Source organism: Canis lupus, chromosome 6, assembly GCF_003254725.2.
Source record: "Canis lupus dingo isolate Sandy chromosome 6, ASM325472v2, whole genome shotgun sequence".
Classification (NCBI taxonomy): domain Eukaryota; kingdom Metazoa; phylum Chordata; class Mammalia; order Carnivora; family Canidae; genus Canis; species Canis lupus.
The window spans coordinates 54,335,114-54,446,421 of NC_064248.1; the positions used below are offsets into that span (position 1 = coordinate 54,335,114).

At 44.9% G+C, this 111,308-nt stretch overlaps 2 long non-coding RNA genes and 1 pseudogene across 6 annotated transcripts; 2 read left to right on the forward strand and 1 right to left on the reverse strand.

The window, feature by feature from the left end:
* The first annotated feature begins 2,437 nt into the window (after positions 1-2,437).
* LOC112640828 (uncharacterized) lies at positions 2,438-60,507 on the forward strand. 5 transcript variants are annotated; one of them, XR_007411475.1, is made up of 7 exons: positions 2,438-3,040; positions 3,276-3,431; positions 8,138-8,252; positions 12,040-12,337; positions 57,525-57,720; positions 59,608-59,782; positions 60,424-60,507. It is a non-coding gene; the product is annotated as an uncharacterized LOC112640828 (long non-coding RNA). The 5 variants fall into 5 exon arrangements; XR_007411476.1 differs by having other exon boundaries at positions 3,284-3,431; XR_007411473.1 differs by having other exon boundaries at positions 2,439-3,132; positions 3,278-3,431.
* A 6,253-nt stretch (positions 60,508-66,760) lies between these two features.
* LOC112640830 (uncharacterized) lies at positions 66,761-68,388 on the reverse strand. Its single transcript, XR_003124282.3, has 2 exons — positions 68,035-68,388; positions 66,761-67,316 (listed from the first exon to the last, which is right to left on the reverse strand). It is a non-coding gene; the product is annotated as an uncharacterized LOC112640830 (long non-coding RNA).
* A 28,167-nt stretch (positions 68,389-96,555) lies between these two features.
* LOC112679106 (KATNB1-like protein 1) lies at positions 96,556-101,524 on the forward strand (annotated as a pseudogene).
* Positions 101,525-111,308: the final 9,784 nt, after the last annotated feature.

Here is a 111,308-nt window from a genome sequence, read left to right on the forward strand (position 1 = left end):
CTTCTCCAGTACACCAAGACAAGTCTGCTATTTCAACTTCATTTCAAGGAGACGACTCTGGCCCACGCTTCAGCCAACCAACCTAACTGTTGGAGCCCTTGCTAATCCCTCAAGCTATAGCATCACATTCAGAATCTCTGCTTAGCAGGCCCCTACCGACCAATTTGGCCTGATCCAACTTTACATTCCTTCCGCCATTACCTCACACCTTCAGTATCCATTCCCATACGATTTCCCCAGATTTCTGTCTGCGTAAACTGGAAAAATCATGTACTTGTTTTGCAGTATAGTACGCCTCCTCATGGGTCACATTTTGTTCCTCATTTTGGGGTCTGCTGGGACTTAGTCTAGTTATTGGCCTGGAAGCAAAGAGGGGTGATGGAGGTGGGTCCTGAGGAGGATCGAGGGCAACTCCCTCAGGGAAGGCTTCACAGCTTCCTCGGGCAGTTGCCGATGGCAGTGGGAGGGCTGTTTCTCCCGGCAAACAAGATTCTTTTGAGTCCCCGTTTTACTTAACTAGCAAAAATTTTCAACCTAGTCATTTTAAAGACTCAGGCTTGTCCCAGGGTTTTAGGTATTGGGGCACAAGGGAGGCCCCTCCAGTTCTAGGTGGCCTCTAGTTACTCTTGTTGGCCTCTTCTCTGTATGTCCCACAGGGCTGAGCCTGAGCTCCAGGAATTTTTGGTGAGTCTGTAACCACTGAGCCATCCCTTTGCAGAGTCTTGTCATTTCCTTTCCACTTTTAGGAACCTCTATTTCCTGTCTTACTGCTCCTCAAGGACACTCTTCCTGCTCCTGACCTCTAGAAGAATTGAACCTTCTATCGCTCTAGCATTGCTATTAGCTTTCTGTTTTGCTAAAATCCCTTCTCAAGAAATTACAAGGCTCAGCTTCCTGACTGAAATAAGGGGAAGGAAAATACAGGGAGCATGTGCATAGTGTAAAAGTTTAGGATATTACCCTGTGGTGGGGATGAGATACCAAAGTGGAATATAGAGGGAGATAACCTCCTTACACTTCTTGAGAACTTCCTTTCTCTAAATCCATGAGGAGATTGTCCCCAGAATGAGCACTATTCCTCCTTTCATGTCCTCCACTTCCCGCCTGGGGGGCAAAGGCTTGTGTTTGGGAAGTTTGTTAGTGTTCCAGTCTGAGTGACTGGCTTCTGGTGATAAATCTTGTGTGTGGATTGTGTGGACAGCCCGCATCCAAAGTAAACAGTGATTGCTGCGGGGAAGGCCACACGAGCAGCCTGCTGGCTGCACTTCAGCTCCTTGGCTGTCTCCTCACAGTTGCCACCGACTATGGCTTCCCCTAGGCTCTGCTGGAAGGGTGGCTCAGGCCTCTGGGGGTGGCCCCTCGTCTCCCTCAGCTGCGACCTTAGTAACTCTGGAATTGGGCCTCCTGTCCCCTCACCTGGTAGGTGACAGCAGAGAGGGCCAGGTCTCCTCACACTCCTCACTCTCCTTCCTATAGACTCCTTCCCATCAGCTCAGCCCCCTAGCTGTGCTCTCTGGACAGTGGGAGGCAATTCTCTGCAGTGTGCTAGAAAAGAGGAAGGCCGAGGCTGTTTTGACATTGCCTCTGCCTGGAGCTCCTTCCCTTATTCTTTCCTTTCCTCCTGGGGAGATTCCCACTTGCCTATTAAGGCTCAGTAAAAATACCCTCTCTCGCCATGTCTCTCCCCCTACCCTTTGCTCCCACAGCTTTTTGTTTCTGCCTCTGTCATAGTACTTACCATATTGTAGCATAGTGAGTTATTTACCTGCCTGGGTGCAAGAACCTTTAAAAAAATTTTTTTTAACTCCTTATCCTTAGAGTGCAAGGTGATGCTTGACACACATTGGTGATGATGATAATGACAGCAGCTATTATTCATTATATACTTAGCAGTTGCAAAGCACAGTGCCAAGAGCTCCGCACACCTGGTATCATCCCCATCACAGTTCAAGGGTAGCTGTTGGTGTTATCCTAATTTTTGGTGAATTTTTTGTTTTGATTTTTGTTTTTGTTTTCATTTTACTTAGAGAGAATGTAAGTGGAGGGGAGGGGCTATGGGAAAAGGAGAGAGAATCTTAGAATCTTAAGCAGGTTCCATGCTCAGTGAGGAGCCCCAAGTGGTGCTCGATCTCACGACTCTAAGATCATGACCTGAGCTGAAATCAAGAGTCAGTTCCTTAACTGATTGAGCCACCCAGGCATGCCAATTTTTGATAAATTTTTAGGAATTCCTAAGGTAGAGATGGAGAAGAGAATTTCAGTTTAAAACAACAGCAGGATCACAGCTGGGAAAGCATGGCCTGTTGGATGCAGGATGGGTGGTCCTGGGAGGGGATACAAAGGAGAAAAATAGGGCTGGAAAGGTGAGTTGGTGCCATATTGTAGAGGCTCTTGGATTCCCTAAGGCGCTGCATTTTTTTGGTAGACAGTAGGGAGCCATTGAAGAGGGGCCAATGTGACCTGAACTAGAGAGTAGAAACCAGGAACAAGGGGCACTTGGGTGGCACAGTCATTTGAGCATCTGACTTTGGCTCAGGTCATGATCTCACGGTCCTGGGATCAAGTCGCATGTGGGGTTTCACATTCAGCAGGAAGTCTGCTTGTCCCTCTCCCCCTCCCCTCCCTCCTCCCTAACCCTTTCTACCTTACCACTTCCTTCCTGTCCCTGCTTATGCTCTCTTTCTCTCTCTAATAAATAAATAAAATCTTAAAACAAACAAACAAATAATATAAGCCAGGAACAAACTGCAGCAGTGAACTAGGTGAGGCATGAGCATCATCACACATCTTGGGAGGCTGGTGGAGGGTGAGGCACCTCCAGGATGGGGCCTGGAGTCCAGAACCAAGCAGCACAGAGCAAGGTCACCCAGTGCTCACAATCAGGGGAGGACCCAATGCAGAGTCATAGGTGTCATCATAAATGTCCGTACCAAGTTAGGTAGACACACAAAGAAAGGAGGGTGCATGGCCCCTGGGGCTGGGGGCATCAAGAAAACTTTTAGGGGAGATGATGTTTGAGCTGGGACACCTGGCCAAGAAGGTACGGAGAGGCAGAGGCAGGACGCAGGGAGGCACCAGCGAGGAGGCAGCGCCAAGGCACCACCAGCACCACCAGTTCATGGGACCTGCTAGGTTTTGTTTGTCATTTGTTTTGCATAAGCAATGCTTGTTTATTGTAGAAAATGTATCAAATACAGAAAACAAAAAAAAATAAGTTTATAATCCTACTGCCTAGAGGTAATTTTTTTTAAAGATTTTATTTATTTACTCTTGAGAGACACAGAGAGAGAGAGAGGCAGAGACACACAGGCAGAGGGAGAAGCAGGCTCCACGTAGGGAGCCCAACGTGGGACTCGATCCTGGGATTCTGGAATCATGCCCTGGGCCAAAGGCAGATGCTCAACCACTGAGCCACCCAGGCGTCCCGAGAGGTAATTGTTTTTTTAAAATTTGGTGAATATTCTTTCATTTTTATGTGAGTGTGTGTTTATGTTTGAATAAAATAAATGTGCACATATATACATATGTATATATACACACACATATACACGTCAATGAGTGGGAAAGTGTTAAGTATGTGCTGAAGCCTCTCCACCTTATATCTATACTGAATATCCTGCATCATCTGCTTTAGGGATAAAATAAGTTTACATTTCTCAAAAGTTCAAACAACACTGACTTAGAATGCCCACCAGCCTAGCCTGACAGGAAATCTTGTCCTCCTCGAGGGTTCCGGAGTAATTTCTAGGATTATTCAAGAAACCCCTACTGTTCCTCAATCTATCCTAGTGGTACTGCTCCCTGCTGCCTTCCTTATGCTGAGATTTAAGTAGGAGAGGGAAATACGGAGGGACACTTCATTCCAACTGGAATGAGAACACCTCCTGGGCCGGGAACCATGTCTTTCTTGTCCGCTGCTGTGACACCTGCCATATAACACATCTTCAATGAATATGAATTCAGTGAATGAATTCAGACTTCTCCTTGCTCATGCAATAAGCATTCATTGAACATTTTTGATGTGCTGAGTTCTGTGTGGGGGTTGGAAGTGCACATGTGGGTAACACAAAACTTTCCTCTGTGATGGATATAACTTAAAGATGAGCAGCTTTCAAAAACAAACTAGGCTTTCATGGGAGGTAGTGAGCTTTTCAGTGTAGGAGGTATTCAAGCAGAGCACTGACCAAGGTTATAGGAGGAATTCCTGCCTGGGGAGGGATGCTGGCCTGAATAACCCCTTCCAAATGTAAAACTCTATGATTGAGTAAGTTTTAGGTAATCTCTTCTAACTTATGAGTCATAACAACCAAATAAATCACAGACGGATTCCAAAGATGATATATTTACAAATGAAAAGGAAATGTTCTCATGGGACTCCGAAGTTTGTTGATAATAAATGAGAGTTCTTGAGAAGCCTCAAAGATGTTGCTCTTGATAAGAAACATTTTTTTAAATAATGAAATTAAAAGAAGTATTAACTTTCAGAATCTGTGTAAATAGTTGTTCTTTAATTCAATCTGTTTACCATATACAAAGCCCGTGTTTACAAACCAAAGTAGCCCAGGACTCCCGGTGAAAGGCGCAGCATGGGGAATAGTGGGTGCTACTGGAGTAGCGTTGTAAGGTGGCAGATGGAAGCTACACCTGTGGTGAGCAGGGGGAAAAAAGGAGTACCAGGGCTCTGTGCACGCCTTCCTTTGGAATCTCAAATGCAGCTGCAGGTGCGAAAGGGCCCCGTGAGCCTCCCCGCAGGGGCACCGCCACCACCCCCATGAGGAGAGAGGGGTGAACCTCGCAGGCCTCCTGCTCTGAGACTCCCTGCAGCTTCTCCTCCCGAGGAAATCCTCCCAGCCTCTTGCACTGGGCCCACAGGGCACTGGCTGCATCTCCTCGTTCTGCCCCGGGGGTGTGAGGGCAGCGGGGCAGAGGCCCAATCCCCGGTGGCCCAGGTGGGAGGGAGGCAATGTGGGCCAAAGGCAGACTCTGCTTCATGGCCCCAGGCCTCTCCAGAGCAGCAGCCCCACTCCAGCCTGCCCTGGCACCTCGCACTGAGCCTCCAGGCTCTGCTTTCCAGCAAGAAGTCATTCAAGGCCACATTTTAATCCCCCGGGCCCAGGGGCTGGGCAGCTTCTCCCTGCCTCCCTGCCTCACCTGGCGGTGAGGCCTCAAGCCCAGCCTGCAGGTGGAGGGGCCTGCAGACAGGGCCCCAAGGGGGCGGAAGGGCTGCCTCTCCCTCACACCTGGAGGACCCGGTTTCTATCTCATTCTCTTTGGGGTCTCACGCTGTCTCCTTGGGAGCCAGACTGTGGTGGAGGAATCACTCACGCAAACACGAGGCCAAAGGCTCCCTGGCTGGTCTCAGGCCTCGGAGAAGGAATGGGGAGTGGAGGAAAAGCAACCTTCCCCAGCAGGTTCCTGAGGAGACCATGTATCTCAGTCCCATGGTTTTGCCTCTCCCAGGGCTATGGTCTTTTAAACAAAATATGGCAAAAAACACTTTACATATAAAAATTTAGAGTTGGGCTGGTTGAAGAAATGAGATCTGTGTATTACATATAGATCTGAACTCAAGGACATAATGGCTTATTTCTATACAAGTTTTTAGTCCACACTAATTTTACCCAGTATTTTTGAAAGACAAAGTGCTCCAGCATCGATCTTCCCTGTCCAGATGTACAAGTGGAGAAGTTGCTCTTATCTCTGCTCTGACAGATGAGGAGATGGGGGCTGCAGAAAACCCTGAGGACCTCCCAAGGGGAGAACCTTGAGGGATCCCTGGGTGGTGCAGCGGTTTGGCGCCTGCCTTTGGCCCAGGGTGCGATGGAGACCCGGGATCGAATCCCACATCGGGCTCCTGGTGCATGGAGCCTGCTTCTCCCTCTGCCTGTGTCTCTGCCTCTCTCTCTCTCTCTGTGACTATCATAAATAAATAAAAATTTATATATATATATATATATATATATATATATATATATATATATATAAACCTTGAGTGTCTGCCCTGGGTGCATCCTCGAGGGTCATGCTCAAATGAGCCCCGTCTGAGCGTCACAGAGCCCCTGACACACACTAAGTGCTTAATAAACAAATGCCAGACAATCAGCACCTGCTCCCGCCCTCCCATAGAATCTCTCTTGGCATCCCGTACGTTTCCTTCATGATATGAATTGCAGCATCCAATTATATGTTTATTTGTTTGACCTCAGTGCTCCCGCACCCACGTGGTGATGACGGAGACCATGGCTGTTGTATTCACCACCTTGGGTGCTTAGCAAGGCGCCTGGCACCGGGGAGGTCCTTGCCACATAAATGGTGAATTAATGAATGGACAGCTGGCTTTGTTGTAGCAATTCTGCACAGTCATGGCTCTTGGCCATGAGACTTTTCTGCCTCAGTTGCTAATCAGTTACATGGAAATAACAATGTCTACTTTCTCAAGAATGGGCTACCTCTCTCTGGGTTGGAAAGTGCCATTGCTTGGACAATGCTGCTGTCCCAGGAGAGATTCCAGGCTGCTATGTATTTGGCTGCCAGGGCAAACTTGTTCTCCTTCCCCATCCATGAATTAATTGGAAGGAAGATGTTACCATGGACAAGACCCAAACAAATTATAAATTTATACCCCAAACAAAAGTACTACCATGTTATGAAGGAAAATGAGATAAAACATCTCAAGGAACTCCTGGAGTGGAAGCCCTTTGAAGGCCATCATCTGGTCACTACTCATCCATCTAAGGTCTTTGGTTGAGCTCTTTCTTTGTCACACACTGAGCTGGGCAGGTGGGGCCCACACAGAAGCTGCTCTGAATGAAGACATTGGCACACACTGGTAACTAGGACATGCTGTAGGTGTGCTGTGGGAGGCAGGCCAGGCACTCGGAGAGCAGCCCTTGGATTTCCAGGGAGTCTTGAAGACAAGAGCAAATTAGGTGGTAAAAGGTGTTCCAGGTGGAGAGGACAGGATGTTGAAAGGCATGAAGGTGTGGGAATTCCTGGCAAGTCTGGAACCCATCCCTGCATGTTTCCTCAGGGTTCATGATGGCTTACTGGTTATTGTTTGTTCCTACTCATGGTAGCAGTGTTTGGTGGTGTTTGTTTTGGGCGATAATGGGTTTTCTCCCCTTGCAGTGTCTATGGGAATGGTTTCCATGTATGTTTCTGAAAAACCACACTCCCGGGCCACTGACACCAATGGGGAGATGAGATATCTTGTTTCCAGCCCTTTCCTATAACAGAGATCCCAAGAGACTGCTGTATTTCCATATTTATGATTCATTTCAAGGTCTTTCCAGGTTTGGGAAATGGGAGACCTCTTGCCTAAGCTCTTCCAACAGAGGTGGGAACTGATGTGAAGGGCCTCGGGCCTGGGAGAGGTGGGTGGGCCAGATGGGCAATTTGGCTGGCCTCCCAGATGTCAGAAGCCTCTGTGGAAACAGGGGGCTGGAACAGTGGACGCACACTTGCCCCCCAGCTGGCTTGTGGGGGAGCCAGGCCTTAGCCAGTCGGGGCTGGCTTATCTTTAGGGTGGACCGCTGGGCAGCGGGCCCAAGAGAGGCACACCCTCAGTTCAGCCTGTTCCTCAGCACAGCAAGCCGCCTTGTTTTCCCTCAAAGCTGTCTGTTTATATTGACACTGATTCTCCTTGTGAAGTGACATGGCAGGGTGAGGGTGGGGATGGGAGTGCAAGTTTTTATCCACAGGTGAAAGGCCTGGCTTTCTGTGAGATCTGTGAGATCCTTTTGCTCCCACGTAGAAACTAAGCTTCCTTTCTGACCCAGGTGTGCTCAGCATTTTGTAACACCTTTGTCATCATAAAGTGATCAGCAGCCCAGGTTCTTATTAAGGCTCCTGGGAAGTCCCGCATTCCAGAGCAGTGGTTCCTCATCAGCCGCTCAGGGTTCTGTCCTGACAAACTCAGAGGACTCATAATATTCTTATTCCTAGATCCTTCCAATCAGCTGAGGCAAACGGACAGGTCAAGGATGTGAAACACTTAAACCCAATTGGGAAAAGCGGGCATTTGTCCTCCCTACTCAAGCCATGACCCCTTCGCTCTCCCCTGGCCTTCTCTGGATGTGGGATGCAGTACTGCTCTGTTATGCATCTCACATCTCTCCATGTCCCCTTTCTCCTCCAGAACTGGAACCTCAGACCCGAAGTACCTTCTGGACGATTTAGCCCACCCCCTGCATTGCACACTTGAGCACATGTGCCCGGACACGTTGACGGCTGTGCCTGAGACCGCGCAGTTAGTAAGTGGAGGGGCCGGGTCCAGGACCCGAGCTTGTCTGCCTGCCTGCTCAGTTCTCTATCTACCACCTACACCGCCTCCATCCTTATATCCAGCCCTGGGTATTTTATGAAATTCCCTCTCCCAACTCTTCATGGCTTTGTAACCAGAACTTGATGTTCTTTATGTAGATGATATTTAAGAAAAGTGTTGCATAATTTTTGATTTGCTTGGGGTTGCAATACCAGCTTGTGGGAAATCTATTAGAAATGTGTGGGGAAACTGCAAAGCTGCCTCTATGACTTCGGCATTTGGTTTTCAAAAAAATGGAGCAGTGATGTCATTCACCCTTGAACGGAAAGAACAAAGCAAGCTTGTTTTCGGGGTTGAGCAGGGCACTTCACGCAGAGGCTGGAATTCTCTTATTGACCATTGTGCTGAACCTGTAAATTATCAAGTCTCTGGATCTTTTGGGCCTAAATGGAAAAGCAGTTTCTTCAACATGGGGAAGAAAGTATAGGCTTTGCAGTTTCACAGAAGTAAACCCCAAGTAATATCCTCTGGAAGGCTAACTCCCACTGTGGCCTGCTGTCTACGTGCCAGATATGGTGCCCTGATATGTCGTACAGATGGTAGCTCATCGTCAGCCCAAAGTGGTAGTAGCATTTATATTATTCCTAATTTTATGAATGAGAAAAGTCATTTATCCAAAGTCACACAGCTAGAATGAGGAAGAGCCTGGAATCATGTTGGCTGACTGTAAGCCTTCCAATCCAGAAATGTCTGAAGACACAGCAGGAGGTCTCCTGGGGATGAAGGGCATTGAGCTGCTGTCTCCTAACCAGAGTCTGGGCTGAACAAGAACACTTGTTCATGTTTCTTTTCCTCTGTCCCCATCTCCGTATTCTATCCCCATGGGAGAATTAAAAATGAGAGGAAGCCCAGCCACCTCCACCTGCCCTCTCAGCATTTGGCACCAGTGGCCACAGCGATGAGGATGGCCCAGACTCTGGTGTGACGGCCTGGCACATGGTTTCAAGTTCCTGGCACTAGGGTTTGGACCACAGCTGCGCTTGGTCCAGGGAGGACAGCCGGTTGCTATTTACCAATCTCTAGTCCCTGAACTCAGTCTAGTGGCCTTTGAGAAGTCACTCTCTGTGGGAATAAAAGTTATGGAGAAGGAATTTTGTTATCCTCTACGCACATCTAAGACAGGTTTATGATTGCCAAATAAAACAAGTACAATTTTCTCCTCCCAATAAACTTAAACACACATATTCCAGAAACATTTTGTTGTGTCTTTAGATGATTGCTTTTCTCTGTTTGGCACCTTGTTCTTCATCAGGAAGACTCTGGGGCCTCAGGGGAAAGTGGAGAGTCAAAGTCTCTCTGGCCATAAAATGGTGTCACCCTGCTGATGGAGGAGCCCGTAATGGCTTTGAGAGAGCTCCAGGCTGACTGCTAGGATGTACTATCTGTGACATGAAGAAGGGGCTGGCAGGTCTTGGCCAGGGACAAGGACAGTGTTTGGAACATACTAAGCAAGAGAGAGATTTTTTTTTTTAATATTTTTTTCTTTATTTATTTATGATAGTCACAGAGAGAGAGAGAGAGAGAGAGAGAGGCAGAGACACAGGCAGAGGGAGAAGCAGGCTCCATGCACTGGGAGCCCAATGTGAGATTCGATCCCGGGTCTCCAGGATCGCGCCCTGGGCCAAAGGCAGGCGCCAAACCACTGCGCCACCCAGGGATCTCCAAGAGAGAGATTTTTAAGTAACTGGAGAGGTTATGGGTCTCAGCCAGGATGTGGGGAATTCAGCTAGGGTGAGGGACAGCACTGACCCTTTGAATAGAGGCAGTATCAACAGTCACTGTGTCCCCACATCTGGAGTGACACTAGGAACCTTATGGGTGGATCTGAAGAAAGCCATGAAGAGCATACCCAGCCTGAGCAGAAACACTATGTTAGCTTCATTTTTAGGTAGGCTCGTCTCAAGTGGTGGCAAAGAAGAGCAGCTGGAGTGCCAGGTTCATATGCCACCAGCTTTGTTACCAGCACGGGAAGATGTTTCCTTTTTCCCAAGAAGACCATGAAAGTTCCAAAGCTGTTGCTCATTAGCCCAGCATGGCCATGTGGTAGGACTGTGACCTTGATTGGCCAGGCCTGGGGGAGGTAACTACTTTCAAGGCCTTGAACTGAGACTGGAGGAGAAGTGATTCCTCAAGGAAACCTGATTCCTGTCATCTCAGAGGAGCGTGTGAGCGCTGAGCAGCTAAAACCTCACATTTCCACACTTCCTGACTTGGAAATATGTGATTGGGTATAAGTCAAAGCCAGAACCTAAAATAAAGAATCAGTCACCTAAGGTCTTCACGTAATTGCCAATGTTCCTAGAAAGTGGGGTTTCCCCCAGCCTATTCTAGAACATTTCCTAAGATAAAGTGTGCTCAAGCACTGGGCTCTGGAAAAGTAACCACATGATTAACAAACGTATGGCCTGGAAGCTGGGGGAAGGGCAGGGAGGAGGCTGAGAGAGAAGGCTCACGTCCTTTCAGTATTAGCAGGCCTGGAAGCTGGGGGAAGGGCAGGGAGGAGGCTGAGAGAGAAGGCTCACGTCCTTTCAGTATTAGCATAAGGGAGGAAATGTAGCAAGAACTAAAATCATGAAGTGGGTTTTTTTTTTTTTTTTTTACAAAATAATAATAATAAAAAAGATACAGCATCTGCATTAATATATAGCCTCATGAAAACCCAAGTAATTTCTGTTATTCTGATATTTTTAGAAGACACCAACTTTCTAAATTCCTTATCATTTTCTAAGTTATGAGGTCATCTAACCAGGCGACAGACTCTTCCCCATCAGGTAAATCTCCTCTCATCCTTCAGTGCTACCTCTCAAAGGATCTTTCCAGCTTCATGTGGAGAGAGATCCTTTTTCCTCTCTTCCTCGTCAGCATTTCTGTTTTGGGTCCTATCTCTGTGGTAGCACTTATAGCGAGGCACAGTGATTTTTTTGCTTGGCCAAGAAGCTCTGTCAGGTAGGAGCTGTGAGATTTGAGGCGCAGCATTTGACTTCTCTGAAACACAAACTGGGACACTTCCTTCCACCCAGAGATGCTGCCAGAATTAAATCAACCGATGCATGAAAAACTCTTAGCGTGCTATGTGGCACATAGGCGGAGAATGGTAAATATTAGCAAGTAGCATTTTGGTGTTTATTCTCATTTAAATAATAGTAATTATTATTATTATTATGTCCTTTATTCAGTGGTGAACTCCTTGAGGGCCGCGAATGTTCTGAGGCCATAGTAGGTACCCTATATACGTGGGTAGGGTGGGAAGGAGAAACAGAAGAGAAGGGATAGGAGCATAAAGGAAGAGAAGAAATGGAGAGAAAAGTAGGGAAGAGGGAAATATGGGAACAGCTAAGCAGGTAGTACTGCTGGGTTTGTCTAGAAGTAACAGCCATGTAGCCAGAACTGGCCAATCTAGCTAGGAAGGATCTTAATGTTTTGGAGATGAGGAAATGGAAGGAGCAAAAAATGTGGAGGAGCAGGTCTAAACCATTGTGTTGGCAGAAGTAGGGCTGGAGTCCAGGCTCCGCGAGGTCTCCTCCTCACATTCACTGCTGTCCTTTGGGTTATCCTCTCCATTCTCCTTAGTCAGTGTCAGGGCAACCACACGGCTTGATAAAGCTTAGCTAACCTCTGCCACTAGGAGACTAGGTCATTTCCCGTCCATCCTCAGATGGAGACTGAGGAGAACATAGGTATGCTGTAGGAATTTAATGGTATCTGTATCATTTCAGTGGTTCTCCTGTGAAAACCAGAAGACAACCATGAAGGAGTAACACAGTCCTTAATCCAGTAGGCACCAAGGGACCAACCCCTACTGCAACCATGAAGAATCTTGACTCTAGGTGCAAGCGATGAGGCAGTGAAAGAGGTACCGTGTACATCTCTCTTGAACACAGGTTTGAACTCACCTGCCTACGAGGATTACTGCCTTCCTTGGGAAATGGGCATGCATTTAGATGATCAAAGAACCAAAACGGAGCACCTGCAGCCCATCCTGAATGGAGCATCAGAAAAGAAATCCATCCCTGTGTGAGTGGATTTGGTTCCTCAGAAACTAATGAAATTAATAGGAAGACTTGAAGGGCATGTGTGAAAGGGGATGTAGGAATGAGCTTGAGACAAGAGAGCCACTCTGAGGATTGTAATGTCTGTAATATACTTAAAATATTTCATCATAGGTGGTGTGTTCTCATGTATGCATTTCAGAGTTATGTGATAGCCTAGATACTGTTGTTTGTCCTAATTGAGAATTTACATCCTAGGGTGGAAACCTGTACTCCAGAAACAGCTACCGCAAAGGCTTCCATGATCTTTATCTCTGATCAACAGCAGAGGCTTTACCAGTTGTCATAATTAATGTTAGAAATAAGTTTCTGTTAAAAAAAAAAGAAAAGAAAAAAGAGATAGGTTTCTGTTGATGCAGTTGGTGGCTTTTCAATTAGCATGCATAATGGATGCTACCAATGCAGTTTCATTAGTAAGATTACTAGTGGTAAAGATGTGTAGACTTTAGAGTAGCTCCCTGCCCTTGCTTGAAAAGAATATAAAAAAACTAAGCAGTCCTGTAGTTCTTAGTGATGCAATCCTACACCCAGAATTGAATTCCAAAGATTCTAGTTGCTGGAGGTTTATAAGATTGATTGAAATCTGCTCCTAGAATATCATCATGCTTTTCTGAAACGATGATGCGATGTCACAAGCTGTAGCAGCCATGCCTTAACTATGAAGGATAAAAGCTAATATGTTCAGTGTATTAATTATCCAATACTGCTTCATGAAAGGGAGGTATAGACAAAATGACCTCCAAAGGCCGAGGGGGTTATAAGACTGAAGAATAAGGCTGACAAGTACAGCCTGGCAAGAAATGGTTTATTAAAGGGACTTACAGGTCTTGGCTGGTGGCAAGAGAAGATTTTTGCAACCTCACCTCCTATAAAATCTGTTTTGACCTGTTTTCATTGCCCTAAAGGCTGGGAGACCACCCAGAAGGAGAATGTTTGAGAATGATAGTCCTATCTCCAGCACAGATCAAGGATGTTATGCTCCAAGAGTGTACTTAAGGGTGTGGTTAAACAAAAAGGAAGGATGGTAGGGCTGGGGGTAGGGGTAGGGTGTGTGTGCTTAAAAAGGCTTCAGGTCATTGAGGGGTTATCATGGCAGATTTGTCCAAGATGGCATCAATCTGGTTCACATAAATACTCCCTAATAAATTACCCCAAAACGTAGTGGCTTAAAATAACAAAAGTCTTCCATGGTTTCTGTGATCTTGGAATTTGGGAAAGGTTCTGGATTAGGAGTTTCTCATGAGGTAATAAGAACATGTTGGCTGGAGGTATAGTTATTTGAAGGTTTGACTACAGCTGGAGGACCCACTTCCAAGATGGCTCACTCACATGGCTGGCAAATCGGTACTACCTGCTAGAGGGAGGGCTCGATTCCTCTCCATGTCAGCTGCTCCATGTGGCACAGGCTTCCTCACAATGTGTTGTCAGGGTTCCCAGGTAAGCATCCTGAAAGAGAGAGCCAAGTGGAAGCCATATCCTTTTTTGTAACCTGGCATCACATAGCATTACTTCCACCTTACTCTGTCGATTGGGATCAACAGTCTACAACTCCTACCTAGATTTGAGAGGAGAGAACATAGACCCCACCTCTTGGTAGGAGAAGTGTCAATCATATTGTATGAAGAGCATGTGTTGTAGAAGAAATATATAGGAGTGGCCGTCTTTGGGAAATATAATCTGCCACACTGTCCAAGTCTGCTGGAGTCGCCGTAACAAATACCATAGCCTGGGTGGTTCACACAACATATGTTTATTTCTCACATTCTGGAGGCTGGAGGTCCCAAATCAGGGTGCTAGAATGATCAAGTTCTTGGTGAGGACCATCTTTTTGGTCATCTTCATGTAGTCTTTCCTTGATAGGTGCACACAGAAAGAAAGATTCCCTCGTCTCCTCCTCTTTTTATAATGGCATTAATCCCATCATGAGCGCCTCACCCTCATCGCCTTATCTAATCCGAATAACCTCCCAAAAGTCTCACTTCCAAGTACCATGGCACTGGGGGTTATAGTTTCAACATAAGAAACATACATTACGTAAAGATGGTAAAGAGAAAAGATAGAAAACACTTAGGTCCTTGATACATTCATTGTGCTTCTGAAATAATCAACTTTGGAAACACTTCCAAAGATGTCTTATTTAATAAGATAGTACATTTTCTTCATGGATTTATTTGGTTATTCTATTATTATAGCTAAAAGGTATTTTACTTGGAATAAAAGCTAGAGCAGAAGATTGGGTTCAGATTTCCCCAAGGCTATTTAGATGATAGGACTCTAACCTGCAGAACATTTAATCTCATCCATTTATTCAACAGATGTTTATCAATGGTCTTCAACGTGCCAACCAGGTACTGTTTAAGATGCTAGGGATTCATTAGTGAGTAAAACAGACAGAAACCCCTGTCATCATGTAGCTAACATTCTATTACGTGTTCTGTGGTCTCTGTGTATATAAGGCTGGTGGTGTGGTGGGTAACAAGTGAGAAAACAGATAAATAATTAAAATGATGTGAGTGGTAAGGAGTGCTGGGAAGAAAGATGAAGCAGAGAAGGAGAATACCATGGCTGGGGACATCCCCATGCAAAAGGTGACATTGAGTAAAGACTTGAGGGAAGTAAGGGAGTGAACCATGTCTGAAGGCCCAGGTGGGAACAGAGGAGCAGTGGTCAGTGGATCTGGAGACTGAAGATAGTAAGAAATGAGGACAGAAAGCTCATGAGAGGTGGGAGGAAATTGTGTAGTGATATGGGAAGTGGTTTGAGCTTTTGATTAGAGTTAACATGATCTGACTTATTTTTAATAAGATCACTTTGGCTGCTGCGTTGAGAATCAGATCAAAGAGGGGTAAGGATGGAAGCAGGGAAGGTAGGTGGGAAGCTACTGGAAAGATTAGGAGCAATGGAGGTGCAAGAAGAGCTCAGATTTTTGATATGTTTTGTGAGCATTTCCTGACAGATTGGAAGAACGAATATGGGAGAAAGAGGGGTGGCAAGGATGACCCCATGGTTTGGGCCTGAACAGTGTTGACAATGCTATGGCTGCAAAAACAGCCATTGGACCTAAATGTTTAGTGGTGTAAACAACAGCAACATTGCTCACAAATCTGCAGTTTGGGCAGGGCTCTGAGGGAACAGCTTGCTTCTGCTCAATGTCAGTCAAGGCAGCTCCAATGTTGGGGGCTAGCTTCATCTGGGAGTTTGCCCACTTGCTTATGTGAGTTGATGCTGATTGTTGGCTAAGGTTGGGCCATCTACATGTGGCCTTTCCATATGGCTGCTTGGCTTCCTCACACCATGATGGCTGGGTTCCAAGGTTCCAGTTGTGAGTGGCTTCAGAGAGAGAGAGCTAGGTAGAACCTGTACCAAGTTATTTTTCCCCAAAAGCATTTTTAAAATTTTAATTCCGTTATAATTAACATACACTATTATATTAGTTTCAGATGTACAATATAGTGATTCAACAATTCTATGTTCCTCGGCGCTCATTGTGATAAGTGTACTCTCTTAATTCCCATCACCTATTTCACCCATCCCCACCCACCTCCCCTCTGCTAACCACCAGTTTGTTCTCTATAGTTAAGAGTCTGTTTTTTTTGGTTCATCTCTTTTTTTCTTTCTTTGTTTTGTTTCTTAAATTCTATGTAGGAATGAAATCAAATCATTGTCCTTCTCTGACTTATTTTGGTTAATATTATGTCCTGCAGATCCATCCATGTTGTTGCAAATGGAAAAATTTTATTCTTTTTACGGTTGAATAATATTCCATTGCATATATATATATATACCACATCTTCATCTAACGATAGACATTTGGGCTGCTTCCGTAATTTGGCTATTGTAAATAATGTTGCAATTAAACATAGGGCTGCATGTATCTTTTTGAATTAGTATTTTATATTCTTTGGGTAAATACCCAGTGGTGGAATTACTGGATCGTATGGCAATTCCTATTTTTAATTTTTTGAAGAACCTCCATACTGTCTTCCACAGTGGCTGCACCAGTTTACATTACCACCAACAGTACACAGGGGTTTCTTTTGCTCCACATCCTTGCCAACACTTGTTGTTTTTTTGTATTATTTATTTTAGCCATTCTGACAGGTATGAAGTGATTTCTTTGTGGCTTTGCTTTGCATTTGCTGATACTAAGTCCTGTAGAGCATCTTTTCATGTGTCTGTTGGCCATCTGGCTGTCTTCTTTGCAGAAATGTCTGTTCATGTCTTCTGCCCATTTTTTAATTTTTTTTTTTTGGCATTGAGTTGTGTAAGTTCTTTACATATTTTGGATACTAACCCCTTACTAGATATGTCATTTGCAAATATGTTCTCCCATTCAGTAGGTTGTCTTCTAGTTTTGTTAATTATTTTCTTTGCTGTGTGGAAGTTTTTTATTTTGATATAGTCCCAATAGTTTATTTTTGCTTTTGTATCCCTTGGAAGGCAGATCTAGAAAAATGTTGCTATGGCCAGAGAGATTACTGCTTCTGCTCTATTCCAGGATTATTATGGTTTCAGGTCTCACACTTAGGTCTTTCATCCATTTTAAATTTACTTTTGTGTATGATGTAAGAAAGTGGTCTAGTTTCACTGTTCTGCCTGTAGCTGTGCAGTTTTCCAATACTGTTTATTGAAGGGACTGTCTTTCTATTACATATTCTTGCCTCCTTTGCCAAAGATTAAGTGACCACAGAGTTTTATGGTTATCTCTGGCCTCTTTATTCTGTTCTATTGGTCTATGTGTCTATTTTTGTACCATTACCATATTGTTTTGATTATTGGAGCTTTTTCGTATATCTTGAAATCTGGGAATGTAATACCTCCAGTTTTGTTCTTTTTCAAGATTGATTTGTCTATTTGGGATATTTTGTGTTCCATACAAATTTTAAGATTATGTGTTCTAGTTCTGTGAAAAATGCTGTTGGTATTTTGTGTATCAAACTTTTGACATCATCATGGAAGTCTTGTGTCACTTCTGATACATGTTTTTCATCAAGGCAGTCATTTCTGCCAAGAGTTGGAGAAAAGGAAATAAACTCCATTTCTTCATGGGAGAGTGCAAGAGCACATGAGAGTGGATATATTATTGTGGGATTCTTGGAATATAAAATTTGCCACAGAAGAAATAGCTATCTACTGACATGAGGAAAACTACAGACTGAGAAGTTTGGAGTGGGGTGAGATCAGAAGCTGGTGTCAGGAGTTTGAGATAATTTTGACATGCCCATTGGACTTTCATATGGAGAAATCAGGCAGGCAGGTGGATATGTGAACTTAGAGGTCAGGGAGTACCATTAGGGTCTAGTTAATATTTAAAATCAGAAAGGCAGATACTATGGCCAAGGAAGTGAGTGTAGATAAAAAAGAATGTGACCCAAGCACTGAGTTCTGGGGCAGCCAGACATTTAGTAATAAGGGAAATGTGCAGGTAAGGCGAGACCAGGGAGATGGTTTGGTGCCCCAGAAGCCAGGTGAGAAAGATGCCGAAGGAGGAGGCAGTGAGCTCACCGTTGTTTTCAAAGTCTTGCAATTTATGATTCTGTGATGGTAAACACCTGAAAAGATATTATTAGTATTCCTACCTCAAGCTGTTAGGTTCTGTCAATCCAAATTTACTCCCATCTGCTGGACCAGAAGCTTCTGCAGGGCAAGGATATTAGCTTTAGTCACCTCTGGACCCTCTAAGGAATTATCATGGTGTTGCCCACACAACTGATTCTTAATAAGTGAGGGTGAACAAAAATTGACAACAAAGAGAGACCACAAGAGTTAAAATACCTTAAAAGGGCAGTCATAAGCTTGAGGAAATAGTTGGTTCTAATTATTTATGGTAGTTGTGTTCTATAAAGTTTCTGTGAACATTGAATTAGTAAACACTGAACCATTGCTCCTAGTGGAAATACGAGGTTAGATTCCTGCCAGCCTCTGGTCACAACAGTTGCCTCCACCCATCAATACACAACCTTGTTTTATGTATGTTTCTGCTTAAGGCACTTTATTATATACTGTTGATTCATCAACATTGAACTCATGGCCAGCAGCACTGTAACTCAGGCCTACGCAGAGCTTGTATAACACGTGTAATCTCCCCTAAGGCCCCTTCCAGCTTTGTGCTTAGGAGCACTAGCCAGCACTTCATCACATGCTTGGAGCCACTTTACACCATGAAATCACCAACAAAAGTCACTAAAATATGGAAAACATGACACTAAATAGACCATTAAAAAGGATGTTTGTTTGTAGAAAGAATGGAAACAAAAAGGTAGAGCACTCCTTTGTTCGAACTCAGCTGCCTTCCTTGGACCTCAGCTAGAAAGGAGTGCATTGAGTACTTCAACTTTTTGCTGTCTCTCATGACCCCAGAAGGACAGGGAGGATTGACTTGGGGATAACAGTTACATTCCAGCCAGTAGACATCTTTGCAGATATGGAATCTGTGAATCATGAAGATGAGTGGATCTAATTTGTCGTAATCTGAATGTAAAGAGCCAACGAACAAGGATCTGGGATGCCTGGTGGCTCAGTGGTTGTCTGCCATCGGCTCAGGTTGTGATCCCAGAATCCTAGGATTGAGTCCCACATCAGGTTCCCTTTGGGGAGCCTGTTTCTCCCCCTGCCTCTGCCTCTGCTCCTCTCTGTGTGTCTCTCATGAATAAACAAATGAAATCTTAAAAAACTAAACAAAAACAAAAAACAAGGATCTTCTAGCTTTTTCTCTGTACATCTATTTGAAAGGGATTGTAACTTCTGTATATTTTAACTTTCAAGATATCGTTATTTGGGGCTTAACGCCTTACACAAACAACTCAAATTATATAGTTTGATTTGAAATCAGATTTTATTACTTTAAAAATGGCTTGACGTTTCTGAGTCTCTTCACTTTGGTCCACATGTTCTTCCTATATTCCCATAAAGTGGATGGTCTGAGGAAGTTTTTCTATTCAGGCATCGAAGTCATGGAACAGAATAAGTTGGCATACTCATTTAACACTCTTGGGGAAGACAGGCTCCTCCAGAGAGAGACCGTGTTGCAGAGTCTACCTCTACCGTGGCTCACAGCCAGTAGAATCCCACCGTAGTACAAAGGTGTTTGCCTGTGTAGGCTTTTAATACTGAGTCCGTGGCAAAGTTCAGAAGTTCCCTGGAAGACTCAAAACCCCATGAATGGGCCAGGCAGTTGAAAGTTGGGAAAAGTACAAACTAAATAGTATTTATGGAGATTGAGCCAGATAGTACTGGCATTCCCAGGAGAGGCGATCACTTCTCTCCCAGAAGCTGCCGTGAGCTTCCCATGAAAGAAAAGTCAGATTTGGCTTGACAGGAGAAGATACCTTTGGTTTTATTTTATTTAATTCATTCATTCATTCACTCATTCACTCATTTTGGTTTTAATAAGCAATTTCCGAAATAGCTAAATTTAAGAAGAAAATGAAAAATAAAATGAACAGAAAAGTGAATTCCAAATTCCTTTAAAAATGCCCTTCTGATTTTTTCATGGAACACTTTTTTTTGTACAGCTAAGGAAAAGCGAACTCATCACCTTTTCTGGTATCCTCAAACTATTTGGTTTCTGATTCTTAAAAAAAGTTATTTAGCTCATAGAAGAGTGACATGGCTGGCTGCTCAAATACCCACTGGCTGCTCAGAGCTAGGGAACCTTCTGGGGAAGCTTAAGGGCAGAGCCGAGGACATGGCTCTGAGTCCAGTTCCTGTTGGAAGTTGCTGCAAAGCAAGTGCAGGATAACGTGGGGACTCTCTGGGAAACAGAGCAGCATCCACCTTGCCATTAAGATGATTGGCTTTCTTCCTCCTCCTCTTTCCTTAAAATGTTAAGTCCTCCCGCCAAGGTAATATCTGGGCTTGTGCAGAAGCAAGAAGTGAGGCAGAAAGCCAGCGCACTTGTTTTGCCTAGAGGTTAATCTTGAACTCTCAGAGGAGCACTTAATATCCTGTGGAAGCAACACCCTCCAAATACAGCAACCCTGTCATTCTGGGAGCCAGACTGCCATTGCTGAGCATGCCCAGTCACGAAAGATTTTGGAAAAGGCCTTTGAGGAAAAGGCAGTCCCAAAGTCCATCCACTCTCCTTGGGCCAGAGAGCCGGGCAGATTAAGGAGGAGGCAAGGTTTAAGCTTTAAAACTCCACTGGAATAAACTAGAAATGCGATGTCAGTTAACTAAGGGTTTCACTTCCAACTGTTCCCATGGAACTCAGAGGATCCTTAATGCCAACTTCACCATTGCCATTCTCCTCAGGGAAGCCTTCCTTTTTGTGATGTCTCCATGCAAGCGGTGGGCCACAGTGGCAGGGGACCTCAGACTCTCCACCACCTGAGTCCACATGGAGAGGTCACAGACAGCTGACCTGGGAAGCAGAGTAATGCACAGTTCCTAAGATGCTATTCCTTGGCAATGAGGGGGTCTGTTCTTTCTTCCTTCCTTTCTTTCTTTCTTTCTTTCTTTCTTTCTTTCTTTCTTTCTTTCTTTCTTTCTTTTTTTCTTTCTTTCTTTCTTTCTTTCTTTCTTTCTTTCTTTCTTCTTTCTTTCTTTCTTTTCTTTCTTTTCTTTCTTTCTTTCTTTCTTTCTTTCTTTCTTTCTTTCTTTCTTTCTTTTCTTTCTTTCTTTCTTTTCTTCCTTTCCTTGTTTTAGATTTTATTTATTCATGAGAGACACACAGAGAGAAGCAGAGACACAGGCAGAGGGAGAAGTAGGCTCCCTGTGGGGAGCCTGATGCAGGACTCAATCCCAGGACCCTGGGATCATGCCCTGAGCCAAAGGCAGACGTTCAACCACTGAGTCACCCAGGTATCCCGGTTCTTCTTCTTCTTCTTCTTTTTTTTTTTTTTATTACCTAAATGATATACCCTTTAATATGTCTCACTAAATGGTCTGGCTTAGAAAATTGCCCACCATAAGTATATGTAGCCATTTCTCATTTTGAATTATGAAGAAAGAAGTATACAATTTTCATTCACAGAAGTTTCTCACCTGTGCTCATGTTGAACAGATATGCTTTCAAGGAGAGCAACATTATTGACTGTCTTAGGAGGCCTGTTTCTGTCTGGCCCTCCTGGTCTGACTGTTACTGGGTTCCTTTACTATCCTCAATGGCTAGGGGTGGATGATCAGAAATAGCACGTCTGGTTTACAAAAGCCAAGCATTCCAGTGAGTGCTCTCTTGCTCTCAGGCTAGGGTAATCAACTATTATGCATTTTCCTGGACTCAGAGTGGTCAGTGCTAAACCCAGGAAAGTCCCTGGATGAGTTTGATCACTTTATTTCAGTGCGGAGGGAAGCCAGCAGAGTAAAGGATTTGTCAATGTGGGCTCAAGCTGATTGCCTGGGTTAGGACCACTCTCCACGATTTAACTTGCCATGTAACCATGCTCCACTTACCCTCCCTTCTCCTCAGTTTCACACCTAAACACTGGAAAAAAATAACATCTACCTTTTAGGGATGTTGTGAAGCCAAAATGAAATAATTATGCACATAGGAAGGGCTCATGAGTGCTGGCTATCATTGCTGTAATTATTACAATTTGAAGATACAAAAGAAGCAGTGAAGCCTGTGGGGAAAACAGCAACTGGTATACCTGATGTGAGCCCAGAGCTATCAAGAAATGGTCAAATAACATTCACGATGGCTTGAGGGGATGAGAGAGTGTTGGATTCTGTTCTTCCTTTTGGAAGTTGTTTATCAAAATGGATTTTACTTTGAAAAGTTTGAGTGCTTTATAGGGGCAAGTTTCCATTATCTGGAAAATCCAGACAGGTGGGTTTCTTGGAGAGGGGAGGCACAACTCTGCCATGCTCAAGGCTCTGCAGACCTCTAAGTGTCCTCGATGGGGCATCAGACAGCACAGGGGTGAAGGGAGCCTGTGGTTTGTCCCTCCCGGGGCATGGTATCAGGCTGCAGACCCTTGGCATATGCTGTGGAAAATCCTCCCACACTGGCACTGGGGCTCCAGACACATGTGTTTTAGATCAGTGTTAATAGAGTCGGCTTCTGAGGCTCTTACTTCCTGTCATTTGGTCTGCAGAATTTTTGCTGAGTCATTTGACCTCATGCATCTTCTGAAACGGTAATCACCCGACCAGAGGAAACTGTTGTGAGCACACAGCTTGTCGAAAACCTGATCCAACCAATATGCCTAGATCATATACTGCAGTGCCCTGCATTCAGTTAGGGTCCTGGAACTCACTGGGAGCAGTAGGGCCCAGCTTTGTCCACAAAGCATTGGCTTTCTAGCGGGAAGGACAGGTCCATGTCCTAGGACTATAAGCCAGACATTAAAAAGTTTTATAAGCAAAAACATAAACTATGTGACTGGGTAGCACAGAATAATTCATTCTGTCTGGGGAGAATTGCAAAGGAAGGCACACGGAGCTAGGCTTTGGAGACAAAGCAGAACATGCATGGACAAGACAGGACAGGAATATTTGGGCAGAGGGTGTGTAGAAGCCAGAAAACGTGTGCAGGTTCATGGCATCAGCTCGTGTACCCAGCATGTTGGACTGGACCACAGGAAGCACAAAAGGGGGTTTGGTGGGAGAGCAGTTGGGCCAGCTCATAGAGGACGGAGTGAATGCACGACTGCAGAGTCAACACCTGCTTCCACATGAAGAGGAAAGGCTTTGGGGCCAGGGAGTGGTAGGATCACAGCAAGGGCGCCTCAGAAGAATGCCTTGGTCAAGGAGGGAGTCTGTGGGCAGTTATACGTAAAGGGCAGGAAGACAGGACAGGGCAGGGGGCTTAGTCATGTATGCAGGTAAGAGTTGATGAGGCCTGAACTTTGGAAGTCACAGAGAGAATGTAAAGAAGGGAAGGGAAGACACTAAACGAAACTCTGGGAGGCAGAAAGAGAGGACTGATCTCCATTTGTCTACGTCTGAGCTCCACTGTGGGAACTGAGCGGGGAGGGGCAGCAGGTTGTGCAGCTGAGGGGAAGGGGGTTGGTTAACCTAGAGAAAGGGCTGGTCCACACTTTAGTGATAGCTCATCTGTACATGAGAGACACCGGGCACAACTGTTTCCTGATCTCCTCCAAAAAAGGCTCAAGTTAAGATCTGGAGGGTATAGAGGAGATATGAAGAAAGAATATGCAAATGGGGAAAGAGAGGCAGAGAGCAGGAAGTGTTTTATATTCAGGATGGTTTTGTTTCTGAGCCTCGATCTCTGCGTCACTTCCTGAACATGGGAAGACATGCTTCCCTTCATCTCCCTTACTGGAAGCCATCTCAGTCCCTCCTTGGTCAGCAGTTTCCTCTTTGAACAGAAAAGTCAGCATCACTGTTACTTAAGGGAAAACCAAAAAGCCCTGGATATGAATTCACCTTTGGAAATAGCTGTGCAAAATTCCTTTGTGAATTTAAAATCAGTATATGGGACATAACAGGTATAATGGGGTTTGTGATGGTATTAACCATCAAAATCAAATCTCCTGAAGCGACTCATGACGGAATGCCACTTCAAAGCAGCTTTGGCGGGAAAAGGGGCATATTGTGAGATTATGGGGGCATCTGCACTCACCCAAGACAGGGAGTCACTGAGAGTCACTGAATGCCAAGAGCTCCATTCAGTCCTGGCTTCTGCTTCTCCCAAATCGGTGGTCTTCTCTCTGCCTGCAGGTTGACCATCACCAGCTCAACCACCACATAGCACCTGAATGACCTGTGTATAGGTTACAGACAAAGCCAGTTCATGTCTATCTTAATTCCAATTTCCTGGGGACTCCGTTCCACCTGGGTCAATAATCTACGTAGCTCAAGAATAGCTGCTGAAAGGCATGCACTGCTGGGCAGAGCAGGCGCAGTTCTCAGGCCAAAGGGTCACGGGCTAGACAGCCACCACCTGAAGTCCCTTTAAAAATCATGACAGGTCAAAACACTAATCTTGCCTGAGTCTGTGGCAGGTAGGGTGTTTAAAATGCTGAGACCAGGAATATGTTAATGAAGATAAAGAACTTCTAGCACAAAATCACTGAGAAAAGTCACCATCTAGAGTGGTAGAATCATATGATGCAATCAAGTTATCTATTAATGAGGTCACCCATGAAAACACTGACCAGTCTTTGGCATTCTTGAAACTTTGGAAGAGTCAACCAGTCATTACTCTTCTGTGAACACACAGGAGCTGCCACTTCTGAAGCTTCTTCAACCATCAGGTTGTGGCAGCTTTGTTTTAATCATGTCACTTCCCTTCTCAGAAGTCGTATGTATTTCTATTTCGTCATCTTAAGCTTTTTGTCAAGAGCTTCAAGGCCCATACCATCACATCACACCACATTCCATCCTAACCCATTCCTTTTCATTCTTGTTGCTCATCTCATGTCGTATGGAGTTTCGGTGGTTTTACCTCTAGGTGGGCTATAGTGTACATTCCTCTGTCTCACCCCTGAAGATTCTGATTCTGGGCCACAGGAGTCTGTATCTATATACACACATGCATATATATATACATATACATATTTATACAAACACATATATACATATTTTTAAAGATTTATTTACTGAGAGAGAGAGCACAAGTGAGCATGTATATATGGGGTGGAGGGAGGGGCAGAAGGAGAGGGAGAGAGAGAATCCTAAGCAGGCTCCACACACAGCATGGAGCCAACACAGGACTCCATATCATGACCCCAAAATTATGACCTGAGCTGAAACCAAGAATCAGCCACTTAACTGGTACCCCTGTATGTTTTTCAAAACTGTATTTATTTTTATACTTAAAAATGTATTTATAAAAATATACAGCCACCCAGGTGCCCCTGCATATGTTTTATATTTTTTAAAAAATATATTCTATATATATAAAATACTTACATATTTTACATATACATTTATATTAAAATTATTTTAAAAATACATATTTAGATATATATTTTAAAAAGCTTTATTGAGGTATAATTGGCATACAATAAGCTATTCATATTTAAATGTACATTTTGATAAGTTTTAACATATGCATATGCCTGTGAAACTATCACCAAAATCAAGATGGTGAACATATCCATCAACCTCCCAAACTTTCCTCATGCTCCTTTGTCACCCCCACCTCCTGCCTTTCCCTTTTGCCCTGACCCCCTGGCCTTCTATCTCCAGGCAACATGCAGTTGTGAGAAAAAAAAACAAGAGAGTGGAAGCATGAGCAGGGGGAGAGGCAGAGGGAAAGGAATCCTCAAGCAGACTCCCTGCTGAGTGTGGAGCCTGATGCAAGGTCTGATCCCCCTGACCCTGAGATCAGAACCTGAGATGAAACCAAGAATGAGTTAGACACTCAACTGACTGAGCCACCAAGATGCCCCTGCATGTTTAATTTTATAAAATGCTTCCAAACTGTTTTGCAGATTGGCTGCACTAATTTACATTCCCATCAGCAATATATGATCCAGTTTTACCAAATCTTTGCCAGTATTTAGTATTGTATTTATTTTTTATTTTAACCATTCTGATAGGAGTATGGTGATATCTCATTGTTGTTTTAATTTGCATTTCTCTAACAGCATTTAATTTGAATATCTTTCAGATGTACTTACTTTCCATTGATAGCTTCTTCAGTGAATTCATATCTTTGTCTTCTACCTATATTGATCTTTTTTTTTTTATTGTTGAGCTTTCTGAGTTTTTTTTTAATATATTCTAAATGTTAGTCCTAATCTTTTGTTGGATATATGGTTTGTAAATGTTTTTCTAACCCTGTAGCTTGCCTTATTGTTCTCTTGAGTCTTTGATAGAGAAAAAAAAAAAAAAAACAACTTTAATTTTGATAAAGCCCCATTTATCAGTCTTTTATAGATTAACTTCTGGTGTCAAATCTAAGGACTCCTTGTCTGGCTTTAAAAGGAGATTTTCTTCTTCTTTTTTTTTTTTCCCTAAAAAATTTATAGTCTTATTTTTTACATTTAAGTTTATAATCTATTTTGAGTTAATTTTTGTGTAAGGGTTAAGGTATAAATCAAGTTTTATTAAAAAAATTTTTTTTTTGCCTATGCATATCCAATCGCTCTAGCAATATTTGTTGAAAAGGTGATCTTTACTTCCTTTGAGTTGCTTTTGGACAATTGTCAAAAATCAGTTGGGCATATTGTGTGAATCTATTTCTTGGTTCTCTGTTCTGTTTGATTCCTCTATGTGTCTACTCTTCTGCCAGAAATCCATGCTGTTTTGATTACTTTAAATGTATAGTAGGTCTTAATATTGGGCAAAGTGATTCTTGCCACTTGTCTATTAGGATTATTTTTAGCTATTCTAGAGTGTTTGCGTTTCCTTATAAATTTTAAAATAAGCTTGTACATATCTACAAAAATTTTTGCTAAGATTTTTATAGAAGTTACATTAAACCTACCTCAACATCATAAAGGTCATGCTTGAAAAACACATTGTTAATATCATATTCAATGGCAGAGTCAGGTACAAGGCAAGGATGTCCACTCTTACCACTTTGATGCAACTTAGTACTAGAAGTCTTAGTCACAGCAGTCAGACAACAAAAAGAAATAAAAGGCTTTCAAATTACTGAGGAAGAAGTAAAGCTTTCACTATTTGCTGATGACATGATACTATATATAGAAAGCCCAAAAGTTCTACCAAAAAACTACTAGAACCAATCACTGAATTCAGTAAGGTCCCAGGACACAACATCAGTATACAGAAATCTGTTGCATTTCTATGCATTAATAATGAAATGGCAGAATGAGAAATTGAGAAAACAATCGAATTTTCAATTGCACCAAAAGTAATTAAATACCTGGAAATAAACTTAATCAAGAAGGTAAAAGACCTGTATTCTGAAAACTATAAAACACTGATGAAAGGAATTGAACACAACACAAACAAATGGAAAGGCATTCCATGCTCATGGATTGAAAGAACAAATACTGTTAAACTGTCTATACTACCCAATGCAACCTAGATATTTAATGCAATCTCTATCAAAATACCAATGGCATTTTTCATAGAATTAGAACAAATAATCCTAGAATTTAAATGGAACAAAAAACCCTGAATAACCAAAATAATCTTGAAAAAGAACAAAACTGGAGGTATTAAAATCCCAGATTTCAAGATATACTACAAATCTGTAGTAATCAAAACAGTAAGGCACTGACACAGAAATAGATACATAGATCAATGGAACAGAATAGAGAGCCCAGAAATATGCCCATGAATATATGGTCAAGTAATCTTTGGCAAAGGAGGCAAGAATATGCAGTGGGAAAAAGACAGTCTCTTCAACAAATGGTGTTGGAAAACTGCACAACTACATGCAAAAGTGTGAAACTGGACCACTTTCTTCTATCATCCACAAAAGCAAACTCAAAATGGGTTAAAGATCTAAATGTAAGACCTGAAACCGTAAAAATCCTGGAAGGGAGCACAAGCAGTAATTTCTCTGACTTAGGCCATAGAAACATTTTTCTAGAGATGTCTCCTGAAGCAAATGAAACAAAAGCAAAAATAAACTATTGGGACTACATCAAAATAAAAGGCTTCTGCACAGCAAAGGAAACAATCAACAAAATTACTTTTTTTTTTCAGTTGTCTGTTGCCTTTAATTAATCTCTAAATAGAGAACATATCCTTCTATGATTATAATACAGAAATGTCTATGAACAAAATACATAACTTTTTTGATATATGCCTAGGAAAGGATGGTGTCAGCCAAGTTCATCCAAAGGCATTAAGTAGCAGCATCTATGTAGCCAGGCCGTGGTCAGTGTTTGGGGACAGAGGTAAATATCCGCAATCCGTGCATCCCTTTGATTTCTTCTTTTACTGCCTGATTGACGATTTGATGCTGTTGGACGGTTCTTTTCTCCTTAAATTCTTCTGACTCGATCTGGATTTCATACATCGCCCCACAGCCTCCTTTGCTGTTGTCGCCCCAAACAGTTGATTGTTTCCTTTGCTGTGCAGAAGCCTTTTATTTTGATGTAGTCCCAATAGTTTATTTTTGCTTTTGTTTCATTTGCTTCAGGAGACATCTCTAGAAAAATGACATATCTGATAAGGGGTTAATATGCAAAACATATAAAGAACTTATACAACTCAACACCAGAAAAACAAATAACTCAATTAAAAAATAGGCAGAAGACATGAACAGACATTTCTCCAAAGACAGCCAGATAGCCAACAGAACAAAAGCAGTCTTGTTGAGCAGAAAAAGATGCTCAACAGGACTCATTATCAGGGAAATGCAAATCAAAACCACAATGAGATATCACCTCATATCTCCCAGAATAGCTAAAATCAAAAACACAAGAAACAAGTGTTAGTGAAGATGTGGAACAAAAGAAATCCTTGTGTACTGTTGTTGGTGGAAATGCAAACTGGTGCAGCCACTGTGGAAAAACAGTACGGGACTTCTTCAAAAAATTAAAAATAGGAATTACCATATGGTCCAGTAATTCCACTACTGGGTATTTACCCAAAAAATACAAAAACACTAATTCAAAAAGATACTTACTTCTATGTTTATTGCAGCATTATTTACAACAGCCAAATTATGAAAACAGCCCAAGTATCGACAAACGAATGGGTAAAGAGGTGGTATATATATATGTACAATGAAATATTACTCAATGATAAAAAGAATGAAATCTTGCCACTTCCAACAACACGGATGGCTCTAGAAAGTGTAATGCTAAGTGAGATAAGTCAGTCAGAGAAAGACAAATACCATATGATTTTACTCATATGTGCAATTTAAGAAACAAAACAAATGAACAAAGAAAAAAAGAGACAAACCAAAAAACACTCTTAACTATAGAGAACAAACTGGTGATTATCAGAGGGGAGGTGAGTGGCGGGAATGAGTGAAATAGGTGAAGAGGATTAAAAGAACACTTATCTTAATGAGCACTGAGTAATGTACAGAATTGCTGAATCATTATATTGTAGACCTGAAGCTAATGTAGCACTATATGGTATTATACTGGGATTAAAATTAAAAGAAGAAATTACATTAAACCTATAGATTAATTTGGAGAGAAATAATATCTTTATGTTGAGCCTTCTAATCCATGAACAGGATTGTCTTTCTATTTGTTCAGGTTTTCCTTAATTTCTTACATTAGCATTTTGCAATTTTCAGCATACATATACTATACATTGTTTTGCTCAGTGCATATGTATTTCATTTTCTTTAAAGTGATTATAAATGATATTGTGGTTTTAATTTTGGTGTTCATAGAAATGTGATTGTTTTGTGTTTATCTCGTATCCTGTCTTCATGAACTCACTTATAAATTATAAGAGGTAGGGGTGCGTGGGTGGCTCAGTTGGTTAAGCATCTGCTTCTGGCTCAGGTCATGATCTCAGGGTCCTGGGATTGAGCCTGGAATCAGGCTCCTTGCTCAGTGCAGAGTCTGCTTCTCCCTTCTCCCTCTGCCTTCCCCCCTCTGCTCATGATCTGTCTCCATCTCTCTCTCAAATAAACTTTAAAAATCTTAAAAATTTTTTTTTTAATTTAAGGGGTATTTTTTGTTAATTCGTTGGGATCTTCTGTGTAGATAATCATATCATCTGCAAATAAAGACAGTTTTATTTTTTCCTTTCCAACCTATATGCTTTTCTTTTTTCTTTAGTGTTGTGGTTAGGATTTCCAATATTATGTTAAGGAAGAGTGATGAGAACAGATAACCTTCCTGTTTTCACTCTTAGAAAGAATTCATCCTTTCACCTAGTTAGTATGATGTTGGCTTTAGGTTTTTCACAGATGCTCCATATCAAGCTGAGGAAGATCCAGTCCATTCCTGGTTTGATGTGAATTTTTATTAGGAAAGGTTGTTGAGTTTTGTCAAATGCTTTTTCTGTATTAGTTGAGTTGATCATATAATTTTTCTTTTGTAGTCTGTTAATATGAAGAATTACATTGATTACTATTATTATTATGTTAAACTATCCTGCAGAGCTGTGTTAGACTCCATTTGGTCATAGTCAATTGTTTGGTTTTGTTTGTAATATGTTGTTAGTTTTGATTTGTTAAATTTTAGTTAAGATTTTTTGCATCTATGTGTCTGCAGAAAATCATCTTGCACCAGGTAGCTGAGGTTAGAGAGGCACTCAGACTCAGTGTTAGCAAGACTGGCCCTCCAGCTGGAATTGTGCAAAGACAAAATGGCCTTCTTTGAAGGATAATCATGTCCTGTCATAGGAGCTTTTTAAGCTCTGGTTTAATGACCACTTGATGGGAATGTTGTGGAGGAAATTCAGATGTCAAGTAGTGGGAGTATGACTGCACAGCCTTACAATTCCATTCCAGCCGGGAAGCATGTGATTTCATGAACTCCATTACCCTGATTCCCAGTGCTCCAGCATTTCCTGTCTGCAGTTGGGAGGCGGTTGGGCTTGCCTCACCACCTGCGGTCTTGGTCTAGTGCTCTAGGGCTCCTCGGGGGGTGGGGCTGCCAGCTGCCTGCTACCCAGGAAGGCAAGATGCCCCAGGGCCTCATATAGTCATAGACCCTTGAGATAAGCCGATGCTCTGTGCATCTTGTGCCAGATAACACTACCCCACTCCAAACCCCAACCCCCGGGGGCTCTTTATTACCATGACCCTCAGGTCACTGTGGCTTGAGTCCTGCAAGGCTAGAACAGGACAAACTGGAGCAGGACAGACTGTTTTGTAAGTATTTCTCAGTCTGCCCAAGTTTGTACTTCCTTTAAAAGACCTTTCAGTCCCCACCGCCTTCTTTTCATTAACTTGAAAACAGCAAATCGTATTTTGCCAAGAAAGAAAAAAAATGCCTCATGCAGAGGATTTCTTCTCAACTTGTTCCTTAGTAAACACTGTTTCTGAGTGCACTTCTAAGCTGGCCCACACTGGATCTACCAATAGCACTCACAGCACTTGAGAAGGTAGATTTGGAACTTGCAGCCTTGATTTGAAAACTGTTCTGTCTTTACTTCTGTTGTAGTTCATGCTTGATTTTGTGTGTGTGTGTGTCTGTGGAGGGGGTTTACTTTTTGTTTTGTTTTGTTTTGTTTTGCTTCGTTTCGTTTCGTTTTGTTTTGTTTAGAGAAGGAGACAGACAGTGTGGTTGGGCAGAGGGAGAGAGAGAATCTTAAGTGGCTCCATATCCAGCGCAGAGCCCAATGTGGGGCTTGATCTCATGACCCTGAGAACATGACCTGAGCCAAAAGCAAGAGTCAGACACTTAACTGACTGAGCCACCCAGGCACCCTTGTTGTATTTCAGACCAGGAAGTTAGAGATGTTTGTGGTATGTGTGTAGTCAAGGGCAGGCACATCAATTGTTTTGCCAGGTGGAAAAATAGAATGTCAACTGTCATGACAAAAAGGAGCTTGTGGACAAGCAGACTCCTGTCTTACGTTGAATAAACTCAAATCCAAACACTTTAATGTGATATGAAATATACTCATGGAGATCTAGTTCCCAACTTTCTCTCTGTTTCCTCTCCTGCTCACACTCCTATCCTTTCCTCAATAATCTGCCAAGTTCTTGCCTTTAGCACTGCTGCTTACACGTCTCCAGGGATCCTGGTTGAAGGAGTAAATATTGTAGGATGGATTTTTCATTAACCTATTAGTACTAAGCAGGAATTGCTTTATCACAGGGTGTAGCAGAGAACCTAAATTCTAGAGAGGAGATAGAATGGGACCTAACACAGGTAAATTTGGGTGACTAGGGGAGGTGACGCAAAGGACCTGTTGTGGGCAGAGCCTAGAAAAGGGGTCAGGGCAGTGAGTGACAGCTGTAAGGATCATATGCAACTGTGAATATGGCAGCAAACGTGCAATATTTTTTAAGATTTTATTTATTTATCTGACAGAGAGAGAATGCATAATAGCAGGCAGAGGGACAGGGAGAAGCAGGCTCCCCACTGAGCAGAGAACCTGATTTGGGGCTCAATCCCAGGACCCTGGGATCATGGCCTGGGCCAAAGACAGACACTTAACTGCTTAACCAACTGAGCTATCCAGGTGCCCCAAAAGCATGCATTTTGTGCCTTATCCCATTCAAGGGCGTTTCTAGGATGGGTACTTGGATTACCCTCCCAGAGCCCCAAGAGCAGCACAGCAAAGTCTTCTCCAGGGGCTGCCTACTGGAGAAGCAGAAGAACCACAGAGGCAAAACCTGCTGGTCTCCGGGTATGGCTGGGCTCATTTCCAGGATCTCTGCAAAGGCTTTGGAATGGCAAGAAAGGTACTGTGCTTAGATGCAGATGACTTGCATCCAGGCCCAGCTCAGCCATGTGCCAGCCGAGAGAGCTTGGGCTGGCCTCAATCTTCCCATCCATCAGATGACGTCAGGCATCTTCATCTTCCTGCTGGGTGACCTCACACACTGCTGTTACAGCATCTACTGCTAATACACCAGTGTCTCCCAAATTCCAATCACCAAGCCAGTCCCCTCCTGAGCCCTAAACCCAAATTCCCCAAACATCTCCATTTGGGATTCATAGACCCCCAGAGTGTAGCATGCCCCACTGACACACTCACCTTTCTTTCCAAACCTGCTCCTCTTCCTGATTGCATTGAGGTCAGTGACACTGTCATCTACCCTTGCGCCCCAAAACAAAGCTAGATGTTTGCCCTAGCTTCTCCTTTACCTCCCACATTCAGTCACAAGCTCCATACAGCCCTCTTAAATGTTTCTGGAATCCAATCCTGCTCTCTATCCTCATTGCCACTGCTCTGGGTTGAAATCACCGCGCCTCCCTCCGGGGCCGATGCAGTGCCCGAGTCTATCTCACCCGTAACTCCCGTGTCCTCCTGCATGATTGCTCTTTCTGAATTGCCAAGCTCTTGGGCCTCTGTACTTAACACCCTTAGTGATCACCTATTTATTTCCAATGGGCAAAAATCTAAGCTCCTTCACAAGTCCTAGTTCCTCTCTTGACTCATTTCCTGCCCATTTTCCCTCCCCAACTTCATGCTCTACCTCTCACCATGCTCACCTACTCAGAGTGCCACAAATGGGCAAGACTTTCTCTTTTATAATTTGAATGGTTTTCTCCCTTGCCTAGTATTCCTTTGACCCCATTTTTGCCCTGCCTCTACTGAGATTCATATTCTTCCTCCAGAAACCACCCTAGTCCACCAAAACAGGCTGTCTCAAGGCTCCCTCCTCCTCTCATGTAAGCTATCATACCGAGTGGTGACAGTGACATTGTCTCTTCCTTAGGGGTCTCTGAGCTCCTCAAGTGTGGGCAGTATGCCTCAGTCCCTCTGTATCCCAGTACCTGGCACAGTGCTAAGCCCTCCATTAGTGCTTGCTGAATGAGTGGATGAGTGAATGAATGAATGAATGAGTCTTGTCACCACACATGGTACTTGTGAGAATTCAATGATGACATGTGAAAACACTTTGCAGGCTGTAAATGTGTTAAGGATAATTTTGAGAATCAAAGGATTTAGGGAGGAAAGAAACATGTGAGGCAGGACAGTGAAATGAGAACAAGGTGGAGCCGTGATGCCCTAGGAGTCCGGAGAGTACCAGGACAGTTCTGAACACAGCTCAGATGGCCTGGATGGCCCATGGGCCAGTGAGAGGAGATGAGCCCCTTGAGAAACCAGTCTGGGTCACATGTGCTTGGGGCGGACCACACTGTATAGCTCTGGCTCCTCATGTAGCGCACCAGTCCTTCAGTTCGGTGCTCGGGCAGTGAGCAAACACATTTCTAGCTTGGAACCAGAGTCTCCTTATGTTCACATGACACTTCATTAGGGAGACCATGCAGACTTCTGGAAGAATAAACTCAGTCTTTATTAAAGACATGGACTAGATTTTGATGGCATTTTGGCTAAGGCCTTGGAATGCCCATGTTCTCCTTGCCAAAGATACCTCTTCTCTGAGGGGAGAGAGTGAGAGAGAGAGTGAGAGAGAGCACATGATAGCAAATAGGAAGCACAGTACTGCTATTTCTGTGGGCTGTGCACAGTACCCACTTACTCCCCTGCCTACCCCCACTCCCTGGCCCCAAAGCACAGCGTTGGAGACACTGAACTAGAACATATCATTAGAACTTGCCCCACTGAGGTGGGGCCTCCGTTTCACCCTAGTAACAAATACAGATCTCAGGTTCTCTGCACTCCCTGGGCTAGAGAGACATAAGAACAGAGACAGACAGAGGGGGCCAGGCCTCCATGTGGGGGTGGAGTGGGGATGAGGTATTGGCTGGTCATGGACATGTGGATGTTTCCATCTCCCAGAAACGTTATCAGAACTTGCCCAATGACCTTAGTGGTGCAATCATATTGGCAGCGGCATTATCTTGAGGAAGAACAAAAAGGATGTGGACAAGGATCATTTCTTCTTCTTACAGCCTCTGTGGAGTATATGAGAGTCCCCACATATCCAGGAAAGCAGTTAGATAACGCATTATTAATTAGTTAACCATAAGTGTTTCTTCAATACTGTCACGGGCCAAATTGCGTCCTTCCCCAAATCCGTATGTTGAAGCCCTAACCCCCAATGTGACTTTATTTGGAGATAGGACTTTTAAGAAAGTAGTTAAGGTCAAAAGAGGTCAGGAAGGTGAGGCACAAATCAGAGAGGACTAGTGTCCTTAGAAGAGAAAGACAGAAGAGGAAGACGAAGTTCTGTAAGCCAAAAAGAGAGTCCTCACCCAAACCCACCTCTGCCAGCACCGTGATCTTGGACTCTGAGCCTCCCATGAGCCTTCAAGAGCTGTGAGAAAATGCATGTCTGCTGTTTAAGCGCCCCTGGCCTGTGGATTCTGTTATGGTGGCCCCAGTAGACAGATACAAACACCTACTGTGTGCAAAGCCCTTTGCCTTTGTGGGTTGCAACTGAGGATCCCTGGAAGGAAGTGGGATTTTTCCTGTCTGACTCCCATTCTTTGAGTCTCCTTAGGTAGGATTTCTTCTTGTCACAGTATGATTGAAGATAAAATTGAAGCCTTGCTAGAAGTTTTGAGAGAAACTACCACTCGACCTTCATTAAAGGCCATTCCCTCTGGCTCCTCTTTCTCTCTCCTAAATTCAGAAGTTTGTGTACCCATGAGATAAGTGGGAGGAAGATCATTTTCAATGCCTTGAGGTATGGGCTTTCTGCCATAGACAGACTCACACTCCTGCGGCCCCCTGCCAGGCTTGGAGGGAGAATGTAGGTTCTGAAGTCCCCAGATCTTCCCAGTATGCTGCATAAGTGTATTAAAATTCCTGGTCTTACTTAAAAATAAAAATCCTAAGAGACACATCCATCATTTCAAGTTTTCTCAGGATTATCATGACTTTTTCTTTTCAGAAGGGGTTCGATGCTTTCCCCAAATAAAGAACTTCGTTCAGAGAGTTATTGAAATTAAATACCATCATGATTCTAAGCTGTAGGGGGTAGAGAGAGTTCAGCTGATATAAACCAAGGTGAGGGCTGGGTTACTGACAAAAGTGGACATTGGTGTCTGTCACTGTGAACCTCAGCTGCAGGAATGGTGCCACTCACAGAGCCTTCCATCTCACACTGATGTCCTGCTGGGAAGTGGCATACAGGGCAGGAGTGCCAGCCTGGCATGTTCCAGAGGACTTTTATGGGCAAGCAGAAGTGGCTCCAACCTCAAGTCCTTCATAGAACAACACCGAGAACAGAGAGTCAGGATTCAGGGAGGTGACAAGATGGAAACCTGCCTTCAGGAGAGAATATCACGATGTGGTGCATCCTTTTCTCTTCGCCCTTAATTTCTCAACAACGTCAGGAAAAAAGGAACAGGAAGAAAAATTGAGAAAGGAGAATGTCCAGCTCTTTTAATTAATAGCTCTACTTTGGGGATTAATAATTCATAAAGAACAATGAATTACTACTCACAAAGGTTAAAGGCTCATGAGCAGCACAGCAGCGTGTCTTGGCAACCTAAAGTTGGGTCCGGGTAAGGAGCTGAAGCAGAACATCTGCTGGGCCTGAATGATGTCTAGAACCACTCATTGTGTAAACAGGCTCTTCATAGAACAAGTTTAAATGACCGATCAGATATGAGAACAACTCAACCCCACTAAAAGTTGTAGAAAGGCAAGTGGAAGATGATATGTATATTTGCCTCCCAGATGAAGTTTACAATGTTTAATAGTACTACTCCAGGTTTTAGTTCCAAGTGAAGTGGGCCCATCTAGATCTTTCCCTCCCACTCAGACACCTATTGAAAGATGTGTACAAGGGGATAAATTCAGTGGCACACAGAGCAGCAGGTAGGCATGTCAGCAGAGTTTTTGATGGTTTTCCAGAAAATGGAAAGCAAATGGGATTGAATTGTCAAATAAACCACAGAAGGGGAAGCCAGGATGCTTGAAAGGATGGTACTGTGAGAGAGTTGGACTCCTGGAAGGAGAGCCGTCTCCCTGGGGGATCCGGAAGGGATGTCAAGCCCTGAGTTGACAGATTGGTTAAATAGGAATGGAGTGCAGGCTGGCTCTCAGGATGACCATGTGCAGGGTGATTTGTGCAGCAGCTGAGCCGGTTGCCCACCCTCACTCCCACCACTTCCCTGCCATGGGTGCAGAGTCACCAGCCGTGTACTGGTCACCTTCAGAGATGACTGTGCTCTTTAGGGGAATTTAACAGTTGGCCTGGGAGGAGGTCTAGGGCTCTTTGAGTGAGGCTGGCCCCTCCAGAGTGAGGCTGTCCTTGTGTTGGCCCTGAGGAGGGGGCATGCAGTCAGCCTGATTTCTACCCCTATATCTACAGTGAGCCGTGCAAGTCCATATGCTCTACCTTTTAACATATACTTGTAAATGTGAGTGGATATACCAAAGACAGCCAGAGTTTATGAAAACTAAACACTTCAATAGAAGGGCTAAAAAGTAAAGTTGAGGAAGTATTCCAGAATATAGACCAAAAAGACAGTGATGAAAAATATGAGGGATAAGTTAAAAGACATGTAGGATCAAGTCAAGATGTCTAACACTTATCTGGTAGGAATTCCAGAAAGAACAAAGAACATGAAGGGGAAAAATTATTATTTTTAATTTAATTTAATTTATTTATTTATGAGACACACAGAGGCAGAGACACAGGCAGAAGGAGAAGCAGGCCCCTTGCGGGGAGCCCAATGTGGGACTCAATCCCAGAACTCCGGAATCACACCCTGAGCCAAAGGCAGATGCTCAACTGCTGAGCCACTCAGGCATCCCAAGGGGAAAAATTATTAAAATAAAAGCAAAGAGTTTTCAAATTAGAAGGAGTTGTTGAGGATTGAGCAAACAAAAAATTTTAAAAGAACCCATACATGTTGTGATAAAATTTAGAACATGAAATGCAAACAGGAGATTTTCAATGTTTCCAGGGAGTAAAGATAGAGTACCATAAAAGAATAAGAATTAACATGTCCATGGTCTTGTTGTCAGTAACTTTGGATGCCAGAAGAGTAACCTAGTGGAACAATGCCTTTGAGTGCTGAAGGAATGTGATTTTTTAAATCTAGAATTATCAATTCAACCGAACTTTACCAAATATCAGGGCACATAAAGAGTTTTTCAGAACCATACTACTGAATCTTTCAGTTAATATTTACACAATTACAATGTTACAAAAACTAACAATTGATTTTTATTAATTTATTTTTAAGATTTTATTTATTTACTCATGAAAGACAAAGAGAGAGAGAGAGAAGGCAGAGACACAGGCAGAGGGAGAAGCAGGCTCCATGCAGGAAGCCTGATGTGGGACTTGATCCCGGGTCTCCTGGATCACAACCTGGGCTGAAGGCGGCGCTAAACCACTGAGCCACCTGGGCTGCCCACAATTGATTTTTAATTCTCAGAATGCCTATAGGCAAAGATTCAAACATTTATGCACTGTCTGCCTTCAGCTCAGGTCATGATCCAGGGTGGTGAGATTAAGCCCTTTGTCAGGCTCTGTGCTCAGTGTGGAGTCCACTCAAGATTCTCTCTCCCTCTCTCATCCCCTCCTCCCTCTAAAATAAATAAATAAATCTTAAAAAAGAAAGAAAGATTATTTGTGTGTTCTCCAATAAGATGAAAGAGGAATCCAAGAAAAAGAAAGTCATGGGATCCAAGAAATATTAGAAATAACTTAAGGGTGTAATTAAAATAAAAAAAAAATCCACATGAGAGCAACTAGAACATACCTAGAAGACAATCAGATAAAACTAGGCCATTCAAAATTGGTATGTTTAAGAAACTGGATATTCTTAATGATATGGTAGTGAGGATATATGTTTCTTCTGTTAATTAGTTTATAAAAGAAAAGCAAGTAGAAACCTCAGAAAAAAACAAAAATCAGAAGTAAAATCCTGATCCAAATGAGAAGCAACCTAAATTAAGGTATAGTTGTGAGAAACTGATTAGGGTCAGAAAAGAAGACTTACTTGATTTTGACTTTTGAACATTCTCTTTTGAGTAGCTTAGGATTATTTCCTTCCTTGGTTCTTCAGTAAATAATTTTTATTTACAGTGATAAAAACTGCTTATTGATTTTCAAAATTTAGAATAAATTTTTAGAAAAAGTATGAAAGGCTTAACTTTGGTTTCAGAATAGAATATGACTATTAGGCAGCCTGGGTGGCTCAGAGGTTTAACACCACCTTCAACCCAAGGCGTGATCCTGGATTGAGTCCCACGTCCGGCTCCCTAAATGGAGTCTGCTTCTCCCTCTGCCTATGTCTCTACCTCTCTATCTCTCTGTTTCTCATGAATAAATAAATAAAATATTTAAAAATAAAATAAAATAAAATGACTATTGCAAACCTAATAAGTATATAAAAGGAATGGGGCAGTAATGACAGAAGACAAGAGGTGAAGGAAGTGGAGGGGGGGAAGGGGTGAGGAGGAGAGAGTAGAGGGACAATTTCCTCAATTATATAGTGAGGATAAGTTAGCACAAATCCTCATGTGCAGCAGTCAAAAAACACTAGAAAGTGGATAAATCAAGAAACCGAGATATAAGCATATTATTTAGTATTTTATGGCAACCATCAGAAGCACTAAAATCCGGTTGGCTGAAGTTGGTTACCATAGAAAGTGGAACAGAGTAAGGAGGGGGAGAAGGAGATGTTTCATAATGCTATACACTATATGAAAGTAATTTAAAGTAAGACCTACAAGTAGGTGTGACTTTAAAAATATAGATGGAGGGGTGCCTGGATGGCTTCCGACACTTGGTTTTGGCCCAGGTCTGATCTCAGGGTCATGGGATCGAGCACTGCTTCGGGCTCCATACTTTGCACAGAGTCTGCTTGTGTTTCTCTCTCCCTCTCCCTCCCCCCACCCCGTGCTCTCTCTCTCTGTCAGATAGATAAAATAAATCTTAAAAAACATATATGTGGGGAAAATAATACTATTACAAAGTTGGCATTGGTGAAATAAACTGATCCTCTTATACTCTATTTGTGAGAATGAAAATTGAATTGATCCAAACTTTTCAAAGAGCAATTTTGTAATATCAAAAAGAACCAAGTTCTCCCTCTAATAATAATATTGTATAAGTTTCCAATCCACAAAAATGATGTAGGACAGTAGCTGGCAAACCAACCAAGGGGGGGGAGGGTAGAAGAACACACAAAGTTCCTTCATTGCACATGAACGTGAACATGCACACACACAAGCTCACATCCTGCCATGTGTCTTACACAGTGACTCACTGAGAGGGAACATCAGCCGCCCAGGTCCTTTGAATTCTCCTGTCTCCAGCTTTGATTCTTTCTGGTGATCCTTACATGGAAGGCTGTCTCTGCTGGTTTCTCCATCTTTATATGACTCATTTTGGTTTACTTTTGTGGAAGCAACTAGCTGAAGAGCTGGGACTTTTCCCTCCTGACAGACTCTAGGGTTAACCACAGTGCTCTGAAGCCCATGGGCGCTGGCCAGCCACTTGGAGGAGTGCCTCAGAGTCTGTTTGTCCTTTCCTTGTGGTTACTCAGAAGAGGCCCTGTCTGTGTTCCAAATGTGGTCAGCCTACTAGAGAGGCTCCCCCGTGGCCTGACATGGTCACTCTCCCTGTGTCATCGCTGATGTTATGGGAAAGAGAACACCATTACCTTCATACAGCCTTGGCAATGGCTGTCTAACTCGACTTGAGTAGTGAAGCCAGGTTCTTCCCACCATTGAATGATGAGACTCCTGGGAAATGCTTATGGTCAAACTACCATTTTGTAAAACAGTAGTTAATATAATTATTTACAAAAACCCTTAATCTCTATTTTTGATGAGAAAATTGATGCTCAGCCATGGTAATTTTGTTTGTCCATGGTCATTCTGCTAGAAAGTTAGTCCAGTGCAGATTAAAATCCAGGTCTTCTGATCACTAATCTTGTGGGTGTTTTTTATACTTGTGGGTGTTTTTCATAATTATTGGCATTGGACAAGATCTTACTGTGCTTCAGAGTTTTGTCAAAATCTCTGTTCTTTATGGTAATATTAAGCATCTCACTTTATCTGGCTTTGGACTGGATCTCAAATTTGCTACTTTACTGTGTGCCTTTGGTCAAGTTCACACAACACCTCGGAGTTTCATTTTCCTCATTTGTTAGACAGGTATACTAATATTTATCTCCAATAAAACCTCACCAAGGTTTAAATGATATATAGTAGGCACTAAGTTGGGACTCAGAGTGCTGGTGGTTGTCAATGTGGAGAGAATTATTTTAAAACATTTTGGACACATTAAACAGCCTTTCCAAATTTCCTCTTCAGATGGGCTCCTAATTAACTACTCTCCTGTCTTCTAACATGTCAACTCACAATATCTTCATAATATTATCTTAAAGAGTAGCTAGTCATACTACTTTATTAAGGTAGCAATTTTGAGTTAGCAAACTCTCTTTCCAAAAGCAAGTAGAAGTGTTACATATAAGACACTGAGCATCCAACATGACCATAAGGCAATCAGATGACAGCAAGTCCCATTCTAAATGTGGTTTCTCAAGGAGATAGGGAAGCAGTGTGCATGATAGGGGGCATTTTCCATTGATGGGACAGTATCCTTTCTAGCAAGGAGAGAGGCATTTGTGGAGGGCCAGAATCACAGGTGTGCACAGAAGTGGGTAGCATCTGTACTTGGTAAATCCATGCTTTCCAAGTTCAGAGGCAAACAAGTGGAGACTATTAATAACAGATTTTGCATGTTGGAGAAAATAAATGTCAAACAAGAGCATGAACTTCCGGGCTCTTCAAAAGAAGGTAAGTAAGCAGGGAAGGGGCAGAAAGTAGGCATCTCATCTGCAGTGAGAGGACTGTCATTAGCTCCAGTTATCAAAGGGTTAGCAAAGTTAAGTCATGGCCTGTGAATTGGAGTAAGTCCATGGAGACACCAAATGCAGAGGAAAGGAGAGAAAGAGCAAAAGTACCTGTGTAAGTAGGAACATGGGTGTAGTTCACTTAAGAGAGACTTGTGCCTTGTCGTAATATGAAAGGACCATGCCAAAATGTGTATATGTGACAGACCTAGGGTCTCTAAGTACAATGAGGCTCACAGAGGGGTCACAATTATGTGTCTACTTGGGGAACTCTGAGAAGTCAGGCCTTCAGAGGCCGAAGGGTGAGAAGCCTGCCTGCTCCATAGAAGAAATGAGGATAGAATTGTAGGCTTGATCTTTGAAGTCTTGGAGTAAAGGATAGATACAAAGGGAGTACCAACCCTGAGAATGGAAGGGTAAAGCAGAAAGAGGGAATTCCTCTGGCAAGAGCTGGGAAATTTTCTCTGACTAATCAGATGTGTTGAAGGACTTGCATATCTTCAAACCCGAGTCAGCAAAAAATGCTTTGAGTAGGACTCAGAGCTTAAGTAACCTGAGCTTATGCATTTAAAATACTGAGAAACTTAATAATAGAAGATGAAAGAGAAAAAAAGCCCAAGTCAAAACTTCAGAGCAGTAGTGCTCACAGAGAAGGGAAGGAGAGCAATTTTGCCCCCAACCTCATTCCATTTGATATTTGACAATGTCTAGAGACATTTTGGATTCTTACAACTGGGAGGAAGTGATATTGGTATCTAATGGGTAGAGACTGGAAGAGATGCTGCTAAATATCCTACAATATGCAGGACAGCCCCCCCACCCCACCCAACAAAGAAGGATCTGGCTCAAAATGTCAATAGTACAGAGGTTTAGAAACCCTGGTTTAGAGCTATCATCCTTTAAACCAAATATATCAACCATTAAACTATATGATTGAGTGAAAAAACACCACAGGGGAGAACAGAGGCTTAGGCTAGAAACAGATTAAGTCATGTGATTAGTAAAATCCTTGCGAATGAGAAATCTTAGTCTTTCCCCTCAAATCCCTTACCCTAAACATTCCAAATACAAAGTAACATTAATTTAATAGACCATATATATTTTTAAAAAACAATACAAATTTTTGTAATGGTTTTGTGACAGCTTTGAGACACGTATTTTTCTTTACAGTTTGTAAATCACATGAATTGCCTTATTTGATTTGGTATGCTCTGAGAGGTTAAATTTTAATATTTTTTGGATATCTGCTATGTGCCAGGCACTATGCTAGGCATTGTGGTTGTCAGATAAAAGCTTAGCTTTAAGAAGTTTAAAATCTCCTAGGATACAGAGATGTGATACACAGAATAACAGAAATATAAACACAGCCATAGGAGAATGGGGGAGGAAAACCAAGTCATTTGCCTGAGGTTTACAAAACCAGTAAGTGGCAGATCTGGAACTTGCCATAAGGTCTTTTGAGTCTGAAGTAAATTTTCTGTCTTGGCGTAACAACGAACTCCCTTATCTTTTCCAGAGGTGTGAAAACAAAACTGAAGAAAATCATTCAAAAACACATCCATAAATTACGGAGTGGGCGAAGCGTGGAAAGAGTGTTGAAAGGGTGGTAGGATATTAAAAGGGAAGATAAGACCCTAGCAAAACAGAAACACAAAGAGGTTGCTGGCTTCAAACCCACCACTGGGCTGTTCTTGAGGTTTGCAGCTATATTAAGGCCGCCGTTCTCCCCAGAATAATATGACTTTGAGTTGGAGGAACAGGAAACAGAAATCTCTTGTGGTTGGGCTAAGTCCCTTCAAATGTCGCCAAACTTCCCTTCCTCTGGTGGAAGCCCTATGTGAGGAATTCTCCATTTAAGGAGAGTGGCTGAGGTGAGTGGGAGGAGAAGCCTAACAACCGCAGGTAAATATAGGGGAAGACACATTAAGTGGCCTCCTCCTGGAGGAATCAGATTCCTCTGGTCAGTTCTTTCTCGGTCCTCTTCCTCCCCCAAACCGGGATGGAACTATGAAGGCACAATTCACTCCCACTTACTCATTCTGACAAACAAGAAGCTGACTCCAATGAAGTATCATTTTACAGCTGTTTGCCTCTGCTTCTACTTCCCAGGAGGCGTGCTTTTTGCCATCCCCACTTGCTTAAGTGGCTGGAGACTGGGGCAGCTTCAGGGGGTGCTGGCTCCCTGTGCTGGAGGGACCCGGCAGGCCTGCGACGGACGCCCAGGGACTCAGTAGCTCCCTTTGCCCTTTTAGGCAGAGAGGGGTGTGATGGGACCGCTGCCAGTGACACAGAGTACTCATTTTTTTCACTCAGGCCAGGGCTGTGTCTCTAGGGGACAGAGCAAGAGGTAAACACAAAACCTGATTTGCCTGTGCTGTGTGGAACCACAAAATCCTGTTGTCTCAGGCCACTCCCTCCCTCCCCTTCCACTACCATGTCCTCGAGGCCGGGCTACCACCGAGTTTGTTCTGCATGGTGCTCCGCGATGCATGCAGCTGACTGGACCAGAGCAACCCCTGACCCTGACCCGTCTGGACCAATCACATCCTCTCCTGGGAACTTGGGAATGGTGTCTCAAGACAGTGAACACATGCCAACTAGAGGTTTCTCACCTTTGCTCTGTGTTGAAATTGCCCAGGGAATTTTGAACACACACACACACACACACACACACACGATCTATCTATACTGGAGCCTGCTCTGTAGAGCCTCCTAGTACAGCTAAAGGAGCCACAGTACACAAAGCAGACAGAGGACAACGAGGTGGGCCTTCAGAGAGAGGTTGGAATGAAAGACCAAGGCTCTAGAAAGAGTAGTCCGTGATCTTGACTCCTGAGAGATTTCTAGTTCTGATTTCAAACATCCTCAGGCCACATTGTAGTTCCACTCTTCCATCTTTCCTTCCAAATGTTTCTTCTGTAGCTACTCTGAGTAGCTTCTATTATGCACAACAAAATGAACCTTCACCAGATCCTCTGCTTGGCATGTCTATCACTGGTCCCTGAATACTGCTGATTTTAACCTAGAAATTGCTCTTAAATCTCATTCTTGTGGCCTTTCCAATGGAATTCTTACCCTTACCTTCCAGAGTTGACTCCCTGGTCTTTTCTCTCTCGTCCAGCCTCCACATAAAAGAGATCTGATTCACTCACCTTCAAATTTAGAGTCCTTGTGAGTTCCTCATTGCCTGTTTAAAATAACAAGATAGTTCTGTATAAATTGACCTGTAAAAATATCTCTGTTACTAACTGGAAAAAAAAATTGCAGATAATTACTTCTAGAATACTTTATTATTTTTTTAATGTGATTTAAATATTTATTTAAAAATCCCTGTTTAAATTTTGGAAAAAGAAGGAACAATTTCTAGTCTTGGCAGAGGTTTCCTCAGTGAGGTTATTTTGGATGGGCAGAGAGGAAATTCCCCTCATATCTTACTTTTGTAACTTTTAATTAATGATGGGGAGTATGCTAAATTTAAACTTTTTTCTATATTCTTCCAAAATATTTAAATGGCCAAGGTCCTTTGCATTCTGGCCCTCATGTATTTCCCAGTATCCTCTCTTACTACTGTGCCACATGCCTTCTGAGCTTTTCATTCTTCCCCAAGGTAGCATCCCCTTTCATGCCACCACGGCGCCACATTCTGTGCCTTCTGCTCAAAATGCCTGTGCTCCATTCTTCATCTGAAACATTTCTGCTTTTCTTTTTTGACCTGGCACAAATATTGCCTCTGGGAAGCCTTCCTAGACTGAGATATCCTGACCCATGTCAGACATAGTTACTCTGTTCCAGTGGCCCCGCGGTCTCCCATTTCTGTGTCTGCTGTAACACCACCCAGCTGTGTTACAGCTGATGAGGTCACATATGTGTCTCTCCAACATAAAGTGAGCTCTTTGGAGGTGAAGGCTGAGGTTTATGCATCTCTGCCTCTACCATATCTAGTAGAGAGCTAGACTAATAATGCCTGCACAGAAAATCTTGGTTGGTCAGTTGAATGAATGAATGAATGAATGAATGAGTGAACAAGTGAAAGAATGGGTAAATAGGCTCTTGCACACCAGGTAGAGCCATGATGTAGTCTCAGTCTTCCCTGCCTCTACCAGATAAAGTTGTTCAACTAGAACTCATCTCAGCCCAGTTCCTGATCTGCACTTGAGCAGAGGTGTTGCTTTACAGAGGCTTGCAGGGGTAGTTACCAGCTGGGATGGTAACATTTGATGAGGGCACCTTACACGTCATAAGGATCAATTAGAAATGTGCTTCTAATGTTGGTATCTAATAACGAAATCATGAAGCTATGCCTATTCTGGAAAATGTCTAGGCTATAGGTCCGATACTTCTGTTTGCTACCCCCCCCCAAAGCTGTACTCTAAAGAGAGCTCTTTAATTGCTGTACCCCTGAGCACTCCCCACTCCTCACTTCCAAAGAAGTAAGATTCCTTACTGCTGGGAGGAAAGCCAAGGTAAGCTGTGCAATAAAACCGTAAGGAAGGAGGAGAATGGGGCTGGAGGAGAAAGAGCAGTCATGGGGACAGGGAGCAGAGGAGTTCTCTTCAGCGATATGAGCACAGCCCATCAGAGCAGCTATGAGCAAATGAGACAGAAAAGAATATTCATTATGTTTCAGAGTCCCTCTCTATGTCTCCTGTCCGTGATGACTTGTGGAAGGGACAAGCAGAGATGAAATTCCTTTTAAATTACATTTTGGCTATTGTCCTGTGCTTAAATGTGGCACCGTCCCAAGGCCAACACACAGGAGTCAAGGCTTTGTGAAAGTGGCACCTATAAATGGGGGAGAAGGACCTGCAGAAAGATGAAGGCATGCCTCTCAGCTTTGCCAGCCCCCGGGCTGCCTCTATCGCAGAGAAGGGAACCAGAACAGGCAGAGGCAGCAGAGGTCCCAGAGCTGGTCAGTCTGGCTGCCGGGAGGGAGAAAGCCTGGACAGTGAAGCGCTGATCTTGGGGGTTGTGGGGTGGAGGGCAACTCAGACAAGGCACTGTCCTCACCATTTCACTAGGGCGTTTAGGCCAGGGGTGTCTAGGAGCCCATGGTGACAAGTTGGAGGGAGGAAAGGGAAACTGTTTGGAAGCAGGTAACAGCTTGACTTGGTACCCTAAGGCAGCCGGAAACTAACCAGGCTTCCGCTCAGACCAGGGATGCCCCAGGAACTGCCAAGACACCGGGTCACAGAGACCACTGCTGGTAGGTGGTGGCTCTGGGGCAGCCGAAGTTTCTAATATCTCAACAATAGTTTACTCCAAGAGCAGTCTCTGGGACATGCTCCGAATTGCCCCCAAATGGCTGCAGATTTTAAGATCAGGAGGGAGAAGATCCATGGGGCAAGGTCAACAAGAGAGAGACAGCAGCACACATAGCATAATTAACTCTGGGAAGAGGAACTCTTGATCATGCCAGCTCCTATAGTCCAGGCTCATTACTGAAAAGCTGAACTTTGGGCAGGGGATAGCCAAGGCAAAGCAAAGTGGTTTCATGAAGGAGGCAACACCTTGGATGGGAAGTAGTGGGTGCACTGCTCTAGAAGCCATAATCCTGGGGTTGAGGCCTGCAACACTGCTGACATAAATGTCATTGGGCTTTCCATTTTCCCGTGTGAAAAATCAGATCTCCACTATCACCTACCTGAAAGTGTTTAGCATGCACTGTGCATTTATTCACTGAGTCATTCTTTTTTTTTTTTTTTTCACTGAGTCATTCTTAATGGGCACTTGCTTTGTACCAGGTGCCAGGCTAGACACCAGGGACATGGGTGGTCCCTGCCCTCCCGGGGACTTACACTCTACTCGACCAATCAAAATATTGCTTAGATCTAGATCCCTTGCTGCCTGCCTTTCCTCTTCCCCACCTCTTTTTTGTGGAATGGGCTCTAGCCAGTACTTCTAGAAATTGTTAGTGCGGGACAGAAGACTCAGAACAGCATACTTTAGAATAGATAGGAAAGTGAAACTGATCTCCTGGTCCTAACCATCCTTACCAGAGTAAGAGACAAATAGGTTTCAGAATAAAGCCAGGAAATTATTACAGCCTCCTTCCAGGTTTTCCCAAGGAAAACATAAATTTTTTCCAGGAATACACCAACAGGAAAAATGATCAATCCAGCATTTTAACAGTTCTAGAATCAGTAGGATATTTGTTAGGTTATTTTTAGAGGCTGATTAGAAGGCTAAAGAAGAGGACCATAGGAAAAAAATTAAAAGAACCTTGGTGATGATATAGGTAAAAATACTACAGAAGTGGCTTAATGAAGATTACATATATACCAGTTCTTCTCCTGCTCCACACACTGAATTTTCTTTTCTGTTTCATTTGCTCATAGCTGCTCTGATGAGGCTGTGCTCATATCCCTGAAGAGAATGCCTCTACTCTCTGTTCCCATGATTGCTATTTCTCCTCCAGTACCATCCAGCTAAGTTAAGATACAAAGTATTTCTGTTGTTGTGGGAATCTTTTAAGTCGGTTGTTGGAAAGAACTTCCCACATCTAAGAATGAATGGATGCCAACAAAGTGGAAGGGTTATGGGATGAAATCAGCTTTCTTATGTTTGAGAGAACAGACTCGTAGATAAAATAATCAAACTCAGCCCATATAAATGCTTGTTATCTGATGTTATCCTTCAAGGCCCGAATCAAGGAAATTCTGCCCGATATGGATGATTATCATCTCTGGTGTGTTAGCAAGCCTGGACACCTGTAGGTTGATGTGGTTCAGAGCCACTCGAAGACTCTGTTCTCAAGTCTCCTTTTGGGCCTCCAGCCCATCTGACACCTTCTCCATCAGATTCATTGTCCAAGAGGCTGCCAAAGGCTCCTGGCCCTTGGGCTTGCAGTTGGGCTTGGTTAAGAGGAAGCAGTGGTGGGAAGTCCTCCAGAAGAACTGAAGGAAAGTGAGGTGGGTTATCCATCCAACCTCCTCCACAATGGTTTGAAGGCTGCTAGATCCATTTAGAGAAGGCTACATGCAGCTCCCACTGTGTGACCTTTCCTGCAGCCACAGTTCTCACTGGGAGATGCCCTCTTCGTCACACCGTCAGTCCTGGAGGCGGCAATAGGCATAAGCCTGCTCAGACCTTTGTAAACTGTCCTTCAATAAAGTCTCCTTAGTCAGCCCTCTGAGTGTGTGTGCCACCTGTCTCCAGCTGGAATTCTGACTCATACACCCTGTGAATGGGGATTGAAGAACTTCTGAAATCTCCTTCAGCATTCACTCTAACAAAAAGGTTTTCAGCAACTACTTTATACAGATGATAAATAAATCCTGAAGGGTGAAATAATATCCAAAGCTTTATGGGTTTTTGGTATATGCTACTCCCTGGACTAAACAAGTTATGTGATTTCATCATCTCACTAATCTGGTGGTTGAGTATGTTTTCCAACCTGTTTTCAGGAAGGTAAACCAATGTTCATTAGGGTTAGGCATGTTGCCTGAGCCCATACCACCAGTGAGTAGAGGAGGTGCGATTCGAACCCAGAAAGGTCTCATTTCTAAGCTTATATTTTAATTTTTTTCTCTTTATGGCTTCTTCTGTACACTAGCTATTACGATAGGATGTTCAGGGAACCAGAAACCAAAGGAGGAGGGAGGAATTCTATCATACACCAAGAACTGCGTGCAGAAAAGTAGGCTCTATTTTCCTGAACTGGAAGTCTAGAAGGGGTGCACACAGACACAGACCAGGAACGAGGAGAAGTTACGGCTGAACCAGGGTTGAGCAAGGACCACTGTAAGGGGAGTGTTGGGTGCAGTGATGTGCCGCTGCCTGTTTAACCAACGGTTCTCCAGCCCTCCCCAGAACCTTGATTCCATGGTGTGGGTGCTCCCACCGTGGAGAACGTCAGGCCCCAATGGGGCGACCCCGAATGATGAGTGGGAAAGATGTGCAGGGCAGATCTGTGGAGCCCGCGCAAGCACTGCTGAGCTTCCACGCAAGGGCAGGAGTCAGGTGTGCCATGCCCCGGGCACTCCAAGGAATCGAGCTCTGCCGGCATGGGGATCAAGTTGTGGGGGGGTGGAAGGCAGGCAGCGATGAGACTGCAGGGCAGGTAGGAAAAGCCAGGAAGAAAGGGGCTTCAGCTGTCCAGCTAGAGCCGCATCGCCCAACGTGGTGCCCGCTCATTGCCACTGACATGAGCCCTTGACATGCGGCTGGTCCGCGGTGAGATGTGCGTATATACTACATACTGGATTTCAAAGACTTCATGAAAAAAGAATAGAAAATACCTCATTAATATTTTGTATGCTGATTACATGTTAAAATAGTATTTTAAATGCATTGCATGATTCACATATTTATCATGAATGCCATCTGTTCCTTTTTACTTTTAAGGCCGTGGCTACTAGAAAATTCCAAGCTACATAACTGGCCTGCATTATATTTCCTTTAGACAGCTTTGGCCCAGTGGATTGGGACTTTATTCAACAGGCAACACAGAGTGTTTGGAGAGTTTTAAATGGATGTGGTCTGCTTCCCATAAAGATCCATCTGGTACGGTGTGGAGTTGGCTGAGACCGCATGGGAGGATGGAAACTTGACAGAGTCCAGGCCAGAGGGATGTGGTTCTGCGTGAAGGCAGAGGAGGCTGGGACGAAGAAGGAGAGAGTAGACCGGACAGGACAAGTGGCCGACTGGGTGTGGGAGGTGAACGTGAGAGAGGAATCAGGGTGATGTGCAGGTATCTGGCTTGGGCAACTATCTAGATGGGAGTAGGATAAACACAGATAAAAGTACGGGAGGGATGAAAATTTCCTGGGGGAGGAAAATGAGTTCAGTTTCAGGCATGATGTGTCTGAGGTGCCAGGGGACTTGCGGCTGGGTAGAGGGGTCTGGAATCCTGTTGGCACCATCTTAAAACCATATCCCGAATCTACCAGCTCCTACCAGCTCCACTGCTACCAGCCCAATCCAAGCCACTGTAACTCTTATCTGGATTTTTGCCACAGCCTTCTAGCTGGTCTCCTTGCTGACGAGTTTGTCTTGCTTTTTCTCAAGTCTCCACCAATAGCGAGAGTAATCTTCTTAATCCTATTAAAAGCCACATCAGAACATGGCATGCCTCTGTTCACAACCTCCAGTGAGTTCCATGGCACTCGGTGGTCATATCACTCTGTACCATGTCGTAAGGCCCAGTGTGAACTGGCCCTGCTAGTCTCCGAGCTCCCAGTCCTCTTTCCCTCAGTGACTCTGCTGTAACCACATTGACCTCCTCAGTGTTGCCAGAACTCACCCAGAACCCTCCTGCCTCAGGGCCTTTGCACGTGTTACTGCTCTTTTGCATTTCTGAGGACTTGTCTCCCTCACTACTTTTGGGTCTTTATTCACCTATCCCCTTCTCTGTAAAGATTTCCTGCTCACCCCATCTAAAATGATACCCCTACTCTTTCCTTCCCTTCTTTATTTTTCATTAGCTCTTACCCCTGTTAATCTCATACGATAAATGTTTATCACAGCTATTGCCTGTCTCCCTCATTAGAATGTAAACTCTAGAAGTCAGAGGTTTTGTCTATTTTATTTTCTGCTGTATCCCCTGTACCTAGAATAGTTCCTGGCACATAGTAGATACTGGATTAATATTTTTTGAGTGAACCAATAAATTGCAATAAACCAATGCGGTGAACACATAAGTTCTAGAAATAGATCTGCTTTGGAATCCCAGCTCTAAACTTGTCACTGTGTTTAACTTGTGTCTAAACTTGGGCTGGTTATTTAATATCCCTGAGCCTAACTTTTCTCATCTATGCAATGAGAGATTAATAAAATCTCCCACGAAAGATTGTTGTGAGGATGCATCCAGTCCAGAAATACTTATGGAACCCCTCTCATGTGCCAGGAGCTATATTTAATGGGAATTCAATGAGATAATGACATTGTGTCCGCCGTGTCATAGATGCTCTGGAGATGTTAGTGTTTAGTGAGTATTAGAAAGATGGGGAGTGTTAGACGGTCAGCAGGGAGGCCTGCGGGATGCTGATGTGGGAGTGAGTGTCCTGGGAGAGGCTGAGCTGGCTGGGGAGTGAGGGGGTGGGGAGGAGACAGGACTCTGCTGACTGCTGAGTTTACAGGGATGGAACCATGAGGGGGAGCTGGGAGGCAAGCTGGACTTTAAGGGCTGTTTCGGGGAGGGAAGGGGAATTCTGGAGTCATCATCAGCATGCCAGTGCCAGAACCCTGAAGCGCGGTAGAGACAGACTCTCCCCAAAGCCACGAGTCATTCCTCCCAGGAGGTATGACACCGTGGGGGCCCCCCACAAGGAGTGAGGAGCAATGAAAAGAACACAGTAACGTGGTAGGATTCCACCCACTGCAGACTCGTGCTTTACCACTTGAAAATCCCATGAAAAAGGTAGAACCGCATTCTGGGCAGAAGTGGACGATGGCTTTTTGTCACCAGTCAGAGGGCTCTGAGGAGGCAGAGATCTGAGTTTGCTGTCCCTGTCTGGGCCTCAGATGGTGTGGAGGTGAGGTTCAAGGCACTGGGAGGTCACAGGTCAGACAAGATGAGAGCATGGAGGACTGGAGGCCCTGCCCTTTCCTCCCAGACTGGCATGGCCCTGGGCCTCCTGGTACATTTTTCTGGAAGAATTCCGAGGGACCTCTCAGATCCCCTGTGGAAGTTTAGAAGAAGCCCTTGCCCCTACTTTCAGGGCCTGGACCCAGGGATTAGGGAGCCCAGGATGGCAGTTACTTAGACAACATGAGCCCTTTCAGGCACTCTGGCTCCTTTAGGGCTCAGGAGGTAATTTCCCCTCCGAAGGCTTCATGGTGCGGAGTCTCCACAGCACGCAGCAAGGGACCCCACAGCACTATGGAACGGAGGAGGCTGAGAAGTCAACCCCTAATAATGTAGGCGCAGTCACAAGGCTTGGTGCCCTCACGCTCTACTCTTCCATAATAGGCATTGCATGAGGGACCCCTGTAGTTCAACCAACTGCCAAACAATCTCCCGTGTGACCACCACCCAGGTCGTGAGTGGACCACTGCCGGAACCCTAGGACCCCTCGCCGCCCCCATCCCTTTCCGATTTCTATCCCTTGTCTAGTACCTAGTAACTACCCCTAAAGGCCTCCTGGAACGATCATTTTCCACGTTCTGTGTGTGTGTTTTGTTTTGTTTCGCCAAGGCAGCGCGCTGCCGTGGTATGAACGTGGGTGCTGGAGGCAGGAGCTGCTCTCTCACATCTTGGCTCCGCTCCTTGCCTGCTGGGGATCCTTGGGCGGCCCACTTTGCCTCTCCGCACTGCTTTCTGCAGCTGTGACATGAGGATAATGATCGAATGCAAGCTGCTAAAGTTGTTTGGAAGGTAAAATAGGAGTTCATACATGTGAAGTGCTTCGGATGTGACTCGTCAGCTAGGCCGCTGCCCACAGCGTGCCACCCAGATACAAGCCCCGAGCAGATCCGGCCAGGGGCGAGCCCTCGAACTCTGGGTTAATGGAATCATACCGTAAAGCACCCAACAAACGAACAAACAGGTGCATGGTGCCTATATGATAAAAACACCAACGACGATGGAAGAGAATAAGGATGCGCCTGTTGCTGAGGTTCTGGAAACAGGAGAAGCTCACCATGACAGGCAGGAGGATGAGGACGAGAATGCATGGAGGTGGCATAAACATAATGAAGAACTCAACAGAGAAGCTGAGGGGACACAGCCCAGGCCAGGTGTGGGTGTGGGAAGGGCTCCGGGCACCGAGACCCCTCACCTCCCACCAACCTGCAGCAAGCAAGGTCACGGCAGGACAGCGTTTGTCAACAGGGAAGAGCTTTGCTCTTGTGAACTTTGCTGCCCTTCCTTCGCAACGTGGTGGAGCCCACTTCTCCATCCTGCCTCTGGTTGCATAACTGCACGTCTCCATTCCTGGCCGCCAGCTGTGTGCAGGTCACTGTGTGGTCGAGGCACATTTCAGTGTCAGTGTAGCCCGGACAAGGTTCAGAGCTGGGTGGGTCCTTCTCTCAGAGGGGAACTGTCTTGTGCTCACGGAGCCCAAAGACCCCATTCCCGACTGCATTCTGGGTAGAGTTAAATTGGAAATGTCAAGCTATTTCACAAAACTGTGCTACATGCTTAGAAGTGCCAAATACTTCATTGAGTTTCTATGGTTTTCTTTTGAAGTTAAATTTCTCCTCTTGATAAATGTTCCTTGAGCACTCATTCCACTCCAGGCCTTGTGCCATGAACTTTCCATCCATCCGCCTACTTGTTCTTCTAATCAGCCCTGAGCCGTGGCCTCCTAGCCATCTGTCTTATAGAAAAGGAAACAGAGACATGGTAGCTTGCTCAAGTTCACATGGGGTCTGGCAAAGGCCATGCCCTTGGCCAGTCACTGTTCTGTGTCTCCTCACTTCCTTGTGCAATGATCCTAGTTCTGCCATCAGTGGGCTGGGTGATTGGACATGCTACTGGGGGGGTGGGGAGTGGGAGGAGGCCTGTTTGTAAGGAGGAGGCGTGCGGGTCCCAGGGTGCTGCATTCCTGGATTCACTTCACTTCACCAAGGGCCTCCCAGGATGCAACCCAGGCCCGGGCACTCGGGGGCTCCAAGAGAAGTAACATCATGGCCTCTGGCCTCCTCGGGTAGCCTCTAATATAACTGGGGACACAACTGATGATAACGACAGTGAACAGTTAATTTCCCCGAGTGTGATTTGGACCAGAGTAGAAGGGCTCTGGGAAGACAACTGAAATAGTGGGAAAATGGATCATCCTGGATGAGAGTAAATCCCCCATAACGTTTGCCGAAAATAACTTCTCTGTTAGGCGAGGGCCAAACACACTTGCCTGGTGGACCAGTCATCGGACAAGCCTAACCTGCCCGACCCCCAGCCAGAAACCTTGGGCAGCTGGCAGACATGCCTCATTTCAAAGAAAGCGTGAATACTTAAAGGGTGTGTTTTCTTTTCCTCCACATAATATGCTTCCTTGGGGCTGTGCAAAGGATGAAGAAACAGAGCGAGGGGAAGTAGAGGGCTAGTTGGGATTGTGCAAAAGTCACAGAGTGAACCCAGGGGCAGGGACACCACACACATGGAGGCTGGTTGCTCTGACCATAAGGAACTGGAGTGCGCAGAAACACAATTTGCCTGGGTTGGGGCCATGGCATGGGAAGCAGAAGTACTGGATTCCCTACGCTCCCAAGTTTAGACTGGCATAGCAAACTGAGTGGCCATACTGGAAAGTGTTGAGTTTGGTTCACTAAGTGAGCTGAAGAGTGAGTCTTAAATTGGTTTTGACTCACCACCGTGACAACTCAGAGCCTGTAGAGAGTGGCATCTGTCCCAGGATTCTTAGTCTCCCACACTCCCTCTCCCCCTCCTGATTTTCCCTAGGGTTCTGTGCCAGCCAGCTCTGTTGCTCATTCTAACATTACAAGAGACAGTGCCATCCATTTCCAAGATATTAGTGTTCAGAACAGGCTGATGCCCTCAACTCTCAAAGTCCCGCTAGGGCTGGGAATGCAGCTCCATCCCATTTATCCGAGGACTCAAACAGCTGGCAATTTTGACTTGGTCCCAGAATGAGAGAGGGCTCTTGTCCAGGTTGTGGCACATGTAGCCTTGCCACCTGGGCTCCATAAACTGGAAAAAATCCCCTGGGCAGGAGGTATCTGTGACAAATAGGAGTACCATGAGTATCTGACAAGTTGTATTTGGACAGTTGCAGTGTGGATCTCTGAGTTCTGGAGCAGGGGCATGCTGTCTGCAGCAAAAAAGTCTGAACTTTCTGAAAGGCAAGTGTTGGTAGGCTTCTGAACATGGGGAGAGACTGAACATCTTGCCAGAAGTCACCAAATAGCTTTGCATCTAGAGCTGTGTATCATAGGCCGACATGAGGTTGGGGTGGTCCAGCCTTATCTATCTTACAGTGATCATGGCACATCCAGGACTGGGCCTGAGCAGGTCCAGAGGGTATGAGGGAGCAGGTCCAGAGGGTATGAGGGAGCCAACTGATTAATTTGACCAGACTCATATATCACCTTTTCCCACTGCATCGGTGCCTCTTGGCAGACGAGAAACAGAAAATCCAGGCCAGTTCATGAAGGGCTTCACTAGATACCCTGGCGTGAGCCGAGACTAGAATGCATTAGTGTCACAGCTCCAATCAGGGAACTCTGCAAAGAGAAGGTGGTAAGTGGTTTGGCTGCCTGGTCAGGGCCCTGGAAGGAACAAGGCCAGAAGATCAGGGGTGAGGTGACACAGGAGAAGAGTACCTTGTCATCCAGTTTGTGAAGAGAGACAAATGGCTTTAGGTACGACTATACTGTGAGTCCTGAGCTATGGTAAGTGGTTTGGCTGCCCGGTCAGGCCCTGGAAGGAGCAAGACCAGAAGATCAGGGTTGAGGTCATACAGAAGAGTATACAGAGGGGGCCTGAAGTGTAGAAATTGTTATACCTGAGTGCCCAGCAGAGAATCTACTATAGAATCAGACTCAACAACCAGGGAAACAGGATGATTTGACACTTAGATATCGAGCGGCCTGCTCTCAATCACCCCAGTGCTGACATCATGGGTCTGTGAATAGAGTTGCCATGGTGGCAGAAATGGGGACAATGCATATACCCAACAAGGCAGAGTGATTGCCTCTGATCGTCATGAGGAGGTAGGACTGCTGCTGCATCGTGGGGATGGGGAGGAACAGGTTTGGAACTCAGGGGGTCCTGTGGGGTATGTCTCGGTGCCCAGCTCTCGTTGTAGATGGGCAAGATAGCAACCACACCTGATAAGGGCTTGGTAACCGGGGGTCCAGACCCTCCAGGGTTAAAAGTCTATGTCACCTCAGCAAGCAGGGCATCCAGACCAGCACAAGTGCAGGCAGAGAGTGAGGGGAATCCGGGAGTGGGAGACGAGATGGGGGAGATGGTGAAATTCAATCCAGCCTCGGGCTCAGCTGCATTGGTGGGGGCACCTGCCTTCTGATGTGTTTCTTCGAATAGTCCCATACCTGCAACTCCCTTTGGAAGGCTGTGGGCCGATGATTAGATGGTTTTGCCTACAAGCCCGGAGCCCAGAAGGGCCTTGCTGTTTCCATTTCCTCGGGGTACCCATTAGCCGGGGACTCAGACTTAGTGAGTGGAACACTCAGCACCACCTCAATAGAGACAAGCTCACAAGTCACGCCCTTGGGACACTTCTGAAATCTCGCAGCCTTGGCTCTCTCCAGCTCCCTGCTTGCTTCCCCCACTCTCGCACCAGTTTCTTCCAAGGGCTGACCTTTCTAATCACTTGCACTAGCACCTTTTTCTCAGGATCTGCTTCTAGGTAATCTTTCACCCCTTAGATAATGGGTAATGACAGGTCATGTTCATTGAACATTAACCACGCACTGGGCATGATGGTAAGAGCTTTTAGCGCCCTGGGCCACTTAATCCTCCTAGCAGGTGAAGGGTGCACAATTATAAACTCTCAGCAGCAAAGCTTAGCACTTAGGGGCACGGGCCCTGGTGGTGGTCAAATCTGGGGTTGAATTTTGGTTGTGCCAATGACCAGCTGCGTGACCGTGGGCAAGTCACTTTCCTCACCTATAAAAGGGGGAGAAGGGTAGAGTCTGCTTTCTAGGTTGGTTATGAAAATTCGATGAGTTGATGCAAGGAAAGCATTGGAAAGTGCTACGTAGGTATTTGTTAAATGAACAACTATTTCACACAGGGGGCAGTCAAGACTTACAAAGACTAATTAACTTGCTCAGGTTCACCCAGTGAAAGCAGCACAGTCAGGATTCACACCCAGATCTGTATGATTTCAAAACCTTCTGTCTTAAGTACAACTCCACGCCACCTCTGGGCAGGCCCACAACCTCTTCCTCTGCCTGCATATAATTCAGAAGGCCCACTGTCTCCCCAGGGCTCCCCGACCATCCCTGGCTTGTCTTTGTTGGGAGGCAACAGGAGGAAGCGGGGGGTACCTGCAGCCCCCGCCCCCCCAGGTTGAGGCTGGCTCTCCCTCACTACGGATATCGGGATATCGCTTTGCCTTGCAGGGGCTGCCCTGTGTTCATTCTCAAGGGGATCTCTCCACAGAACTACATGTTCTTCATGTCCTCTCCCCCCACACTCTTGCCAAAAAACAACAACAACAAAAACCCAGCAGCGAGTCTTTCTTTTGTTCCTGAAGCAATAGCTTATGAGTACTTCTTGTAATCAAAAAATCCTTTCTCTGTTTCTCCAGTTGCAAAGGTAAATGAGATAATAATCTAAAACATATGGAAACATGGAAGGAGGGAGGGAAAACTCTCACTTGCCACCCATGAGGCTTTCTGGGGCCACTTCACCCACCCAGCCTTGACTCACAGGGGACGTCACTGGTCTCCTTGCGGGCCCAGGGATGACACACCTGGCAGGCCTGGCGAATGTCCTTATAAGGCAGCTGCTGTACTGGGCGCTGGCTGCTTCCCTGGCCCGCGTTTCAGTAGGCTATGAGGCAACAGCCGGGGACAGGGGTGGGCAGGGAAGAGCTTGTTCCTAATTCTCTGAAGCCCCACTCAGGCTCCCCTAACTTCCTTTTCTCTGTTGGTTTGAGTGTGAGAAATCAAACTCCAGGAGAACCTTGGGGGTGAGGCCACTTACTTCCATGCAACACACTCAGGAACACGCATTGGCCAGCTGCTGGGCGCCGGCATTGAATCCCACGGGGTCTCTACTTACAGAAAGGGAGGAGGTCCGGTTGCAGCGCTGAGCTTCAGGCTGCCCAGGATCTGACATTATTGCTTCTTTTTTATTTCCCTGAGGCACTCAAGGTCCATCCAGGTGCCAAGACTTGGGAAGGGGAGGGTAGAATGGAGAAGGTACATTGAACATATATGTCCTATGCACCAGGCACAGCGCTTCCCACACATTTCCTCATCTAATCCTTGAGGTGACCCATGAAGTAGGTGTTTGGGGTTATAGTGGAAAGTTTCCCTAAAATGTCTCCTCTGGTTTTTCTTGCTTTTCTCTAGATCCCAGAGTCAGCCAGGAGGAGACTCTGTGGATTGTTTACATTTTCATCTCAGAGGGTGATTTCTATTTCAACCTTAGTGCTTACAGCTCAGATCAGTCACCATGGTTTCCCTCCAGCTTAGAAACCCAAATAAACCACCACAGCCAATGGCAGATGCTTGATCCCACTGCCTCCCCAGCTGGTCACAGTCTCCAGGAATCCTGGAGCCCAAAGTCCTTGCTGATCTCTGGCTCTACCACCCACCTTGCCCCACCATGAGAGGAGATGCCCCCACACCCCCAACCCCTCCACCTTCTACAGCTTAGTCCCTGGGCTCGAAGTTCACATCCCACAACGGCTCCATCAGTCCGACTGCTCGGGATCCAGCTCCTTTCCTGGATAAAAGACCCAAGTTCAAGTCAATGCCAGGGGATTTCCTAGAGCTTCACCTTGTTTGGAGAAGAGATGTCGCAGACACAACCGTCTTTATGACCCAGACTAGATGAATTCCTCCAGTGGTGTGTCCTCATTCACAACTCATGGGACATGTTTCTTTCTTGGACGGCCCAGAGAAAATTCCGCTGGGAGAACTGGAAGCAATTCTAGATGGCTTCTGAGATGTCAGTAGCCCTTCCCTCTGCAAGTTCCCCCGTCCTTGTGTCACCCAATCTTCTTGTCCCCCCCACCTTGGCCACGTTGGTCTTGCTGCTCCTTAACCACATGTGTCTAGGTTGCCAGAAAAAAATACAGGATTCTCAGTTAAATTTAAATTTCAGGTACACAATGAATTATTTTTTAAGTCTAACTATGTCTCAAATTACTTGTTTATCTGAAATTTAAATTTAATAGGTGCTCAATTTTTCTTTTACTTCTTTATATTATCATTTTTGCTAAACCTGGTGAAAATGTCCAGCTCACTCCTGTCACTGGGACATTCTGCTGTGGGACAGGGGCAGGACTCCCTCCTCACTGGACTCTGGTCTCTGCCCAGGCGCCTTTTCTTCAGGGAGAACTTCCTTGATCCTACAACTCAAAGAGCAGCCCCCATCCCTCCTCCATCCCACCTCCCCTAGCCCTGTTTTCCTCACAGCCTTATCCCTTCTGACTTTACCTTGGACATTTGTTTGTGTTTGTTTCTTGGCTAGCATGAGCATGTCATGAAGTCAGGGGTTCTCGTACGTTTTATTCACTGCCACTTCCCCGGCATCTAGTACAGAGCTCAGCACCAGTCGCCCGAAACCACTTGTTGCACAACATGGACTGTTCGCATGATTTAAAGGGAAGAATTTTGAGTTTCCAGGTCATCCCAAGAGAGAGAAGGTAAGAGAAGGAGGCCCTGAGATAAGGGGGAGAAAGAGAATGGGAGCAGAGAAAGGGGATGGAGCACCAGGGGATGAATTAAGAGGCAGGTGGGTTCGGACACGTGTAAGAGTCCACGCAGGCTGCACAATTGCATTCGCATGGGGCAGGGAGAGGGGAGCAGTACGGTTCAGGGTTTCAGAACTTGGGCTGTTAACACGGAGACTCAAAATTTGAGTCGGCTCCACCAACTGTGGTAAGATTCGAAGCATTGAATGAAACTCTCGGCCTCGGTTTCCCTATCGGTTGGATGGTAATAGCAGTGTCACCTACGCATAGCAAGCCAAGTGTGCCATGGGCACTGGGGCCAGGGTCTCTCTGCTGCCAGCCTCACCTCGGGAGGACTCTAATCCAGCCCTGGTGCCGGGATGTCACCGGGGGCTTGGAGGTTTCTAGGAAATGGTTGATGCGGCTAGTGTTAAATCTGGGGTGCCAAGGGCCTGTGTCACTGAGCACACGGGACAGGGTGTGGCTGAGACTGCAGAAGCCAGTCTGGCCTTGACTCGTGCTGTCTCTGTGACCCTGTGCATCCTTTAGCCTTCCAGCCTCACATTCTTCCTGTGGAAAATGGGATGATATTTCCTGATCTGTCTTCCTTGCAGGTTTGGATGACCAGAAAATGAAAGACGAGTGACGAAGAGCTTTGGCGACCCTAAATGACAAGATAAAGCCCAGAATTGCCATGATGTCATCGGCATTGTCTGCTGGGGCGGGTTGGGGTGGGGGGCGTCCAGACCGGCTGACTGTGGATCACTGGCTCCAGGAAGGGGGTGCCCGTGGACATCTTGGTGTCACCCACACCCTGCAGCTCATAGACACACGCCCTCTTCCTGGCGCCAGGACGAACCCCACTCAGAGATGTATCCCCAGGGGGATAAAATGACACAAGGGCCTCATGGCAGGGAGTTGCACGACCGCGTCCCCAGGCCGGGCCAGCCGGTGTCTGTCTGCCAGATGTGCAAAGGCAGGAAATTAGCCCAAACTCTGACTAAACATCTCTACTCTTGGCCGTATTAGTAATTGGCTACGGTTTTCTAGGATTGGACACATACGTGAGAAGTCCCATAGTCCCCGACACCAATGACACAGACAGTAGGCTCCAGCCCCACTCCTATCACAGGCTCAGCGTTTCTGGGTGCTTCTAGGGTGGCAGCACTGGCCAGGGCCCAAAGGATGCAGCCTGACGCGGACGGGCAGGGCCAGGATGCACCGGCGCCCGCGGCCTCACTCTGGGGCCCGGCCCAGCCTGAGAAGCCCAATCACCCCTGAGAAAGAATTTTCTTTTCTCTCACTTGGTAGGTAGCTCATGGGTCAGAGTTGTCCTCAGACAGCAGCAGCCAGGGCCCCTGCCTCAGGTCCTGCAACTTCATGCATTTATGAGACAAATATTAAACAAATGGCTAATATACGCTCTACATTAGATGCTAGGAAGACGGTAGTGAACGAAACAGAATTTGAATTTCCCTTTCTTCGTGGAACTTGCATGGGCGGGGAGGGGACAGACAAGAAGCAATCAATAACTAGCCTGTGAGGTGTGTTAGCAGGTGATAGATGGTGTGGACACGAGCAGGATGGGCGGGGAGTGAGGGCAGGCTCGCGGGAAGGTCCCACCTGCAATGACAGCAGGTGAGCGTCAGGAGAGGAGCATTCTAGGCACGGGGAGCAGCCGGGGCAAAGACTGATGCCCTGGCCTCCGCCGGTGTGTTCAGGAAACATAGGGACCAGTGGAGGCCAGCGAGGCAGGGAAGTGGTAATTAGGAAGGCCCGTGGGCTGGTGCGGAGCAGTCCTGGCAGGTAATCACAGGAGGACAGCGGCTCCAAACCGGCTGGTAGCTAGGGCTGGCTTGGGTTTGGGGCTCCCTGAGGCCTTTGTAGTTTCAAGATGCCTTCTTTAAGAAAAAAATAAAATTACAAATATGAAATTGAAGCCCAGGGTTTTGGAAATGCAAGCAAGGGGCCTTGAAGCCGAACTTCCGTAGCTTCCTGCTGGTGGAGCAGAGGATCTGGGGCCTGGGCTTGGGATCGCCCCAGAGTACCCCACTCACCCCAAGGCAGCATCCCTCCTTCCCTCCTTCCCTCCCTCCTACAGTGCTGCCCTCCTGCGACTTTCTTCCTGTTCCAGACTTACTGGACTTCCATCTCAGCCAGGGGTTGCCCAGATAGAAGTAGAAACAGAGAGGAGTTGAGTCCACAGTGTGTCCCAGCCTGGCCAGCCCACAGGGACCACCAACCCCGACAGTGAGGGGAGGCACCTAAGTCCCTCCTCGGAGGGGAAAGACAGGAATAATTTCTCCAAAGGGAGCACTTCTCTGATTTTAGTGGTTCTGCTCCCATCCAGGAAGACAGATTAGGAGGGCAAGGCACACACCATGAAAGGAGGGGAGGAGTTGTGACCTTCTGGGAGGGGGTGGAGGGGGGAGAGGGAGGTGGTGGGGAGGGGTTGGCCTCACTAACAGGAGTGTGGGCCTCTTGAGCTGCTGGGTGGGCCCCACCCTCGGGGATCCAGACTCTGCTTTGGAAACCTGGAAGGGGTTGGCAGACAGGAGGGCCGCAGGCCAGGAGAGAGAAGGCAGGGGTTGTGCAGCATCCCTTACTAGCTCAGCCGCGGACAGGAGGACAGGAGCCAAGACGTGCGGAGAAGCAGCCCTTCCTTCCTCTACACCATGTGGCTGCTGAGGGGCCTCGCATGCCTGCCTTTCTTCCCTTCTTTCTTGTTTCTTCTCTTCCTCCTTCTCTCCTTTCTTGATCACTCTTTTCTCTCCCTCTCTTTTGCTCTTGAGAAAGGATGCCATCTAAAAATAGCCAGTGTGTGTACATTCTCTCCAATTAAAAAAAAAAAATCGTAATGAAAAAAAAAGTTGCCAGCTGCTTTCTCTGTCGAAGAGGAGACATTTAAACAAGTTTGGGTGTAAGGTGGGAATTCTGATACATTTGTTTGAGTGGCATTCTTGTAATACAATCCTTCACCTTCTGGCATGAATCAGTCAACCAGAAATCCTTCATAGGGCAGCCCGGGTGGCTCAGTGGTTTAGCGCCGCCTTCGGCCCAAGGTGTGATCCTGGAGACCAGGGATCAAGTCCCGCATCGGCCCCCCTGCATGGAGCCTGCTTCTCCCTCTGCCTGTGTCTCTGCCTCTCTCTGTGTGTCTCTTGTGGATAAATAAATAAAATCTTTTTTAAAAAAATCCTTTATAGCACACCTGCTGTATGCAAGGTTTTATTCTTGGTCCCTTGGGGGGAGGGACCCAAGGCCCTTGAATCCAAAGTCTGACTCCTCAAGGAGTTTTTGGTCAGGTTATGCAGTTAACCCTTACGACTGTAGGAAGGGTGTTGGTGAGAATGGCAAGGGTCCTCGGGCTGTTCTCTGGAGCTCCTTCTCTTATTTTATATGTGTTCCCTGGACTCTCGCACCGACACCCAGAACAACAGCCACCTCCTAGTAAGCTTTCAACGCCCAATCTTGGTCTCTAGCCTGACTTTCCAAAGTTAGTTCCCGGGCTACAGAGAAACGCAGCCGACTCCGAGCCATCCCCTCCCCACGCACCTGTCCGGGTGGCCTGCCGGGCACACACCCATCCGACACGCGCGGCTCCAGCCTCGGTAGGGGCCTGCATGCTCACCATCTTCCACATCGCAGGTCCAAACAATGGGAAATGCAACTTGTTTTTCAAATAACATATGACATTGAACACCGACAGAAAAAGCCAATGAGGAGGGATTTTTTTTTTTTTTTTTTTTTGGTAGACCTGTTCCTTATAGGCATACACTGATAACATCCGTCGTATAAAGCCGAGCACTCATTTCACATTCACGGTCGGCGATGCATCTGTCGTTTCAGATCAGTCTCGGTATCCAATTTATTCCTGCACTGGTTTCTGTCACTCAGTGTTGAGGAAGTTCGATTCACAGAGATAAGTAATGACACTAGCAACAGCTTTACTTTACTTTTTACTTTCACACAGCTTGCCTTGAGATCTCGGGATGCTCTGAATTCAACAGAGCCAAGATCTTGAATGTGGAGCAGAAAATATTGAGTCTAATGCTGAATCATTAACTGTATCTAACTGCTTTCATTGCTTGTGTTAAGGGTAAAAAGTCCCATAAAAAGTAGTTCAGGTTTAGGTCAGGTGCTCGGGCCAGTTTTTCTTACCTGCACAGCTAAGGAATTATGGAGAAGGGAGTCAAGGTGACCACCTACATTTTGTCAGCCTGCCTTTGATTACTCAGTTTACCATGACAACGCATTAATGAGAGAGGGCATGCACAGACCTTAATTTTAAGAAATCACCCCCACAGAGCTACAGTCTTTCTACTCACTGATGACTTTATTGACTATTCAAAATCATGAATCAAATTAGCAGAAAAGATAAGTTCTTCTGGGTGTATTAAAGAGCACTTGTCTGGCAGCATGAATTAATGCATTGGTGGTCTCCAACGTGTAGACATTTGATACAGAGCACATGTGATTATATTGATGTAAAATTGCAGTTGCTTTTTTTGATGATTTAAGGTACATATTTTGGGGGCACCTGGTGGCTCAGTCGCTTGAGCATCTGACCCTTGCTTTCTGCTCAGGTTATGACCTCAGGGGTGATGAGATTGAGCCCCACTAGGGCTCTGCTGCTCAGCTGGGAGTCAGAGGAGTCTCTCCCTCTGCTCCTTTCCCCACTCACACATGTGCACACACATTCTCTCTCTCTCTCCCTTTCTCAAATAAATAAATACACCTAAAAAAAGACTTTAAGGTACATATTTTGGGTAGCTTTAAAAATATGTATTTTTTAAAGATTTTATTTATATATTCATGAGAGACACACAGAGAGAGGCAGAGACATAGACAGAGAGAGAAGCAGGCTCCATGCAGGGAGCCTGATGCAGGACTTGATCCCCAGACCCCAGGATTACACCCTGAGCCAAAGGCAGAGGCTCAACCGCTGAGCCACCCAGGTGTCCCCAAAAAGACATTTTAAAATAGAAAATCCACAGATACAGTCCAGAAGCCAAAAAGTAAAGAAGAATGTTTACAGAAAAGCTCCCTCCACTTGATCCCCAACAGTGTTTTCCTTCACTGCTCTGTTTCTTGAATCCTACGGATATTCTGTACGCGTGTGTGGGCAAATGTGCATGTACACGTGTGTCTTAGCTTGGTCTAACCCCAGAAACAGACTTGATACAAGGATTTAAACGCAGCTGTTAAAAATTTAAATAAATAAATAAATAAATAAATGCAGCTGTTTCTCTGGGAGGAGCTCCTGCGAAACCCCTGAAAGAGCCAGGGAGGGGACGTTGGAAAGGGAGACCGGCCAGCGAGGGGGGAGATGGAATAAACTGCACCGTAAGCTCAGCCCCACTGGGGAGCTCTGGGCACATGGCTAACACTCTTTTCCCGGGGGAATGAAGCGGGGGCGGCGGGAGGCGGGGGCCGTGGGGTGTGGGCAACCAGCACAGTGACATCAGGCCATCAGAGACAGAGCTCAAGGAAACGCCAAGGGCTGGCACCCTGGAGAGTGCAGGTGTGCCCTGACACGTTAAGGAGCAGGGGGTATAGGCGAGGCACCAACATTCTTCCACAACCATTTGAATGAAATCTGAACCAGATCCTTGCAGTGCTGTGGTCTGGCTCTGAGTGCCAGGTTCCCACAGAGCCCAGGCTGAAGGTCACTGGCATTCGGAGCCCAGGCTGAAGGTCACTGGCATTCGCTGGCACCGTGAACAAAGCCCACCTGGGCCTGGCTCCTGGGAACTAATTCCGGGTCCCTTCCCACCTTGGTCTCAGTCAAGTCAACAGTAATGAATGGTCTGTGCCGGAGGACTTCCCAGACATTGCAGGCAGAGCACATACCCTGGCCTTTGCCCAGAATGTTCTCTCAATCTGGGGACAGCTTTTCCCTTCCTCTAACCTGCCTCATGCTACTTGTTCTCCCAGGTTCAGGTGAGTGGACGGATAAACTTACCTTTCAGAGTAGTAGAAGGCTCACCGAGATGACCTAAATAGCGTTTAGCAGGTGTGTGACCGAGACCACACTCAGGAGGCATTATCTGCCTGCGTGTCCATCTCCCCATCTAATGGCTCTGGGGGACCTTCTGCTTCACCCCCGGGCTACACTGGGATTCTGCTTCACTCACTGTCCTAGTGCCCTGGGCTCACCTATGGGACCGTCCTCTTGCCTGTCTGTCTCCAACTATGTCAGGAGCTTCTCCGAGGCAGGAAACAGGCTTTGCTCACCTCTGAACCCCCACTGCCCGCATAGGGCCAGGTGCATAGTATGGCTCAGTGAACGCTTCGGAATAGAATTGAACCGAGAGTACCACACAGTAACCCCTTTTTGCATTATTTGTAGGAATTCTGAAGAAGGAGAAATGTCCGCACACAGGGTGGCCCGTGAAGGTTTGCTAGGTGGGCCTCGTAGAAGACACGCACACATAAAGATTGTTGCCTCATTCTTACGGGGAACTTGGACCCGTTCTTTCCTTGTATACAAGATTGTTTCTGCTTTTTTTCTTTTTCTTATTTGTTTAATCAAGAGTCACTCACTCCATTAATATTTTCTGAGTCTCTACTACTCTAGGGGATGGGGATACAGCCATGCATATGTCCGAAGGAGACTGTGTCTCAAAGAGCTTGCATTCCCTTGGAAGGTGTAGAATGGTATAGAATGGGTCTTATAAATGGTGTTGTTTTTAATTTTGATTTCCACATGGTCAGTGATATTATACATAACTACAACTGAGTTTTGAATGTTGATCTTGTATCCTGCAGCCTAGCTAAACTAAGAGGTTTTTGTTGGTTTGTTTTTAGATTCCTCAGAATTTTCTACATTATTCACTGTTATCTGGAAATCAAGATAGTCTTATTTGTTCCTTTCTGATCTGAATGTTATTATGGGTGGATTACTAACTGTGAGAAGCATTCAGGCAAAAAAAAAAAAAAAAAACCAAAAAACCAAAAACTATATTTATTCCAAAATATTCTGTTTTCTCACTCACTTCTTGATTACTTCCCCACATCCACTGGGTGTTCAGGGAACACAGGCTCATTCTTATGTTAGATCAAGCAAGTATTATTAGTAAAAGCATCTGGAAGTAATAAGATAATGCATTATAAAGCCAAAGAGGGAGGATTTGGGGACTTTTTACATCATGCTTCCTCCATGAGCAAGGGTCACTGAAGGGTGATTCCGGGTATGGTTTGTTCCCTTAGGTGAGGGCCACCCAGGCTTCGGGGCAGGATTTCTCAAAGCCTACCCGGGGAGATAAGCAACCCTTCTTCCAGGACTGGCCGAGGTCTCATCCTCCTGAACGTGGGCTAGGAGCAGTGACTGGCCTCTGGTCTGAGGACAGGGCCAAGGGTGGTCTTCGGAAATCTTAGGAGGGTCTCTTCTCACCTGGGATCCAGATGGGTGTCCAGGAGCACGTTTGGGGCTCCTCTGTTTCCTCTGCCTCTGAGCTGAGACGCCCCTCCCACAGGAGCCTGCACCGTGTGGATTTAGCTGTGGCTGAAGAGAAGGAAAGCAGGATAGTGCCCTTGTTCTCAGTGGTAACGAATCTGGGCAGTGCAAGGACAACTGTGTCCTCGATGCCACCAGGAAACCGGGGCAAGGGCTGGACGTACAGACCCCAGAATCGTCCACAAAGATGCACAAGCAATGTCATGTGAGCAAAGAGAGTCTGTACAGTGAAATCTTTGTTGGAGTTTTGTCATCACAGTGCTATTTACTTCTCTGATAAAGGGCTGGGCAATCCATGGCTGGAATATACTAAACTACTCCATGTGCCACGCTTAATCAACACGCTTAAGAGTGGATGTGTTTGAGGAGGCTAAAATAAAGCGAGTCCTCAGCACATGCTTGGCTGTGGGAGTTATTTAACCTGGGATAGTAAGATATTTTCATTCACTTTCTGGAAAGTAAGAGATGAAAATACATTTTTTTAAAAGCTAAGTTTATCCTGAAAATGGTAAGTTGGAAGAAAATTTAACGGAAAAATTTAGTTAATAGAGAGTACTAAATTCTTACTGTTTCTGTGGTCTAGACCACATCATACACAACAGCTCTTAGAGCAGTGCTATAACAATACTGTTTTAATAGCTCTAAAAGTGACCCACTCAGGGGAGTAGCCAAGGGAGTTTCATCTCTGAGATCCAGATCCTGGCAGTATGAGAATTTTCAAACCAAACGAAACAGGTGCTTAATCTCCATCATGTGCAAGACTCACCTCCTTATACTCCATGTGGATTCTGATTCCTTCTAGTCTTCCACTTGTCTGGTGTCCATAGCACATTAACTCCCTCTCACAGCTCTCCCCAGTACTGACCCTTGGATGTCAAGTGGAAACTCCCATCTCTAGGATAGCTTCTCTGGGTTAGGAGACACTAGGACAAGATATAGAAACTCCAAATATCTAGGCAGTCTTCTCTCCATCCTAGGCTCTTCCTTAGCCTAGCCTGACCTGCCCAGGATTGCTGCACTCTCTTCTCCTTGTCCTAGAAGTCTCTGACCCATTGAGAAGTGTACCCGCCCCTGCCTCTCAACTTTGCAACTTTTGTCATCTCTTGTCTTCTGGCTTCTTAGTTTCACTGAGCCCTTCTATGAACCAACAGGGCATGGTTGCCTATGATGTCACCAGTGTGCTTCTGAGGTGAGAAGTGACTGTAGCTGCCCTCTGAATCTCAGCTTGAGGGATCACAGATGATCTGAATCTGCCAACATCTCCCTTTGGACCTCAGGATAAAGAACAGTGGCCCATGGGAGGTTTGATTAGCATCGAACCCTTAGTATCACTTTTCATGGGCCTTGCCTTCTACCCTTTCTAGCTAGGACTGCTTCTGTAGAAGGGTGGAGTTTTCATCTTGAATTGCAAAAGGGCATTTACAGGTGAGCTGGTTATAGTAGTAGGCATCTAATGTGGAAGAAAGCTCATGTTCAGCAAAGTATCTGAAGTTGCATCACTTTCTTTTATTGGGGCTTATGAACCTCCTTCATTCATAAAAGTTGGCCATGGTTACTCTTTTCAATTTCAAAAATTCTGAAGAAGGACTTAACTTGAATATCTCTAGAAAGATTACCTCAGTCAAAACTAATGAAAATGTGCCCAGAAGGCTATCTTGGCTTCTGAAAGAGATGATTCTCTCCTCAATGTCTACTACAAAACCCTTACTGTTTTACTTGAGGCCCTCATTCAATAGGATTTTTGAATCCAGTGGCTAGTGACTATATGAATTCATTGATTTGGTTCAATGATTCTAGAATGACTCTTCTCTTAACCTTTGCGTATTATATCTCATTGAAGAAAGAGATGCTCTTATTTACATGCTCATTTATTCCTTTAGTTGCGCAACAAACATTTATTGGCTTTCTCCTATGCAACTAAAATAGTGCTAGGTACTATGAATAATAGATCACTACCCCAGCCATCAAGAGGTTCACCTTCTATTTTTGGAGCCAGGTAAAGGTACAGGTTTTACCTTGTGCCTAGTGTCTCAACCAAAATGTGACAAGTTACAGGTGCCAGAGGGAAGTAAGCAGTGAGTGCTATGGGAGAAGGCCCCAATTCAAAAGGATTACATTCTAGGCTAAGTAGTACTAAAATCAAGTTTTGACAAGTAAGTAGGAATTGGCCCTGAAGATTAAGGTGGAGGAGAGCTTTAAGGCAAAGGAAAAATTTGTGCAAAGGCACAAAGACATATGAGAGCATGGTAGGCTAAGGAGATTTATAGGTTTAGCCCAGCTGGAGTACAGGATAGATTACAGGAGTGTAGAAAATCAGTTGAGGAAGTGTATTAGAAACCTGTTTCCAGAGAAAAAGACAAATAGGATAGATATATATACACTATCTGTATATATAAAGATGTAAGGGTTTATGTGTTTATCTCTCCCTGGGTATATATGTATATATTCTGTTGGAGATATACACACACACACATATATGTATATACATATATATAAAGAGACTTAGGATATGAAATGGCTCATGTGATTATGAGGCTAGCAAGTCTCAAGACGTGATGAGTGAGCTGGCAAGACCCAGTAGAGTAAATGGTTTACTTTCAGTCGGCGTTCAAAGGCTGGAGAGCCAGGAGAACTAGTGGCATAGTCTGTATCCAAAGGCTGTTCCCAGAAAGAGCTGATATTTCAGTTCACGATTGAAGGCAAGAATAAAAGCTGATGTCCTATTCTAAAAGCACTCAGGCAGGAAAGAATTCTCTCTTACCTGGGGGAAGATCAGCCTTTTTGTTCTATTCAGGGCTTCAACTGATTGATGAGGCCCACTCACACTAGGGAGGGCAATCTGTTTTACTCAGTTTACCGATTTAAATGTTAACCTCATTGAAAAACACCCTCACAGAAACACCCAGAATAATGTTTGACCAAGTATCTGGGCACTTTATGGCACAAATTGACACATAAAATTATCATCACAGACACATAGGTGTGAACCAGTGAGAGACCATCTCAAAAGACTGTAGAGTTCTAGAGTCAGCTTTGGTTTACCTTCTTGAAGAGAACCAGGTTTTCTTTCCTGCCAGTTCAAAGGATGGTAGATTGAGAAAATGTTCCATACCCCCTCTTAGAATCTAAATATTTTCTTAAAATTACAATAATGGATATCATTTACTATGCACTTACTCTGTGCTGGTTGCTCAGGAGGCATCTCAATTCTCCCACTAATCCTGTTTCCCGCTAAGTTTACGGTCAAGGCAAGGGATATTCATCAATCAGTTTATGAGAAAACCGAGGCTCTAAGAACTGTATACTCATCAATGCTTACAGTACCCGAACACAGCGGGCATTCAGCAAAGATTTGTTGAATGATGTTAAGCTTCTTGTTAAAGATTATATAACCAGTTGGTGGTGAAGTTAAATTTCAAAACCAGATCATCTAACCCCAGAACCAGTGGACTTTAGGAAAAACCAGGGAGCACAGGCAAGGAAGAAAATATGTGATGTGGAGTTGGGGTAGTCAGACATCTGACGGTTTATCTGACTCCTACATAAGGTAGGCCAACATGACCAAGCTTGCAAAAATTCCGATAATTCCAACAAAGTTTGTCAGCCTCTTGCACAGCTCCTTGAAAGTGACCTTGAGCAATTAAACCACACATTTTGCCAGATATTAGCCCTAGTTCTAGTTGACTCAGAAATTCGACAGCCCCATTCCTGGCATACTTTTGAGCATAATTTTTTCCCTATTATTAATTCATTTAATGCTTTGATAATAGCTGGAAATATGGGGACAATGTATGTTTTCAGAGCTGTCTGGTTATCCTTTGATTTACAGTGTTCAGTTGGTTGGGGATGGAGGTTGGGGAGGAGGGCTAGTTATTGATTTCACAGAAGTCACATTGTTCCGCCTCAGTGAGATGTTTTTCAAGGGGCTAAGCTTCTCCCTAGTAACTTATTAGCTATATTTGGAAGCGTGTTATGTCTTGGAGGTCACATGATGCCGCTGATGGCCCTCAACGGTGATTCATGGCATAGAAAAGGACCTTAATCACTTTTCCAACTTTCAACCCAAGGGCAACTTTACTCCAAGAGCACTGGACTTGAGCATTCCTGACTGTCTCCTTTCCCTTCCACCTCATTCTACTCCCTTCCAAGGCTGTGGGGAGTCTGTTTTTTCGCTGTCAAAGAAAATATGTGGATTAATTTTAAGAGGGAATTTTGCTATTTCATCTGAGCTTACCAAAGACTTGATAAGGAGATAACAAAAAGGACAATTCAATTATTTTAGGGAATTGGTAAACAGTCAGAAAAGAGGAAAGGTGGGAGTAATTTGAGAAAGAATATTCATCCAGGCAGAGGCCCAGGGAAATTCCCTATTGTCTAAAACCAACATGAGTCATGTTATACAAGAAAGGTCAACGGTCGCTCCGGGCAGGGGCATGTTGAGGGGTAGCCTTGGCCTTTAATCTAAAACTGGAAAGTGAAGCCAGAGCCTATGTTTGGGGTCATATCTGTCTAGGATATCATGTCTGCTGCAGTGTTCCACCTTTAAATCACATCTAGAGGGGATCTCTGTATGGCTCAGCGGTTTAGTGCCTGCCTTTGGCCCAGGGCGCGATCCTGGAGTCCCAGGATCAAATCCCGTATCGGGCTCCCTGCATGGAGCTTGCTTCTCCCTCTGCCTGTGTCTCTGCTTCTCTCTCTGTGTGTGTCTATCATGAATAAATAAATAAAATCTTAAAAAAAAAATAAATCACATCTAGAATATGTTCTTGCCTCTTCTGCCCGCTGCTATCATTACCATATTCAGCAGCATAACCATCACCTTTTCCTTGGTTATTGCAAAAGCCTGCTTCCTGATATCCCCACTTTCCACAAGCCTTGCTCTCCCTCTTCACTCACTCTCCTCCAGTCACCTTGGTGCCATTGCTCTTTCTCTAACCCATTATGCTCTCCATGCCCCAGGCCATTTGCACTTGCTGTTTTCTCTGCCTGGAATGCTCTTCCCCCAAATAATTGCACAACTTGCCCCCTCATCTCCTTTAGGATTCTGCTCAAATACTTCTTCCTTACAAGGTCTTCCCTGACTATGCTCTCTACAGTTGAATTCCTTCTGCCTTCCCTCCCTCCAACTCTTAGTACTCTCTCTCTCTCTTTTAAAGATTTTAGTTATTTATTCATAAGAGAGACAGAGAGAGAGAGGCAGAGACAAAGGCAGAGGGAGAAGCAGGTTCCATGCAGGGAGCCTGAGGCAGGACTCAATCCTGGGACTCCAGGATCACGCCCTGAGCCAAAGGCAGATGCTTAACCACTGAGCCACCCAGGCATCCCAGAACTCTCTTTCTTGATATATTTTTCTCACTAGCATTTGTCATGAGCTAACATACCATATATTTTATTTATTATGTTTTACGAATCCATAGGGTCAGGACTTTTTGGTCTGTTTTTCTCATAGTTGTAGCCCCACTGCTTAAAAAGCATACTTGGTACACACTAAATGCATATTATGTATTTGCTGAATGAAAGCATGAATGAGTGAAGCATTAAATGCAGCTCAAGCCAAGCCTTGAGCTGCATGTGCAGGGTAAAGCAGGCATTTGCCTGCCCTGAAGAAATTCATAATCCATTTGATAGACAGTGCTAAGACAACTGGTAGTTCAGTTGTTTTTGCTGTAAGACACAAAGACTCACTCAAAAATGCTCTCAGAAATTGAAGTTGAGGGACGCCTGGGTGGCTCCTTGCCTTCAGCTCAGGGCATGATCCTGGGGTCCTTGGATTGAATCCTGCATTGGGCTCCCCACAGGGAGCCTGCTTGTCTCTCTGCCTGTGTCTCTGCCTCTCTCTGTGTCTCTCATGAATAAATAAATTTTTAAAAATAGAAAAGAAATTGATTTTATGGATATCTCGTGTTAAACCTGGCCCAAGAAAGGAGCAAGCCATCAGGAGCTGAAAGCAGCACAGGGAACAGTGCCGCCACCATTTCCCTCTATGGTAGTGTTTCTGGCCCATCTCCAAGGTACCTGGTTTGTTCTCCTCACCTGCCAGTTGTGCACCCCATTCCGACTCTCTTGTCCAGGTTCCAAAAGAGTTGTTCAGCCTGCTGTTCACTATCCCCCTGTAGGGTAGAGCCCCCCACATCTCATGGGCCATTGGACCCACCCAAGGGTGAGCTGTCCTTGACCAGGTACCCACTTTTAGAACAATATTATTCTGGTTCCCTGAGAGGGGCCCAGGGTAAGTCACTGAGCCAACTACAGGAAATGAATAGTAAAAGACAGTTTGGAATTCACTGAATTTTTACATGGATTATTTATAATGACAGAAAAATTTAAAGTATAGATAAGAAAAATAGTCTAAAATCCTAGATACTATTAACATCGGGTGTACCCTTTTCTTTGCACATACATATTCTCATCCTTCTTATAAAACACTATATCCAAAAAAATAATAAAAAAAAATAAAACACTATATCCATTCTGCACATTATTTTACATTTTTGTTTTGATCATTTATTAACCTTAACTCACTAATATCATTCCATGTCTTATCTAGAGATACACTGGTATTTAATTATTGAGTAGTGTTTCATTTTGAGGGTATATTATAATTTATTCAACCAATTCCCTATTCTTGGTCACTCAGACTATACTCAGTTTTTGGTGTTATGAAAAATGCTGAAGGAATAGTTTTTTGGGTTTTTGGTTTTGTTGTTGTTTTTTTTTTTTTAGTTTGGTTTTTTTTAGCAGCATAGAGAGAGAGAGCACAAGCATGGGGGGGCAGAGGGAGAGGGAGAGAGAATCCCAAGGAGGCCCCACGCCCAGCACAGAGCCCAACATGGAGCCTGATACCCATGATAATTTTCCTAGAATGAATTCTTAGAAGTAGAATGTCTGGATTAGAGGGCATATATTTTTTAAAAATAATAATAGTTAACATTTCTTGAGCACTTGCTATATACCAATTACTTTACACGTAAGAGTCACAACACACATGTGAAGCAGGCACCCTTATACCACCAGGCAGGTGAGGAAACATGCATGCAGTCATGAGATAATTTGCCTAAGATCCCACAGAAGGTAAGTGGCAGAACCAGAATTTGAACACAGGAACTCTAGCTTGGAGCCTTTAATTTCTACACAGTCTTGCCTTCCTGAGACAGTAGGAAGAAATGTTTATAAAAGAATAGAACCTGTTAGGGTCTTGAAGGACCCTATACAACATTCCATATATACAATGGAATGTTACTCAGCCATTAGAAAGGACCAACACTCACCATTTGCTTCGATGTGGATGGAACTGGAGGGTATTATGCTGAGTGAAGTAAGTCAATCAGAGAAGGACAAACATCACATGGTTTCACTCATATGGGGAATATAAGAAATACTGAAAAGGATTATAAGGGAAAGGAGGGAAAATGAGTAGGAAAAATTAGAGAGGGAAACAAACCATGAGAGACTCCTAACTCTGGGAAATGAACAAAGGGTAGTGGGAGGGGAGGTGGGCAGGGGGATGGAGTGACTGGGTACGGGCCCTGAGGGGGGCACTTGATGGGATGAGCACTGGGTGTTATGCTATATGTTGGCAAATCGAATTTCAATTAAAAAAAAAAGAAGGAAGGACAGACTGCCAAAAGCAGGACTTTAACCCAATAGGCCAGGTGCTCAACCAGTGGACAGACCACTTGCTCTTGGTGGACACATTCATTTATTTGACAGTGATGTCATGAGGACCGCCAATGAACAATAATGTCCCCACTGGCGACTTTAGATGCAGTGAAGACATTTCATTTTTGACCCTTTCAGGGTAGAATTTTCTTGCTGCACTCTGGAGCCCAACCCAAGCTCCTTGGTTGAGAAAATGTTGCCTTTACTCATGAAAAAATTGGCAACTTGGCTGGAGAAATGACTCATTTGTCTTAGTAACCGCATGTTTCTGGAAAATTACTAGTCTATACCTAAATACTATAAAAACCCACTCAAATTTTCAACATAAGGTTTATAAGTTTTACCTCAGGTGGTAGAAAGGACAGGAATCAGAAAAAGGGGACCGTGAGTGGCTTCCAAAGAGCAGGCTGTAGGGGAGGCCAGGTGGCTGTCAGCTGGCTCTCTGGTGGCTGAGTCACACGTAGACAGGTGCGTGCTTGGGGCAGGATAACAAGTCTAGACTTTATGAAATAACAGTCCTCCAGTCGTCAGCAGATGAAAGACTAGGTGTGCCCCAGAAAAGCAAACATTTCCTCTCATCTGTAGACAGTTTATGACAATGTGAAAACTTTACCTGAAAACTTTTAGTTTTGTCTTAAGTGCAAGAACCATATGTTCCCAGTGAAGAATTGGTATACGTGATCTGACATATAGTTGTCTAATGAGTCAGAGTAACTAGACGACTATTTCTGGGGAAATTAGTACAGTTAGAGAGTACCTTAGTGTTTGACACTGAGAATTCTTACCCCCCATCGCCCGCCATCTTTTTAATCCATTTTATATCTGTACCTTAAGGTACTTACACAGTTAAAAATATAAAATTACATTTGCAAGCATCCAGTGAAAGGACATCCACTAGGTTTGTCTTTGTTTTCCATCCAATTTCCTAGAACAGAGCTCTCCTTACCTGTGTACAGAATAAGTACCAGAGCAGTCCCCCTGAGAAAACATCGTGCCCTGAGTTTACTGGCTTGTCCATTACCTTCCATCCTACCTGGGCCTTCAAACCTCAACACTTTCTCAGGCATGTGGCTTTCTTTGCAGTGGGCATTGTTAGGTTGTTTCCTGACATGGACCTGGTGCCCACCCTCCTTCTTAACTATACCACATTCAATTGAGTATCCCCTCCTTTGTCCTTCCAGGACTACCCCCAGCTTCCAGAGGGTGGATCTTGATGTGGTTAAGCCAATCCAGGTGACCCCAATCCTTTTGTTAGTAATAGAGTAAAGCCTGAACATGTGACTAAATTCTGACCAATAAGTAATGAGAGGATCCTGCTGGAGGGTTCTGAGAAAGATTAATTCCTTCTGAAAAAGAGGCAAAGGGATATTTCTTTTATTTATTTAACATTTTTGTGTTTTAATGTGATACTTGCAGCCGTGGCTGCCATTTTATAACCATAAATTGATAATCTGAGGACAAGCCAGTAGATTTGCAGTAAGGATTTGCAGAAAAGTGGAGAGAAGCTGGGTTCTTGATGATGTCACTAATTTCTATTCTATCAGAGAGCTTTTTGTTTTGTAAAATAAGAAGTGTTCCTTGTTGTATAAGGCTTTTTGAGCTGAGATTTGCAGTTCCTTGCAGTTCCTTGCGGTCAAAATACCCTAATACAATTCCCCAACGTTTTCACACCCCAAAAGTTTCTGACCAGCACTAGATGATGTGGGAAACATTTAGCATCTCCTCTTCCAGGGAAAACATTCTAAAAGGCATGCTGGCAGGGCACCTGCCTGGCTCAGTTGGCAGAGCATGGGACTGCTGATCTTGGTGTTGTGAGTTCAAGCCCCACATTAAGCATAGAGCTTACTTTAAAAAAAAAAAATCAACTGGATTTAATTTTTTAAAAAACTTCAAAACAAGGCATCCTGGGTAAGAATACAAATTAGACAGAATTTCATTACTCCCTATTGAAGGTGAAAGAAGTGGAAGTTGATTGATACACACTCGCAAATTATCAAAGTAGTTCTAAGAACTGTCACTATAACAGTTATATAGACTATAACTGTCTATATAACTAGAATTCTTATAAGAAGGATTTGGGACTCTAGACTTGAAATGTTGGTAGTAAGCCTTTAAGAATGATAATTTTTGGCATACCAAATGTTTCCAGGCACCAATCTATTGCAGTCTGGAGATGCCTGGAAGTTGCCAGGGAATTTCACAAGTTCATTGCAATAGCATGTATTCCAATTCAAAACAAGATTAGTAATAATAGCTGTAAGTGAATAATCTGACTCTAAAGCTCACAAAAATCACAAAATCAGTTCCATTTAAGGATAGACAATTACCATTCGCATTAAGATATGATGCAAAATGATCATGAAATTTTGAAAGCAAAGAATTTTCCCCATGACTTAGAATCAAACTTTTTGCTAACTTTCAAAATTTTTTATCTTCCTTATCTTTAATTGATGTAGAATGTAGATATCTGATATATCATCACCCCCTGGCTAGAAGATAAAGATATATTTCCTAATTTAATATCCAATAAAATGACCCAGAAACAGCTCTTTCTTTTAGAGAACTCCAGAAATCTAGTATATTATACTCATGACCTAGAGGTAGTTTTATTTTAGAAGACAGCCAGATCTGTGACTTTTGTAGGTCAAGTGCCCAGGAAGTTTCTAGAATCTCTAAATTAACCTCTCTTAGCCCATGTGACTTAGCACTTAAAAAGAGCAAATAGAATAAAATAACATGGATCATGCCAAAGCCAGTAGCACGCATGTTACTGTACTATTGTTAGGAAAACTTGGGTGCACATACCCTCTTTAGAGGTTGAGGAGAACAGATTAAAGTTTGGGGAGGTAGGGGCTCAGAATTGCTGTGACTTAGACATTAAATAAAAGAATGTGATTCTGGGGATGCCTGGGTGGCTTGGCTGGTTAGGTGTCCAACTTGATTTCGGCTAAAGTCATGATTTCAGGATCATGAGATCAAGTTCCACATCAGGTTCCACACTCAATGTGGAGTCAGCTTGAGGGTCTTTCTCCCTCCTTTCCACCCCCTCCCCCACTCTCGTTCTCTAAATTAATTAATTAAATGAAATCTTCAAAAAAACAAAAGAATACAATTTTTACTTTTAACCAAGGGCTGGTGCACTGGATATTCTTCACTTGCCCCTTCAAATGGATTTTCCTCTCTTCCCACCATGCTCTGTGCCCCAGAAGGCTGAAGATTTATATCAACAGGCTCCTTTGTCCTCTGACCTCTGGTTGGGTTTGCCAAAGAGGCTCTAACAAGAGACTGGAAGGCTGGAAGACAGGTGGGGTTTTTAATCCCCCCAGCTCCCTTCTGGGCCACTGCCTTCTAACTGGGGCACCAGCCTTTCTCTTGCCTTCAGCCTTGAATCGAAATATCAGCTCTTCTCAGGTCTTGAGCCTGTTGGCCTTCAGATTGGAACTACACCATTGGTTCTCTTGGGTCTCAAGTTTGTCAACTCATTCTACAGATCTTGGGATTTATCAGTCTTCATAATTTCATGAGCCAGTTGCTTATAATAAATCTCTTTCAATCTATTTTGGAGACCAGAATATGCCACCCCAAAATATGCCTTTTTGAGGTTGGAATTTTTTGAGGTTAGGAATTTTCAAAAACAGTGCACCCAAGAGAAGCTCTGAAAACAGAAGTTACCCTTTTGTAAAGGAAATTTACATTAAAAAGGAGATCTTCATTTCTAAGGGTGTCTCCTTCTCTTCTCTGTACCAGAAAGAGAAATGTGACTAAGTCAGTAGAGACTAAAGAGAGGTTAAAGCACCAACTTAAATCTGCCTAACAAATTACATTTGTTCATTGTCCTTTTCCTGGCCATTCCATAGCTGGCCTCCCCACACCCTTCTTCCTCTGGGTTAGCTGAAGATGGTATTTAAGCCTGAATTCTAGCCATGTCTCTGAATTACTCATCGCCGAATTTCTCCCATGTATACATGAGATGTACATGTTAATAAGCTGTTTATTTTTCTCTTATTAATCTGTCTTGTTATATAGACTTCAGCTGAGAATTTAGAAGGGTAGAAAGAAAGTTCTTCTCCCTCATCTATGTCTCTGTCACCTTTCTATCCATCCTGTTGGTTCTGTTTCTCTGGAGAACCCTAATACTGGTGACCTCCGTCAACCACGGAGGCCCTTGCTATAAGAGTGAGGCCAGGGCAGGGCAGGCTGCCTCTCAGCAGCTGGACAGATATTGCCATATAGTCAGGAGACCTCACAGTGACAGACAGGAGTCTCAGGACATAAAACCTTCCTGGTGAGTGCTGCCTTCCAGAGCCTAAGCTTTCTCTAGGTACCTGGGAAGGGTTGATCACCCCCGCCCCAAGGGACTGTGCTCCCACTGGAAGGGAGGGAGTTACAAGGCTTGGATGTGACAGTGTGATATGTGGGCCCCAGAGTGAAAGGTTGGATTCTTATTTATGGAGTTCTAGAACTGACCAAAGACCACCCCACTCCCCCCAGCCTCAGCCCCTTCCTGCTTGCTTGGGTGCTTCCGAGGGGCTGAAATGGGTCCAGATAGCAGTGACAGCACATGTGCAGTGTTTTTGCACCAAGGGGCTGACAAAGTCAAAAAAGGAAGCCAACTGGAGCTGCGCCCCCCCAAGGAGCCTGCCACCTCTGGAGGACCATGCTCAGACCCTCCAAAGGCCACAGTTAAGAGCCCCTGGTTTCCACATCTGACACGGGGTTGAAGGTCATCGTACACAGAATTACTGCAAGTCACAGTGTGGGGCTGCCACCGACGATGTGCCGACCCTTGCTGGGACCCCTTTCCCGTGCATGAGGCACGGCCCAGGGAGCAGTGGAGGGCACTCCAGAGCTGGGCAGAGGGGGGCAGAGGGATGTTACAGAGCACCCTGGAAGCCAGCTGGGAATGAGGCACCCCCAGCTCACAGCTGCAGCTGAGGTGGAGGTTTGGGCCTGACAAAGTTTAACTTCGGGAGAAGGAAGGAAAAACTGTGGAAAGGGTGAAAAGAGTGGAAAACGAGAGAGAAAAGAGAGTTAAAAAAAACAACAACCTTCTGCACTTAACTATGGGCATGGCGCACGCACTTCTCATTTATCCCTCACCACAGCACCATGAGGTGAGCGCTGTTAGGACTCCCAGGGACCCGCAGGGCCTAAATGGGAAGCATGTGGCTAAGAGACCCACCCACAGTCACCCAGCGAGGATTCTAACTCCCACCTGCCCGACCGCAGGGCCTGGGTGCTGGTGGGAAGGACAGACGTGAGGTTAGGGGACAGAGGACATGTAGAAGGTGAGGTGCCCAGGATGGGGGTCAGGGCTGGGGACAAGAATAGGGGAATGGGGTGGCAGTTGCTCTGGGGTTAGAGAACGCACTTCTTTAGCATCTAGAGTGGGGGCTCCAAACAACCACGTCACCTTTTTTCTGGATTCTCCTCTCTGGATGCATGTGTTTTGTAAGTTGGCCTCTTCCTTCCTGATGTTTGTCTTCTGTTTATTTACCTGTTTCCTTGGAGCCACGAGGAAGGGCTGTGGCCTGTGGCTACTTTTCCTCTGAGTGAGACAAGGAAGGGGAGCAATGGGAGCAAGGAGGGAGGGAGCTTGTAAGGCCTGCTGCCCTCCCAGGGGAGCCCTCAAAGCCTCATGGGAGCCTGGCCCACCCACAGCCACCCTCCCGTAAATGGAGCCTTCCCTATAACAGCAGACCCAGAGGCTCTCTGCAGACCCACTTGCTGTGCCACCTCAGCGGGTCCACATGCTTCTCCTGAGGCCTGTGCCTCTGCCAGATGGACACAGGATCCTGCGGCCAGAGGGATAATTGGAGATGCGTGGGCCGGGCAGATTCCATTTCTGACAAGAGCAGCGGTTTGAACAGCCTGGAGAAGATTTCAAAATCAGGCAAGGCAGCGTCTGCCCCAGCATCTCCCTCTTCCTCGGCTGGCATCTCCTGCTGAGAATTGCCCAACAAGCCCACCAGACACGCAGAGCCCGGCCTGAACCCAAGTGGAAACAGAGTCTTACCTTAACCCTTTGCTTGCGAAAGCCCACCTCTGGCCTCCCTTCTGGGTGTTTCCCACATGCTCAGGGGGTGAGGAGGCTGACCAACAGCCCCCCCCCCCACTTCCCTAACAGTGAGGCCTCTGGCCCTCCATTGCACCGGCTTCCAGAAAAGCAGGCAGGAAACAAGGGTTAGAGCGGGCCTGAGGGGAAGTGTGGTCAGCCCGGCAGGGAATCAGGTGGGGGAAAACGAAAATGAATTTTCCTTTATGACCCTGTTGGGTTTCCTTTCATGGTACTGAAACCAGGGTCAAGAGGTTGGACAGGTCATAACCCAGGACCCACCCGCTCCAGAAGGCTGGAGGGAGCAGGAGCCCACGTGCTCTGCCTTGGAGGCCCGCACTGGTGCTGACTCATCCTTTCCAGAAACAGCAAGGCAGGCCTCCTGGGGAGGTGGACCCTCCTGGGCAGGGTCCCTCTGCGTGCTCAAAGGTGGCTAAAAACGGACTCCTGAACCTTTGTGTGTGTGCAGATGCGTTAACGAGTTGCTGAGATAGACGTCATACCACACGCTTCACCCTTTAGAGTATGTAAGTCCATGACTTGTGGTATAGTCACAGGGGCATCCGACTATCACCACCCATTCCAAACATTTTCGTCACCCCTAGAAGAAACCCCACACCCCTCAGCCACCACAGTTTCTAATACTCCCCCGTCTCCCTGTTCTAGGCAACCTCGTGTCTTCTTTCTGCCTCTCAGACTTGGCGATTCTAAACATTTCACATGAATGGACTCATATGTGTGTCTTTTGGGACTGTTTTCTTTCACTTAGTCTACTTTTAGGGTTCATCCAAGTTATAGCATCTATCATACTGCATTCCTCCTTAGGTTGAGTAATATTCCGTCGTATGGTTGTCACACGTTAATTTAGCCATTTATCTGGGAGCTTGAGTTGTTTCCACTTTTAAGCTATTACAAATAATCTGCTATGAACATTTATGTACAAGCTTTTGTGTGGATATGTTCTGTTGGGTATAAACTTGCAGTGGAACTGCTAGGTCATGTGGTAAGCTCTGTGTTTAACCTTTTGAGAAATTGCCAGAACGTTTTCCAATGCACCATTTCAGTGCACCATTTTGCATATCTAGTGGGTTATATATCATTATATATTATATATGTGTTATCGCCAGTCTAGTGGGTGTGAAGTTATATCTCACTGTGGTCTTGATTTACATTCCCTTGATGGCTTGAACCTTTGTTCTTGATAAAATAAACCTATTTCAGAACTTTAAACCTTTCGTCTTTCAATCCAGACTCCAGATCCTTGCTAATTCTGTCATTTAGAGAGTAAAGACTTTTCTCTGGGCCATGAGAACATCAGCTCACTGACCACCTTGAAAAAATTTGAGTTCATTCCAACATTTTCTGAGATTCCTTACCATTAACCCCTTGTCAATTACTATTCTTTGGAATTTCTCACATCTCTCTTTAGAAAAGTAAGAATTCTTCAACAGTCTATAGCAAAAAGAAAAAAATGAGGGAATATTGTTCTGAGTTGGGCTCTATGCTGACGGTGGAGCCGCTTAAGATTCTCTCTCTCTCTCTCCTTCTGCCCCTTCCGGCCACTTGTGTGCATATACTCTCTCTCTCAAAACAAAATAAAAATTAAAAAGAAAAACACAAGAGACATAACCAAATCTAATGTGTACATTGTATTTGTATCATGATTTGAACCAAACAACAATAAAAAGACATTTTGGGGGACATTTGGAGGAAACTGAGTGTGCACAACGTATATTTTGACATCATGGAATTGTTGCTAATTGTGTCAGGCATGATGATGGTGCTGCGGTTAAATAAGAAAATGTTTATTTTTATAGTTTTTAGAGGTATCTACTAAAGTAAGTATGGATAAAAATGACATAGTATCTGAAATTTGCTTTAAAATATCAGAAAGGAAAAAAAAGAAATAAAGGAAAAACATGGATGGCAATTTTGGATGATGGGATATGGAGGCTCATTCTACTTTTCTCTTGACTTTTATATGTGCTTGAAATTTTTATAATAATACTAAAAATTATGGAGGCACTCCAAGATCTTAATGTAAACTGTGAACAGAAAAACTCCATAAAATACTTGGGTCCTAGGCTGTAGAACCCTGTCATCTATGACCAGTTGAAATCTTCTTAGATCAAGGATGCCTGGATGGTTCAGTGGTTGAGTGTCTGCCTTTGGCTCAGGGCATGATCCCAAGATCCTGGGATCAAGTCCTACAGGGAGCCTGCTTCCCCCTCAACCTAGGGCTCTGCCTCTTTCTGTCTCTCACGAATAAATAAATAAAATCTTAAAAAAGAAAAAAGAAATCTTCTTACATCTAATACATGAAAAGCAACAATTGATTCAAACATATCTTATGTATTATATTTTAAAACCTACTATGTTAGCCAAAGTTTTGATATCAGGCTAAGGCTTTTCTTTTTTTTTTTCTTTTTTTTTTTTGAGTATGGGTCCTTTTGATTGACAATTGTGCTGTTTCTTTTATATAGACTAGAGTCAGAATGTGTCATCTATAATTTTTAATTATGGCTTCTTCAAAGTGGAACAAGAAGATATAGACAGTACACAGCAATCTGAGTGTAGAATGTTTCTATATTTTTATTATTTGCTACCAAACACCAGCATTTATTCCATACAAACTCAACTGCAAATATTTTTATTATTTGCTACCAAACACCAGCATTTATTCCAGCAAACTCAACTGCAAATCTTTTTAGGAATTTAGTTTTGGTTATTCCTACTGAGCATTTACATTGGTTTTTATATAACAAACAACTTTCTTCTTTGCACTCATACTTAATTGACTTATATAACATACAGGTAAATTACATTACCACCATGACAAGGACTACTGTAAGTAGGTTGGGAGACAAGCTCACCTGACTCTCAGTAAGCACAGAGCTCAGCTGGTGGGAGCCAAGGGCATGTGCAGCCCTCTACTGTGGGGCATCCACCAGCATGGTTTACGGGAAGATGGAATACATGGTTAATATGGTAGGCTAAAAGGAAGTCAGTTTAAAAAAAAAGATTCTTTTCTACTCAGAAAAATTTGAATTAATTGACCAAATTTGTCATTGAACATCATGTTTTTTGAGTGATGGATAGCTGGCCAACAAGCTTGCTGAGTCTGGTGAGGAGTCAACATGGTGCCACAGGCAGTGCTTCATTCCCATTCAGGAACAGGGCCACGACTAAAGGCAGCAAACAGGACAAAGGGAGGTGGGAGAGGAAGTAAAGAAGGTAAATTTTCAATCCAGTAGTGTTGGCTACTGCTCTTTCCTCTCCAGAGGTTAAATTTGATCCACTGATTCCACAGCAAAGTACTGAGAATGGGGGCTCGTGACTAAATTTCAAGTTTTCTAGAGCAAGTTGCAGACACCTTAAAGGTCAACTCATCTCCCTCGGTGAGGTTGGGAGTGGTTCAGTATATGTTTCCATGCTTGGCAGACATGTCCTTATAGAACACAATGAGCTCTTTGTGGGAGCAGAGAAAGAATTATAATCAATCAAGGAACATCAGAGTTGGAAGGGGCCATAGTGGCCTCTACTGCAAATATCCCATTTTACAGATGAGGTGATGAAGGTCTAGATAGAGGTAGTGGCTTATCACTGCCTTGACCACCAGGCAGACCATGTTCAGCAAACATAGATATGCTGATTACATACTAATTTCAAACTTTTGCCCCAAATTCTCTGAAGCTCAGAGGGACACTGTATCACTGGATGATAGAGGAACAGAGTAATCATTGGAAGTACTGACAAGGTGACTATAGAATGTAAGAAAGACCCACTGCAGAGTGAGAAAGGATCATCAGTGACCATGTAGCCCAAAGCTTTTATTTTATAGTTGAGGACAGCAAGGCTCTGAGCAGGTAGCAAAAGAATTATCTGGGCTAGAAGAAGTAAATATTTTTTTTAAATAATGGAAATCTATCAACTGAAATATGTAAGATCTACTAACAGCCCCCCTATTGCTTGGGTTAATTTTATCCCATGCATCTCTATCTCCAACATGTAGTAATCTCTCGATAAATGTCCTTGAGTTGAATTATAAAGCTTATCATTCAAGCTAACATGGCATAAGGCACAATGTATATTCCATACAAAAATTAAAAGGTATTCTAAGACCACAGCTGGTTAAAAGGGTAGGAAAAGCTTCCAGGAGGAGAGAGCTTTGAGGAAGACCTTGAAAATGAATGGGATTTTTGAGGGGTGGGTGGGAAGTACAAGGAGAATGTTCTCCGCAGAGTGGATGGCATGTTATAGATGCAGAGGGCAGAGGGCCTGGAGTTTAGGGAAATCTGGACACCCAGTTGGCCACAGGGTAGTGCTGGGGCAGGGAAATAAGAGTGGTAGGATTGTCATTGAGGGCCCAGAATTCTCTGTCCCTAATTCTTTTATGAGGTTCTGGAGAGGCATCAGGTTTTGAGGTGGGGAAAGACATATAAGACTCATTCTTAGGAATGAGACCCTACAAGAAGCTGATACTCAGTTCAGAGACAGGAATTTTCTACACTTCATCCAAGTGCTTTGGCTCTATGAAAAGGTCAGAAAAACATTGATGACTGTCTGTTTTTGGGAAATATTTCAGATCACTGAAGTTGTTAGGGAGATAAGCATCCTCATGATGCTTCCCAGGATCCAGGCCCATTCTGGCTCAGAAAGTATAAGGACACTCAAAGATCAAATTTGTTGGAGGAACATGTTTGCTAAACATTCTCAGTTTTTCAGAGAAGTTCAGGCTCAGTTCAAATTTGGGACTGAGGTTTGAGCCGATGTTGATTTTATCAGCACCCATTTGCCCCAAGACTTTAGGAAAAAGGTAGTTTGCATTAGTTCTGATGTTGCCAATGGAGGAATTAATGACCATCAATTGAGTGTCTCCTATTAGGTACTCTATTAGGCACTCATATTTGCAGAGGTAGATAGCCTTAGAGGCATGTGGTGGGTATTTTTGTTGTCAAGCCTTCCTGTCACTCTGGTATTGGTGGCCATATGACCAGGGGCTGGCCCAATCGTAATTGCTCATCCCCCCCAGCCAAAACTTAATGAACCAAGGAGTGGGCATAGGCACCTGCTCCAATCCGTCCTTTCCTGGGACAGATTCCTTTGATGCTGGGAGTAAGGAGCATGTTCTATTGGGTTGAGCTGGGGCCATGGTGGCCACTGTGACAATGGCACTGCAGTGCAGCCTCTATCCCTACCCAGGACTGCTTCCTTTACTCCCTCACAGATGTGGTGCTGAGCACTCACTCGAAGATCTTGCTGTTTGTTAACCACTTTCTCGGAGTGGTCTCCCAGGAAACAGACCAGAGAGGAAGAAGAGGAGGATGAGGATGGAGTGGGGATATTTGATTTTATAGAGAATTTTTCTTCTATTACAAAGTATAATTATAAATACAAGCATTCAGGAAGTCCTGAGAGTCTCCAAAACCTTTTTCCAAGGAAGCCGCAAACCAGCAACCTTTCCATCAGCTACCAGGAATGCTAGCGTAACATAGAGGTGGTTTTGCCTAAAGGCTAGGAGTGTCCAGATAGCCTCTTACAGATGTGTCCAGCTTTGAAATTCTTTCAATTATGCCTTACATATCCAAGAGCTATCTTGGTAGATGATTTCAGAGAGATCTGCAGTTTGCATGGGTTGAGATTCAATGCCCTTTTTTGCTGAGCGGACATGGACAATGAATGCCTCTGGATGAGCAGAGTTGATGCAGCCTTCAGCCAGCCTGGGAACCCAGTCACTTCATTGCCCCATCATTCCTGTCCTCCAGTCTCTGGTGGGCAAATCTAAAGCAGGCATTTCAAGGGCTGAGGCACTAATAACCTTCTCTGGAGCAAGACAGAAACCCTCTCACAAAACTGAGCAGCCAAGGGCTGGGGCTACTTCACACACCATGGGCCAAGGGGTGGAGTCAAGGCTGATACCAGCCTGTCCTCTGCTTTGTTGAACCCTGGGACCAGGAGACACCGTATCCTCCCAGAAGACAGGATGCCTTTGTCCAGTCTTCACATAGGCACTGCACTTAGGAGTTTCTCCCTGCCAGGAGTACATCTTCCCTCCTAATCATTTTCCCACCTCAATTAAAAAGAAGCTTGGGGCCCCAGCATGAAAGATTGCCAGGAACTGGGACACACCTATACTGGTCAGGTTTGTTCACAGCTCATGGGGCATAAAGACTTAACTCACTTTTCACATTAAATTTCACATTGGATATGACAGCTAAATCCCTCATTGTCATTTCAATGACAAAAACGATTTGGAGCATTGGGAAAGAACTTGCTTTATTTATTCTTTCAGAGATAAAACCTTTCCTGCAGAGACTTCACAGGGTTTACTTATAATCTTAGCTCATAATCAGGCAAAAAGATCAGAGCTGGGCACGTCGGGTTTTTTGAAAAGCTTTAGAGTGAGACGAAAGATGGGCAAATACAATTTTCCTTTTTTTTTTTTTTTTATGCCCAGGCCAAAATGCAGGTAATATCAATATCTTGAAAACTTTCCTGTGGAGGTAACTCTACCTTTCTGTACCACAAGTACATGAAGATGAATATCAGGTCCTGCCAGAGGCACCTGGCAGCCCAGACCTCATGGCCAGACCTGTTGGTCACTTTGAAGGGGCAGACCGGCCCCAGGTAAGGGGCAGGGCAGTCCAATTCTGGGAAGTTACAGTCCTGGCAGTGAGACATGGGCTGCGGGTCCTGGTTGGTGAGAGCAATCAGCATATTTGTGCCCCAAATCCTGGTTCTGAGTAGGAGAGGGAGCCTCTCTAGAGATAATCAGAATCAATGAAAGAAAGATATGGCCTTGAGTTGTTCTCCAGACCCATTTGACTTCAGGTTAATAAGGGAATACACAAAATGAAATCTCAAAAGAATAGGCTAGCCTGAATGACAAGCTCAGTGGATAGCACTTCTTGGGGTAATGTGAGCAATGGTTCCTTTGAGTTTAACTTGGCTTTTACTGAGGCGCTTCTTTCTAACAGGAAAGGAAAGTAGTAACTGACTAATATATTAGCAAGAGTGAGTTTGTCATGTGGAACCAACAGAACAAGAAGAGAGGTCTGAATGTTGTAGCAAGATTGGAATGAAGATAGGTGGGAACCTGGAAGCGAAGGAGGAAGAGGGCCTGAAGGCAAGTTTGTTCTCATCCTGCAGGCTCACCTTTTCCATGGGCTTGTTCTGGGTTAAAAGGAAGGGCCATACCCGGTGCTAGCCTCTGTTCTGTGGCACTGTGTCGGGACACATGTATTTCCCAGTTTCTGCACAACAGGGGTGCCTTAGACTTCCAGACATAAACAAAAATCCCACAGCCTGAACTCCTGAGTCAGGCGTGGGCCACGGGCCCCCACTAGGATCAGAGAACAGCTAGCCCTACTAAAAGCTGAGCCTCCTTGAGCAAATCTGTTTTGAATTCCAAAGCTAGCATGAAGCATCTAAGAAAATAAATACAAGGCGGAAATAATTGTTAGGAGGAATACAGCTGCTCTATTTGTTCTGTGGGGTAAGGTACCTGGAGAAAGCCCTCCTCCTGCAAAGAGAACAGCATCTAGGATTTGGAGAAAAAAAGCAACAGAACACCCCGAGAAGGTGCAGCTCTGGGTTATCCGCATTTCTCGTGTTCCAAAATGTTCTTCTGCACAAAAAGATCTTAGATCACGTGGCAGTCTTCCCATCCATGCACCTATCTACCCATCATCTACCCACTCATCCATCCAACCATCTAGCCATCATCAACTAACCCATCCATCCATCCATCCATCCATCCATCCATCCACCAAACACTACTTGATACCCATTACATGAGCCAGGCTAAGGACAATTGGCCACATATACTCATATACTCACCGGGTGGGCAGGAAGTCGGTAGTTCTTCTCTTTAAGGAAATAACTGACAGACATTATAAGGCCCAGTAAGATGCTGTATAACATAGACATAAAGAGCACAGACTGTAGAGTTAGCTGTGTGTTACCCATGATTCTGGCCCTTTCTGGGCATGTGGGAAAGTTACTTAGCCTTTCGGTGCCTCAATTCCCTCTTCTGTAGGATGAGGGAATCATAATAGCTCTTATCCTACAGCTTGCTGTAAGAACTGAATGGGACAATTAATGTAAAGTGGCTGTTAGTACAGTGTGCATGTAAGTACAGTGCACATAAGCATATACAAAGTGCTTAATAAATTTTAGCTCGTATTATTCAAAACAGGAAGACCACAGTGAATTCTGCAGAGTCTAAAAGGTATTGGGAAGGCGGAGTTTCCTAAGGGGCAGAAAGATGTACCGGAGGCCATGACCAAGCTCTGGGGACACTTTACAAATGCCCTGGGCAAGTAAGGAGCAGGTTGGTTGGTGGGGAGAGTGGTAAGTTAAAATGTAGGGTTTTCTCGATATGTTTGTCTTTATGTACCCAGAGGTCCAGCAACACTTCAAGCCATTGGTTCTGCCACAAAGCATCCTGGCAGGGAGAGCCAGGAAATGGGGAAATGTCCCCAGAAAGAACAGGGCGGGCAGGTCAGAAGATGTAGGTGGCAGAGATCTTGCAGGATCCTGATAAGGGCAAACCATCAGCCAGGGAGTCTGCTGAGGCTTGGGGAGACAAGAGAAATGTGGGCCTGTGGGGCCCTGGCTTTTCACTATTAAATGTTATGCAAGGAAGCAGCTGATAAGGATGAGAAGTTGGAGGGGAAAGAAATGTCAGGTCTAAGGCTGAGGGGTTCATGGTCAACATGGCAGCTTCTACAAACCCATCTAGAATGTCTGGGAAAGGGAGAGACCCTGGCTAGGAATCAAACATCTGGGTGATATAGAGAGACCAGATAATGCTGGGCCTGGCAGAGGAGAGAAGTAAACACCCAAAAGATGTCCCAAACTAGCCTTCTTTTGGCTAGTTTGTCTCAGGAACACAGGAGTCAGGGTTGGGATGGGGAGGATGCTGTGATTCATGGGAAGAGCCTCCCCCTAATGCTGTGTCCTACAATTAAACTCTCTGGGACTCTTTCTATATATCTTGAAGGGGGAAGGGAGGTGTCTGGGCACCCCTTGCAGGTGGCAGTGAGGGCCACCACCTGCCCACCTCCTTATCAGAGGGACATGATAGATGTAAGCCTGATGAAGGCTGGGGACCCAGAACAAAGGAAGGAGGGATTGCTGAAGAATCTTGCCTGCTGATCCTGAATCTACTCTAGGAGACGGGCTAGGAAGATGGTGGTTAAGTCCAAGATTATGCAATACAGAGCCCACTGCTTTAGGGGCACACACCCCTGAGATCCTGGCAAGGCTGCTCCAAAGACGCTGAGACAAACTGGCTGAGTTGATCCAGGATGTGCCATGAGCATGACACCCAGAGAATCCCACCTGGTCCCTTGAGACACACCAGGCTGGGCTCAAAGGCCATTCACAGACTCATAAGAATACGAATCACCCCTCCAGATATCTGCAAAACTAAGGAGGCTTGTTTGTGGTCAGTCTTGGTTCTAAATTTCTGTTTCTACTGAATTCAGTTTCTTTTTTTTTTTTTTTTTTTTTAAGATTTTTATTTCTTTATTCACGGGAGACACAGAGAGAGAGGCAGAGACACAGGCAGTGAGAAGCAGGCTCCCTGCAAGGAGCCCGATGTGAGACTCGATCCCGGATCCTGGGATCATGCTCCCAGCCACAGGCAGACACCCAACCACTGAGCCACCCAGGCGTCCCCTGAATTCAGTTTCTAATTCTGCTTCCTGTTCTGTAGATGCTGGCCTAGTTTCATGCCAGGGAAACCCATTTATGGAGCTCAGCCCTTTCCTTGGATTTCCACCAAATCTGTGTGAATGCCTGTGAAACAGGTTTCCCTGGAGGAGCGAGGAGGCTGTGACAGGGTCACATCACCGCAGAGCAAACGATTGTAGATGGTCAAGCTGACCACCTTGTTCTTGGCAGTTTGTTGTCCTCCCAACCGTGTGCCTTGTCATCTTTTCTTGCCAACCCCTCCACAACTCATCTTTTTCTGCTCTCCTCCACCCCCCCCCCAAGTTTCTGTTATACACTAATTCAGAAAGATTCAATTATTAATTAAATCAATTTAATTTTTGATGTGCTTGTCTTCAGCTAAGGCATGATTCAGGATCTCACCTTCTATCTCTAGATTTTTATCAAGGTCTGTTCTTCAACAGGGAGAGGCCCCTCTAGGAGAGAGTTAAACTGATTTTTTGTTGTGCTTTGCTGAGCCTGACTGAAGGTAGACCACAGAAGGAGAGGGATGTTGCTTCTCTTTAGGCCCTGGAAGAACTAAGCCTTGTTAGGCCCTGTGAAATGTGTGTGGCTGGCTCAGGACGCAGAGGTAGCCCGACAAGGCCTCCTCGTTCCTCTGCCTGGGAAAAACATTCTCTGTGCAGGTGGGAAGAATCACATGCTTGCTTCATCTCCAAAGATCAAGGAATAACTTTGGACTGTGGTGGCGGGTGCTCTTTCCAGATCAGATGCTCGTCAAAGAAGCCAACCTGAGGTCACTGATGACGAAGCTATTTCTTTTAGTAAAAATTGAACCAAACTTTAACCTCACTGGAAAAAAGGTAATGGAGTGGTTCCGAGTAGTTCCTATGAGCACTGTCTTGCTATGCTGTCCCTAGAAAAGGGGAAATGAGCCATCTCTCCCCTGTGCATTCACTGTCCACCCGGGGAAATACACAGGGAACAGAAGGGACTTGATAGTTGTCGACAGGTCCAACAACCCTTACCTCAGCACAGACTGGTCCCAGGTTGGGTATCTTGGATATGTAATCCCAGTTAATCTCCAGAGAGAATCTTCAGAGATTCTCTAAGAGATTTATCTCCATTATATGGATGAGGAAACCATCACTTGGACAGGTGAAGCGATGTACCCTAAGTCTTAAAGCCAGCGAGAGGTAGATGTGGGTTTGCATTCCATCCGCCTTCCTCCAAATTGCGGTGGCTTTCTACTATCGTCCCCACCCACCCTCATCCCACAGTGATGTAGAGGGGAGCAAAGCTACAGAAAGCACAGGGAAATGCCTGCAGTCTGCAGAATGCAGGAAGGAGCGGTAACACTGAGACCCCGAGCGGGGCTGTGCAACCACAGTCTGTGTCTTTAGTTAGTTCTTACATTTCTTTTGGTTCTTGGGAAGATTCCTTTGGGAAAACTCTAATCTGTCTCCACTGAACAAAAGGCAAGGATATTTTGTGATTGTCTTGTCAGGATGATGGCAGTTGGGACTTTGAATACCTTCTAACTTTAATTGCATTGTCAGATGTGATCATGACTTTTCCCTCTGAAATTATACTTCGGAGTCATCCGACGTTGGGAACTTTACAGGGCACTTCTTCAATCAATTTATCTGGAACAACAAAATGAGTACCTATTAGTCTTAAGCCATCTAAAGCAATGCTGATGTAGGATTCTATGGAAGATTTCTGGCAATACAGGGAAGTAGGGGAAAGAGAAATCTGACACACATTTGGTACTTACTTCTGGGAATCTGACTCCTCAACTGTTGAATGTTGGAGGCCACATGAACAAATCATATAAAGATCATGTTAAAAATCAACACTACTGCACACTGTCTTTTAAAAATAAGTGGTTGTCTTATGAAGTCACAAATAAAGAAAGGATTATTGAACTTGGGGTAAATTTTCCAACAATATCACACCTAGGTTTTAAAAAGTGCTGAATGTCGAAGGCAACCTGGATGGATATGCAGATGAGATGCTCTGGAAAGCATAAGGCACATTGGAAAGATTCCATTAAAAGCTTTGCATTGGGAATGGGTAAAGCCGTATGTCTGCATTATAAACATGATTATTAACTATTAATCAGTGTTTATAGATTAACAGTGTATGTGATTTTAAGTATGTATAAATAATTAAAAGATATTAATTATCATATGCAGATATTTGTCTCTTTCATTTCTATCCTGATACATTTTTATATTCACATCAATAAATCAAATCCTTTTTTTTTAAGATTTTACTTATTTATTTGAGAGAGAGAGAGAGAGACAGAGACTGCACAAGCAGAGGGGAGAGGCAGAGAGAGGGAGGAGCAGACTCTCCACTGAGCAGGAAGCCCAACGCAGAGGTTCATCCCAGGACCCCAGGATCATGACCTGAGCTGATGGCAGATGCTTAACTGACTGAGCCACCCAGGCGCCCCCAACGAAATCCTCTCTTAAACTCTCATTGGGTAAATGGGGCTGCTCTCATATTCAGGTCGCCTCACATGCAGTACTTACTCAATGTCTTCTATCCATAACCTCACTGTCATTGAAGGGATGGCAAGACCCTAACTCATACGCATTTTAGCCCAAAACACAGTCTGTCATCAATCAAACGTTGTTGAGCTGCTGCTGTCATTTTGGAGATACAGAAATCAAGACTCCGAGGGATAGAAGACTGGGCCAAAGCACACAACAGATAACAGGCAGAGTTGGCTGCTTCTAGAACAGTTTCCTGACACTCCAGCCAAGGCATAAGCCAGTATATCAGCTGGAGAGCATGGAAACGTTTCCTCCTCCACTGGGATCAGAGCCCCAGCCCTGGGCAAAGACTACAATGGCTTGGCCTGTTCGCCACAGAGCAGGAGGCCGTGGAGACATGATACTCTTGGATATGGCCACTGCCCAGGCAATGCCACACACATATATTTGGCCTTTTGCTAATTGGTTATCAATTCATGAATGTTGTGAAGCAGAACTGACAACATTTGATTTAGATTCCCACTTTTTTTTTTTTTTTTTTTTTTTTTTTGCCATTTCGGACGTTATCTCTTTTCTGTCACATTCTTTTCATCGCGTGATAGCAGCACTGCACACTGCCCGTGTACTCATGTGAGCAGCACCTCCTGGGAACTCACTCCCAGCACTTTTTTGGAGGGGATAAGTTCCATGGAAAATTGTCAGATGTGCAATAATGTACAAAATACTAGGAAAAGGGCTTGGTGGAACACGCATTGCAGCTAGGTTGCTAATGCTTCAAGTTGGCCTGTGTGTTGGTCACTGACACTGAATTTAGTCATGTTTGGAGGAAGTTTTTTCTTTTAATCACATTTTATTAAGATGTGGAGACATATTCTCACAAGTTAAAAAAAGAACTGTGGTCTCCCAATATGATTGTAAGAACAGCACTTTACAGAAACATTAACATTCTCCTAAATCAGAAGCGTATGGAGAGTGTGTCTGTGCGTTTCATTCCTCCTCAGTTCTGGACAAGCCAAGCTTTCAAAGGGACAAGACTGTCCCTTGGTGGGGCCATGCCACTCATAAGAGGTTTTTTGCGTTGCTGCCTTCCCACTGCCTTCCCAGTGTGATTGATCAAAATGTCCTTTTTGATATCCCAACTTTTCCTTTCCATCCCCTTGTGAGGCCCCAGCTAGCTCTGAGGTTTCCCATAAATATTCTTCCTAGGAAATCAGTTGGGAATGGCATACCTCCTTCTCAGCACTTGGGTCCCAGGAGAGTAGGTGAGAGGGGGACTCAGTGGGTCCCCTGGGGCAAGGCCTTCATTGCCACCATGGGAAAAGGCTCAAGAACCAAAGGTCTCAGTCTTCGGTGGAGATGTGTCAGGGTAGACCGTGAAAATGATGTTTGGAGTTCCCTTGATGCTTTCCCAGGGCCTGGGACAAGACAATCCTGACAAAAGGGACCAGGTCCCAGCACCACTCTACTCTTTGCCTTACCCCTTGCCTCAACTCTCTGTCCCCAAAACCACCTCTGTGAATGGGCCTCAAGGGGCCTACCTCTGAGTGTGGCTTATGTGGGAAGACCATTCCAGGTTCAGACTGCTGGCAGGGGTGGGGGAAACACTTCCACTTCCTGAGCTTAAATCACCACTGTCGAGAACAAACATTTATTCTGACACCCTCTGAGTGACAGCCTTTAAGTCACTACAAATTTGCTGATTCAGAAGGACCAAAGCCAAAAGGCAGTTGTTAATTCTCAGCATGATCTAGAATTTGTTGGTATAGACATCATTCTTTTCTTCCCTGATTTATACACGCATATAAGTCACCACCTAAACCCTACAAAGGAGTCTCACTGTTTCAAAGATCAAGTCCAGATCTATTAGGGGACCTTGCTTACCCCTATGGCCTCACACTGTACCACTGACCTCTCTTTCTGTGCATCCAACCATCTTGTTTTCTTCCTGGGGAGATTTCGCAAGATCCTTCAATCCTAGCAGGACCTCCATCCCTGCCCCAATTCTGCACTCTCGTAACAACTCAGCAACCCTTGCAGGACTTACATTAATGCAGTCAAGCAATTAATTGATTGGTTAGTTATTTCACAGTCCAGGATATCAGCTCCCAGAGGGCTTATCTGTCTTATCCCCAAGACCTTAGGACTGTGCCTTGCACATATAATGAGTACAAAATATTTTTTTGAATGAATATCTGTTTGAATGAATAATGGATCAAGGTATCAGACTGGGCAGCCGCAGAGTACAGGGGAGTGTTTGACCCAGCTGACTAGCTCCAGGAGTCAGAGGCACGCAGCCTGGGTGGGTGGCAGAGGCAGCCAGGGGACAGGCACAGGGCAGCTCAGCCATGAAGTATTTTGTAAGAAGACCTCAGGCTTCCCTGCTGGCTGAGCTCCTCCACTTTTGAGCAGGGAGGGCACTCAGACATTTGTCTCTCTGGTTCCAAGTTTTTCCGAGCAGCACGAGATTGGAAGGAAAAACAGTTTAGGAGGAAACACAACATTCTTTTATTCTTGAAAGTCTGAAAGTCTTCATGAAGAATAGGACAAGTTTGAGCGGCTGTATTTATTTGTCACCCTGAGTGGCCCAGAAGTGACCCGGGTCGTCTGTGGGAGTAGGAAAGTCATGCAGGTGATTGTGGCTCCCACGGAAAAAACTCTGGGGCTTTGGAGTCAGAAATACTTGGGTTCAGATCTCTGTTTCCGCTTGCTAGCTATGTGAACTCAGGCAAGGGACTACACCTCTCCTTGAACTTCAATAGCCTTATCTGTCAAATGGGCATAATTACTGTGTAACTGCAGGAAAGAACAGATCGTTAGGTGCAGAGTCTGATGCAGGGGAGGCACTGTAAGTAAAGAAGAGCTGCGATCGCTGATGGCTTATTACTGTTAGCTCCTGGAGGGATGTTCAGCTTTGATCCCACTGTGAATTTTGACCCTTCTTTTTTTTTTTTTTTTTTTTTTTTTTTAGGGGTTATATAATGATCCACTGTAAGGCAGGAGTGTATAGTGCGGTGAGTTTGTTTTTCAAATAAGAGGAAACATTTTTCCCCCTTTTAACAGCTCATTGTTCACATGTAATCCAATTACAGTGCTGTTTGGGAAACTTTACAGTTAGGATTACCAGCAGCGATCAATACTCTCTTGGCTTAGGGAGAAGGAAAGGCCACTCCATTCCGCTGCCCTGGAAATGCTGGGCTCAGGTGTGGAGGCCCTACACTAGGTAATGTTAGAAAGAACACACACAGAGACACACATTCCTGGGCCATGAGCATGAGGCTCTTGTCTGCTCCTTATAAGGAACCAGTTATCATCAGGCCCACAGAAAGGTCACTGCTATTTCTCTCTCCTCAAGTGCCTGAAATCAGTTTTCCTCAGAGGGGTGAGGCGGTGATTAAGCAGGATAAATATGCTGCACTTCGTGTAACCAGTTATGAGGATGTTGACAGACCCTTGCAGCAGAGCTGGCTGTTTGGGTTTTTGTCTGATTCGGGGAGTCTCAGAAGACATCCTTGGATGCGTCCCCAGCCCCTCCCTGACGGGGGCAAATGAGCCTGAAGATCCACTTTTGCAGCCAGAGAGCCAACAGCAAAAGTTGGCCTGGTTGAGGAGCTGGATCTGGAGCTGTGTCTATGCCCTTCACTCCTGCCTGCCTTTTCCCATCACCAGTAGCCCTGGAACACTGATGTGTGAAGCTGGTGGCTGCTGGGAGGAGAGGGAGCCCAGAATATGGCAGGTGAGGCTTTCCCACCTCTCAGAGGGTCAGCTCTTCACCCCTCTCAGAAGTAGGACCTGGGGTGGCCACCCTGAAATCTCCAAGGCCTGAGCCTCACTTCTCCTGCTGCGTCCTCCGACCCATCCATCTGACTCCTATTCTCGGGGCTGCACTGCACCAACTCACACCCACGGCATAGTCTGACATCCCACAGTCTGGTGTGGACCGTGGTGCTCTCCTCGGCACACTGGTCTGGCCTCCCTGCCAACACCACAGGTCCTTCCTAAGCAGATGTACAGCTTGCACCTCATCTGTCACCCTGCAGGGACCAGCCCAAGAGCTAGGCCTAAAATAGGTGCTGGGGGAAAGCTTGTTGATGGCTTGATGGAAAGTTGATTAGGCCACATGGCCCAAAAGGCCTGGATGATCCCCTCCTTTCTGGGAGAATGAGTCCGAGGTTGCTGAGAGCTGGTTATCTGAAGGCATTTAGGTCTTTTCCACCTGACCCTTGCTCCTAGTTATGCCTGGAGCTGACCGGGGCCCAGCATTCCCCTGTCCCTTCCTCTGGCGAGTGGCCACATTTAAATCCACTTTCAGATTCTCCCCCAGTCCCTGTGAGAGAGCCCTGCTGTGTGCCCAGTGCTGTACTCAGACATCGGTGCAAGGGAGGCAGAGCTGCCCCCTGCCCCCAGGAGCCTTCTGTGTAGTTCAGGAGTGAAAACCCACACCGGGAGTACCTCCATCGGTGCCCTTCCCGCATTGACCTTTCTTCTATCCCTTGAGATTTTTTTTAAAGCTTTTAACTTATCAATTTCCTCCTGTCACTATCCAGAGCCTGGGAACTCAGACCAACTTCTCAATGTCCCCTTCATGGTTCTCTGACATCGTTTAAAGACCTTCTTGTCTTTTATGGGTTTTACTGTTAATCGCTATAACAGCAAGTAAGAACAGGAATGAGAAAGTCACTAGGTAAATACCCAGTAGTGCAATTGCTGGGTCGTAGGGTTGCTCCATTTTACTTTTTGAGAAAACTTCATACTGTTTTCCAGAGTGGCTGCACCAGCTTGCATTCCCACCAGCAGTGTAAGAGGGCTCCCCTTTCTCCTCATTCTTGCCATTTGTCATTTCCTGACTTGTTAATTTTAGTCATTCTAACAGGTGTGAGGTAGTATCTCATTGTGGTTTTGATTTCTATTTCCCTGATGCCAGTGGATATGGAGCATTTTTTCATGTGTCTGTTGGCCATTTGTATGTCTTCTTTGGAGAAATGTTTGTTCATATCTTCTTCCCATTTCTTGATTGGATTTTTTGTTTTGGGGTATTAAGTTTGATAAGTTCTTTTTTTTTTAATTTGATAAGTTCTTAATAGATATTGGATACTAGCCTTTTATCTGATATGTCATTTGCAAATGCCTTCTCCCATTCTATAGGTTGCCTTTTATTTTTGACAACAAAAAGAAATAAAAGGCATTCAAGTTGGCAACGGAGAAGTCAAACTCTCACTCTTTGCAGAGGACATGATACTTCATGTGAAAACCCAAAAAACTCCACCACAAAATTGCTAGAACTCATACAGGAATTCAGCAAAGTGGCAGGATATAAAATCAATGCACAGAAATCAGTTGCATTTCTGTATACTAACAATGAGACAGAAGAAAGAGGAATTAAGGAATTGACCCCATTTTTAATTGCATCCAAAACTGTAAGATACCTAGGAATAAACCTAACCAAAGAGGTAAAGGATCTACTCTAAAAACTACAGAATATGTATTAGGAAATTGAGAAAGACACAAAAAAATGGAAAAACCTTCTATGCTCATAGACTGGAAGAATAAATATTGTAAAAATATCTATGCTATCCAGAGCAATCTACACATTCAATACAATCCCTATCAAAATATCACCAACGTTTTTCATAGAGCTGGAACAAATAATCCTAAAATTTGTATGGAACCAGAAAAGACCCCAGAATAGCCAAAGGAATGTTGAAAAAGAAAACCAAAACTGGGGACATCACAATGTCTGACTTCAAGCTGTATTACAAAGCTGTGATCATCAAGACAGTGTGGTACTGGCACAATAACGGACACACAGATGAATGAAACAGAATAGAGAACCAAGGGACAGCCTGGGTGGCTCAACGGTTTAGCGCCGCCTTTGGCCCAGGTTGTGATCCTGGAGACCTGGGATTGAGTCCTACATCAGGCTGGAGCCTGCTTCTCCCTCTGCTTGTGTCTCTGCCTCTCTCTCGCTCTGTGTCTCTCATGAATAAATAAGTAAAATCTTAAAAAATATATAGAGAACCAAGAACTCTATAGTCAACTAATCGGGGATCCCTGGGTGGCGCAGCGGTTTGGCGCCTGCCTTTGGCCCAGGGCGCGATCCTGGAGACCCGGGATCGAATCCCACATCGGGCTCCCGGTGCATGGAGCCTGCTTCTCCCTCTGCCTGTGATTCTGCCTCTCTCTCTCTCTGTGACTATCATAAATAAATAAAAATTAAAAAAAAAATTATAGTCAACTAATCTTCAACAAAGCAGGAAAGAAAAAAGAACAATCTCTTCAATAGTGTTGGGAAAATTGGACAACCACATACAGAAGAATGAAATAGGCCATTCTCTTACACTGTATACAGGGATAAACTCAAAATGGATGAAGACCTAAATGTGATAAAGGAATCCATCAAAATCCTAGAGGAGAACACCGGTAGCAACCTCTGTGAACTCAGCCACAGCAACTTCTTGCTAGACACTACTCCAAAGGCCAGGAAGACAAAGGCAAAAATGAACTATTGGGACGTCATCAAGATAAAAACTTCTGCACAGCAAAGGAAACAGTCATAGAGAAATTCATCTGCTTTAGCTTTTCCCCTTTACCTGAGACGGGCAGGGCCAGCTGAGGGGCCTCTACCAGCCAGTGGCTGTCCCTGCCTGCAGCTAGCTGCCCCGAAGTGGGACCTGACTGGGAGCAAAGGATTGCTCCTGAGTTCATCAGGTCCAGGACTGGGTCGAGGCACCACCAGTACTTAAGAAATTATGGCATCTGAACCCAAAATGTTAAAAACAGAAACTTTTGCAGTAATACTGAGGATTGCTTCATTGATGTTACGAAAAAAATAAAACAGAAACAGAAACAAAAAACAATGTCTAATCTCTCCAATAGGAACATGATGAAAGTTAAGAGACCTCCAAAATGGTTAGCTGCTTAGCTAAACAGAACAGTTAGGACAAGCTACAAAATGCCCAAATAAACTACATAAGGTCATCTACGGCAGGAAAAAAAAAAAAAAAAAAAAAAAAAAAAGTTCATTCTTTTCCAAATCTGTGTCCCAGAAAACAGTCTCCTAGACGTGGGGGCTGTGACAAGGCCGAGAAGAGGAACTGGCTTGTGCCAGCCACCTGCCTGTACAGTACCCTATGAGAGTCCAACAGATTTCGTTGATTCCAGTGATTCTTCAGGGACAGGAAGCTCAATATCAAAATATAGTGAGTGATTTCCCCTGAGGTTCCTCAGAACTGTGAGACAATGAAACAAATTTAGCTCAGCAGGAATTTGGGACTGAATATAGCTTTAACTTTCCAAAGAATGAGAAGTACAGGTGAACTTGCAGCTTGCTTGGTGAGGATAGGAGCCTTCCTGTACTCACTGAGAATTTATGGGAAAGAAAAAGCATCTCACCGGACTACTGGGTAGACTTGTTGCCTCTAGGAGAGTCACAACTTAGAAGCAAATTAGAAAAATATGTGATGATTGGTTTAACCTGGCTTCAAACATCATAAAGGTAGTGGCCAGAATAATCATCCAAACCAGAAATTATAAATGATAGAAATATTTAGATTTTAAAACAAGAATTAAGTAGATTATGGGAACTAGACAATCATTTTACTTTTGGTTTCAAGATATACTGGTCGTATGGCTAAGGATGTATTACAGTTGCATTCAGAGACTTCATTTTTGTTATTTGAAACATCCCAGGACCCTATGACTTCCAGAAACATGTCTTAACTGAAAATTTTGAACTATGGAAGAAATCAAAACCATCTTTTTTTCTTGTATAAAAAAGCCACATAGAGAAGTCACTAATGAAATCTTAACAGCCTATTTCACATCGAAGTAGAAACATCCAAAAGGGATAGCTTCAGATTCCATGAAGGGAAAGTGCCCTATGAAGATGGTTATTTTTATGGCATTTGAGGTTGATTCATTTGGTTATTTGGTAATGCTGTTTAAGAACTACTGGGTCTTAATACCATACTGCATATTGCATATGAATGTAAGTTATAGGGGATCCCTGGGTGGCGCAGCGGTTTGGCGCCTGCCTTTGGCCCGGGGTGCGATCCTGGAGACCCGGGATCGAATCCCATATCAGGCTCCCGGTGCATGGAGCCTGCTTCTCCCTCTGCCTGTGTCTCTGCCTCTCTCTCTCTCTCTGTGACTATCATAAGTAAATAAATAAAAAAAACTTAAAAAAAAAAAAAGAATGTAAGTTATACTGTCTGAAAAAGAATAAGACGGGGTGTTACTAGGAACCACAAAGACTGATTCAAGATTGTGCTTCAGAAGTCACTGAAACGTGTGCAGAGATTTTCTCATGTTGAGACGATTTTGAAAGTTTAAAAATGTCACAGCAAATCATATTAAAATTTTTTTTGTCTACACTGATACCGTGAATGCAAAATGCTTTCGTTATTAGTAAGCCAATGTATTATGACACCAATATCTGTTTTATAAAATTAAAACCACCCATGCTGCTGCCATGATAAATCATGAAATTAAACCAGGGGTTTACATTCAGGTATAAGTGCTGGGAACTTAGGCAATGTTTTTCTTTTTATGTTTTTCTGTGTTTTCCAAAATAGCTATCGCCATAATTTTCTACATGATCAGGAAACAACTTTATTGAAAAGCATACTTGGGAAAACCCCTCATATTACAATTGAAAGCACAAAACAGAGGGCTTACTGTGTGCAGTTGCCTTATATGCATCTCAAGTATCGTGTGTGTGCTTACAATGGGGCCAGGGTGGGTGTTAGTGTCCCTGTTTTCTAGATCTAGGAGATTCCAAGGCTCAGGGGGTTACGTATCTTGTCCAAGGTCCCACAGCTCTCATGGGTGGACCAGGATCTAACAGTGTATCTGTCTCATCAGCACATCTCAGACACAACCTGCTTACCTCCCGTGTATAGTCGGGTGCTCACTCCCCACTCCCTGCCTCCTACAGGCTGAACCCACCCTGATCTCAGAGGGACCCTGCCTCCCCAGAAGCTCACTGCCAGCAGGAGGGCCAAAGCTGCCTTTAGAACAAATACATATGAATCTCAGGTGTGCCCAGGCCCCAGTCTAACGCTGCATAGCCTGTATCTCTAGCTCCTGTGTACCCTTGGCCCAACCTGATCTCTCTCCAAGTGACACACAGGTCACAAGAGAAGGGCACCACCACCTATGTCTTTTCTCTGCCTGTGGTCACATCCTTTGGCTTTGATGGTTTTGAACTTACCATTGCTGGGGGGACTCTCTTCCCTACCACTCAGCTCTCAGGAAACCCATCAAACTGTGTGGGCCAGGGGGGCTGGGAGTGGTGGTGGAACAGCCCCAAGGGCTCCTTCTTGGGTGCTCCCACCAGTAGCTCTGACCCTTGGCTGGTTGTGGAGAAAGTGCCAATGAGCCTCAGGGCCACCGGAGAGGATGCTGTCAGGAAAGGTCAGTAGGAACGTGCCTACAGCTCTATGTGCCTGTGGGCAACACACCCAGCCTTTCTGAGGACGGCGGCCTAGGGTCCAGGAGACCACACACGGGAAAGCATATTGTCAACCAGTAAGCTCTACATGAACATCAGGTGTGACCAGCTAGAAAGGGACAGGAATCAAAGGACCAGAATAGCCAGCCATGGGTTTCTTCTCTGCTTTATTTACTGCTGAATTCCTGCCATCTCGAATGGTACCTGACACACAGTTGGCACTCAGTAAAAATTGTTTAAATGAATGAATAAAGTGTCCTTGGTGGCTCATCCAGTCTTTTTTTTTTTTTTAAGATTTTATTTATTTATTCATGAGAGACACAGAGAGAAAGGCAGAGACACAGGCAGAGGGAGAAACAGGCTCCATGCAGGGAGCCCGATGTGGGACTCGATCCTGGGACTCCAGGATCATGCCCTGGACCAAAGGCAGGCACCAAACCGCCGAGCCACCCAGGGATCCCTCATCCAGTCTTTTAATATGTGGCATTTCACTTACCTGCCAAGAAAGCAGGTGCTGTGGGAAAGTGGGAAAAGGCACTGGAAGGGGATGGTTTCTCACTGTGTGGATTTGGGCCAGTCCTTGGTCACTTGAAGCCTCAGTTTGCCTATCTATCAAGTGGGAAGAATAATATGATCCACAGATATCATCCCAAGTGACCAGCAAATGAAAACATAGAAGATTTAAAACTTTCAGGTCTATGGTGCTTTTTATCTCTAACATGTCGGGTTACAGCAGCCCATGCAGGGACTCTGGAAAGACCCCTCTAGATCCTCACCTAGGTTCCGGTGAGAAGTCAGCCTCCGAGGTGAAAAAAATCTTTTATTTATTAGAAGTTGCCTGTATTAGAATGAGTCAAGTTATCTGTGTGGGTAGAAATGTGTTTATTTAGAAATTGAATTCCAGATTTGTGTCCAATATTTCCTAATGATCCATTTAAGGAAGGGAAATACGCCCATACAGAATCGGTTAATGAAGCCTTGAGAAACCAATAAATCTCTGCATCTCTTTAACAAATGGGCCAGCTCCTGATTCAGCTTGCTTATGTCAGGAGCCTTGAGGGAATGTAGTGAGCTCCCTAAACAGATACAAAAGCTCTTATTTCATCACTGAAATATCTTTTCTGGAAGGCAGTGCTGAGCTCCAATATGCAAACCAGCTTGGCTGTAATCCTCAGGATCCCAGACAACTTGTGGTGATGGCCTCCCTATTACGTATCTCAGATTGTCCCAGTGGCCCTCCTCCCTCCCATCCTCACCCAAACCCCTGCCCCTTCCCTCAAATCCCTCTCTACTTACTGCCTGGGCCTGGAGTCTCTTTGATGAGGACAAAGTTTCCCATTGTTAGTCAGAGAGACAGCCTAAATAAATATATGTGGTCAATGGTCAGTAATTAAGCACATTTCTGTCCTTGGCTTCTCCATCAACATACAGCACCCTCCTTCATTACCTGCTTCTTGAACCCAGAGACACAGGAGAAAGGTCTACAAGGAAACATGCAGCCTTATTTGCTTTTGTCCATGAAGGCCATGGAGGTAAGGTCCATAGCGTGCTGTGCTGAAGAGAGCCATGAGCTATCTAGGCACCACTGAGCTTTGGACAAATCACTTCATCTTTCCAATCATCAGTTTTCTCATCCATAAAATGAAGTGGTTCAACTAGAAATTTCCAAGTGCCTATCTAGTCCTAAAAGAATGCTGCCCCTATGTTCCCCAGGTCACCTGCTCCTGTCTGAATTCAGTAGAACATCAAGGATTTTACCTCTTGCCCTCCTGGAGTGAAGACAGACCCAGGGGACACCTGACACAGTGCTCTGACACTCTACCTGTCTCCACTCAATTACACGAGTCACAGGAAGAGTCAGATCTATGTGGGTTCTTGGTCTTTCCTGCTTACTAGCTGTGAGTGATTCTGGAAAATCTTTGCACCTCTGGATCTTTATCTCTAGATGTGAGTGATACATCCTGCCTGGCAGAGTCAGTGGGAAGTTACAGTTGTTTATCTGTTTGTTTGTTTAGGATAATGCCTGGCTCATCACAAGGATCCTCTTGTCATCGGCTCCCTTCCTTCCTTCTTGCTGAGTCATACTAGACTGGATGGGTCAAGAAGAGAGAAGCCAAAGAACAACCCCACAGGTGTATCAGTTAGGCTAGAGGTGAAGCTGCCAGAGCAAAGAGACCCACAGATACAGTGGCCTTAACGTGTCTAACTTCCCTCTTACGAATGGAGGTCATAAGATAGTCAGAGGTAGGAGGTTGGTGAGCCCCTCTCCTCTATGGGACCTCAACTTGCCACCACTTCAAGATCAACTAACTCAGAGCCCACCTCCCTTGGAGTTCCTGGAGCCCTCTCATCCACCGGGATCCCACGTGGTCAGCTCCTCCCAGTGGGCTCAGCGTGCACTGCCTCACAGTGCCAGATAACTTTGCACCACCAGGCTGGGAGCTCCTTGCTGTCCAGGGTCATGCCCCCCACCGCCACCCCCACCCCCATCTCAATTCAACTTCAGCAAAGTGTTTAGCTTAGTGCTTGGCACGCGGCAGGCTCTCCAGGAGGGTTTGAGAACTCCCTGCCCCCACCCCTATGAATGCATTCCTGGAGACTTGAGCTAGCCACAATTATGAAAGCTGAGGTGTTTGCTTAGTCATCACCATCTTACATATTTTTTAGCTTAATTACCGTGCAATTTCCTCATATCCTCCCATAGATGAAAGGCAAAAATTGCATATCTTTGGGGAAGGGAGGATGTGTAAAATTAATTCCTTGATTCATCACAAAAATTCAAGAAATGTGCTTCTCGCATACAGACACAGGGAAGTATCAATTTTCCTGTAAATATGCAAGATAAGAACCTCTGGGTGGAAGAGGTGACGGATGCCCAGCGGAGTGAATGTCTATACTACTAACCGTAAGTCTTATATAATTGAATTTTTTAGTGGATAAACTTACCATAGTTGTTAGATTTGGTAACCGCCCCGATCTGAGCAGCTTATAGCTAGCCATCCCAAAGACCACTGTAACTCACTCATCTACCTCAACGTTTACTTCACAGTTGTGCACTTAAAGGCAAACCACACTCCCGACGGGAACCAATGGAAGTTCTACTGAGGTATTTTATAGCTAGCATGTGGGGAAGGACACAGTTTGTTTTACCGGCTTTGAAAATCTTCAGACAAACATTCTTGTGGCCATTCTCTGTGTTGGATCCGACTTCAAGTTATTTCTAATGGAGCATCTTGGTCCTGCCCACTACTGCCCCTTTTAGCCCATTTCTCTAGTAAGTGAATATTATGTGTTCTTTTTTGGCACTGGAACTTTTATAAATATGTGTACTTTTTATACTTTTATAAATATATCTGCTTTGGTTACTGGTTAAAGCCTATGTCTTTACGCTTATCCAGCCTCATAAATAGGAATGCCTTATACAGTCATGCAGGTTGTGCACTGCAAAGCTCCAAGATGTGCTATTTACGTGGACCATGATGGCACCTCCAAAGCTATCTTGGTGTAACCTCTTTATTTTCCAGGAAAGCCTTGTCTCATAGATTACCTGCAAATTTCTCTGCAGATGTATGCTTGAACTCTCTGCTATTTGGTGTTCAACTGAAGCTTGATTGAGATAAGCAGCCCCAAGAGCCATGAAGTATGTCTGCTCCTGGGCACTGAAGGTTATAAAAGGTAAACAACCCAGGTAAATAAAAAGCTGTGGACCACATTGTTCTGACTCTGCATGCACTTGCTTTTACTTAATTACACTCTGGCATAAGGCATCAACCACACTGGAGAATGTAATAAGAAACATTATGAGCCTTACCATAGTTCTCTAAACGTTCTGGTGGAGGAGCCTGCTCACGATATACAACCTCTTCAGAAGGGCTTATGGGAGAAATTTCTCTCTGGTCCTAGTATCAGGAAGATGATTTTTCTGAAGAGTTTGATCTGAGAGACAAGCATTCCAACTGTAATGGTCCACGTGTAAGTAGACCATTTCCATGTGTGGTATTGACTGTTGGAAAGCTGAGAGGCAAGTTGGTGGCCCGTACTAACTCTTATAAAGACCTCATAGCATGTGTTTCATGTCCTTGCCTCATTCCTAGCTTCATCAACTTTAATAAATTTAATGAAAGCTATTGAGTGCCCACTACGTGCCAAGTGCTCTTCTAGATCCTACCCTGAGCTTAGACAGACGTTCCCATGAAGAAGCGTACATTCTAGTGGGGGTTACATGGTAAACAAATGACATAGGCATATTGGTAATATTGTCTATGTATTATATATATAATTACCTAGACATGCCTATGTGTATATGTAATACTACATATGTGCATAAGCAATGTTATATATGTATTATAAAGTTATCTATACATACACATATATGTAATATTATAAATATTATATATGCGTATGTGTAGTATTAGTGTGGTAAAGAAGTAGAAAACAGGGGTGCCTAGGTGGCTCAGTGGTTGAGCATCTGCCTTTGGCTCAGGATGTGATCCTGGGGCCCTGGAATCGAGTCCTGTATTGGGATCCCCACAGGGAGCCTGCTTCTCCCTCTGCCTATGTCTCTGCCTCTCTCTCTGGGTCTCTCATGAATGACTACTCAAAATCTTTAGAAAAAAATAAAGTAGAAAATAAATCAAGGAAGGGGAAGACGGTGGGAGAGGTGAATTTTAAATAGAGTGGACATCTGAGAAAAACGTTCTGAGAAGATGCCATTTGAGCAAAGCCTGAGGAGGTGAGGGAGTGGGCTATGTGGCTCCCTGGGGAAGAACATTCCAGACAGAGGGACCAGCTAATTCAAAATTCCTGAGGCAGGAGTGTACTGGGCACGTTGAAGAAACAGCAAGGGGGCCGGCGTGGCCGCAGAGCGGTGAGGGAGGAACCAGGACAGTAGCCGGAAGAAGGCCTGGGAGGGCTCTGGTGTGCTTGGATCCTGCGCTAAGATGGAAAGCATCTGAGGGTTCTGAGTGGAGGAGTGACATAATTCTCAAGGGTGACTCTAGCTAATGAACTGAAGTCAGAGGAGACAAAGGCACACCCCGGAGCCCAGTTAGGAGACAGTTGTAGGAGTTCAGAGGTGATGGGGCCTGAGTCTCTTGGTAGCAGGGGCAGGTAAGAATGAGTTATATTGTGGGTGTACAGTCGACCCTCGAATGTGGTAGCAGAATAGGGGCATAGCAGATTCGGACGTGCTAAGGATGAGGGGCTGGCTAGACACCAAGTGAGGATGAGCGAGCTGGATTTTCAGGCAGATATCTGGGCTGGGTGTAACCAACCGGGGGTGCTTGGCACCATGACACTGGAGGGAAGATCACAGGGTGAGTGTGGATAGAGAGGAGGTAGGTACCCCAAGAACAGGGTCCTGGGGTACTGCAAAGCTAAGAGCTCACCTAAGCATCCTATTCTCATTTTTTAAAGGCTGGTATTCAATAAATTGTATTATTTTCAGTTTCATAAACCTCCTTATATTGTGCTTAGAACAAGGCAAACATAGTGGAAACCAGGGCTGTAGCACTGACATCGTGTCATTCACGTAAGAAATGTTTACTCCGAGCCAATGACATGTCAGGTATTAGGAGCTGTGGATGACCAGCCAAAGTCTCTGGCCTCCTGAAGCTTGTGTTCCAGCTGAGGACAAGGACAGTACTTGACATGTAAATAAACACACAAGACAGTTTCAGATCATAGCAGGAGCTATAAAGGAAGTAGAACAGATAAATAGAGGGTAACTCAGGACAGGAGCTGTGGCTTCACTGAGGACATTTTATCTGAACTGAACCAGAGTGAAGAGGTAGAGCCATGCAATGTTCTGGAGGAAGAACATTCTGGGCAGAGGGAGCAGCCAGTGCAAAGGCCCGAGATAGGAGCTTGGCTTGTCGGGTGACAGAAAGTAGGCTGGCTGGTGCAGCTGGGACACAGTGAAGGGGAGAGCGGTGTAGGAGGCAGAGCCAGAGAGGGGACAGGGGCCACTTGTGCTGAGTCTTGCCAGCATGGGTTTCATTCAATGAAACTTTGGGTTTCATTTTAAGTGCGCTGGGAAGTCACTGCAGATTCTCAGCCGGGGCAGCGATGGGATGGGACTTACCCTAGCTGTGGAGTGAGTGTAGCACGGGCTGTAAGGAGCAGAGAGACTGGCATGGAGGGTGTCACGGTGGATGAGGGCCCGGCCACCGGGGGCTGGACTAGGACAGGCGCAGTGCAAGTGGGGGAGAGTGCGAGGCCTTGCCCATGGATGGAATGAAGGCAGAGAGAAGTCTTCGATGACCCTGGGTTTCGGCTTGAGCAACTAGATGGATGTCATTCCGTGGACGAGAGACCTGGCAAACAGGAAAAGGGGCGGGTTTCCCCGAGAAATAAAGAGCTCCTGTCCAGCTGTGCTAAAATTGCACTGAGATGCATGCTGGTCATTTTGCAATTCTTTGTGTTATCGACAAAGTCCTACATTCACTGTTCATTCGGCGTCACACTCCCACCAGCCATGTTTCAGAGTTTCAATTTCTCCACATCCTCACCAGCACTTGTTATTCTGTTATCTTTTTTATTTTAGCCATCTGAGTGTGTGTGAGATGATACCTCGCTGCGGCCTTGATTCACATTTTCCTAATCTGATGACGTGGGATATCTTTTCATCTGTCAGTTTCTGGCCTGCAGGGTTTTGGGTCCCAGGCCGGGATGCCGGGGCATGGCTGTATTTAGAACATGCTGTTGACCTTCCCATCAGATCTAAGCAGGAGCATGTTTCATCAGAGTGTGAGCAAACATCGAGGCCTTTTCTAAAAACAGATGTGGTTTTTTGCCTGAGAGCCCGGCAAAGGACATTAACGTTGTAAGTTTTAAAATTATTTCACAAACTTAATGAGCAAAGGGGGGGAAAACTACGATGAATAAGATAGAAGAAAAACTCGATTAGAAGAAAATTTTATTATCTAATCTGATTCCAAACTTGAATCTTCTTCCATACGTATGCTTTCAGCCTACGAGTGTCATGATGAAATCACTCTGCTTTTTAGAGCTCATAATGGTAGCAACCTCAAACCAAGGCCGATTAAACAAACACACAAGTTCGCCATCATCCGCACGCTAGTCTATTCTCTGATGGGACTTCCGTGAGATGCTGACGGGTCAAACAGCTTGGATCTTCTGGAAAGCAGCTAGCCCGACAGAGGGTGAAAGAGGAAACAGAGGGTGGGCAGCCGGCTGCTGAAGGCAGCACTGGTATCTCATAAAGGCCCAGGCCTACCACTTCCCAGCCATGTGGTTTCAGGCAAATTGCTGACTTTCCATAAACCTCCATCTCTTCCTCTGAAAAACGCAGCTCAGTTTACTTACTTAAAAAGGCTGATTTGGGGCACAAATCAACAGTGAGCGAGGGAGCACCCACCCAGCCTGCTAAGAAGTGCTACATGAAGGACACTACTGGTATGTCATCTTTCCCCCAAACCCTCAGTAGGAACTCTCTTTCCTTTCCTTTTCAACCTCCCTCCTAGGTGCCAAACCCCAACCCCAGGAATAATGCCAGACCTTCAGAAGTTACTCAGCAGAAGTTGTCTTAGAGGAGACAAACCCAGGTGTCCGGATGAACAGAATATCAAAGAGATAAATGGATTTGGTCATTTAACAAATACTTGTTGGTGCCTCTTATGCTCCAGAGACTGTGTTAGGTACCAGAGAAACAGCTGTGAACAAGACAGACAAAAACCCATGCCCTCGTGGAGCTTCCACACTAGCTAGAGAGACTAGAAAGACTCCGAACAGATGGATCACCAGAGTGCGCTGGGGGTGAACTGGTGGGGAGTGCTCTGGAGAGAAACGAGGCGGGGAAGATGAGGCTGGAGATGGGTGCCTGTTGCTAAGGATGCCAATTCGCAGTTCTAAGGGGTGAATTCTTTGGAGGTGAGTTAGGTTTCTGGGGCTCATTTCTAAAGAGACCTCACCTTCCTTCCAGGGCAGCCGACACTCTGCTCCCAAGCGTGCAGCAGCTGGGCTCAGCCGAGGGCAATGTCAGGCCAAATGCAAGGAGACTGGCCAGCGCTGCACGCCACCCAACCCTGGGAATTAGATCACCTTGGGAAAGACTCTCCACCTTGGCTCTGAGTAAAAAAGGCCTGCACTGTGCTTCCTTAAATAGCACCGGACAGAAACCAGTTTCATACACTTCAAAGCCCTTCCCTGTCTGCATTGTATGAATGACACATTCCTATCTAAACTCACCCAGACTAACAGCCACTAATTTCCTAGCAACCCTGCCCTAACAGTTCTGGCATGGAATGGAATTAATTCTAGCACGGAACTGGAAGTTTATACTGCAGGAAAAACAAAAGACCTTTCAAAATTCTTCCTATATGTCTGCCCTACTACTCAATCTCCACCCGCATGCACCATCTTTGACCAAGTCCAACAGGTGGTTCTCTCTGTAGCACCAGGCAAGCCCTAACTGTGTGACAGCAGCGCTGAGAACCCTCTGCCTAAATAATCATACAGCTTGCATTTATTTACACTGAGCCACCTCAGGCTATTTCTTGACTATGGAATCATCCGTTTTCTGCCTCATGACAACTTTTGTAGGAAGCCCGGACAAATCTATACGGAAACAGATTGAGAATCACATCATGTGAGGGTAAAAAGGCTTTAGAAACCCGGCAAAGGGTGGCAGGTAGGTTGTATCTTGGGCTCCTGTCCCATGTGCCTGGTGCTGGCTC